The sequence below is a fragment of the Bubalus bubalis genome, chromosome X, assembly GCF_019923935.1.
Source record: "Bubalus bubalis isolate 160015118507 breed Murrah chromosome X, NDDB_SH_1, whole genome shotgun sequence".
In the NCBI taxonomy this organism is placed as follows: Eukaryota; Metazoa; Chordata; class Mammalia; order Artiodactyla; family Bovidae; genus Bubalus; species Bubalus bubalis.
In genome coordinates this window covers 122,078,460-122,222,638 of record NC_059181.1, presented here as the reverse complement: position 1 = coordinate 122,222,638, position 144,179 = coordinate 122,078,460, and the positions used below count along the sequence as shown (strand labels likewise).

General features: G+C 41.4%; 2 protein-coding genes across 12 annotated transcripts; one reads left to right on the top strand and one right to left on the bottom strand.

Annotated features, from left to right (window-relative positions):
- Nucleotides 1-1,740: 1,740 nt before the first annotated feature.
- On the top strand, nucleotides 1,741-14,964 carry CD40LG (CD40 ligand). The gene is made up of 5 exons (XM_006049470.4): nucleotides 1,741-2,534; nucleotides 4,778-4,909; nucleotides 9,063-9,120; nucleotides 11,012-11,074; nucleotides 13,769-14,964. Exons 1-5 carry the CDS (start codon nucleotides 2,379-2,381, stop codon nucleotides 14,143-14,145), a joined length of 786 nt encoding a protein of 261 aa, XP_006049532.1. The 5' UTR covers nucleotides 1,741-2,378; the 3' UTR covers nucleotides 14,146-14,964.
- A 10,567-nt stretch (nucleotides 14,965-25,531) lies between these two features.
- On the bottom strand, nucleotides 25,532-142,090 carry ARHGEF6 (Rac/Cdc42 guanine nucleotide exchange factor 6). Of its 11 annotated transcripts, none has more exons than XM_025276677.2 (22): nucleotides 141,859-142,078; nucleotides 140,563-140,646; nucleotides 110,715-110,799; nucleotides 108,422-108,546; nucleotides 106,627-106,828; nucleotides 95,151-95,221; nucleotides 80,709-80,803; nucleotides 77,561-77,656; nucleotides 75,622-75,744; nucleotides 49,821-49,959; nucleotides 47,022-47,081; nucleotides 44,940-45,086; nucleotides 41,383-41,469; nucleotides 40,508-40,586; nucleotides 39,387-39,532; nucleotides 37,937-38,074; nucleotides 36,330-36,350; nucleotides 35,117-35,210; nucleotides 33,937-34,026; nucleotides 31,331-31,430; nucleotides 29,572-29,626; nucleotides 25,532-27,914 (listed from the first exon to the last, which is right to left on the bottom strand). In XM_025276677.2, exons 1-22 carry the CDS (start codon nucleotides 142,021-142,023, stop codon nucleotides 27,774-27,776), a joined length of 2,343 nt encoding a protein of 780 aa, XP_025132462.2. In that variant the 5' UTR covers nucleotides 142,024-142,078; the 3' UTR covers nucleotides 25,532-27,773. The 11 variants fall into 11 exon arrangements, with proteins under 11 accessions (XP_025132462.2, XP_006049529.2, XP_025132463.2 ...); XM_006049467.3 differs by having other exon boundaries at nucleotides 37,937-38,062; nucleotides 141,859-142,075; XM_025276678.2 differs by lacking the exon at nucleotides 36,330-36,350 and having other exon boundaries at nucleotides 141,859-142,079.
- Between the last annotated feature and the right edge of the window lie 2,089 nt (nucleotides 142,091-144,179).

Genomic DNA, 144,179 nt, shown 5'->3' with positions numbered 1-144,179 from the left:
TGGAGGGAAAACAAGTCTGGATAGGAAGTGGAGTGGCGGGATGAGTTAATTTGGGGTCCTGGCAGATGCAGGGTGGCTTTGGGGTGTCCAAGTGGAGATACCTTGGACTCAGAGCTACCTGCACTTACAGATCTTCAGTTCAGGGTTCAGGTATACATCTGGGGTTTATCACAATGAAAGTAATAGTGAAAACCATGGATGGAAATGGATGGCAGTCATCCCAGGTAAACATATAGAATGAGAAGAGGGGAGGCGTGGGAGGACCACGAGGACGGGAAATGCCAAAGTTTTAAGGGGTACAAGGGGAAAAGGAAGCACACGAAGAAGAGGCAAGAGGGGAGAGATTTCAGAAGGATGCCAACAAAAAATAGGTCAACAGACTACTGGAAAGGTCACTAAAAATTAACCCTACAAAGTATTCAACTCAAACCACTGTGTTGGGAATAGTGGAAGCAGTTTCAGGGGAATGTTATGAGCAGAAATCAGAAAGTGTAGGCAGGGAGACGGGACAACAATTTTCTCCTGAAGTTTGTCCCAGGAATAAACGTGCCACCCTCGGAGCTTGGCTGAGCTGATGGTCACAGCTGTCAGCGCATGAAACTGGCCCTGGACATGTCCTCGAGCCCCTTTTAGCTCTCGTGATAATTTTCCTTTAGTGGAACCAAGGTTCCTTGTCTAAGAACCGAAGCCTCTGATTTGACTGATCACATGCATTGAAGCCACCTACTTGGCAGATGTAGTGAGATCTGGGCCCAGGACAGGATGCTAGGGCGTGGGAGGGGAAGAGAGCAGGTGGTAACTATGCAGATAGCATGCCTAGCAGAGGAGTTTGTTACATTTTCTATTTGTCTCTCAAAACAATTTTATAGGAATCACAAAAGCAATCTTATGGTTCCAGAAAAGGTTGGGATGTAGGGTAGGGATTTCCACAGCTGTTTTTATTTCAAAGGCAAGCTGATAAGACCATCAAAAGCCATTCAGAAATGGGTAATTCTACACACTTCAATAATTCAAATTGCTGTCAAAACATTGGGTGTTTTTGAAGCTATTGTTGTTTGTTTGCTGTTTACTAGTATGTAAGGAGTTGGCAATCATTTGGAAAACTCCTCATAGGCTGAACAAATACCAAAAAACTTCAGGTGAGAGTGATTTGCTATTGCTTGTTTCAAAGATCTTTCAGGCACATCTTTACTTGATTTCTCAACAACCTAGAGGACAGGCAAAGGAGGTACAATTGCCCCTTTGGGTAGGAGGTAACTGAGATCTGTAGAGGGAGAGATTTGCTGGAGGTTCACAGCAATTCATTGCTACCCCAAGGTCTAGAATTCAGGTCTCTTAACTGCAGCCCAGTTTCCCTATTCCAAACTGACAGATCAGCATCAACAGTTATCTGATGAATCGGAACAGCGTAGATAGGGAACTTGGCTAAATCAACCTAATATTCCTACTTTAATCTCAATTCCAGAATTTTGGCCTGATTTACTCAAGACTCTACTTCTCTTGGCCTTGGAGAAGTGTATTTTTCTTTTATTTTTTTTATTGGTGTATAAAATTGCCTTACAATATCGTGCTAGTTCCTGTTGTACAGCAAAGTGTACAGACACACACACACACTATATATATATAAAACATTATATATATATATATATATAATGTTTTTTGGGTTTTCTTCCCTGTAGGTCACCACAGAGCACTGAATAGGATTCCCTGTGCTATACAGTAGGTTCTTATTAAGAAATGTATTTTTCTTGAATTATCTTTCCAGTTAAATTTTCTCTACTAATTGTTAGCACTCCTTTTTGCTTTGTGCTGTGTAGACTTGACTTGAAATGCCACAGGGATTTTGTTGGGTTTAAACATGAAAGAAATCTTAAGAAGCCAGCAGCAAGCCAGTCATAAAATCAATCCAAACTTTCGTTGGTGTTTCTTTCTTTCTCCATCTACCAGGTTCCCGCTTTATATTAGTAAGATTGAAATTGAAATAAGCCTATTGCCGGTGGATTCATCTGTCACTTTCCTTGAAACTGGTGAACCCCATACGTTAGACAGTGATAGGAAAATACTGCCATTGTCTGTTAAGGAGTCTATGACATTTCAAGGCAAGAATGAATATATGGAAGAAGAAACTTATTTCTTCTTTACTAATGAAAGGGAAAGCCTGGAAGTGAATGATATGGGTAGGTTAAAAAAAAACAAAAAACCTTTACGTAACTTTTTTGCTGGGAGAGAAGACTGCGAAGCACATTTTCCAGGAAGTGTGGGCTGCGACGATTGTGCGCTCTTAACTAATCCTGAGTAAGGTGGCCACTTTGACAGTCTTCTCATGCTGCCTCTGCCACCTTCTCAGTCAGAAGACATCATTTCAACTCTAACACAGCATGATCGAAACATACAGTCAACCTTCTCCCCGCTCTGTGGCCACTGGACCACCTGTCAGTATGAAAATTTTTATGTATTTACTTACAGTTTTTCTTATCACCCAGATGATTGGGTCAGCGCTTTTTGCTGTGTATCTTCACAGAAGATTGGACAAGGTAAGATGAACCATGGGTCTTTATTAACTAAACTTAGGGTTCTTATTGATATGTGGGTTGGTTGGATTTAGTGCTAACCAAATGATGGACAATGTTAAGAACCCAAATAGATAAATGGTCTCGTGGCATAGTGGTTGTGGTCTAGTTAGTGAGATATTCTATTCTTTTCTCTGGTCAAGACCCTTGACTCTGGAGTTAGACTGCTGGGTTCAAATCTTGACTCAATCCCCTACTCGCTTTCCGATCCCGGGCAAGTTATTTTACATTTCTATGCCTCAGTTTCCACATCTAAGAAATGGGGATGATAATGGTACTCATCTCATAGATTAAATTCAAGCTAAGACCAGAACCAGGCGCAAAATAAGCACTGTGGAGACATTAGCTATAATGATTTGTTTATGTTTTGCTTAAAAAGTAAACTATTTTTTTTCTGATGGAGACAACTATTTTTCTTCTAAATTTTCAACTAGAGAAGGAAAGCATCAATTTGACCTGGAAATTCATAGTGCTTCGGGTTAACATAGACATAGAGAAGTCGCCAATTTGCAACTTTTAGTGGAAGTGGTGGTCTCCGTATAATTCTCAAATGCTGATTGTAGTTGTAAGCTGCTCAGTTTCCCTCTGAGATGTTGTGCATTCTTGAATAGCCAGACTTGTAGAACAGAAGAGTGGAGTAAATTAGTAGGTTGCTCTACATTCTTAAGAAAATGTTACCATTAGGATTTATTCTGTTTCCATGTGTTTACCCCTCTCCACTGATAAGCATTATTGGCTGTGTTGACAAAATATCAATCATGGATGAAAAAGAGAAATTTTATCAATTATTTGTCTGGTCTGGATGTGGGAATTGTGGATGCACAGCATCTGGAGACTGTGTTTTCTCAGGGATGTGCGAGGGGTCTTTATTGAGCCGCCAACCTTGAATTACGACCATAAGATTTTCTAGCAGGATAAGGTGGGGCAGGCAGAATTGAGGCAATTCACTGGGTTACTACAAATTTTAGGTTTCACTGCTTAGAAAAGAGTGGGATTCTGTGTCTTGTTGTTTGTTCGTGGGCTGGTGGGCTCTGCTAATCAAATGCCCTGCCAATCAAATATTTCCCCTACCCTCAATAGGGGAAATATTGACCTGGGTAGATCCCAGGTGGGGAAGATCCCCTGGAGAAGGGAATGGCAACCCACTCTAGTATTCTTGCCTGGAGAATTCCATGGAGAGAGGAGCCTGGTGGGCTACAGTCCATGGGGTTGCAAAGAGTAGGACACGACTGAGCGACTAACACATACACACACAGAGACTCAAATTTACCCTGGCACTTGGGTGTTCTCTTAATGACAGTGAAAGCTGCTGGCTAACTGAACCTTGTTTTGAATCTAAAACTGTTATATGAATACAAGAAAATGGCACAGAATTTGTTGATTAACCAAGTGACTTCCATACATTTAATTATTTTAGGACATCAGAAAATAAAATATCTCAACTTTGGGAATGAAAGATGATTTCTTTAAAAATGTAAATGCTTTTTGTAAATACTAAAGTTAAAAAGAGAGAGATGTAATTAGAGTTTGAGTAATTGACACGCATTGCAAATCCCCTTCTTTTTATAAAGCGCTGGATCACAAATGTTAAAACTAAGTGGGCAAATTAGCTCACCAGAAAACTATTTTATAGATTGTGTTTATGATGACCTATCGTTATTGAAGCAATGGGAAATATGACCATTAAAGAATGTTGCTGCTAATATACATGGAAAAATGTACAATTTATGATGAAATTTCATTAGAATAGCTATGATTTCTACCTAGTGTTTCAGGCAACATCACATTTTCTTTGCTGGCTTTTGTAGATTTTTTAAACTGCTAATACTAAATATCACTAATTCAGTATCATTGCTTAGTCGCTAAGTAGTGTCTGACTCTTTGCGACCCATGGACTGTAGCCTGCCAGGCTCCCCTGTCCATGGGATTTTTCCACTAAGAATACTGGAGTGGGTTGTCATTTCCTTTCAAGGGATCTTCCCCACCCAGGGATTGAACCTGAGTCTCCTGCATTGGGAGGCGGATTCTTTATCATTGAGCCACCTGGGAAGCACCAGTCCAGTGTACTAATGTGTTATCATTCCCCATTTATATTCGCAAAGCCCTCCTTGTGTTGCTGAGGCCATGGAAGTGATTGTAGAGGCAGACATCATTAGCTGCCTTCTTCAAAATTACAATTTCTCATGTCCCTGTCATTTCAAAAATAGATAGAAGATGAAAGGAATCTTCATGAAGATTTTGTGTTCATGAAAACGATACAGAGATGCAATAAAGGAGAGGGGTCCTTGTCCTTACTGAACTGTGAGGAAATTAGAAGCCGGTTTGAAGACTTGGTCAAGGTAAGGACCTCAGTCATTGGGGAAAATATCATTGAAAAGTTTTGGAGGGGGGAACCTGCTAGGTTGGGAAACTAAAACCTAACCATGTAAAAGTTTAAACATGTGTCAGGTATATGCTATAGATACAGGTAGACATACATATGTACACACGTGTATATGGGTGTGTGTATGAAAAAGCAAAAATGAACCCAAAACCCTATGGTTAAAAGGGAAAGGAAAGTTTAAAGTGTGCTCGCTCATAGGAATGCCCTTAAGAAGAACAAAAAAGGCTCTCTCTGGAGAAAATACACACTCTCCTGGGCACATTCACACATGCACGTGAGCTCAGACAGGCAGATGCCTCGGGGGGGAAGGATGAAGTCCACCACGCTTGCTTTTTGCATTTTCTTATCTTTCCATCCAAATCTTGGTGCCTTTCCACTGAGGACTCAGGGTCTGGTCCCCATTTCCCAGGGAAGCGATAAACACTGGCCACTGCAGTGTTGGCAGGCCACCAGTTAAGGGTTTGCCTTCACTGGGGGTGATGGGGGCTTCTGAGCACTGATAGACTCTTAACATGTGAAGGAACGCTTTGCTTCTCTCATGATGGAATTTCAGGTACCACGTAAGTAAAATCTTTTCCTTTTACTGTGAGGAGAGGTGTGGGCAATGGGTGATGGACTGTCTCAGTGCCACTCGAACCAGACTCCATAGAATACCCCCTGCTCATGGAGCCAGTCTGCTCTAGGGCCAATCAAGACCCAAGGCAGAGAGTTTAAAGTTGTCTTGCCCAACAGACTGGTGCCCAGCATTAAGTCACTGCAGTGGTTCATGTTGTTGTTGTTTAGTCGCTAAGTTGTGTCCGACTCTTTGTGACCCTATGGGCTGTAGCCCACCAGGCTCCTCTGTTCATGGGATTTCCCAGGTGGAATACTGGAGTGGGTTGCCACTTCCTTCTCCATCAGTGACCTGTGATGGGTACCTAAAGCATGAGTTTTGGGACAGTTTACTGAGGATGTGCCTACAGTATTAATCCCATCATCGTGGACAAGGGGTCTAGGAGCTCTTTCTCCAGAATAGCATCTAGAAATCGTTGTGCCTGTTTCCCCCTCAGAACAAAGTTAAACATCTTGGGCCCTCAGGGGACTTGGGGGTTGTGAGTAGGAGGCCACCTCCAGGCTGAGGACAGTGCTGTGCCAGGTGGGTGGGTAGCTAGAGAAACCAACAGGAGTTCTCACATACAGGTAATGTGTCATTTAACCCAGGAGTGGAAGGGCCCGAGATCTTATTTCTGAGCTTTTTCCTGTCCTCCTATACTGTCCCTGGTATATCATTTAATCCAGTAGTGAGGACTCGGGAGCTTATCCCCGAGTCGCCTATGGGAATCAAAATGCAGCTCAAATCTGTGGCTGGCTTTTAGGTTCTCCACAGGAATACAGGTTTTAGAGGAAGACTCCTAACTCTTTACATGCAAGGCTTGGAAATGATTTGAGTTTCTCTGGTTCCTTGAGGCTTCTGGCCAGTATTACAGAATACTGGAAGGTGTTGCAAATTTAAATGTGAATAAATCCACTTTGAGATCAATGCTTAGCATATTAAATGTGCTTGACTGTGTGATCTTGAGCAAATGACTTCACCTCTCTGGGCCTCATTTTTCTCAGTTATCCAATGAGAGGGCTGAGATGTTCCGCCAGGCACTACCAGCTTCGACATTCTATAATTCTCGGATCAGCCGCCAGTTCCCCCAAAGGCATTGAGAATGGTTGTTGGTTTCTTCCCTCCCTCTTACTGACAGTTTTACAGTTGTATTCCAATTTCTCATGGCTATATTTCCGGTCAGATATGCAAAGCTTCCCAAATCAGCTACCAGGAGAAAAGCAATGAAAAAGTCAGTTTGGTCTCTCTGCTTATACTTGCATGAAAAAAGTGGCAGCTCTCGAGTTTCATATTCTGAAAAGGCAGACCTTCCCAGGCATGTCCACCAGAGTGCCTCCTGTGAAACAGAGGAAGCCTCTTGCCTCCACTGCTGTGGGGTAGAGTCCGAGTTAATGTCATCTGCACCTCCGATGCCCACGACAGTCGGACCCAAAATACTCCAGCTCCCCCTCCTCTTCCAATGACTGACCCCACTCCAATATCCATGCCATGAAACTTCTCATTCTAAAACAAAATATTTTGGACTTTTTTTTTTAACCCAACAGGCCAACAACAAAATAACCCCAAATTGGATCATTTATATTCTTAGCTAATGTTAACAGGCTTCCCTTCTGGGTCACAATCTGACTACTCCAGAGCAACCTAAAGTTTGAATCTCAGGAACGGATGTTCAAAATCATCAGATCCAATTATCAACCCAGAGCTGCTGCTTCTCCCCACAGTCTCTACCCAGCAGTCCTTCCATCTCTGTTAGAACACCTCTAGTGACAAAGAACTAATTCCTGAGGCAGGTAGAACCGAGCTGTCACTCTGGGCAGAAGATGGGATTCATGGTTGATATTAGGTAAATGGAGGCAGCATTTTAACTAGTATAATTTCACATTAAATCTTCCTCCCCACCCCCAACTGCCTGTTAGAATGATCAGTTCCTTGATTGTCTGCTGGCCAATGCCCACGATGTCTTTGATAAGGTCAGAGCATCTCCTTTTTGAGTTAAAGATCAACCTATCCAGCCCTACCAATAGAGTTCCCACTAAGAGAGAAATAACTCCTTCTAGATTTTCTAAAATCAACTTTAAAAAGTCTGTCAGTTGAGGTGGGGATTGAAGCAAGAGAAGGGGGAAGGCTCTGGGGTGTGTGGCTGGGGGAAAGTTCACAGAAAGGCAAGGCCGGACGCATAAAAGACAAACTTTGCTGACTTCACATTTTCATGTTGGCCAAGCCCTGACACCAGGGCAACCACCTAGTCTAAAAGTATCTCGACTTCGATCATCACACTCCATCTTTTGAAAAGACACGAAATACTCTTTTGTTGGCTTATTATCTTACAAACATTTTCCTGTCGCCGCACTTTCAAGCCACCACCCTTGAGCTCAAGTGGAAAGTTGAAGCTCTGAGCTCCATGCAAGCATTTTGAGGCGCAGGTTGCCCATGAGGCTCCATGACTTATACTCTCACACCTGACACCTGAGCCCCTCAGTAGTAACAACACTAATTCCTTTTAAGGGAGGAACAAAAAGGAAGGTTGCTGTGGAAAATTGACTCCAGTAACGGGAAGGATCACAAGCCTTTGATTATCCAAAGATGTGAAAATATTATTGCCTTCCTCCTTTGTGCTCAGAGCAGAGGGTGATGGTGTGGGTTAAGCCCTGCCTCAGAGTGTGATCTCATAGTTTCTACTCTCGGCTTCAGCCTCAGACTCCTTGGGTGACCTCATGCCTGCCAGTTAGGCCCACCAGACCTTTTATTCAGTATCTTTAAAACGGCAACAGCAGCCTTTACTACCTTCCAACCTGTGTAGATGACACTCTCTGCTAGCTTTTGTAAGGGCCTCTAACCATCCTGCAGTTGCTAGTGAGAAGCAACCCCTTAAGAAGTACTGTGTTTGCCTTGGAATCTCAGCTGCACTGAGACATTACTTAGGTTTCTTCTATGTAGATTATTCTAAATAAGAACAGGCCACATGAAGCAACCAACAACAAGAGAATCTCTTCAGCCCATTGAAATGGACAACAAAATTAAAAAATGTCTGAGGGTCTTTTCAGGGTCTGGGATTTCTTCCCAATGTCAAACTTACTACTTCCATTTCCTAAGAGGTTTCAGACTAATTTTATTCTAATAGATACACACCATTTTTATGTTTATTAACATTCTATCTACCAGTTCCCAAGGAAGAATCAGCTCCTCATTCAGCATTATTTGTCGATATCTCTCAGAGCTGGGGAGGTTGGGGTCAGAGGAGGGGTCAGGATGGCAACCTCTGGCCTGGCACAATAACAGAGCCCAAATTCTGTCTCAGGTCTACCCCTGGGCTTTCTGGGCTGTCAGCTCATCTGTCAAAGCCCTGGGCTCTGAATTACAGTAGGATGGAATTAATGACAAGCTCAGAGTCTATACGATAATCCTGACCAGAAACAGACAACAGAGTAATGACAGATGTCAAATGCATGCAACCTCTCTCTAAAGGCCCCGCCAGAGTTCCTGTCAAAATGACCTTTTGCTATGATTCTTATTTTAGGATATAATGCAAAACAAAGAAGTAAAGAAGAAAGAAAAAAACTTCGAAATGCACAAAGGTAGGTTGCTCTTTACCATTCCTATGAATACTTAAAAGCAAAAAGGAAGCTTTAGGCTGACTGTATTGAACAATGCCAAGCTGAATCAGGGAACCTTTAGCCCTGGAAATATAGCAGGAACATGGCTGCGAAATCAACATCTTCCTTGGTGCCTGTTACTTGGAAAGGATTTGTGTGGACATATTTACAGGGAAGGCTGTGCTCCTTTAGTGCTGACAATACCAAGTATGAAGAAATTGTATTATTTTTAACACCTTATAGCAACCATACAGCCTAGCGCCACCTACGGAGGATAAGATGACCAGACAGTCGGCATTTGGTAGTGGTGTCATTCATCACTCAATCAATGATCACAGTTTTTCATGGGGAACCACAGCCAGTAGAACCTCAGGGATCAAGAAGTGATTCAGTATGACAGCCTTGTTCTTTGAGATGTCTGAGCATCTCAAACATCCCAGAGTTGAAGGGACCTCTTGACGGTCCTCAAATCTCATACCATCCCCAGGTCATGAATCTCCTTCACACTAGCACTAACTAACCATCTTCCCTCTGAACAAACATGCCTAGACACCTTCTAGCTCATAAAGCAGCCTGGGCCATCTTTGAATGACTCTAATAATTAAAAGGAGGTTACTATATACTCAAGAGAAGTCTTTTCTTCTCTGGAGTTGAAATTTGTTCTTGTAATCTCCATTCACTGAATCGACTTCTGATCTTTGGGGCCATACTAAGCAAAGTATATAATTCCTCTTCTACACAGCACCTGTTCAGATGTTGAAAATGGCAATCATGGCCCCTGAGCCTTTTCTTCTCCAGGATAAACCTCCTCAGTGTCTTCCACTGTTCCCCCTTTCCAGGATTTTTCTGTCTTTTTCTGGACACACTGACTTCCCTTTCCTGTTAGAATGTAGCACCCAAAACCAATATAATAATTCCTGGGGTGACCTGAGCAGCTGAGTATGGGAGAAATGGAGTGTTGGTAGATGGGTGTTGTTAGAGAGACTACTATATCACAAAGTCAGTGTAAAGATGGTATGGCTTGTACAAATTTAATATACACAAAGAAATGCATTCATACATGTAGAGATACAGATACTGTTCTCTGAGGCAAAGAGCTTGCTTTAACTGTTGGTCTGAATGCAAGGGGTTGCCTGATTGCCATGAAGGCTTTGCTTTCAGAATGACTGTAAAATATGTTGAGTGATACCAAATTGTTAATTGCCATGAAATTTGAGGAACCAGTTCATGTGGGTGCTGCCTGGCAGCCTTTGAGAAAATGATATACTTAACAAAACTGATCATTTAGGTCACACAACTTGACTCAGTATTTATAGGACACCTACAAGGTGTCCAGCTCCAAGCTCATTACTGGAAAAAAAAAAAGGAACTTCCACATCATGTCTGCACTTAGAAGATCAGCACAGCTAATTAAGGAGCAAGTCTTCTACACGAGAAACGGTTGGAGGTAGATATACTGTGGCCAGTGCTTGACCAAATCAGACACCGTGAGCATCTTACTAGCTAAGTGTGTAGGCATGACCTTGGGGCTCACTAAGATCACCAATGGATGGGAGCTTTCTTAAAAGTAAGATTCAAAATGTGTTTAAAGAGGATCATTTATCTTTAGCCTGTGTCAATCTATGTAAAGCGAAGTCAAGTACTGAACTACTCTTGGAAGAATTGGGCTCAGTGGAAATAATCCATTCAATTGCTTAGATTTTAGAAACTAACTTTGCCCTCTGTGGGAGGGATTTCAGGCCATCTTATGCTTCCTTTCACATAACCTGTTTAAGTACAGTCTCTATGACCCAGCTGCAGAACTAGACTAAATTGTTTGGTGGCCAGTTTCGTGTTTCTTTGACCTGACAGTCGGCCTTTGGTTTCATTTCAGGTGATCAGGAGCCTCAGATAGCGGCACATGTCATCAGTGAGGCCAGTAGTAAAACAACCTCTGGTAAGTCCAAAGCATCTGCGCATCAGTCACCTGAGTGAGGGGCAGGCCAGGAGGCTACAGTCGGGCAGCCTAACGATTAGGCTCCTCTCTTCCTTTGGGGCCCAATTTACAAAGCTCCCCAGACATGTCTCATGAGCTTGCCTTTGTCTTCAAAGTGGGCTCAAATGCACAGATGGGACTTAGAGGGACAAAAGGCAGTGGAAAGCAATCCTGATGGACTCATTAGGTTCTTGCTCTGTGGCTGATTCTGAATGATGAATTACTGGGTGGAGGGACCATTATGCTGACAACATAGAAGAGGTGGCAGGTAGTGACCTCTTGACTGGGAGCATCCCTCATTCTAACCCCTCTTCACTGTGTGTAAATGGGCCTCAAGGGGTATTTCCTGCCATCTTCCAATCCCTGTATGATTAACCCCCACCTCTTTGGGGCCAACCTTAGGGAAATTAAAGGTAAAATCATTCTGCAAATATCAATAGGTGCCGGGACGTTAGATTTTCCAATGAAGTAACAATAGATGACATACTGGAATCTTTTCAACTCTGAATGATTTTTCTTTCCATATATGTTCTGCCATGATTCTAGCCCTCAGATCTTTTTTCCCAAATCTGTACCTCATACTAGCTGGTGTTGGAGAATGTGGCCCATCTGATAAATGGATGGAAATATACACATTAGCATAAAATCTCCCATCTACATAAATGCAGGCCAAGAGCATTAGAGCAGTCTTTGATTCAATTTCAGCACAGTGCTCTGGAATGGAGTTCTAAGCAGTGTGTATGTGTGTGTGTGTGTGTGTGTGTGTGCGCGTGTGCGTGTGCATATGCATATGCATGTGTGTGAGACACAGAGAAACAGAAACCGAGAGAGAGGAAAGGAGATACAGCCTCATCTCTGAGGTGGCTTGGGCTTCTCAGTGGGCGTAACACATAGGTGGCTATCCCGGATCATGGTACAGGAGTAGGAGCGCTGGATAGAAAGGTTTTGAACACTGAGGCTTAAGAACCATGACTGCCACTTTCTGGGTGACCTTGGGCAAGTCCCTTTACCTATGCAGCAGTTTCCTGTCTCACTTACTTCACAAGGTGACTCTGAGCATCAAATCAGCTAATATGGAAGAAAGTTATTCTGTCAAGCACTGTACAAATCTAAAGTGTCATTCCTTAATGACTTCCCTGTAGCTGTCAGAAGAGTAACATAAAGCCCTTTTTGAATAACACTTACTCCCACAGTGTTTCGTAATTCTGCCAGTACCCCTTTCTCAGAAAATACACTTAGGGGAGAATATCACAACCATATCGACATGTCCAGGGTGTTCATCCACATGATACCCTCTCATCCGGATTGGATGAATGCCAGCCACAGAGACACCTCTTAGAAGAATAGCTTGCCTTGGATAGATGTCATGGTGCTCCCACGTTCTGTCAAAAGGTCCATGATGGCTCTTGATCCTAATGTAGTTGACAGTCTGCAACCGGTAGATTGGCAGAGGATCAGATGAGAAGAGAGTCACATTTCTTACCCCACCCCAGCCACAAACCTCCCAGACCTACTTGGTCATGCTGCTCTAATCCTGACCTGCCTCTTACAGCAAGGACAAAAATTAGGTAAGGACTTGATAACAATAAACCTTGTGGACAGAAAGATAGGGAAACTGCCTGTGTTTTCTCAATCAGATAGTCTAAAAGTGAACACATCATAATGAAGACTTTCTAGAGTGGTCTGGAGGCCCACGCAATGTCAAGTATTTCAGGATGCCTTTCCTGATTACGGAAGGGTGAGTCAGAACAGGTGGCATCTTGTACCCTGCTGGCCTAAGACCACCAAACAGGAGTGAAAAAAAAATAGCTCAAGGAAGCAAACGCATCAGTACTTTCAGTTCTCCCCACCCCACCCCCCGCAGCCTCGCTCTCTGTGGGAGCTGAGATTTGAAATCGGCTGCACACGCTACTTTGAACCCACTCAACATCTCAGCCGAGAAAATGGCACATTGTTGGTGGGTACTCTGGCTTAGCCACAAGAATACAGGCACTTTCAAGTTGGTGGCGCCCACTACAATGGGAAATCAAAACACACAGTGAAATGACAGGTTTATTTTCATACTTCCTTGCCTAATTTTAGTCGTTGCTGTGGGAGGCAGATTGGGTTTGCAAGAGCCCGATCAGGTAGGAAGAAATGGGGGTCTTGTCTTTGCTCTATGCTGCGGCTGAGTGAGAGAGATCAGCAAGTCTTTGACTTTAGAAAATTCAAGGAAAGCAAGATATGAAAGTTGATATTAGTAAGGCTTTGAGCATTTTGGCACGCATGATTTATGACATGGGATTTTTTAAGTCATTCACACTGGCTGAAGTTCAAGGGTCAATTGGCTTTAAGAGCTTTTAAGGGGAGAAGGAACCTCCCTGTGCTTGGTTACTTGAGTTAGTCTGCACAGCGAGTCTCAGGGAGATTGACTTGCCCAAGCTTGAAAAAGATCTGGATTGGAACCCAGCTCTGTCCAACAGTGCAGCCCAGGCTGATTGGTCAGCCGTGGCTCCTCCATAGTCTCTGAGGGCTGGAGGGGTCCTTTAGACTCCCTGACGCTGCAAACTTGCCTTCCTGTATGAAGCCAGTATCCAGTATGGAACTCTATTGTCTGTGAGAATCCGAATCATGTATGCTCAACCTCACCACGGCTTTCCCCCTTCTCCATTACAGTTCTCCAGTGGGCCCCCAAAGGATACTACACCCTAAGCACCAACCTGGTAACCCTCGAAAACGGGAAACATCTGGCCGTGAAAAGACAAGGACTCTATTACATCTACACCCAAGTCACCTTCTGTTCCAATCGGGAAACTTTGACTCAAGCTCCATTTATAGCCAGCCTCTGCCTGAAGTCCCCAAGTGGATCGGAGAGAATCTTACTGAGAGCTGCAAACACCCACAGCTCTTCCAAACCATGCGGGCAGCAATCCATTCACCTGGGAGGAGTCTTTGAATTGCAATCAGGTGCTTCGGTGTTTGTCAATGTGACTGATCCAAGTCAAGTGAGCCACGGGACGGGCTTCACATCATTTGGCTTACTCAAACTCTGAACGGTGTAAGCCAGCAGGCTGCGGCTGGGCTGATGCTGGTGGTCTTCATAATCCAGGAAAGCAGTTAAGACAACTCCCCCGTTGAACTGCCTATTTATAATCCTAGTATCCTCCTGATGGAGAACTATTTATTATACATCCCAAGGCATGTAGGGCTGCAATGAGTAAATTACTGGGCAGGGGAAACCCCAACAGGCCCTGATCCATAAGAGCTTATATTCTGAAGCAGCAACCCCACTGACACAGACATTCAGAGTCCTGTGAAAAGACACCATTATGCACAGCTCGAATTTGAGTAAACAGCAGAAAATTAGCCAAGTTGAGTTTTGTTTCTTTGCATGCAGTGTCTTTCAGTGGAGGATGTATTTGATTTCTCAGTGAAGATGCCGAAGGGAAACGGGGAGCTTCAGCTCACATTCAATCATGGTGGATTCTGGGTCCCCGGGGCCCTGGTGGAGGTGGGGCAGACTTTAGGAAGTATAAGGCAGTAGAAAACCAAAACCCTGCCCCCACCAGCCACCCTGACACTCATTCTCATCCTCTCTTTCTCTCCTACATACACACACACACACACACATACACAGAGTCAGGCTGTTGCTCATCAAGTATCTTATTTCAACCCTGTTCCTGTCTCCACTACTGTCGATGGGGTGGGGGGTGGGGGGGAAGAGAAGTCAGCTCTGAGGCTGCACACTCCTCCCTGAGAAATGACTGTATTTAAAGGAAACCTATTGTATCTACCTGTAGTCCTCATTGTTTCCAGAATGAACTTGTGATTATCTTATTTATTTTTTGAATAATAAAGATCTCTTAACATGATTGTTGTTACTTAGCATCTGAAGCCCCAGGCAGGGGTGTGAGTTTGGGGGAGAGGAAGAGTGTGGTGTTTTCAGAAACTTGGTTCTGAAGCTTGTGGCACCACAAAATATCTTGGTGAAAGTACACTCCCTGGAGGGCTGTGATAGCCTCTGATGGATGACAGGGGAGCTTAGCCAGTGAGAAACTTGCTCTGGAAATGTTGCTGCTGCTGCTGCTACTGCTGCTAAGTCGCTTCAGTTGTGTTGGACTCTGTGCGACCCCATAGATGGCAGCCCACCAGGCTCCCCCGTCCCTGGGATTCTCCAGGCAAGAACACTGGAGTGGGTTGCCATTTCCTTCTCCAATGCATGAAAGTGAAAAGTGAAAGTGAAGTCGCTCAGTCCTGCCCGACTCTTAGCGACCCCATGGACTGCAGCCTAACAGGTTCCTCAGTCCATGGGAGTTTCCAGGAAATGTTGCAGGGGATTGCAAAGAGGCTGGGTTTTCTTCTCGATTAGTCACACCTAAGTGAAGCTTAAATGAGAAGCAGTGGCTTATCTTTTTAATAGCTGTCGAAGTGGTTCCACCTTAGGTAAGAGGACATGGAGCGGGGACCAACCGAGGGGAAGCATTCGTCCCTCGGTCTTGTCACCTCCAATTGAGGGGGTTTTCACACAAGACGCCCAGAGTGGCTTCATCTGCCTTACCAGTAGAGGGCCCTTCCTCTGGCAAATACAAGCAGAAAAATATTACTGTAGCAATAAGAATGAGGCTGAGGAGAGGTCGGTACAGTTCTTGGCTGCTGGTCCTGCTCTTTGGTCCTCTGGACAGCACAATCCCTTCTTGGTTGAGTGACTCAGAAGGCCTTAGAGCATGAATTTCTAACATGAGGCTGAAGAGTTGCTGGACAAACTTGCTGGCTTGTATACTTTCTCCAACAAGAGAAGTTTGGTCTGAGCCTGGGTGACATTGTGGGTTCAGAGATATGTCCACAGTGCTGTCTTGTCCTCTGGAGTGAAGATCTTTCTACAGTGTCACTCTCACATGGGAGACTTGAAGGAAGAGGGGCAGAGGCTGTGGCAGCAAGAAGACCCTGGTCATGATCTTCTCACACGTAGGCCAGGCCCCCATCTTGCTGACGGGAAGGCTTGGCCCAGTCCCAAGAGAAGACAATACACCGGCCCTGACTGTCCCCCCCTCACGGTTGCTGAAAACCCACTGTGGAGCACAGCCTTGGGTGGGCAAGAGGGTCATTAGAAGAGAATTCATGTCCAGGCCTTTCTACCCTCACATCCTCTGATTGCAACCTTGTCCCTGAACTTCACCCTGCCTTCTTCTTCTTTGGAAACCATGATGTTCCAGGCTATCTCTACCTCTAGGAACCGAGTGGCTAATAAAATCTGTTATCAGAAGGAATGCTGTAGACACAGAACCTCAAAATTTCTAGGCTATCTCCTCTGCTGCCGTGCTTCCTGCTGCTGCTGCTAAGTCACTTCAGTCGTGTCTGACTCTGTGCGACCCCATAGACGACAGCCCACCAGGCTCCCCCATGCCTGGGATTCTCCAGGCAAGAACACTGGAGTGGGTTGCCATTTCCTTTTCCAAAGGTGAAAGGGAAGTCTCTCAGCCATGCTTCCTACTGTCCTCTAAATGCCACCTCCCACAGACCCAGCCCAGAACTTTCTCCTAAGTGTCAGCCTCACAATCCAAGTGCCTTCAACCCCTCAGATGGCTTCCACCTGAGGTCAGCCTTACCCTTGCCAAGAACTCAAAGGCCCGTCCCCTCCTGTTCTACCTGTTCACAGGGGGTCATCTCTCCCAGCTCAGGGGTTGAATGAACCCCTTCAGGCTACTAATGTCATGCCTTTGGTCCTGACCTGCCTCCTAGAGTGTGTCCCCTCTGCTCACATTTCCAAATGGTGGGCCCAGGGGTCAAATCCAAGGTATCCATATGGAGCCCTTGATCTTAACCCTGCACAACGGGACCCACTTTCAGTGTTGCCCATTCCACTTGGGACAGCCCTACCCAGTCTGCTTCCTGAGCCACCAACCAGGCCTGATCCCTCACTGCCCTCAATCCCACATCCTGTCCCCCCAACCCAACATACCAACCTTATTTCTTAAATAGCTCTTAATCTACTTCTTTCTATCTCTACTGCCAGGATCCTAGTCTGAACTCCTGTCGTCTGTCTTCTGGAAGTTACAACAGCCTCCTAGACTCCCTGCCTCCACGCCTGCTCCATCTCATCCATTCATCCTTCTCATCCATCATTCAGCAGCCAGAGGGAATTCTTAAATACAATCCTGATGTCCACCACTCCCCTCCTTTTTTTAAAAAAAAAATTATTTATTTGGCTATGCCTGGTCTTAGTTGTAGCATACAGGATCTTTAGTTTTGGCATTTGAACTCTTAGTTCCGGCATGTGGGATCTAGTTCCCTGAACAGGGATTGAACCCAGCCCCCTGTATTGGGAGTGCCAAGTCTTAGCCACTGGACCACCAGGGAAGTCTCACGCCCCTCTCCTTCTTAATAACCTGAGAATAAAGACCAAAAATAATGAACTGATTTTTTTATCCTGCCAATACCTGTCCCAGTGTAAGCGCCAACCCTCAGCTCCTCTGAGCAAAGCTACAAATGCTTTCCTGCTTTAGGAGATGGGAGTGTAATTTTCTCTGCTTGTGACCCCATTTCCCTCCCCACTGTCCCCTGCACTGAGGCTCACAGCACTTACAAGGTTAAGGTGTTTCCTCCTACGTTGGGAGCTGCTTAGGGACCAAGACTTTTTCTGTAACAGTAAGGAAGACTTTTTCCAAGACAGTAACTTCGGCGTCTACTGATGGTCTGGCACAGAATTGGTTCTTTATTCTTTGTGTGGGAAGAAATCAGTGAATTAGTGCATGTAGCTGCTTCCAACCCAGGAGTCCATGAAATAATTCTGTGTGTTGGTGAAAGCAAGAATTTGCCATACTGTAAAAACCTTCATGACATCAAAAATACCTATAGGATGAAAATATACTCAGGGAGTAGAGAATGACTGAAAATTATACTGTCGATAAAAACAAATAATATATTTTTATTATATTTTGCAAAATAGTACATGATCATTGGCAAGATAGTCCATGATGTTGGTTACAAACTTCATGTAATATTTTCAAAGTTGTTCCAGTAAATGACGAGGACTTGGGTCCATTTCTGATCTACCTATATTAATAATATTCTGATCATAAATTATCGAACTGAATTTATTTTTGTAAATGTATCACTCTGCATTCCCGCTAACAAGTGGGGAGAGGAATGCTTGAAATGATCAGTGATTTTTATTTTCAGATAAAGAGAAAATAAAGTATAAACAGGTCTGTCTGTGTTCCTTGATAAGAAGCAAATGTCTACAAAAGGAACAGTGTGCCCTGGCAAGCTATCAATACAGGGGCCCCAGTTAAAAAGAAACAACATATAGATTCCTGGGCTCCAGGAGGGAACACATTTTGTGTTGAATTTGACTATTTCCAGAGGGCCTGACCGAATTGTTAGAAGTCACACTGCCTTAGGCCTTTAGAGCAGTCTGAAATACTTTGGAGACACAAAAAGGGAACATGATTTTCATTATTTTTCTTTTGCTCTGTGAAGCACATCTCCATTAAAAAAAAAAAAATACCGGAAATCCTCAGTGTAGTGCAGTGGTTAAGTCTGGAGTCAGACAGAGACAGTCTTAATCCAGGCTCCACTGTTTTTCCAACATCATCACCACAGACAATTCATTTCATCTCCTCTGGGCCTCGGGATCCTCATCTGTAAAGTGAGGAGATGCTAAAAATACCTGCTTTGCAAAGTTGATGAGGATTTGATGAGACCATTCTCAGAAAGCCCCCAGCAGAGTCTGCTCTCTGGAACAGATCATCCTATAAAGAGCACCAAGGGGGTTGCCCATGTGGTCCCCAGCACACCAGCCTGCATCCGGTGGCATAGGTAGACAGGATGGCACCTTAAAATGTTTGAAACTTCCGAGACCAAGGTGAATAGCAGCCCAGGTACACATGAAAGGCCTTGCCATGCAATAGACCAAAGACCACACCCAATTTGAAGCAAAGTGAAAGCAAAAAAAAAAAAAAAAGCAAGTCTAGAACAAGAACATATACCGAATACTAGAGCAGGTCTGTGTGTAGCAAAGACTTTCCTACAGTTTCATTGTCAAAAATGATTAACAATCAGAGGCTGAGGGTTGCCAAACTTTTCAGTAGTCTTAAGCAGTTCCAAGTTCCATCCTCAGGATATTTAGGAAGATTTTTTTTTTTAATCATTGATTCCCAATATAAAGTATGTCAGCATATAAACTTTCCCCTTCCAAAATAAATGAGGTCCTACTATGTAGCACACGGACCTATTAATATAGTCAGTATCCTGTGATAAACCATAATGGCAAAGAATATGAAAAAGAATACACATATGTATGTATAAGTGAATCACTTTGCTGTACACCAGAGACTAACACAACAGTGTAAATCAACTGTGAAGTGAAAGTCGCTGAGTCGTGTCTGACTCTTTGAGACCCCATGAACTATACAGTCCATGGAATTCTCCAGGCCAGAATACAGGAGTGAGTAGCCTTTCCCATCTCCAGGGGATCTTCCCAACCCAGGGATCGAACCCAGGTCTACCCACATTGCAGGAGGATTCTTTACCAGCTGAGCCACAAGGGAAGCCCAAGAATACTGGAGTGCATAGCCTTTCCCTTCTCCAGGGGATCTTCCCAACCCAGGGATTGAACCCAGGTCTCCCACATTGCAGGAGGATTCTTTACCAGCTGAGCCACAAGGGAAGCCCAAGAATACCGGAGCAGGTAGCCTATCTCTTCTCCAGAGGATCTTCCTGACCCAGGAATCAAACCGGGGTCTCCTGCATTGCAGGTGGATTCTTTACCAACTGAGCTGTCAGGGAAGCCTGTACTTCAATAAAATTATTAATAATAATAACCCCCCCTCCTTCCATACCACACTCCTCTGAGTAACCCCAAGAGGCAATTCAGCAACTCTCAAGAAAACCATTTAAATATATAGCTGCTTTCCATTCTTCATTCCTGGAGTTCCATTGAGTTATCCATCACATTTTCCCTGCTAATGTAACTCCACTTAAAGTCCAATAATTTTGGTCACTAAACTTATCTTCTGTGCATCTCTGATGGTAATTGCGTGTGTTTGTGCATGCATGCTCAGTCGTGTCCATCTCTTTTCGACATCATGGGCTGTAGCCCTCCAGGCTCCTCTGTCCATGGAATTTTCCAGGCAAGAATACTGGAATGGGTTGCCATTTCTTGAAATCCCACATGAAACCTTTAACACAACTTCAATCTGATTCACATTTCTTGTTACTATGAGTTAAAGATGTGTATTTTTTGAAAGATTTTTTTTTTAATGTGGACCATTTTCAAAGTCTTTATTGAATTCATTACAATATTGCTTCTGTTTTATGTTTTCTTTTTTTGGTCACAAGGCACGTGGGATCTTAGCTCCCCAACCAAGGATTGAACCTGCACCCCCTGCATTGGAAAGTGAGGTCTTAACCACTGGACCACCAGGGAAGTCTCAAAGACTTGGTTTTTTATCCGTCCACCCACCCATCCAACAGTGAGTGGTATGATAGGTTCTGTGCTTTGCATGCAATGGATATGACCCAGTCTCTGCTGTCAAGTAGCTTACAGAATTTTGCATCAGATCAGTCGCTCAGTCGTGTCTGACTCTTTGCGACCCCATGAATCGCAGCACGCCGGTGTGCAAACGTTGAAAGCCCACTGTGAATGCTGCAACATGGGTCAGAATCAGTGTTACAAGGGATACGTGGGAAGGACATGTAACTAGCACAAGCAGGGGAAGGTGGGTTTCAGGACAGGCTTTCCAGGACATGTGGCACAGATCAAGCCTTAGGGGATGCTGGGGGAGAGGGACCACGTGGAGAAAAGGAGGGCCCAAGAGATAGAGAGAATCGTGTAAAAGCAAATGTGTGAAGGCAAAGGGTTCTGGGGAGCAGGCAGGAGTCAGCTCACAGAGGGCCTCATGTGAGAAAAATATGTTGGTATACCAGCCTAACAGCACATGCTGAAGCCCAATCTAGAAGCGCATTTGTGTTCACCTGGCAGAGAAAAACAGCTCTCTGAGCTCCTTAAATTCTTTTGTTTGCCTTTTTTTTTTTTTTTTTTTTTTTTGCTCTGTGGCATGTGGGACCTTAGTTCCCCAAACAGGGATGGAACTTGTGCCCCCTGCAGTGGAAGCACAGTCTTAACCACTAAACCACAAGGGAAGTCCCTAAGATTGTTCCTTATTTTGAGTTTGTCTGATATTTCCCCATGGTTAAATTCAGGTTACGCTTTTTGGATGGAAAACTACATACTGATGTGTTCTTCTCGGGTGTCCTATTTGGAGGCATGTGATGGTCATTGGCCTCTCATTCTTGATGTAAACTGTGATTGCTCACTTCAGGTGCTGTCCAATATCCCCACTCTATCTAGAGTTACTATTTCCTGCTGCTGCTAAGTCGCTTCAGTCGTGTCCAACTCTGTGCAACCCCATAGACGGCAGCCCACCAGGCTCTGCCGACTATTTCCTACCTTGCAACTAGTAAGCACTCTTTGGGGAAACACTTTAAGACCATGCGAGTAATTTGCTCATCATCAAAGTTTCCCTCTATGTTTAGCATCTAACGGTAATTTTGGCCTGAATCGGTCTTTACTACGATGGCTGCAAAACAGGGATTTTCCAACTCCAGAGTTCCTTTCTTGTTTACCAGTCAATACTCATGGTACTATAAACAAGAACCTTCCCTTTCTCCCCACTTATTTATTGGTATAGACTCATAGATTTCTACTTTTTCCAGTGTTTTCTAATTCATTACTGTATTTCAGTGCTCAAATTTTCCCTGGTTTGGCCAGTAAGAGCCTCTTCAAGTTCACACCTGGGTCTTTCTCACATGCGCCTCTCATATTTCTGAGCATCACTTTCTGGCAGAACAAGATGTTCCAGGCTCATCTTGTACCTTTCTTGCCTTAGACACAGAATCAGCCATTTCTCCAAGAAGCCCTTCTCCCTTTCAGTGCAGAGTACAGTGTTTAGAAACCAAGTTGTGGAAACTAGGTGTGTCCGTTGTATTAAGATGTCACTTCTCCTAGGAAATGTATGCATTTAGATGTACATGTATACGCACATACCTACTAAAGCTGTCAGCCTTAGCAAATAAAAATTCAGGATACCCAGTCATATTTGGATTTCAGGTAAACATTGACAAAGTTAGTATAAGTATATTCCATTCAAAATTTGGGACCTGATATATACCAAAACATTATTTGATGTACAGCTGAAATTCCAATTTAACTGGGCATCTTGTATTTTATCTGGCAATCCTAATACATATAAACATACATACTACACGTACATAAATGGACACATACACACGCAGAGATATATATGCACATGTGTTTTGGAAATCATGAGTTCATATAGATACTTGACCTGAGTCTAAATGGAAAAAGAAAGAAGTTGTTTGATGTACAGGGATGGGAAAGGGATTCTAGACAGGACAAATGGCATATTTGGGACTTAAGAGAAATTCAAGGAGATCAAACTTAACTGAGTGTGGTAGTAGCAAGACACCACATTTTTAAACAGGTCAATGATATAGTCAGATCTTTTAGATAATCATTCTACTGGCACTAAAGAGGCCAGACTACAAGAGGCAAAGAGATGCATGAATCTGAGGGAGAGATGACAAGCACCAGAAATAGGCAATGGAGGATGGAGAGAAATTCAGGGGCTACTGCAGAGTTAAAAATGGTAAGACTTGATGACTCTATGTATAAAGGGTTAATGTATAAATACATTTATACAGGGTTGAGGGAGAGAAAGGAATGAAGGATAATGCCTATTTTTCTGGTTGGGGCAACTAAGTGGCCAGGGATGCCATTTATTGGGATAGGAAACACTGGAAGAGCAGACCTGGGACTACAAATGAGGGGTCCAGTTTGGGACATGCTGACTCCGAGGTGCTGTAGGACATCCAAACTGCGATGTCCACAAGGTAGCTGCCTCCACGGGTCTGGAGCTCAGGAGAAAGTTCAGGATGGAAAAATATGGACAAGGGAGTCATCTGTACTTTGATAAATGAAGTTATAGGAATAGACAAGATTGTCCAGGAAGAGGCAATAGAAAGAGAGAGGAGAGGAAAAGAACACTAAGGATCAGCAACATTCATGGGGCAGGCAGGAGGCAGATTCAGCAAAGGAGACTGTGGGGTGGTCAGAAAGATTGAGTGAATGCCAGGAAAGTTGGGATCATAAAGCCAAGGAAGTAGAGATTTAACAAGGAGGCAAGGGACAAAGGTCAACATAGTGAAAGCTATGGTTTTTCCAGTACTCATGTACGGATGTGAGAGTTGGACCATAAAGAAGGCTGAGTGCCAAAGAATCAATGCTTTTGAATTGTGGTGCTGGAGAAGACTCTTGAAAGTCCCTTGGACTGCAAGGAGATCCAACCAGTCAATCCTAAAGGAAATCAACCCTGCATATTCATTGGAAGGACTGATGCTGAAGCTGAAGCTCCAATACTTTGGCCACCTGATGTGAAGGGCTGACTCACTGGAAAAGACTGATGCTGGGAAAGATTGAAGGTAGGAGGAGAAGGGGATGACAGAGGATGAGATGGTTAGACAGCATCACGGACTCAATGGACATGAGTGTGAGCACACTCCAGGAGATAATGAAGGATAGGGAAGCCTGGCATGCTGCAGTTCACAGGGTCACAAACAGCTGAGATGATTTAGCAACTGAATAACAAAGGGTCATACTGAAGAGAGGTCAGGATGGATATTGAAAAGTGCTCCCTACATTTGTCAATAAGAGCTCATCAGTGACTTCAGGAGAGTAGATGGCCAAGGTAGAAGCCAACTAGGCAAGTGTCATGTGTAGAAGAGGCAATGTGGTAGGAAGAACACGGATCCAAGAGGCAGACAGACCAGGGTTTCAAGTCCCTGCTCCACACACAGTAGCATATTGTTCAATCACTGTACCTTTCTTCACTTGTAAGAAAGTTAAAGTTGAAAGTGAAGTCGCTCAGTCGTGTCCGACTCTTTGCGACCCCATGGACTGTAGCCCACCAGGCTCCTCTGTCCATGGGATTCTCCAGGCAAGAATACTGGAGTGGGTTGCCATTTCCTTCTCCAGGGGATCTTCCTGACCCAGGGATCCAACCCATGTCTCCCGCATTAGAGGCAGACACTTTAACCTCTGAGCCACCAGGGAAGCCCACTTGTAAGATGGGGATATTAATAGTGAATACCTAATAGGGTTGTTTCAAGGGTTACAGGAGTTTAACCATGTAAAACAGTGCTGAGCCTCGCACACAGGAGGTATGGTGTTATAGCTATTGCTTCAGTGTAGGAGACATAAACCACTGAAGCGATCTCAAGCAGAAAAGTAGTATCAGGTGCCTACAAAATTGATGACTACAGAAGTGGAAGTCAGGGGGCTTCCATTAGCCTAATGGCTGTCAAGGTCATAGCACAGTGGTCGTGATCCAAATCTAGCTTCAGGGGATACAGCTGCTGCTAGAGTCTGTCACCCACAAAGCTGTGAGTACAGAATGTAGTACAGAAGCCACAAACATCTCCTTGGATCTCCCTGCCAGCCACCAAGCTCCGGGGAAGAGAGCCTCTGCCTAACTGAAGCCTTTCAACCTTGTGCAAAGGCATCTCATTGGCAGAACTGAAAATGTATCAGAACCCACAGTGTATCCAGAATCCTAGCTGCAAGAGAGTCTGAGATAGTTATTTTTTAGCCTTGGGGTAAGGTAGGGGGAGGAATGGATGCTGAGTAGTGTCCTTGCCTGGAGAATCCCAGGGACGGGGGAGCCTGGTGGGCTGTGGTCCATGGGGTCGCTGAGGGTCGGACACGACTGAGCGACTTCACTTTCACTTTTCACTTTCATGCACTGGAGAAGGAAATGGCAACCCACTCCAGTGTTCTTGCCTGGAGAATCCCAGGGACAGGGGAGCCTGGTGGGCTGCCGAATATGGGGTCGCACAGAGTCAGACACGACTGAAGTGACTTACCAGCAGCAGCAGCAACCAATAATACCCAGTGCAGCTATCTTGTTTGGGAGTATTTTCACCCTGACTGCTGAAACTGGCATTCCAACTGTGGTCAAAATATAGCAAAATTGGCAAAATCCTGCTAAATATACAGAGAGATGGAAACAAGACTGAAGATTGAGGGATAAGTTTGAAGAGGAAAATGAATATCTCTATCTCTAATATTGAAGAAAAATGGCAAGAAGAGGTACAGACCGTTTATAGTTTGGGGCCAGGAGGAGAGGGGTGGTGAAGTCAAGGGAGGTTCTCCCTCAAGAGACATATTATCTCTGTAAAGTGGGGAACAAATATCATCTGCCCTGAGTGAAAAAGATAGAAGCTAGTTCAGGGGCCTGATGAGCATGGATAACTGATGAGGGAAACAGGAAAGGAAGCTGACACAGCATGAGAAATCTTTTCACACACCAGCTAGCAATAAAAAAAAAAAAAGAAAGAAAAGAAAAAGAAGAAACACAGGACTTATTTTATAAAGCATTGTTATTCTTATTTATTGAAAATGTCCATTTTAAAAGTCTTCAAAATAAAAACAAGTTAGAAAATTTGAGCTTGTGTAAGAAGGGACACGACAGAAGAGGAACTGAAAGGCCTCGAAGGGTAGCAGTTTAACTACAGGATTACAGGGACCCATTTATAGAGTATTGTAAACAACACAACTATGGAGACACTGCTGTTAGGTTAACATGGCTTCATTTCCTGTATAGGATTGTTGAGTGTGAGTGTGGACACCACTCTGCAAAAACTACATTACCCAGAGTACCTAGGGCCTCTCATCAGAAGGGCCACACCCCCAAAACATGCATATGGACACGTCACTTTAAAATAAAGACCTGTCAATATTTTAAGCAATCCTATATACCTTATCAACTAAAGTATTTGTAATCACAAGAAATGTTTCCTACAGATATAGTTTGCACATTTATTGCAAGCCATTGACTAACCACAGACAGGGCAGATGCTACGATCTGTGTTGTTGTTATTGTTGTTTTTCATCTGGAAGTGAAGGATGGCATCTCTAAATCATTGGGCTAAAAACAGAACACAGCCATTCCAAGAAGTCTTCTTCGGTCTTCAGCTTCCAAAGACGGCTGTGTGTGGTTGGCTGAGATTGATCTGCAGGAAAAGTCCATTTCCTGTGGAGGATGTAATTTCTGCCGTGTGGCAAGCAGTCAACAGCCCCTTAACAGGTAGCTATGGGAGTTGCGAACCCCTCCGCCATACTAAAAAGGAAAATGGCTTAGCAAGCTCGGGAGTTCAAGTTTGGTTTCTAAACATTTGCAAAACCCACATTTATATCTGGGAGACAACTTTGATCTGTCCATTGGTCCTTGACCTCTCTTTCCAGCGATCTCCCCCATCTGGCCAAATTGCCTCTCTTTGGGAGAGACAGGGGCAGGTTGCAACTTTCAACTGTGCTGGATTTGGATGTGTGCTGCCCTGCCATGACCGTCTTCTACACCTGGTTTATCACAGTTCTAATTTCTCAGATATTAGAAACCCTCAGCAAGGGTTTGATTCGATGGACAACTTGAGTAAACCAGTTCCAAATAATCAGCTTTGCTAGGAACCAGCACACAGCTACTAGAGGGGCCCTTCCCTTCCAGCTGTACAAACTGGCCCAACAGCACATATCTGCAAATCATGCTTAGAGTCCTACTCAAAGAGGCTGATGACTATTACAGCATCTGACAGCATATATGGGAGGACAATGAAGGGAATTAAAGCTGTCTGCCAGGGCGCCACATCACCTCAGTGTAGACTGAAGGATGAGAAGATGCAGCTTGAATATGTGACGTAGATAAAAGGAACTGCTCACAGTCTATATTTTTAAAAAGCAAAAGCACACACAAACCAGTTTACACACTGATTGGGATGGTTGGCCTAAAGCACTGGGGAAATAGAAAACTTCTACACAAAGCAGAAGGCCAGGGACAAAACCTAGCATGCACTGGCAAGAGATGGGCAAGTCGGCTACTGAGGGGAAGACGCTCCAGTGCAGGTTGCTAATGGATCTGGGGTTGGCGTGGGTGACCAGAGCTTCTGACCCACAGAATGGAAAAATAAACCAACACGAAAGGAGAAAGGGTGCTACAGTTTTCTTGGTCTTATAGACAAGACAGGGTAGTCATTTTAAAAAGCGGGTATTGAGGGTGGCACAGGCTGTGTCTGGGAAGGGCAGCTGGATCACTGGGCAAACATATTTGCCTTTCACCTTCCCCAGTCAGAGTTCCAGAAATGTTGCCTTCAGTAAATTAGGTACTGAGGGGCTGCCAGGTAGAGGGAAGCATTAGGGGGAAAGTCAAATTCACATTTTAATAAGCCATGGCCAGCCACTTGGGGAGAGCAGCCAGCCCAACAAGAGTGACCCAAGGATAATGGCTGGTAAAGAGGCACTACGAGTTGAAGGCCATCTGAAGACCCTGTGAGTCATCTGCCTACAATAGCTTCCCTTTGCTTACTGATGGAAAAGACTCTGGGGAGACTTCTCCCACTCCCTCTTGCTTTTTTACTCCTGTCAAAAAAATCAACAACCAATCAATAACCAAACAATCACAAACACTCATCCAAACACACACACACATACACACACAGAGAGACTAAGATATGAAATAAAAACCAGAGAAGTGAGCAAACTGAGTCAGATCACTCAGCTGGACATTTCCCGACACCCTACAGGCACCCTCTGCCAGCCGCACAGTGATGGTTATGGGAGAACGGAGGTCTTGCTACTGGACTCGGCCCGAATACACTCATCAGTTTGCTTCAACAGCCTCCGGACCAGCTTCTCTAGGTCCCTTCTTGATTTCAACTCTTCCTCCAGGCATTGCTTCATTCTTTTATTCTCCTATGATGGGAAAAGGCTGATTGGTTACCAAACAAACAGTCCCTGCTACAGGGCTCCTCATGCTCAACCTCTTAGCAGCCTTCACCACTGAGGACACTCTCCCTCCTCAAACTCCTCTCCCTCAGCAGCTTCTGGATTATTCTACTTCTCGCTGACCAACCCCTGAAATATCAAGACAAGCATTCTCTAGGGCTCTGGCCTGGGCCCTCTTCTGACTCACTCTTTTCACTTACTGTTTCTTTTCTTTCAACTCAAGTATCTGTGAAGAGGCCACCCCAATTCTCTCTGGCACTGATCTCGTCTCAGCTCAGGAGCACCAGGTCCACAGCCCCCAGGGCCAACTTGATATTTCCGCCTATACTTGTTATAAGGCCCTCAAGTTCATTATGTTCTAAAGTGAACCCAGTATCTCCCCCATCACCCAAACATCTCTTCCTTCTGTAGTTTCTGATTTTCATGAAGGGCACCACCATATCAAAGTACATTACCCAGATGAAAAAGTTTCATCTTCCATCTCTGGCTCTTTTTCTTTTCTTTTTTTTTTTTTTTTAATAATTTTATTTATTTACTTTATTTTTGGCTGTGCTGAGTCTTCGTTGCTGCACGGCTTTACTCTAGTTTTGGAGAGCAGGGGCCACGCTCCAGTGGTGGTGCACAGGTTTCTCATTGCAGTGGCTTCTTTTGTTGCAGAGCATGGGTTCTAGGCATGCGGGCTTCAGTAGCTGCGGCACATGGGCTCTACAGCACCAGCTCAATAGCCGTGGTGCACAGGCCTCGCTACACTGGGGCATGTGGGATCTTCCTGGGTCAGGGATCAAACCCGTGTCTCCTGCATTGGCAGGTGGACTCTTTACCACTGAGCCACCAGGGAAGCCCTCTGGGTCTTTCTCAATTCCCACATCACAGCACCATTTTTCACAGGCTCTAACTCAGTGATATATCTCCTTTACTTCCATGTCCCTCCTCTGCAGCCTCAGCGGCTCTCTGTCCTCAGCTCAGGACCTCATCATGTCTCACCCTGAGTTCTGTAATAGCCTCCTAAGTGATCTTCCAGCTTCTGGTCTCTCTCCCTGCAATCCAGCCTTTACCCCATCACAAAGGACAGGCAGTCCTCAAACTCTAGGAAGAGTGCCAGAGGAGCCCACAATTCATGACTTATGGTTCTATTTACATGAAGTCGCTCAGTCATGCCTGACTCTGCGACCCCGTGGACAGAAGTCTGCACCAAGCTCCTCCATCCATGGGATTTTCCAGGCAAGAGTACTGGAGTGGGTTGCCATTTCCTTCTCCAGGGAATCTTCCCTACCCAGGGATTGAACCCAGGTCTCTCACATTGTAGACAGATGTTTTACCGTCTGAGCCACCAGCAAAGTCCCATGAACGACTTATCTTTTCTTAAATTTTGTTTGCAAATGTCAGGGAACATGAAAGTTGTAACTAAGTTTGGGACCCTATTTTAAATGCTAAATAGGTATATAAGCAAGCCTCAGAAATTGAAACCCAAGGCCACATGGTAAAATCTACAAAACCTACCTGGATGACACAAGGGAAATGAGAATCCCTACCTCACCACCTTGTTCCTGGCTTTCTCCTGAGGGTGTTTACCCATGCGTGGCAGGGAAGAGGGAGGCTGTTAGGATCTGAGAAATTTCATTACCTGTTTCAGCTCTTTGACCTCATCCTTCAAGGCATAAACAGTATCGACAAGGCTCCTAGAACACAAAGTTCAGAGATTAATAGTTGGCATCGAAGTATTAAGTGATATTTAAGAAGAAAATAAGCTTTTTAGAAATACAGTTTCTGAAAACCAGTGAGCTTTCTGGCGGATGGGGAGAGATACTGCTGTGAATGGCCCTTGTGTCCCTCATTTTTATGGGCTAACAACCACCATCACACCAGCTCATTCCAATGCTGAGTCATCACGCTTTTCCTATTACTTCTCTCCTCCACTGCTCGCTTCCCGGCTCGGGAGAGTACGGAAAAAGCGACTAGTATATTATACACCTGTAATTTATATATTATTGTATATCAACTCTACTTCAATTTTTAAAAAGAAAAATTCAAAAAAAGAGAGACTAGGGCTACTCGTAAGGTTTTGATTTCTCTCCTGGGGGAAGGAGGGGGCATCACCTGACATACTGTGATGAGAGATGGCACCAGGCCCTGCCTTGCCTATAGTGTCTGCACGAGCACATTGCCCTTCTCACCAGCATACGTGACACAAAGTCAGGGCATTATTTCTGGAAGATTCCACGTATTCCAAAAGGGATAAAGCACCTTGGCTGAGTTGTAGAAGAGTCATTTCCTCTCTCACTCTCTCCCTGGACAAGGACTTTGGAGATCAGAGTTCCACTTATTCGACATCTTACCAGTCCTCTAACCTTGGGTAACCAGTTTTCTTCTCACCCTCTCTTGGTCTCATTTTCTTCACATACAAAATGGGGATAGTAACCCATTCCCCGAAAGCCTCATAAAGTCGTTGGGAGGGTGAATGTAGCCATAATGATAGTAATTAAACTATTACTATTATTGAGTTAATAACTATTACTATTGAGTAAATAACTATTACTATATGATCATCACTTATTGAGTGATTATCATGTGCTGGCTTTTGTACTTCTTATTCCATTTAACCTCACAACAACCCTGAAAGTATCATTATCACATCCAGTTTTTAGATGAGGAAACTGAGGCAGAGAGAAGGGAAGGAACTTGTCCCAGGTCACACAGCTAACAAGTACCAGAATCTGGGCTTGAACCAGGGCTGTTCTTCTCTTGAGCCCAAGTGCTTCACCATTTGGCCGTATCACTTCATACACCAGATGGAAAAATATATTGACGGTGCCAAGCGCTATGAAACAAGCTGTCCTATGCAAATTTAGGCCTGACTTCAGAAATGACTCAAGTTTAAACAAGTATTTAACCTGATTTTCCCCTGGTAGGTCACCCTCATTACTGTGCAAAGGCAGGTCAAGGACATAACTTTCTTGAATCACAATTTCCTCATCTGTAACGGTGGTAAATCTCAATGGTGGTGTATCTCACTGGATTGCTGTGGGAGTTTAAATGAGGTCAAATATTGAAAGTCCAGTGCCTGAGTCCATAAATGTGAGGGGCATCGCCATGGGCAGGGGAATTGGTGCTGCCTTCCCAATGCCTCCCAAACCCATCTGGAGCAGTATTCCTTTGTACCCTGAAGTTCCTTCCTGTCCGGGGAGCTGGCTGCCCCCTCTGCCTTTCCTTTCTCCTTCCCTTTGTTCTGGGAGCAGCACCCCCTGTGCTCCCAACTGTACGATCAACCAAGAGGGCCTCATGCTCTGATGAGGAGGGTCTGCCCTTCAGTGCAGGCTTGGTCTGCCAGAACCTTCTTTCCAGCCCCTGGAAATATCAGAAAAGGTTTAGCCAGCTCTACTCACTTTTCTTCAATGATGGTCTGGCCATTGCTTCTGGTTTCTTCAACGATGAGTTTCTCCTCCTCGGGGAGTAAGACTTGGGGAACGGAATCTTTGCGAGCACCTACAGACAAGGGTAGCCAGAGGCAGAGGAGAGGGATTACTAGAGGAGATTATTTATTGGGGGTTTGTTCCTTTCTACGATTGTTTTTGAGGGGTCTTTGTTGATAGCATCTGGCTGACTGGCACCCCAAGAGCAGTCACATTTTCTGATGAAATCTTTCTGACATGAGAAATTCCAAATGGCTGAATACATTGTTTCAACCCTGGGGGCGGGGGCACATTTTGTATCCAGAAACAATGTGAAAAGGCTGCTGTGAGATTATCCTCAACCAAGGCACCCTCCTTTCCTGTTCTGCCTCCTCCAAAGCAAAGAGCTGGCCAGCAACCACTCCTCCCTGCCCATCTCTGGGGAATGACACACCACCACTCTGTGTGTTTTGTATTTTAGTAAAAATCATGCAGAACATAGCACTACATGGGGATGCAACATGCTTAAAAAGTCTTCAGAAGCATCATTCACCCCCATTGGTTCTCCATCTTACAGGATGAGGCAGAGTCAGTGGAGACCATTTTGATCAAGGGTAGAGTGAGGGTGGGGAGATGATCACGACAGCTGCAAAGATGCAGGCGTCCTGACCACTGTCTGCTCACCATCTCCCGGCTCTGGGATGGAGAAGGTGACAGAGCAGCCATGGGACCTGACCAGACAGCTCTCCTGCACCTCCAACCTCCGCCTCCCTTCTGGATCCTTCCTCTGAGAGCTAGATCCCTTAATCTCTGTCTCCTTGAGCCACTGGCTTCCTCTCTTCTAAGCCAATTCCCTTCAATTTCTGAACACTCACTGCCTTCACTCAATCTCCATGCTTTTCTCGAAGGGGATGTGTCTCTGTCTTCTGCAGGGCCCAGGACTTCGTAGATGCTTAATAAGTGGGTAGCAGACTGGCTGACTGACCAACCAACTGGACGCAGTGAGAAACAGTAGGGATCAGTTTTAGGGGAGCAGGACTTTTGGCTGGAGAGGGATGTATGGTGTTGGTCGCCATGACACCATGATGCTAAATGGCTTACTGCGTGCGAAGCACTGTGCTAGACACTTTCCACACATAAAAGGGAGGCCAGGGAGGAGGGGGGACAATATGACTCTTGAGAATGCCTGCCTGCACCTCTGAGCAAATTTCCTGTCTCTATCAGAGTGAAGACTTGAGGAGGCGGGAGGTGAGGTCAGATATCATAGGAGGGCTGCTGCTTCTAGTGTCTCCTTGTGTGCCTCTCTTTCCTGGTTTCTATGATAAAAACTGCTCTCACTTGCCTTTCCTGTCTCCTGGAATCTTGTTATTAGGGCTGCTGCTGCTAAGTCGCTTCAGTCGTGTCCAACTCTGTGCAACCCCACAGACGGCAGCCCACCAGGCTCCCCTGTCCCTGGGATTCTCCAGGCAAGAATACTGGAGTGGGTTGCCATTTCCTTCTCCAATGTATGAAAGTGAAAAGTCAAAGTGAAGTCACTCTGTCATGTCCGACTCTTAGCGACCTCATGGACTGCAGCCTACCAGGCTCCATGTCCGACTCTTAGCGACCTCATGGACTGCAGCCTACCAGGCTCCTCTGTCCATGGGATTTTCCAAGCAAGAGTACTGGCTAGGCATGCCCAAAGCTGCAGCCAGGTTGGGTCTGAGAAGCACAAGGTGTGACAGTCTACCCTTCAAAGTCAAATGTATCAAAGTCCACATAGAATGCTTTTCCCATGATGCCTTTAGAGACATGTCTCTTTGACAGCACCCCTCAGGGTGGTTCACCGAGGAAGCCCTGCCCACGCTCAAGCATGGGCTCAGTGGCTGTCCCAGTGGAGCCTTAGGGAGAGCTCAAGTCTTCCGCAGAGGCAAGACCCTCACACCAGGTATCCTTAATGTCTCTAATAATGAAAGGCCAAGGACATAAGCCATGTGACATGTCTTTTATAAAAGCACAAGGAAGAATCAGAAAACATCATCTCACTTTCAGGCTGGGGGAAATACCCTCAGCTAATAGGTCCCTGATAAATTGTAGACACTCTCAACAGGCCCTGCTAAGCAGCTACATTTCCAGATTTTCAGAGCAACTCTGAAACTTGAGCTTGGTGAAGCTCTGTTTGCTTAAATATGCAGCTGATCAAAGATAATATTTTGACTTCCTTTCCAAATCTGCCTATAAGAAGAGATTAGCATCAGTTCACAGACACAGGAACCCTTTGGGCTCTTTAATTCCTAACTAGTGTTGGTGAAGGTATTTGTGTACTTCAAAGGAAATTGACTTTAAAAAAAAATTTTTTTTTCATTTCTATCACCTCCAACTTTTTTTTATTCTTGCATCTCTCTTTCTCTCTGGGTGAAAAGAAACAGTGGGTAAACAAACCGCTTGGTAGCTAAAACCAGCTTATCTGAAAGATGCAGCCTTGTACCCACTCCTCTGCTGCAAGTCACCTGCTTTCCACACCCTGCAGCCCATCTGGGTTGCTTTGCTCTTTTTCCAAGAGGCAGTGAGCAGTAGCGAAGAAACATCACTCATTAGAGAAAGTGGCTGGGGGAACCTACTTGAGCCATGGCCTTGTGGAAAGCTTGCACTGGTACAGTAGGCTTCAATCACCTTCAGAATCTGAGCATCTTCTTCCAGAGCAGCCGTACCTGTCAAATGTAATGAATCGTGACTTTTCACAGAGATACACGCCTCTGGACCCTCGAAATGATGCACGCGGGTTCTGGGTACTGGCTTCTCTGACCAGTGGTGTTCATGCAAGGCAGGAGAGAAAAGCTGACCAGCTGTCATGGTGGAGCAAGAGAGACAGTAGCCCCGAGGAGCTCTGCGGTCAGCACCAGTGAGTTCAGCACCGCGAGTGGTCTGCTCTGGAAGCCACTCGAAACACTAAATTAGAGGGTCTCCCACGTGTCTCAGAGGCTTCAGGGCCAGCACTGGCCTCAGTTCTCAGCCGATACACCACACCCTTCCTCTCCATCAAATTTCAAGGCTCACCTTCTCTAAGGAAGATTTCCACCACTAACATAACACATTTTTTTCCCAACCAGCCAGGCTAGTCATTGAGTCTCCCTCTCCTCCCCAAGCCCCTCCAACTCATCCTAGAAGTGACTGTTCACACGCTCATGTGCAGACCTAGGAGTGGGGTGGGGGATGGGGGATACAGAAGCTAAAGTCTAGCAAAGGTTTATCCAGACTATTTCTGACTGAAAGGTACAGCTCTGTCACCCATTTAGGAAGTGGCACTTACTCCTTCATGTGTGTCCCAGAGTGCCTTGTTCCCAGCCACAGGGGCAAATGTGTATGTAACCACTGGCTGACCGACTTTGCAGTCTGTCTCTAAATCCAGCCCTGTTTCAGTATGTCAGCAGGCAGATTCCTTGACTAACTGAGAACATCACGGAACATTAAACTCCCTTCAGGTCTACTGAGTCAGTCTCAGTAAAGGCAAATATCTCAGGCATTCAGAAACTAAGAACGGAAAAATGTATCCATGGCAAATAGGTCCCTTTAGTATTTCTAAACCAGGTACGGTCAAATAGTCAACACAAAAATCATACAGGTGAAAAGCAGCAGGAGACAGCTTATTCCAAAGTCTTAGAGGAGGCTAAGCCTTTTTTTTTTTTAATGCATTTTTCCCTATGGGAAAGATGATGCTGAGAACATACTGCTCGAATTTTCTGCTTTCAAAAAATTCCTCATCTATAATCAACTTTCTAAAAATAAAAAACACATACATACTTTTCCGGATGACATATTCCTCCTCTGATGGTTTTCTTTCGGTCTTTCTTTTATGAAGAAACTTCTTCATCGTTTTGGGGCTTTTACTAGACTCCTATAAGGGTAGAGGTTTATTCATGAATTAAGGTTCTCCCCTCTCCCACCCCCCGCCAAAAAAAAAAAATTAAAAAGAGCTAATGAAATTAAGTAGAATGGCTCTCTGATTTTTACAGTTTCACTTAGGAGGGTATCAAAATTTAATACTATACACAATAAAAATGGCTCCAAGAATGGCATGAGCAAGCTGCAGATACAGGAGGCCTAGTGCCTTTAGGGTACCATCTGGAGAGATGGTAATGGATGTCACTCCTAGAGAAATAACACTACTCCTAACTGGGTTTATACTCCCCACTGATACAGTTTTAAGGGAATGAAATAACAATTATAACTACTAGTGGGGTATAGACCACTTTTCAAAGAGCTTCAAAACTAATAAATTCTCCTTAGCAACAGTCCCACAAAGAAGAATATCAACTTCCATTTGCCAGACAGGAAAATTAAGGCAGAGAGACTAAGTACAGTTCCTGTATTCAGAGACAATAGCCAAATGAAAGATTTCCTGATAAATAATTCGGGGTTACACATAATGTACTTACAGCCAAGCAAGGCATATTTTTAATTAGCAGATAAAAGATATATGAATTGTTGGATTTGCCATATGAATAACCAGAAAGTCTAAAAAGTGCTCATTAAATATCCGAGTAAACAGCGATCATCTTATTACAACCTCCCATGCAATATATATACAGGATGAATGGATAACAATTGCTACCTTACAAATAAATGTGACAAAGAATTTAATTTCTTTATGTTAGCCTCAGTGATCTCCTTAGAAAGCAGACAGACATGAAAAACTCACATGTGACAAAAATAACAGGAAAAATAGAAATAGCAAAAAAAAAAAAAAAAAAGCCCATGGAAAATAGACATTTTACATGCTATTTCTATTTTTCCTGTTATTTTTGTCACACGTGAGTTTTTCATTTTTGTACATATTTCCTAAGAGCCTGCTTTTTTGAAGAAAGTACTTACATGTCAGAAATGTATCTTCATATTTTAGCTACCAATTGTAAAAAGGGACAAAACAAGCATAAAGGAAAGCTTCATTCATCAAAGATTACAGCACAGCATTAAATGATGTCACTGTACACCAAAGATATTGTTCTACCCTTACCTTTAAGATATAAGACATCCTCTAAAGTGAATATGTAAAGAAAGAGAAGATGAGCGTGAGAGGTCGATGGTTATAGTGACCAAATCCATTTATCAATAATTCTAAAACAACATTTGAAATGTTAGTGTTATCATAAATTACACAGAGAGAATATCATCATGTTTCCCACATTAGTTTCAGATGCAATATCGTCATGCAAAAGCCCAAGGAATACAGTTCTGTGAAGAATTACAAATGCTGAAAATTACTGAAATACACACTATATAGTAAGAACATATTAATAACTCACTTCTCCCAGCAGAAACAAAGTGATCATGCCTTAGTTTTAATGGATTAGTTCTGTGAAGGATTAAGTCAACTTTACCCTTCAAAGCTCACCTTAATTTGAATTTAGTAACTGACAATTACAAAATATCCATCATTAAAAAGGGGACTTAGGTAACTATGAAGTGGCACTCCTGGTTAAGGTAATCAGAGGAGAAAATTGGATGATTGCAGGAATCACCGATCAATTTCCAAAGCCAATCTCTGGGGCTGTTTTCTGGCCAAATTCTGAATAGAGGTACATAATAAAGATTCAGCTCAAGGATTATTTTCCTGTCATGTCAGGTTGAAAAGATCAAAAAATCCTCTAGTATCCAAACATTGTTCTACTTTTACTGCACTAAGCATTGGAGGCAACAAGTGAAACAATGGCATGGTGTTTTAAATCAAAACAAACTCAAAACTGAGCTAAGTCTGCGTCACGCATCAAAAACACACATTTGGTACAAAAGTATATGCTGCCTTGGCACCGTAATTCTAAGACACATCTCATAACTGTCACAAACCTAAATCTTCATGCAGTAAGACCTATTTAAAGAACAGTTACTAATAAATGAGGATCTTTTCTGAAAGCTGAAATGATGAGAACCATGCTAGGGGAAAAAAAAAAAAAGTTTGGATGGAAAAGGTAACACTCCACACAGTTTCAGAAGATAGTGACTGGCATTTCCTGACTGCAACTTCGAGACAAGAAAAAAAAAAAAAAAAAAAAACCTTGAAATCCCCATTCTACCCAAATATCAAATGTCCTCTAGGGTTGTTGCTTAGAAGCCTCTTTTTTAAAGACACTCCTTTCATTAAATTCTTTCTTCCCAACTGCAGCAAATAATTCAGACTTTCATAGTTCAGACCCAGGGCTTGGTCCCATAAAACTTTTACTGATTTGGTTTCATAGATCAAAATGATTCAAAATGCAGAACCGGGTCTGCTTGGTTAGCAATTTCATGCTAATGAAGTGACTTTTGTTTGAGATGTGTGTACATCATGACCAATTCATAGAATTATCATATCATCATAAAGGCAAACCAGAGGCCCTTCAGGAGGAGACCGGAGAAACTCAGGCAGTGCACAGAAAGCCTGTGGGTATTTAAGACATATGTGTAGATGGACAATGGGGAAATGAAAAATTAAGAAATTAAAAAAAAAATCACTGAGTCTGGCAACTCAAGACTGACTGACTGTATCGCCTACCATCAATTCTAGCACATCCCCACAGAACTATCTCTAATAAGCTACAAAATCAGCTTGTCAGAAGCATTTTATACCATATGTAGCAAAATTACCTCTTTATAACCTAGTGCTGCTGATGGTCTAAGTGGAGGTGCAGGTCGTAGACAACTTAAGCTCCACGGTTTTATAATTTGAGGAGGCTCCAAGGGTCCTCGGGGCTGTCCAGTAGAGCTAAAAGACTGGGAAAATGTCTGATGAGATGGTAGCAATTGGCCATATGAACCCAACCCTGGGCCACACAGTGAGAGAACAACAATAGCTTGGTTGGATCTGAAAAGCCAGGCCCAGAAAGGAAAAGATGGGAAAACAAGTCTCCAGTTGGAAAACTGGCATTCTCCAGTCAAGACTTGGGGCCTCAAAGGAACAGCACAACACTGATTCCACATCCCACGAGCCTGCCCTCCCTCTGTCCTGCAATTTCATTCAAGTCATATGTTTTTTTTTCCCCTGAAAGGGAGGAAAGTAGAATAACAGTCAACATTTAATGAGTTCAGTCATGTGTTTGGCACTCAATTAGGTGCTTACATAGGTTATTTTCAGAAAAACTTAAGGCAAACTTTAGCAAAGCGAAGTAACCAGTCAGCAATCGGCAAAGTCAAGATTTGAACCCAGATCTGATGCCAAAAGCCCTTTTTCTTCTCACAACACACGATGCTCAAAACTGGAATTTGAGCATCACAGGTTTGAATGTTAACAGACAACACAACACATCTTCAGTCTCACTCAGCAAGTACAGTAAAATCTCATCAATTCAAATTCCGTGAACTCTGTGATACAGCAGAAGGAGGCAGCTCTCAAAGTTTACCCTTAAAGGTTAATGAAGAAATGTGATAGCATGAATGGGATTACATGGAGATGTTTCAGTACTTAAGAAGGTAAACTATCTCTTTTGCCTTAGCACATTATTAATACAAGCACGCTGTTGTTGTTCAGTCGCTAAGTCGTGTCTGACTCTTCACGACCCCATGGATTGAAGCACCCCAGGCTTCTCTGTCCTCCACTATCTCCCGGAGTTTGTGCAGATTCATGTCCATTGAGTCAGTGATGCTATCTAACCATCTCATCTTCTGTCACCCCCTTCTCCTTTTGCTTTCAATCTTTCTCAGCATCAGGGTCTTTCCCAATGAGTCGGCTCGGCGCATCAGGTGGCCAAAGGATTGGAGCCAAAGCATTGATGAGCATAACGGTTGCTAAGTAAAATAAATCCTGTTTATCACTAAAACATCTTAGCAGGACTTCTGGTTAGAAAAACTTTGCTAGCTGTTCAGTTGGAGTACCTTAATAACTGTCAAACAAAGCTGCATATCTCAAACTCTGTGTTAATTGGGATGGGCCTCCCTGATAATAAGAAAGCAGAATTAATGAGGTTTGACTGTACTTCTAATCCTACAAATCCAAACTATCCAAAGGCTAAGGGCATGCTCACCACTCTTGTAAGTCCTCAGTAGGCAAGATTTGACAAGAGACTCAATAATCCCTGGACAGGACAGACACACTACTTACGGAGTGAGCACTACAAGACGACGATGATGTTTTGGATAATGAACTGCAAGAGGCAGGTCCTCTGATCAGCCTGTACAGATGCTCCAGCCAATCCTGGAAGTCCTGGTTGTTGCCACAGTGGACCACAATTCTCTCTACTATGTTACCTGGATCACCCGATTAGGAGCATTTGGAAACAAAAGACAAGGAGGACCTTGAGCTTGCCTCATTCATAAACACACTTTGTGCAGCTAGGACTTGGGTGTCTATCTTGAGAAGTTTTCATAGCTATGAGTTAACCCTGTTGAAACTCTTTTATCAGGAACAGATAAGCCATGATAATAAAGATATAAATACTCGTATTTGATTTATAAAACCATCCTTGATTTCTACTGCTTATAGAATCTTGGAAGTAATATAAAACTTCAATCTAAACAAACTCACAGTCCCCAAATTTAAGCACAGGGCCCATCTAGTTCATAGTCTGAAAGGAGAATAGCATACTGCTTTACCCAATATCAAAGGTGAAGCCAGATCCAACTAAGACTGGTCTTTAGGCCAACACCAAATCTCGGACTCCCTATTGGGAAAGAAGGGGTTAAGGTCTGGGGCCAGCATCCTAGTGTTAGCCATTGAGTTGTATCCGTGAAAAACGTGCAACCATTACATCAAACAGGTTTGGCAAAAGGGACAACAGGCCAGTTGGGGGGCATGACCAAGGTGTGGCAGATTGCTCAAACTGGGAGGAAAGTTTCATGGTTTTTCAGCACTTTTTAGAAACACAAATCTTGCTAATTCATAGGCTGATGATAAAATTGTTGATAAAAGTTCACATCTTTGGCTCCTCTGCCACCAGGGAATAGATGACAGAAGGGAGAGAAAACTGTATTTACATCAGTCCATCTTGTTATTTCTTAGCTCTTATGCAAGAGAAGATTGAAACTAATGGCCAAGCTGAGGCTCATGAATGACCACAAGTCTTCCCTCCTCTTGCTGTAACCTAATTATCCAAGGAAATGGAATATACTTTACCATGTCCATGGAAAACTTGCTCATGGACTATATAACAGAAAATAATAGTGTTTATTTATTTAAACCCCACTTCATTTTGAAAAGGATTTGAAGAAGAGAAAATTACCTACCTGTGATTTCAAATGTGGAGTCATTCCCTTCAATTTCATCTAATCTAGTCACCACCATTCCTGCTACTGGTATCTTTCCCTACCAGAAAAAGAACATCCCCATTAATTCTGTGGTTATACATGTCTCTGTTTTTGTTAGATTTTCTGACCCTCTTAGGAACCACTGCTGAATTATGGTGAGACATATTTCTCCAGTCTGTCAATAGATAATGTGTTTCTCTGCTTTAAATTTTAATCAGACAAGAAAGCAACGGGAAAATGTGGGTTATGTTTTGCTGACACACCATAAATCATGAGGTCAGGATTAAATCACAGTTTACCCTTCTAACAGATTCTCAGGAGAGTCCATCAACAAAGCAAAAACTCAAATTTCATGAAAATTAGTCATTGCTAGGCCAAGATAGGATAGGCAACAATAACTTATAACACTCAGTGTCTTGGGAGTCAACTGAAAGGAGTTGAATTTCCTAAGGAGTTGAATGACTTCCATCTCAGAAACTTGGGTCATATAATGTGACTGTAATAAGACAATCACAGAGGCAACTGTCAGCTTTATATCTTCTCAGCAATAATCATATGATCTAGGCCTGGAAAATGCTGCTGTTAATTTACTTAGTTGCAGACTTTGATTTCTGTTTACACATTCATGACCTATCTCATAACCAGAGCAGTGGAGGTTCAGGATAAACTCATTATGCTAACACAAAGGTCTATGTTCAAAGGAATATCTGCTCTCATAAATTGTTTAATTATACAAAGGGTCAGAACATTTTGCCTTTTCTGGCTGGAGCTCTTTATACAGAGTGGAAACAGTGCATCTAGAGGAAAACTTATTTTCATTATCTGTCTTGTTGCTTTATATGAAATCTACTAACCTGATAGATAAAGCCACTCATCCGAGGACTTGCAGATAACATTATCAAAACACTTGAAAATAACATGAGGTACCGCTCCTCTTTTTCCTGAAGTGGAGGGAAAAAGACTACATGTAAACAGAAATTGCACATTTTGTTTATTAAGAATTCCTGGAATTTTTGTAAGATAGATCTTATATAAGGCGATGAAACACAAATAGTAATTTTTTTAAAAAAAGATACCCAACTTAAAAGTAGAAAACTTGTTTAATTGTACTTTGAAATGTATATAAATCCAGTTTATCTGTCTCTTTCCTATACACAACGTGTGTGCTCAGTCGCTCAGTTGTGTCCGACTCTTTGTGACCCCGTGGACTGTAGCCCACCAGGCTCTTCTGTCCATGGAATTTTCCAGACAAGAATACCAGAATGGGTTGCCATTTCCTTTTCCAGGGGACTTTTCTGACCCAGGGATCGAACCCCCATCTCCTGCATTGGCAGGCGGGTTCTTTACCACTAGCACCACCTGGGAAGTCCATCTATACACAACAGTTAAATACAAATGACCATGCTTGTTTCCCAAGCATGAAGCCTGAAAAGTCACACTGTTAATGCCTTCTTGCCCATGATGCAACCACAGTACACTATAAGTCTTGAGGTTCTCAAAGTGAAAATGATTTTACTTTGAAAAGTGGCCAAATAAAAGGGTTCAAGTGATAAGAAATTTATTCTGCTCTAACACAAGGGTCCCCAACCTCTGCAATCTAATGCCTGATGATCTGAGGTGGAGCTGATGTAATAATAATAAGGTACACAATACATGTAATGTGCTTGAATCATCCCCAGATCATCCTGCCACCCCTCTCCCATTCGTAGAAAAATTGTCATCCCCAAAACCCATGTCTGGTGCCTAAAAGGTTGGGGACTGCTGCTCTTAACCCATGTGTTAAACTCTTCCTAAAATTACTGTTAATCAGTAACTACACAGTAATTACCATACCCACATAAAACAAAGAGGGAAATAGTGGTCATGTATGGATGTGAGAGTTGGACTGCGAAGAGCTGAGCACCGAAGAATTGATGCTTTTGAACTGTGGTGTTGGAGAAGACTCTTGAGAGTCCCTTGGATTGCAAGGAGATCCAACCAGTCCATTCTAAAGGAGATCAGTCCTGGGTGTTTTTTGGAAGGAATGATGCTAAAGCTGAAACTCCAATACTTTGGCCACCTCATGCGAAGAGTTGACTCATTGGAAAAGACCCTGATGCTGGGAGGGATTGTGGGCAGGAGGAGAAGGGAACGACAGAGGATGAGATGGCTGGATGGCATCACCGACTCGATGGACGTGAGTTTGAGTGAACTCTGGGAGTTGGTGATGGACAGGGAGGCCTGGCGTGCTGCAGTTCATGGGGTCGCAAAGAGTCAGACATGAGTGAGCAACTGAACTGAACTGAACTGAAAGGAAATGTTGGACACAAATGCTTCTCTGAACTCCTTGAGCAGATATGCAGTGAGTAAATGCCAAAGATGTCGCTGGGCTTGCACGTCCAGCCATCTTACCTACAATTATCCTCAAGCCCAGTTCCATCTCCTTCCTCCTGCTTGAGAAGAGCAACCTTTCAAGGCTAATTTTTCTAACAAGTGTTCTGCGTTCTCTCCCATCTTTCTCTTGGTTGGCTTCCTTCTATAGACATCTTATCTCCTGCTTCTGCTTCCAGCCACTTCTCCTGTCTAACTCGCTTTTTCTGCTGCCTTTAGCATAGGCACATCTCCTGTCCATTTCATAGGCTTTCATCTGCCCCCTGTGGCTTTATTTCTTGACGTTTTATTGTCAAATTACTGGCTGCTTTCTTTTTCTCCCCATTGATCCCTCCATAACTGCACCCTTGTCGTTCTCTCAAAGTCATCAATCACTGCCTTTTTGTGACATCTCATGGCTTCTCAGTCTCCATACTCTGAACCTTCTGCAGACCTTAGCAGTCTGGCCGCTTTTAAATGTTCTTTCTGGAATTTCCATGACAACACACTCCCCTAATTTCCCTCTATCTTCCACTTTCTTTTTCTGGCACTATTTCCTTCTTGCTTTACCCAAGAGGTTTATCCCAAAGGTATGAAAGACTGTTAGAGTCGCTACAGTAACTTTCCCCAGGGTATCTGCATTTTACATGAGATTACTTATTTTTCTTCTAGTGTTTTTTTATTGAAGCCTTAGTTGAGTTACAATGTTTCAAGTGTATGGCAAAGTGATTCAGATATATATTTTTTCAGATTCTTTTCCATTATAGGTTACTACAAGATATTGAGTATAGTTCCCTGTGCTATACAGTAGAATCTTGTTGTTTATCTGCTTTATGTATAGTAGTTGGTATGTGTTAATCCCAAACTCCTAATTTATTCCTCCCCACTTTCCTCTTTGGTAACCACATTAACCCGAATGAATCTCTGACACAGACCTGTCAGGGAGTAGAAGAAGATATTTAGGGAAGGAGAAGATGATTGGAATACCCAATAAATCATGCCAGGTGATGTAATCAATCTTCTTCCCCTACCCCACCCCCTTCCTAAAAGATATAATCCATCTTCAGGCCTTTGTGCTTCTTTCTGGACTTTTATTTCCCAAGAAAGCACATCTGTCAGCGACATGGAAGCCTCTACCTCTAATTCTGACCTCCTACCCACATTTCTATACCTTTTCAACACCTGCCTACAAGTCACCTCCATCTATATACCAACCATCACTTGAAAGTTACCAGGTCTGAAATGACATCTGTCATCTCTTTTAGCCCATGGCTCACCACTTCCTATAGGCTTTCCCTTCCAAACAGGTCTCAGACTTGCCCCCTAAGTTTCATTCTCTCCACCATCATCTTCCTGGGAGGGGGAGGTACTTACTTACCACTTTCCAACCCAGCTGGCCTGTCTCCAGCCCCATCCCCTCCAGTTTAGTGGACATGTACGGCTGCCAGATGGTGTCGTAAACAGCCCTTTGATTGTGTTTCTCTACCACTCAGGCCTGGCAGGGTTCCATCTGAACTACCCTTGCCTGACATCCGACATTCTTCACAACCTGCCTCTCAATCAGCTCGCTCTTGCACTCTGCCTGGGAGGTTTCCTCTGCTCCCAATCAAGTGCCCTGAAGAACAAAGGCCGCCAAGTTCGTGCTCTCTCCTGAGACAATAAGGACCTCTCCCTTACAAAATTTTCCCCTCTTCTCTTCATGGCCCCCTCCTCGGGTCCTGTCTCCATATAGTCTTTCCTTGCTCTCTCCCTTCTCTGAACTTCTATGGAATCTACTGCTGGGATGTCACAATCTGTCATGGACTATTTTGATTTGTTTTCCAGTTGCAGTTTGGGTTTTCATCTGTCTCTAATGAGTACTTTGAAGGCAGAGATCAAGATCATGGCTGTTCTTTCCTCCTAACTCCCTCCCACAGCACCAAGCAGAGGGCTGGGCAAAGAAGAGGTCCTCAGTTTCTGATGCGAAAGTTCGAGTGTTTGACCTTGATGGGAGAAGACATAAAGGAAGAAACATATGGGAGAAGAGATGGAAGAGGTGGTGTTGAGCTGTGAAACCACTTACCTCACTTGTTCCACACTGTACCATGACTTGTGACATAAAGATCACATTCCCCAAGGTTTTAATATCCTCCCCTTCCCATGCCTGAATAGGTTCCGAAAGGATCTGCAGCTCCAGCTGTTTTCTCTTTCTGAGATCTTGGCACTGCCCCTACGGAACCAAAGCAGAACATAATGGAATAGGAATTCTTCCGAAACAGACCTAAAACAAGACTAAAATAAGATGTGGTTCTCGACTCTCAGATTTCCACTGAGTCCCTGTTCTTCATCGCAAATCCCATCACCAGCTCCATTCTGGACAGACAGAAAGGTCTACTACTTTAAATTGCTGGCCTTGAGGACCCAGACATTTTGTAAGGAAGAGCTACTTCTCATTTTGTCAAAACATCAAGATAAACTGGTAGAAGGGGATTGCCTCTCCCTCCCCGCAAGGAGTATGGGAAAATAAGCAGAATTACATCAAACGGGGACAGTACATTCAGATCTGCTGCTTGGCATCCCCGTTGGCTCCACCTCCCCTCCATCTTGTCTATCTTTGCATAAACAGTGCTTTGAGTTACAAAGCAATCTTATTTTTCTAACTCAGTTTCCAACCAAATAACATCTTAATTTATAAAATAACTCCAAGAGTTATTGAAAAAGAGAAAATTAAACTCCTTATGCCACAGTGACTCAAACTGATTTTATAATGAAACATGTGCACTGTGCCTCACTTTGTTTTGGGACCAGTAGTAGGTTGCTATAAAAAGTACTAAGTTCATTTTTATCCTTAAAAGGATTAGAAAAAGAGATACAACTGAATTGCACAAATACAAATTGAAAATACAAGCCAAGAAACAATATGTAGGCTATAATTACTATATATATATATGACTGTTTCATAAAATGCGGTTATCTTAAAATAATTTAACAGTATTCAATCCAAATTGAATATGAAAATAAGCATATGATTAGTTATATTCCTGTTTCCAAATGACTGTCATAGCATCTTGGGATGTGTTTTCTATAAAATCTCTGCTGTCCCTTTCAGGTAAATGAAAGCTTGAAGAAATAAACTGATACATTTTTGAAGCACCTGGAATGGGAGTAAGTATACTATAACCATCAAAGCAACTTGTACAACATGTAAAATGATTAGAGCTAATTTGTTTTCAAAAGAGACATGTTATATTCAATCTACACAGGAAAAAAGAAAGGGGACAAAAATAACAATAACAAATGCCACAGGTTTCAGTGGCCCTGCTCTATTAGGTTGAACCATGTCAAACTGCCAATATTTGACCATTTTTTGTCTCCCACAGCAAATTTAACCTGATACCTTACTCTCTGGTCTTCAACTTGCTGTTTAACTGTGGACACGTCAGGTACAGATCTTTCAACAGCAACAAAAATGAGGTGATGGTGAAAGGTGTATCATAATCTTACAGCAAGAATCAATAACTGAACATCGATCCCCATCACTTGGAATATTATGGAAATGTCTAAAATGAAGCTCAACTTAATCAATCACCCCAAATAACGTTTACTTTCCTCCTAAAATGCCACCAAGCGGTTTTACATCAGTGGTTTCAAGAGGACATTAAGCCATCATGCTCGAGATTTAAGATAAAGGTATCTTTGATAGCAATCTGTATACGGCAATTGCATTTTAGCTGGTTTTTTTTTCCTTTTAGATTTGATGAAGGATTTCTTTTTCCTATGCAAAGAATAGACTTACACTTTTTGGCATAAGTAGATGAATCCAGTATTGATGCCAATCAGTGAAGGACGAGTTGCACAGACGTAAGGTGAGCAACACAGGGGTAAAGACAAAGAGACAAAAGAAAGCCCCCACCTACACAGCCATGCTTAATGTGGCAGAGACTTCAAATGTGAGTACTTTACACCCTCAGCCTGGCAACCTTTCACAGGTAAGCATGATGTTTGGAAGACAACATTAAATGAAACAATCACTGCAATACGGTCACTAGAGCTTACTGTTTCCACTCCAAAGACCTTTGCAAAAGGAAAGAAACATTACACACAAGTCACTGTTTTAGAACAAAGACTACGAAATAGAGAATAATAATTTTAGAGCAGCACCTACCATGAGAGTTTTGAATGCTACGATTGCTTTCAGAATATCCTGGTGATCTGGATGCGTATCCTATCAAAGGAATACATTTTAAAACAGTATTAAAGGAGAACAGATCAGTGGTTGCCAGAGGGTGGGGTGGGAGGAAGGTGTGGCTGCAAAGAGATCAAAAGAGGACATTTTTGAGGGATGATGGAACTGTTGTGTATTGTATCAGTGACGGTGGTAACTCAAATCTGTACATAGGTTAAAAGTCATAGAACTGTACCTCAAAGGAAAAAAATCAGTTTTGCTATATGTTAACTTCAAGATTAAAAAATAAGACAACACTTGAGCATTTGGAATCTCAGCACATTTAATGATTAGGTGATGAAGAAATTAAGACAGTTCAGAATACATTATATATTTGGTAACATATATTTGGTTTTCGAGGCAAGGGTTTCCATTTCCCCTTCTGCTATTATACTGTGGATAATAAATAATAATTATTTGGGGTCATCATTAGGTCATGTTGTTATTAAATGATAAGAGGTAGGGAAATGTAGAAACTGAGTGGTACTCAGAAAAATCAATCCAATCTCACATGCTAAACCTCCTCCATTTTCTTTCAGCAGACTAAACCTGGCGGACGGGAAAAAATTCCAAGTTTATACCATGTGCTCCTTCTTCAGCAAGCTTATTTGGTCTGCAATTTCACGGGACTTACAATCCCCAAAAGTGAACAGGTTCAAAAATGGTTCTGAGGAGCTTCCCTGGCGGTCCAGTGGTTAAGACTCTGTGCTTCCAAGGCAGGCAGCAACAGTTCAATCCCTGGTTGGGGAACTAAGATCCCACAAGCTGGGCAGTACAGTCAAAAAATGAATTAGCTTCAGAACGAATAAACAGCCATTTTTTTTTAAATGGCTTTGAGGAGTCCACACCTGCATAACTCTTTATGAAAGGAAAGTGGAGCTCCTTGGGGAGAGATCCAGCTAAACTTTGAACTTCAGCTGGAGTAATGGGAAGATATCTGCTGTGCAACCAGCCTCCGGTGATAAAATACAGAGCTGAGTAGACTAAGGGTCTAACCCAAGCCAAGAACAGCACTGCTTATGAAAAGAAAGGTTGTATTCCTTTATAAACTCATCCTTCCCCAAATCAGCTGACCACTGCGAAGTTCAAATGTTACTCTATCATGAGCCGGCAGCCATGCTCAATGATCAGAAAGCTGGATAAAGTGTCTTATCAGATGGTGGATTCATACTTGGGGTATGTATAATCTCATAGTGGGAAATGAAAGGCAGCCAAAGGCAGGGGACCACCAGCACATGGAGAAGGAGTGGAAACAGGCTCCAAGACAGAGGATCCAGGCAGGAGGAGCACCTGGGATTTTATCTCCTCCAGTGAAGCGTGTATTAATATTTGCACTTCAGCACTGAGCAGTCACGGAACCTGAGGCCGCTCATTTCTGAATTTTTGTGAGAAACCAGGAGGGGCCAATCTCAAACGATTCAGCAAATTGGTTTAGCTTTTGGAAAGCCATCCAGGGCTCAACACCTTGCTGGGCTCTAACTGAAATTTCATTCTGGCTGGCATTACTCACTGGCTCCCCACTGCCTGCAGATTTCTGGCAGGTCAAAGAACCTGAGAATGTGGTTTCGCTCAGAGTACACACTTTCAATCCTTACAAATGCTGACATGACCGGCAGTGTGCAACCTTTTTCTTTAAAGATATTCAAACCCTTTCAAACCTCAAAACCTTTCCCCAGACACAGGAAGAACAAGTAGGGTAAATGCAGCCTCCAGGCCCCCCTCACCCACCCACAACCCCATCCCCCAGGCTCCAGCACACAAGAACCACTCAAGAAGCCACCCCTGTTGACGGGCTTTTAATAAGAGGATTTGGGCTCTTGAGGCAAAAAATGCAAGGGGACTTTGATGGAGATATCTGGCTGCATAAAGAAAGAAACTAAGAGTGGACCCATTTATTCTTCTTTCAAGAAATACCAGAATCTTCCACTGTAACCTAGCCTCAGAAAGCTGAATGGCTGCAGTGACCTAGGGATAAATGCTCCTGTCTATAATAATAAAAAAAATTTTCTGTGCATTTTCTGATGCTGTTTTGCTTTGTTTATCTCCCACAAGAAAATTGGTTCATATATCAGAGCAACAGAAGATTTCTTGGTGAAAGATCTCTCTGTAGAACCACCATCTGAATCAACCAATGAGCAAGACCGAGGCTGGGAGAAGGGAGGGGAGGGAGAATGACCATGAATATTTAATAATAAAGAAGGAGTATCTTTCAGTTATTAGATGAGTAAATCCGAGGGATCTAATGTACAGCATGGTGACTATAGTTAATAACACTGAATTGTATACTTGAAAGTTGCTAAAAAAAAGACACTAAAAGTTCTCACACAAAAAAAGTGGTGGATGTGCTAATTAACTTGATTGTATGGTCATCATTTCACAAAGTACGTGTATAATGAATAATCACATTATACACCTTTTAAAAGTCACGTTATACAATCTAAATGCATACAGTTTTTATTGGTCAGTCATACCTCAAAAATAAAGCTAGAAAAAATTAATAAAAATAAGTCCAAAAATTTAAAAATCTTCAGAGGAAAGAAAAAAGTCCCCTTCTTATCTTGTTGCATAAAGAGGAAAACTAAAAGCTCGGGAAGAGGGAAGACTGGATCAAGTAAATTTTGAAACCAAGATTCTTCCTGAACTCCTCACCAAGGCTAGTTTGGAGGCAGACTGGCTGCTGCCTCCATAGCAGAGGTCCATACTTTGTATGCGAGCTTAAAACAGTTCACCTTCCCTTACCTCCATATGCCGTTCCAACTCTTGCAAGAGTGTAACATACTTTTCCAGTCGCATGAAAGGTTTGCTGAGGCTTGTTGTTAAAATGAGGATACCTGGACTGGACGCACCTTGATTTTCCATAAATCGTTCCAGCTCATCACTGGCAAAAGGACGAATATAGTTTTGTTATTGCTTAACATTCCATATAAACAGCTATCGACTGAACATGATTTTCCTGTATTTCACAGCATATAAAACCAAATAAATTTTGTGTCACCAGCCCAAATGCTGTCCAACGCATTTCAACTCAATTCCATCAGCATGGCATGCAGCACTGGGTACAGTGGTGAGCCAGGCACTCGTAACCCCTGGCTTCATTTCCTCATCCAACAATTATTTATTGAGCATCTACTAAGTGACAGGCTCTGTTCTCTGTTGGGAATACAGCTGTGAAGAAAACAAAAATCTCTGCCCTTAAGGAAGCCTATACCCAGAGTCATGGGGTGTACAATCTATCAGATGATCTCAATGTCAGGTTCAGAAAGTCTTTTCTGAGTCACTGCAAACATTTAGTTACTGGCTGGTGAGATGCCAAAGAGAATAACTCACCAAGTGCTTTCTATCACCAGAACATCACTTGCAATGTTCCAGAATCAAGTCCTAAATTCAGACAGCAGCATGTCTCCATGACTAATCACAAAGTCACTTAGCCTAGGATCTGAAAACATACAGCAGGTTACCCAAATAACTCGGCCAAAAATAACAAAAGGACTGTAGGGAATTCCCTGGCAGTCCAGTGGTTAAGACTCCGAGCTTCCCCGGCAGGGGGTATGGGTTCCATCCATGGTTGGGGAACTAAGATCCCACATGCCAAGTGGTGGAGCCAAAAAAAAAAAAACCTCTTAGGAACCATGTCCTGCCAACGTGTAACCTTGGGTTTTCCCTGCCCTTCAGCACATTCTGGATTTTCTCCTTTCCTCCATCAGGATTCTGAGTCCTTGGGCCACAAGATCATTATAGTTTACATTTCTGAAAAATAGAATTAAAGAAGGAAATCTGCTTTATCACTTGACCCCTCTCCTTCCTTGCTTGCCCATGCATATCCAATCTATCACAAGCCTTCTTGTATCTGTTCATTCCTTTCCATTCGCACTGCCACTGACTTAGTTCAGGCCTTCATCTCATTCAGTCTAGTTCACTTCAATAGTTCAGTGGATCCCCTGGCTTCCAGGCTTTCTGGCTTCTGAAACCCCCTGCAAACCACCATTTTACTCCTGCTGCTTTCCTACTTAAAAACCTCCAATTACCTGTGAGATCAATTCTCCACTTTTTAGACTCCCATTGACCCCACCAATCTTCTCATCACTCTCCAACAGGAACCCTGTACTACCAAATGACCTATTTATTCTCCTAGAATACATCTTATGCAGCACTTTCTGACTATGGCATGTTGGAATAAGTTGTATTGTGTTCAAAGAAACTCACTATCAGTGATAACATGCTAGGGGGTGGGGGTGGGGTAGGTTGCATGTTAACCCTACTATAAACACTCTCCCTATCCCTGGGCTTTTGTGAGCAGGAGAGAAAAGAATGGAGTTTCAGTTGTTAAACAGAAACTGTGAATCACACAGAATTAAAGGAATGTCAGAGGAAAAAGAACTGGGAATTGCCACCTTCACGGCAGCTAGAGCTCATCTGAGTGGTCACACCTAACCATCAGTGCTTCCTGTTTCATCAGTTTCTGCAGTCTTGGTCCAGAAGCAGCCAAGGGGATTGAAGTGCCCTGGACTTGAAATCATAAAACAAATTTGGTGACCCTGGATCAGTTACCAACCTCAGCTGACTCATCTGTAAAACAGAGATAAAAACTACTTCCTACTAAAATCGTGAAGCCTAAATATTGAGGTTTATAAGGCTATTGCTTCATGCTAAGTCTTTGCATGCATTTGTTCTTGTTTAATATTCACTACAACATTTTCACACAGGTGTTATCTTCATTTTACAGAAGAGAAACATAAGACTCAGGAAGGATGAGTGAAAGCAAGTAAATAGCTAAGTTGGGGTTCATACCCAAGTCTGTTGGAAATCAGTACCATCTGATGCTTGATGTGGAACACAGACATGGCACGGGCCATCTCTGAGGTCTAAATCATGAAAAAAGGAGGGTGGGAGCTGAGTTGACTTGAATAACACAGGGAGAACTTCTACAAGAAATAGTCCTTTGGACCTAGAAATTATAATACTAAGTGAAGTAAATCGGATAGAGAAAGACAAATATCATATGATATCATATATATGTGGAATCTAAAATATGATACAAATGACCTTGTTTACAAAACAGACTCACATAGAAAATAAATAAACTTATAGTTACTAAAGGGGTAACAGGATGGGGGAAGGATAAATGAGGAGTTTGGATTAGCAGATACAAACTACTATATATAAAGCAGATGAACAAGGTCCTACTATATGGCACTATATTCAAAATCCTGTGATAAACCTCAGTGGGAAAGAATATGAAAAAGAATATGTATCTATATGTATAACTGAATCACTTTGCTGTACACTTGAAACTAGCACAACATTGTAAATCAACTATATTTCAATAAAAAATTTTTAAAAATTGTGCTTAATGCAAGTCACTAGGGAAACACCTAGGTTAGCCTGCCTCTGGGTCAGATTGGCTTAAACTTAGTAAAAAATCATCACATATAAAATATAATTAGGAAAATAACTTGAAGTGGGAGAGTGCATTTGAGTAGAAATGTACTTTTGAGAAAATCACGTTCCTAACTTCTTTTCAATTTGGTAAACAAGTCTTATTTTTCCTTTCCATGACTAAATAACTACCGCATCCTCAATGTTCTACTCAAATTGATACAAGGGTTACAACAATTAAAAGCAAATGTCAATGTGTATTTTACTACTTTCCATGCAACATTCTAACTTCTAGGCTTGTCAAATATTACAAAAGAATTTCTTTAATTTTTCCAATATAACATGAGATCGCTATCTCAGAATAAAACACTGGTTATTGGGGGAAAAAAATAACATTTGACTATTGCAACAAAAGAACAAAATTATCTTAAAGCCACTGCCCATTATGATAAATAGATCCTCAAAGACACATTTTACTTAGCTAAATAAATTTAATGCACAAATTAATATCATTATATACAAATATAATATGCAAATGTATATCACTATACCAAAACACAGTCTGTCTCTCAAATACAGCTTTGAACTTTTATACAGTCTATTTGAAATGTCTTTTGAGTTTAACATGTTCTGTATGTGTGATGTGATACAACACAAGCAGTTTTCAATGTGTGAATGTTGTTTGCAACTCAATATAACCTTATCTCACAGAATGCACACGGTGGATGGGGCTTTGGCACATTCTGGGTTGGGCTGGAAAACTCAAGAAAATTATTGTACATTATAATGACAGTACAGGGCTTAACTATCTCATCTAACAGTGTTTCTGTAGAATCTCTGCATAGATTTCTACTTCGAATGATGATAACTCCATCTAAAGCAGCTAGAAAAGGGTCAGACTCTTCCCCCCTTTGCCTCACTCTCTCGCACCAGCCTTTCTTGGGAATCGCTGTAGTCGGGAAAGTGGTGATGAGACATGAGGAGCTGGGAGGCTGGGTCTGGCCAGTGGAAAGTCCCAGGGATGCCACTCCCACTGGGTTGGGTGGATCTCACTTAGCCCTTTTTTCACTGATCCAGTCCCAGAACCTAGGCTGCCTGCTTCTTTTCTGTCCCCACCACTTTTTGTTTGTAATTAGTCTCACTTGCTCCCTTCCCTGGTTCCTCAAAGACAGAATAGAATCTAGTCTCAGAATTTTCCTTAGGTTTTACGTCCGGGAAGAAAGTACACAGCTCTGGGTTTTTCTCAAGGTCTTCACTGCTGACAACAATGGTAAACAAGAGAGTGAATAAAACTAACAAGAGGAAAGGGACATGTGGTGTTTGTGGTAGCTGCCACAGTAGAGCCGGAAGTGAGGTCCAGATCTGCCTCCATGCTCTCTCTTCCTCTCCCTACTCTGTCGTTTCACACCGGGTCGCTCTCCCTCGTGAAAAAGAATGGATGCCACACTGAAGCATGGGAGAGAAGCGGGTATTTTTGTAAGGGTGAAGTTACTCCCAGAAAGAAACAAAAGCTACAATAGGAAGCCAGAAGGGGAGAGAGAGGGGAAATCCCAAAAGACCTCACCCAGGGCAGAGCAAAAGACCGGGGCAGTCATTCAAATATATGTAAATATGGGGAACATATCAAGGTTGGGGTCTGCTTTATATCTCGAAATCCAGAAAATGGCTTACTGTACTTTTCACAAGGTACCAACACACGATCGTAGCATTTTAAAGCTGTGTGTGTGGTCTCAGTGCCAATCGTCATAAACATTTCTAGTATGCTACTGCCACCTGCCGGCGGAAAGAAAGATGTTCACCTGACTGGCTTGCTCTGACTCGGTGATTAGTGAGTGAAAGTGAAAGTCGTGTCTGACTCTTTGCGACCCAATGGACTACATAGTCCACGGAATTCTCCAGGCCAGAATACTGGAGTGGGTAGCCTTTTTCTTCTCCAGGGGATCTTCTCAACCCAGGGATGGAACTCAGGTCTCTTTACTAGCTAAGCCACAAGGGAAGCCCTTGTGATTATCCAGCTGCTAAATACCTACAACTTTAGCAGAAATCCAACAATGTTCCTGTTTCAGCTGAAACCTTCATGTAAAACAGGATTTTAATCTGAATTTTCATTCAACTATGCTTTGCCTCTAATATGTCAGCATAAATTACCACAGGATGCCTAAAAAATAGCTGAGATTATACTAGAAACACCATTGAGGATAACGCCAAATATTTTAATTTTCATTCCTTACATGTAAATAAGTTATTAAGATAAAAATTCAGTTCTATGGGACTCCAGTAAGTCTTCCATCAATTCAAGGGATATTATAAAATTCTCAAAAAAATCACTAACCATATGTAGAATAAACAAGAAGCTATGATATAGCACAGGGAACTATATTCAATATCTTGTAATAACCTATAATGAAAAAGAATAAAAAACTATATATATATATATATATATATATATATATATATAAAGGCTTCCCAGGTGCCCCAAGTGGTAAAGAACCTGTCTCCCAATGCAGGAGACATAAGAGACTGCGGGTTCGATCACTTGGTCAGGAAGATCCCCTGGAGGAGGGCATGGCAACCCACTTCAGTATTGTTTCATGGAGTATCCCATGGACAGAAGAGACTGGCAGGCTACAGTCCATAAGGTTGCACAGAGTTGGACACGACTAAGGCGACTTAGCACACACGCACACGCACGCACGCACACACACACATACGCTGAATCACTTTGTTGTAAACATGGAACATTGTAAATAACTATACTTCAATGAAAAAAATCATTAACCAAAATCCAGCCAATAGGATACAGCAGTTTTCCCCCCAGAGTAGAGAATCTTCATATTAACTGTGGAACAAATTTTAAATCATAATGTTTGAAGGAATCTCTACTGTTATTTATATTTTAAACTCCTAACATAGATAAATATAGACTCAGAAGCGTTTTAGCACACAGAATTACAACAGAAAATTCTTCAGTTGCGAACTTTCAAAGATGCGAACGTGGAGCTTACTAATGAAGACCTGTTGGAAATGGAGGCCCAGAGAAAGGATGGAGGGAGACAAGAGGAAGAAGTAACTGCAGAACTGAATAATTTCACGAAGCAGGAAAAGGCAAGGGGATTTTCTTTATTTGAGGAGGCTCTGTTAGTCACAGGACCCAAACGTAGAACAGTACACAAAGGTTGCAGCAGCCATTCAGACTGCAATCCAGTGCTACCGTGGCATCTCTGATGAGAAGGAAAAAAGAGCTGCTAGCCAGACATCACTGGATTGTTTTTTCAAGAGGGTGGATAGAACTGAATCCTTCAAGGAACCAGAACCTGTGCCATCAACATCAAGCATGAGTGAAATTGTAGCTTGCCCTCCGTCTCCTATTGCTCTACCATCTCCCACCTCCTCTTCGTCCTCCAGCCAGTAACTCATCTAGCCTGTTCACTCGATGCCAGCTCCTGTATGCCAGCTGTTGTACTGTGCTATTGTGCTTTTCAGGGTATTGTACTGTAAGATTGAAAATGTTTTAAAATATAAATTTATTTATTTTAATTGGAGGCTAATTACTTTACAATATTGTATTGGTTTTGCCATACATTGACATGAATGCGCCACGGGTGTAATTTTAAAAAATTTAAAAAATAGAAAATAAATAAAATGTTTTTATTTTTTGTGTTTGTATCTTATGTATTATTTGTGTGAAATGTATTATAAACCTACTACAGTATAGTACTATATAGATGATTGTGTTAGTTAGGTACCTAGGCTAACTTTGTTGGATTTATGAACAAATTGGACTTACAAATGTATTCTCAGAATGGAACTTGTTTGTATGTAGGGGACTTACTGTTTCATATAATATTGCTTATATGTGGAATCTAGAAAAATGATACAGATGAGCTTATTTGTAAAGCAGAAACAGAGACAGATAAAGAGAACAAACGAATGGACACCAACATGGGAGGGATGGGTGGGATGAACTGGGAGGCTGGCACTGACATATACACACTGGCATTGACATATACGCACTACTGATACTATGTATAAAATAGGTAACTAATGAGAACCTACTGTATAGCACAGGGAACTCTATTCAATACTCCGTAATGGCCTCTATGGGAAGGAAATCCAAAAAATAGGGGATATATATTTACATGTACTTGATTCACTTTGTTGTACAGCAGAAACTAACACAACATTGTAGAGCAACTATACTCCAATAAAAACAATAATAAATAAATATAAATAATTTTTTTAAAGACAGAAAATCCTCTAAACACTACAAAAATCTGTCATCTGAGGTACACCATTTCTTTCTGGTATTTATTCAGAATTGCTATTCTTGGATCAGAAAAAAGAGAATATGTACTCATATAAATGGTAAGCTAACATAATGGGGATATCTTTTTATAGGTATTAAGAAATTTACCCTTATCCACACAGGATGTTTAAGTATCCATCACAGGAAAAATGCCTCTGAACCATTTTGTCTTTACTGAAGATAAGTAGTAAAGTATGAAAACATTCCTGGAAATAATAAAAACAAATTCAAGACTGGTGTTCCCTTGCGGGAGGGAGCAAAGGAGGAGCAGGAAATATTGGAAAGTGTGCACAGGGCTCCAATTGCAGCTATAATTTGTTTCTTAAGCTGAATGGTGGGAATGTGGGTGTACTTTATTTTTTCTCTGCTCTTTGTGTGCTTGAAATGTTGCATGATTTTTTTCTAAAAAACAACAAGTAGCTGGAAGATGAATAAAGTACAAATGAGGAGTGACAGCAACTACCTTGCCGGGTACTTTACGCACACTGTTTCATCGACTTCTCACACCAACCTGGCAAGGTAGGTGGTTTAATTTTCACTTTACAAGTGAGAAAACTAAGGTTTGAAAGTGAAGTGAATCCTGTTTACAATAGCTAGAACATGGAAGCAATCTAGATGTCCATTGGCAGACAAATGGATAAGAAAGCTGTAGTATATATGCACAATGGAATATTACTCAGCTATTCAAAAGAATGCATTTGAGTCGGTTCTAAAGAGGTGGATGAAACTGGAGCCTATTATACAGAGTGAAGTAAGCCAGAAAGAAAAACACCAATACAGTATATTAATGCATATATATGGATTTTAGAAAGATGGTAACAATGACCCTATATGCGAGACAGCAAAAGAGACACAGATATAAAGAACAGACTTTTCGACTCTGTGGGAAAAGGCAAGGGTGAGATAATTTGGGAGAATAGCATTGAAACTTGCATGTGAAACATATGTGAAATAGATGACCAGTCCAAGTTCGATGCATGAAACAGGGCACTCAAAGCCAGTGCGCTGGGACTACCCAGAGGGATGGGATGGGGAGGGAGGTGGGAGCGGGGGTTCAGGATGGGGGACACACGTACACCCATGGCTGATTCATGTCAATGTATGGCAAAAAAAACACTACAATATTGTAAAGCAATTAGCCTCCAATTAAAATTAATTAATTAATTTTTTAAAAAGTGAACTGAATCACCCTGGATAACACAGCTTCTAAGTGGCAGAACTGTAAACTGAGACAATATAAAAGTGGTAAAAAGTTTAGGATCTAACAGCAAGGACCCAACAGAAGCAGAGGAGAATAAGAAGAGGTAGCAGGAATATACAGAAGAACTATACAAAAAAGGTCTTAATGACCCAGATAACCATGATAGTGTGGTCACTCACCTAGAGCCAGACATCCTGGAGTATGGAGTCAAGTGGGCCTTAGGAAGCATCACTACAAACACAGCTACTGGAGGTGATGGGATTCCAGTTGAGCTATTTAAAATCCTACAAGATGATGCTGTTAAAGTGCTGCACTCAATATGTCAGCAAATTTGGAAAACTCAGTGGTGGCTACAGGACTGGAAAAGATCAGTTTTCATTCCAATGCCAAAGAAAGGCAATACCAAAGAATACTCAAACTACCATACAGTTGAGTTCATTTCACATGCTAGCAAGGTTATGCTCAAAATCCTTCAAGCTAGGCTTCAGGAGCATGTGAACCAAGAACTTCCAGAGGTACAAGCTGGGTTTTGAAGAGGCAGAGGAACCAGAGAGCAAATTGCCAACATTCGTTGGAACATGGAGAAAGCAAGGGAATTCCAGAAAAACGTCTACTTCTGCTTCGCTGACTATGCTAAAGCCTTTGACTCTGTGGATCACAACAAACTGTGCAAAATTCTTAAAGAGATGGGAGTACTAGACCACCTTACCTGTCTCCTCAGAAGCTTGTATGCCGTACGAGAAGCAACAGTTAGAAACGGACATGGAACAACTGACTGGTTCAAAACTGCAAAAGGAGTACAAGCCTGTATATTGTCATCCTGCTTATTTAACTTACATGCAGAATACATCATGTGAAATGTTGGGCTGAATGAATCAGAAGCTGGAATCAAGATTGCTGGGAGAAATATCAGCAACCTCAGATATGCAGATGATACCACTCTAATGGCAGAAAGTGAAGAGGAACTAAAGAACTTCTTGATGACGGTGAAAGAAGAGAGTGAAAAAGTTGACTTGAAACTCAACATTAAAAAAACTAAGATCATGGCATCCAGTCCCATAACCTCATGGCAAATAAATGGGGAAAAAATGGAAACTGGCAGATTTTATTTTCTTGGACTCCAAAATCACTGCGGACAGTAACTGTAGTCATGCAATTAAGACACTTGGTCCTTGGAAGAAAAGCTATGACAAACCTAAACAGTATATTAAAAAGCAGAGATATCACTTTGCCTACAAATGTATATATATATATATATATATATATATAGTCAAAGCTATAGTTGTTCCAGTAGTCATGTATGGATGTGAGAGTTGGACCATAAAGAAAGCTGAGCGCTGAATAATTGATGCTTTTGAACTGTGGTGCTGGAGAAGACTTGAGAGTCCCTTGGACTGCAAGGAGATCCAACCAGTCAATTCTAAAGGAAATCAATTCTGAATATTCATTGGAAGGACTGATGCTGAAGCTGAAGCTCCAATACTTTGGCCACCTGATGAACTGACTCATTGGAAAAGACCCCGATGCTGGGAAAGATTGAAGGCAGGAGGAGAAGGGGGCGAGAGAGGATGAGGTGCTTAGGTAGCATCACCAACTCAATGGACATGAATTTGAGAAAACTCTGAGAGACAGTGGAGGACAAAGGAGCCTGGAATGCTGCAATCCATGGGGTTACAAAGAGTTGGACATGACTCAGTGAATGAACAATAACAACAAAAACTGAGAGGAGGCTGGTCCTCTTAATTAAGAGCAACAAGCTACACAAGAGGCCAGCTAGGTTGCTAGAGAGAACCAGGGAAAGAGACAACTAAGGAGGGCCAGAAGAAACTTCAAACACTGGTCTCAAAAAACTATCCCTAGAATGAGATCCCAGAAATAAACCCAGATACCTATGGTCAATTAATCTTCGACAAAGGAGGCAAGAGTATAAAATGGAGAAAAGTCAGTCTCTTCAGCAAATGGTATGGGAAAGCTGGATAGCCACATGGAAATCAATGAAGTTAGAACACTCCCTTACACCATACACAAAGATAAGTCAATATGGCTTAAAGACTTAAAAATAATACAGGACACCATAAAACTCCTAGAAGAGAACATAGGCAAAACATTCTCTGACATAAATTGTACCAGTGTTTTCTTAGGTCAGTCTCCCAAGGCAATAGAAATAAAAGCAAAAATAAACAAATGGGACCTAACCAAACTTTTAAGCTTTTGACAGCAGAGGAAACCATTAACAAAACGAAAAGACAACCCACAGAATGGGAGAAAATGTTTGCAAACCATGTGACTGACAAGGGGTTAAATTCTAAAATATACAAACAGCTCATACAACTCTATATCAAAAAATCGATCCAATCCAAAAACGGATTTGACATTTTTGTCAAATAAGTAGACATTTCTAAGTAGACGTTTCTCTGAAAAAGACATACAGATGGCCAATAAGCACATGAAAAGATGCTCAGCATCACTAATTATTAGAGGAATTGCAAAACAGAAATGAAATGAAGTATCACCTCACACAAATGGAAAATAACAAATACTATACATATATCCTTACTCCTCTTTCTTCTCTTAGCTTAATTAATAGACAGAAAATTATTATACTACTAATAATTATGGGAATGTATTATTGGGTTTATAACATATAGACATGATATGTATAACAAAAATAGCACAAAAAGGGAAGTAGAGAAAAAGAAAAGGAAGTAGAAATAGAGCTATACTAAAAGCAACGTTTTTATATCTCCTCAGAATTAAGTTACTGTTAATATGAAGCAGATTCAGGCAAGATGTATATGGAAAGCCTCAAAGCAAACACCAAAAAAAATAATTTATGGGGTGGGAGAAGAGATTGACTCAGGTGGGCATGAGGGATCTGCTGTGACAGAAATGATTTTGAATTGTGGTGATGTTTGTATAACTCTATACATTTACTAAATATAAGTTAAGCAAACTGGTTAAAAAACAAAATAATTCAAAAAATCATTAAAGGAAATTGGGTTTAAGCTCTGACATCCAAAGAGCTTAGAAGTTATCATTACCATTCTCACAACAAGAAAAACACTGAACAAACTGAAAATGAATTACTTTGTTTAGATCCACTGAGAATTGAGATCACAGGGAGAGCCACCAGCCCAAAATCTAGAAAGACAGTCAAACAGAAAGAATTAAAACCAAGATCAATTTCCCTGAGGAGAAGCCACTGGTACTTTTGATACACTGCAAGAGTCTGAGCATGGACTAGCTTGACAATTAAAAATTCCCAAGGATCCAGTTTTAGGGAGCCCAAAACTTTTGTGCATTTTGTATCCATTAACCCAAGCAGGCTGTCATAGAGACAATCAGAGAAAAATCCCTTTGTGTTTCAGAGAAGGGGAGAGAAAAGTGACCATACTGAAATGCTCCCAGAACATTCTCTGTAACAAAGGCTTGCTCTCCAAAGGAAACTATATTGTCAGAGACTTATCTGACCCTCTCTCATCTTCCTCTCATAAGTAAGAGGAGGAAAAAAGTCTAAGAAACACTTCTACAGATCAGAGGTCAGGGACACTGGTCCATTAAATAAGTAAAATTTATCCATAATATTATAGAATGCATCCCCTCCATTACACCTTATACCAACCACATGAACATGGCTCCAATATAACAATGGTGGGTTACAGCTGAGAGAGCTGCAAGACATAGACTCTGTGAAGAAACTCTTAAGAAACACAAAGATACAGAGGGAGGGGAACAAACAAAGAAACTAGAAAAAAAACTAAAGCCTCTAGTACTCACAGAAAGCACAAGCAAAAGAAGAAAAAATAAGTAAGTGGGACTATATCAAACTCCAAAACTTCTGCACAAGTAAAGGAAACTATCAATAAAAAGAAAGGCAACCTATGGAATAGGAGAAAATATTTGCAAGTCATAATCGTATAAGGGGCAATATTCATAATATATAAAGAACTAAACTCAATAGCAAAAAAAAAAAAAAAAAAAGAGCCAAACAATCTGATTTAAAAATGGGTTGAAGAACTGAAAAGACATTTTTCCAAAGAAAAGATACAAATGACCAACAGGTACATAAAAAGGTGCTCAGTATCACAAATCATCAGGGAAATACAAATCAAAACAATAATCAAATACTACTCATGCCTGCAGGATGGCTATTATCAAAAAGACAAGAGATGACAAGTGTTGGAAAGGATGTGGAAGAAAGGGAACCCTTGTTCACTATTGGTGGGAATGTAAATTGGTGCAGCTACTATGTAAAACAGTATAGGGGTTCCTCAAAAAATTAATATATCTACCATATGACTCAGCAATTTCACTTCTGGGTATATATCCAAAAACAAAACAAAGCAAAAAAAACTCAATTTAGAAAAGATACATTCATCCCAGTACAGCAGCACTATTTACAATGGCCAAAATACGAAAACAACCTAAGTTTTCATGGGTAGATGAATGGATAAAGAAGCTGTTTTATATAAAACATTTCAGCCCATTTTTAAAACAGATTGTTTGGCTCTTTTTTTTTCTATTGAGTTGTGTATACATATATACACACTAATCAGCCATGAGAAAAAGAAATCCTGCCATATGCAACAACATGGATGGACATTAAGGGCATAATGCTAAAGTGAAATAAACCAGACAGAGAAAAATACTGTATGGTATCACTTACATGTGGAATCTAAGTAAAACGTCAAGCTCAAAAAGAGAGAGACAGAGAGAGAAACTTGTCATATATAATAGAATTCCCATAAGACTATTAGTGGTTCTCTCAGCAGAATCTTTGCAGGTCAGAAGGGAGAGGGATGATATATTGAAAGTTGTTTTTAATTTTTTTAATTGAAGGATAATTGCTTTACAGAATTTAGTCACCAAGTTATGTCTGACTCTTGTGACCTCATGGACTGCAGCTTGCCAGGCTCCTCTGTCCATGAGATTTCCTAGGCAAGAATACTGGAATGGGTTGCCATTTCCTTCTTCAGGGGAGCTTTCCAACCCAGGGACTGAACCTACATCTCCTGCGTTGCAGGTCGATTTTTTACTGCTGAGCCACCAGTGAAGCCCTATATTGAAAGTACTGAAAGAAAAATACTGCCAACCAATAATATAATATCTGGCATTATTATCCTTCATAAACAAAGGAGAAATAAAGACTTTCCCACATAAACAAAAGCTGGAGACTGTATCACCATTAGATCTGCCTTTACAAGAAATTCTAAAGAGAGTCCTTTAAGTTGAAATTAAAAGACACTAAACAGCAACACAATAGCGTTCTTATTTATAAAGTCACTGGTAAAGTTAAATATATAAACAAATACAGAATACTATAATACTGTTGTTAGCTGTAGTACATAACTTGCTTTAATTCTGGCATAGAAATTAAGAGATAAAAGTATAAAAATAACTATAAAAAGATGCTAATGTATTGACTCATTGGAAAAGACTCTGATGCTGGGAGGGATTGGGGGCAGGAGGAGAAGGGGACGACAGAGGATGAGATGGCTGGATGGCATCACCGACTCGATGGACATGAGTTTGAGTGAACTCCGGGAGTTGGTGATGGACAGGGAGGCCTGGTGTGCTGCGATTCATGGGGTCGCAAAGAATCGGACAGGACTGAGCGACTGAACTGAACTGAATGGATATACAATGTAAAAAGATGTATCTTGTGACATCAATAACATAAAGTGGAGGGGAAGTAAAGTGTAGAGTTGTGTGTGTAACTGAAGTCAAATTTTATCAACTTAAAAGAGACTGTTACATTTTATGTAAGCCCTATAGTGATCATAAAGAAATGCCTATGGATGATACACAAATGAAAATAAGAAAGGAATCAAAACATGTCACTACACAAAATCAATAAAACATGAAGGAAGACAGCAAGAGACAAAAAAGAGCAAGATAAACAGAAAACAGAAAACAATGAACAAAATGGCAATAGTAAGTTCTTACTTTTCAATAATTACTTTAAATTTAAATGGATTAAAGTCCTCAAAAGATATAGAATGGCTGAATGGATTTTTTTTAAAGACCCAAATACATGCTGTCTAAAAAAAACTCACTTTATTTTTAAAGACAAACTCAGGCTGAAAGCAAAGAGATGGAAAAAGACATTTTATGCAAATAGTAACCAAAAGAGCACAAGGGTGGCCACATTTATATCAGACAAAATAGACTTGATATCAAAAACTGTCAAAAGAGACAAAGAAGGAAAAAAAAGTATCACAGTAAAATGATTAACTAACCAAGAAGATATAACAATTAAAATATGTATATATGCAAACATCAGAGCACACAAATATATAAAGCAAATATGAACAGACTAAAAGGAGATATAGATAGCAACACAATAATACCAGAGAAATTTAATATTGCACTATCAATCATGGATATAACATCCAGATAAAAAATGACTTGAAAAATGTTTATAGATCATATAGACCTAGCAAACATATACATATCAATCTGCCCAACAGAGCAGCATATGCATTCTTTTAGTGCACAGAGACCAATTTCCAGGTTAGGTTATATGTTATGTTACAAAACAAAACTTAACTTTAAAAATACTGAAATCATACCAAGTATCCTTTCTGATTCCAACAGAATGAAACTAGAAATTAACAGAAAATTGGAAAATCCCCAAATATGTGGAAATTAAACAACACACTCTTGAACAACCAAGGGCCAAAGAAGAAATCAAAAGGGAAATTAGAAAATATCTTCAGACAAATTATAATAAAAATACAACATATCGAAACGTACAGAATGCAACAAAACAATTCTAAAAAGGAAGTTTATAGTGATAAATGCCTATATTAAAAAGAAGAAAGAGCTCAAACAATCTGACTTTACACCTTAAAGAACTAGAAAAAAGAACAACAAACTAGGTCCAAAGTTAGCAGAAGGAAAGAAATAATAAAAATTAGAGCTGAAAAAATAAACAAAATTGACCTTTAGTAGACTAAGGAAAAAGACTCAAATAAATTAAGAAAATTAAATAAGAGACATTACAACTGATGCCATGAAAATAAAAAGGATCATAAGCGACTACAGGCATACCTCTTTTTATTGCTCTTCACTTTATTGTGCTTCACATATATCGTATTTTTTACAAATTGAAAGTTTGTGGCAACCCTGCATCAAGCAAATCTATCAGCACCACTTTTCCAACAGCATCATTTTAAAATTAAGATATGCACATTTTAAAACATGTCAATGCATGCTTAATAGCCTATAGTATAGTGTAAACATAACTTTTATATGCATTAGGAAACAAAAAACTTTCAGGTAAGTTGCTTTATTGCAGTGGCCTGGACCAAACCTGCAATGTCTCCAAGATATGTCTATTCTATGAACAATTATAAACTAACATACTGAATAACATAGAAGAAATAGACAAATTCCTGGAAACATACAGCCTACCAAGACTGAATCATGAAAAAAAAATAATTAACACACCAATAATGAGTAAGAAGATTGAATTTGTAATCAAAAACCTCCCAACAAAGGAAAGCCCTGAACCCAACGGCTACACTGCTGAATTCTATCAAACATTTAAAAATGAATTAACACCAATCCTCCTCAAACTTTTTCAAAAAAATCAAAGAGAAAGGAACACTTTCAAACTAATTTTATTAGACCAGCATTACCTTGATACCAGAGCCAGAGAAAGATACCACAAGAAAAGAAAACTACAGACCATTATCCTGATGAATATAGATACAAAAATCCTCGACAAAATATGAGCAAACCAAATCTAATAGCACTTTTTAAAAGCATCATACACCATGACCAAGTGGGAAATATCCCTAGGACACAAAAATGATTTGACATAGAAAAATCAATCAGCGTGATACATCACACTCAAAGGACAAAAGATAAAAATCACATGATAATCTCAAGAGATGCAGAAAAAGCATTGACAAAAATCCAGCATCCTTTCATGATTAAAAAAAAAATAAACCACTCGACTAATCACAAACAGAAGGAAATTGCCTCAACATAAGAAGGCAATAGATGAAAAGCACACAGCTAACATACTCAGTGGTGAAAAACAGAGCTTTTTCTCTAAGATCAGGAACAAGATGCCTACTTTGGTTACTTCTATTCACATAGTACTGGCTGTCCTAGCCAGACAGGCAAGAAAGAATAACAGAAGGTATCCAAATGGGAAAGGAAGAAGTAAAATGATTTCTGTTCACAGATGACATGATTTTATACATAGAAAACCCTAAAGACGCCACCAAAAAAACTGGTAAAATTGATAAATGAATTCAGTAAAGTTGCAGTAATCAAAATTAACATACATGAATCAGTTGCATTTCTAAACACTAACAATGAATTATCCAAGAAAAAAAGAAACAGAGTAAGAAAGAAGGAAGGAAAAAAGAAAGTAAATAAGTCTCATTCACAATAGCATCAAAAGAATATAATACTTAGGACTAAACATAACCAAAGAGACCAAAGACTTGTACACTGAAAATTACAAAACATTGATGAAAAAATTAAAGAAGGAACAAACAAATGTAAAGACATCCCATGTTCACAAATCAGAAGAAATCATTTTGTTAAAATGTCTAGACATCTAAAGTGATCTACTGATTCAAAGTTATCCCTATAAATTCTTAGTGGCATTTTTTTGAGAAAAAGAAAAAAATCTCCAAATTCATATGGAACCAAAATGGACCCCAAATAACCAAAAGAATCTTGAGAAAGAACAAAGCTGGAGGCTTCACACTTGGTTCCAAAACATATTACAAATCTACAGTATTTAAAACAGTATGGTATTGGCACAAAAACAGACAATAGATCAATGGAACAAATAGGAAAGCCCAGAAATAAATCTATGTATATATATTTAATTGATCTTTGTCCAGGATGCCAAGAATGAGAAAAAACTGTTTTAAACAAATGGTACTAGAAAAACTGAACATGCACATCAAAAAAAGAAAGAAAGAAACTGGACCCTTACCTCACACCACACACTAAAATCAACTCAAAGTGGATTCAAGACTTAAACCTAAAACCTGAAACTGTAAAATTCCTAGAAGAAAACAGGAGAAATGCTTTACGATATTGGTCTTAGCAATGATCTCCAAGAGCACAGTTAACAAAAGGAAAAATAGGCAAGTGGAACTACATCAAACTAAAAGCCTTCTTCACAGCAAAGGAAACAATCAAGAAAATGAGAAGGCAATCCATAAAATAGGAAAAAAATTTGTAATTCATATATTTGATAAAGGGCTAACCTCCGAAACAAATAAGGAACTTCTACAGATCAGATCAGATCATATCAGTCGCTCAGTCATGTCCGACTCTTTGCGACCCCATGAATCGCAGCATGCCAGGCCTCCCTGTCCATCACCAACTCCCGGAGTTCACTGAGACTCACGTCCATCAGGTGACTATGCCAAAGCCTTGGACTGTGTGGAACTCCTACAACTCAATAGTAAAAATACTAATAACCCAATTTAGAAGTGGGCAAAGGACTTGAATAGACATTTTTCCTAAGAAGACATACAAATGGTACATGAAAAGATGTTAAATATCACTAATCCTTAGGGAAGTGCAAATCAGAACTATGATGATATTTTATAATAACTATAAATGGAGTATAACCTTTAAAAATTTTGAATCACTATATTGTACACCTGTAACTTATATTAACATTGTACAACTATGCTTCAATTAAAATATTACTTGAGTATTTATTTGAGGAAAACAGATACATGACCCTTACTACATAAGACTGTATACATTTAGGTAAAGAACTGGAGAAGGAAATGGCAACCCACTCCAGTACTCTTGCCTAGAGAATCCTGTGGACAGAGGAGCCTGGTGGGCTGCCGTCTATGGGGTCGCACAGAGTCAGACACGACTAAAGCGACTTAGCATGCATGCATGCATTGGAGGAGGAAATGGCAATCCACTCCAGTATTCTTGCCTGGAGAATCCCAGGGACAGAGGAGCCTGGTGGGCTGCCGTCTATGGGGTCACACAGAGTCGGACACGACTGAAGCGACTTAGCAGCAGCAGCAGGTAAAGAACTGTAGAAACACACACAGAGATACACACACAAACAATGAGACATTCCCTCACATCTGATTAGGATGGTCATTACCAAAAAATAAAGAAAGAGAACTCTCGTGGTGCAGAGGATGAGAGTTCACCTGCCAGTGTGGGGGACACGGGTTTGATCCCTGGTCCAGGAGGATTCCACGTGCCGCAAAGCAGCTGGCCACCACAAGCACCACAGCTACTGAGTCCATGCTCCAGAGCCTGCACGCCGCAACTGCTGAAGCCCACGTGCCTAGACCTGTGCTCCGCAACAAGAGAAGCCAGCCCTATGAGAACCCCGTGCACCACAACTGGAGAGTAGCCCCTGCTCGCCACGACTAGGGAAGGCCCACGCAAAGCAATGAAGACCCAGTGCAGCCAAAAACAAATAAATCATTAAAAGTAAGAAAGACAAATGCTGGCAAAGATGTGAAGACACTGGAATCTTTGTGCACTGTTGGTGGGAATATAAATTGGTGCAGCCAGTGGAAAATAGTATGGAAATTCCTCAAAACACTGAAAATAGAACTACTATTTAATCCAGCAATCCAACTTTTGGGTATTTATCCAAATAAATTGAAATAAGAATCTCAAAGAGACATTTGCATTCCCATGTTTGCTGAGGCATTATTTACAATAGCCAAGTTGTGAAAACAATCTAAGTGTCCACTGATGATGAACGGATAAAGAAATGTACTATGTACTTGCCTATCTCTGTAAACAGAAGGAAATACTGTCATATGTGAAAATATAAATGAACTTTGAGGACATTACGCTAAGTGAAATAAGTCAGTCACAGAAACACATTACATGATTCCATTTATATAAGGTATCTACATTAGTCAAACTCTTAAAAGCAGGAAGTAAAATTGTGATTTCCAGGAGCTGAGGTAAGGGGAAAATGGGGAGTTACTCTTCAATGGATAGAAAGTTTCAGTTACAAAAGATGTAAAAGTTCTAGAGATCTGCTGTACAAAATTGTGCTAATAATTAACAATGCTGTTCTGTACACTTAAAAATTTGTTAGGAGGATAGATGTCATGTTATACAGTTGTTTGTTTGTTTTACACAATAAAAATAGAAGGAAAAAAGTGAAAGCAAAATTAAAACTTTCTCAGGCAAACAAAAACTGAGGCAAATTGTCACCAGTAGATTTTCTATCTAATAGTTTTAAGAGAAGTATTTTAGAGCGAAGGAAACTTGGATCTACATAGAAAAGGAAGAGTGTCAGAGAATAAATGCAGGTAAAATAAAATCTTTTTTTCTTATTTTTAATAGAACTGGTCAACGTAATAATAGCAACAATATACTGAGTGATTTTACATTATGAATAAGTAAAATGAATGAGAATAATGAGAGACGAGGGGGAAGAACTGATAATACTCCAAGTTCTGCTAAGTCACTTCAGTCGTGTCTGACTCTGTGTGACCCCAGAGACAGCAGCCCACCAGGCTCCCCGTCCCTGGGATTCTCCAGGCAAGAACACTGGAGTGGATTGCCATTTCCTTCTCCAATGCATGAAAGCGAAAAGTGAAAGTGAAGTCGCTCAGTTGTGTTTGACTCCTAGCGACCCCATGGACCGCAGCCCACCAGGCTCCTCCATCCATGGGATTTTCCAGGCAAGAGTACTGGAGTGGGGTGCCATCGCCTTCTCCGAGTTACTACTTGTGAAATGGTAAGTGTTATGTGAGTAGTTGTTGTAAGTGCTGTCAGAGTAGCTGCAAATGGATATTTCAAGCTCTAGGGAAATCACTAAAATTCTTCCTAAAAGAGAAGAGAAAATGAAATCATACAAAATGTTTAACTAAAACCAGAGAAGGTAGTACAAGGGGGATAGCAAAGAAGGAACAAGAGCAATGAATAGAAAACAGTTATAACATTTTAGATATTAATTCAACTATAATAATAATCACTTTAAATATGAATGGTCTAAATATGCCAGTTAAAAGATAGAGACTCTCAAAGTGGATTAAAAAGCAAGACTCAATTATATACTGTCTACAAGACACAGATTACAAAGCAAAGGAATGGAAAAAGACATATTAAGAGTAATCAAAAGATAGCTGGACTAGCTATATTAATTTCAGAAAAAGCTGATTATCAGAATATGGAAAATTATCAGGGATAAAGACAGAGAATTACATGAAGATAAAAAGGTCATCTCTCCAACAAGATAAAGCAATCCTTAACACAAATGCATCTAACAAAAGAACATCAAAACACTTGAGGGAAAAGAAAGTGATAGAACTGGAAGGAGAAATAGATGGCTCTGCTATTATAATCCATCCCTCTATCAGTATCAGTAAATTCAGCAGGTCAAAAATGGATAAGGATGTAATTGAAAAGAATAGTATCATTAATCTAGTTGATCTAACCAACATTTATTGAAAAATTGATTCAACAACAGCAAATACAAATTCTTAAGTTCACATGAACATTCACAAACATAGATCCAATTCTGGGACATAAAATACAGTGCAACAGATTTATAAGAATAGAAATCAACAAATGGTGCTGGGACAATTGGATCAGTTCAGTTCAGTCACTCAGTCATGTCTGACTCTTTGCAACCCCATGGACTGCAGCACACCAGGCTTCCCTGTCCAGCACCAACTCCCGGAGTTTACTCAAACTCATGTCCATTGAGTCGGTGATGCCATCCAACCATCTCATCCTCTGCTGTCCCCTTCTCCTCCCACCTTCAATCTTTCCCAGCACTAGGATCTTTTCCAATGAGTCAGTTCTTTGCATCAGGTGGCCAAAGTATAGGAGTTTCAGCTTCAGCATCAGTCCTTCCAATGAATATTCAGGACTGATTTCCTTTAGGATGGACTGGTTGGATCTCCTTGCAGTCCAAGGGACTCTCAAGATTCTTCTCCAACACCACAGTTCAAAAGCATCAATTCTTTACCACTCAGCTTTCTTAATAGTCCAACTCTCACATCCATACATGACTACTGGAAAAACCCATAGCTTTGACTAGACGGACCTTTGTTGGCAAAGTAATGTCTCTGCTTTTTAATATGCTGTCTAGGCTGGTCATAACTTTTCTTCCAAGGAGCAAGTGTCTTTTAATTTCATGGCTGCAGTCACCATCTGCAGTGATTTTGGAGCCCCCAAAAAAGTCTGTCACTGTTTCCATCGTTTCCCCATCTATTTGCCATGAAGTGATGGGACTGGATGCCATGATCTTAGTTTTCTGAATGTTGAGTTTTAAGCCAACTTTTTCACTTTCCTCTTTCACCAAGAGGCTCTTTAGTTCTTTGCTTTCTGCCATAAGGGTGGTATCATCTGCATATCTAAGGTTACTGATATTTCTCCCAGCAATCTTCATTCCAACTGTGCTTCCTCCAGTCCAGCATTTCTCATGATGCACTATATAAGCAGGGTGACAATATACAGTCTTGATGTGCTCCTTTCCCGATTTGGAACCAGTCTGTTGTTCCATGTCCTAACAGTCAGTTCTAACTGTTGCTTCTTGATCTGCACACAGATTTCTTAGGAGGCAGGTCAGTTGGTCTGGTATTTCTGTCTCTTTAAGAATTTTCCACAGTTTGTTGAGATCCACACAGTCAAAGGCTTTGGCATAGACAATAAAGCAGAAGTAGATGTTTTTCTGGAACTCTCTTGCTTTTTTGATGATCCAGCGGATGTTGGCAATTTGATCTCTGGTTCCTCTGCCTTTTTTAAATCCAGCTTGAACATCTGGAATTTCATGGTTCACGTACTGTTGAAGTCTGGCTTGGAGAATTTTGAGCATTACTTTGCTAACATGTGAGATGAATGCAATTGTGCAATAGTTTGAGCATTCTTTGGCATTGCCTTTATTTGGGATTGGAATGAAAACTGACCTTTTCCAGTCCTGTGGCCACTGCTGAGTTTTCCAAATTTGCTGGCATATTGAGTGCAGCACTTTAACAGCATCATCTTTTAGGATTTGAAATAGCTCAACTGGAATTTGATCACTTCCACTAGCTTTTTTCATAGTGATGCTTCCTAGGCCCACTTGACTTTGCATTCCAGGATGTCTGGCTCTAGATGAGTGATCACACCATTGTGATTATCTGGGTCGTGAAGATTTTTTTTGTACAGTTCTTCTGTGTATTCTTGCTACCTCTTCTTAATATCTTCTGCTTCTGTTAGGTCCATACCATTTCTGTCCTTTATTGTGCCTATCTTTGCATGAAAAGTTCCCTTGGTATCTCTAATTTTCTTGAAGAGATCTCTAGTCTTTCCCATTCTATTGTTTTCCTCTATTTCTTTGCATTGATCACTGAGGAAGGCTTTCTTATCTCTCCTTGCTATTCTTTGGAACTCTGCATTCAGATGGGTATATCTTTCCTCTTCTCCTTTGCCTTTTGCTTCTCTTCTTTTCACAGCTATTTGTAAGCCTCCTCAGACAAACATTTTGCCTTTTTGCATTTCTTTTTCTTAGGGATGGTCTTGATCACTGCCTCCTGTACAATGACACAAACCTCCATCCATAGTTCTTCAGGCACTCTGTCTAATTCTAATCTAAGATCTAATCCCTTGAATCTGTTTGTCACTTCCACTGTATAATCCACTTCCACTGTATAAGGGATTTCATTTAGGTCATACCTGAATGGTCTAGTGGTTTTCTCTACTTTCTTATCCACATACAAAAAAATGAAATTGGACTCCTACCTCACATCATATGTAAAAATTAGCTCAAAAAGGATTAAAGAGCTAAAATAAAGAGCTGCTGCTGCTGCTAAGTTGCTTCAGTCGTATCCGACTCTGTGCGACCCCATAGACGGCAGCCCACCAGGCTCCGCCGTCCCTGGGATTCTCCAGGCAAGAATACTGAAGTGGGTTGCCATTTCCTTCTCCAATGCATGAAAGTGAAAAGTGAAAGTGAAGTCGCTCAGTCGTGTCTGACTCTTAGCGACCCCATGAACTGCAGCCTACCAGGCTCCTCCGTCCATGGGATTTTCCAGGCAAGAGTGCTGGAGTGGGGAATTAAAGAGCTAATACTATAAAATTCTTAGAAAGGCATATCTTCATAGCCTAGATTAGGCAATATTTTTTTAGATATAACACCAAAATATAAGCAAAGTAGATAAAATAGATATATCGGACATCATAAAAATTAAACAAAATAAAAATTTTTGTGCTTCAAAAGATAGCATCAAGTGAGTAAAAAGAAAACCCACAAAATGGGAGAAATTTTTTTCAAATCACACGTTGGATAAGAGTATATAATGAAGAATGTACAAAGAAATATTGCCACTCAAAAATGAAAAGATGAATTAACTCACATAAAAAATGGACAAATGATTTGAGTAGATGTATTTCCACAGAAGATATTAAAATAGCCAAGAAGTACAGGAAATATCATTAGCCCTTAGAGAAATGGAAGGTGACTGCTACTAGTAAGGGGTTTCTTTTGAGGGTGATGGAAATATTCTGACCTAAACAGAGATGATGGTTGCACAACATTATATATACACAACCACTGAGTTGTACATTTTTAAATGGTGAATTTATGGTATGTTAATCATATCTCAATAACGAGACAAGTAACCCAGTTTAACAACAGGTGAAGGATCCGAATAGACATTTCCCCAAATGAAGGTACACCAATTGCCAATAAGCACATGAAAGATGTTCAACATCATGAGTCATTAGGGAAATGCAAATCAATATCACAATAAGGTATCATTTCATACCCTTTAGGAAGGCTATAATCTATAATCAAAAAGACTAATGATAACAAATGTTGGTGAGGATGTGGAGAAAGTATTAGTAGGAATATAAATTGGTGCAGCCACTTGGAAAAGTCTCACAGTTCCTCTAAAAGTAAAACAGAGTTACTGTATGACCCACCAATTTCACTCCTAGGTATCTACCCAAAAGAAATGAAAACATGTCCACACAAAGACTTGTACATGAGCCTTCATAATAACACCATTCACAATCCATATGTCCACAAGCTGGTGAATGGAAGAACAATATGTGGTATTCATACAATGGAATGTTTTTCATTATATGACAATTTAAAAAGCAGTGTACTGATAAGTGAAACAGCACTGATGAATCTTGAAAACATTATACTGAGTGAAAGAAGCCAGACACAAAAGGCCATATGTTGTGTGATTTCACTTAAATGAAATGTTCAGAATAAGCAAATCCATAGCGACCTAAAGTATTTCAGTGGTTGCCTTGGTCTGGCAATGGAGAGTCACTGCTAATGAGTATGGGTTTGTTTGGAGAATGATGAAAATCTTCTAATATTGATCATGGTGATGGTTGCACAACTCTGAATTTACTTAACACTTTAAATGGGTGAATTGTATAGTATGTGAATTATATCTCAATAAAGCTGTTATATTAAAAAGGAAATGGTAATATTTTATTTCTTAAGTACATAAGTGTTCATTTTATGATAATCCTTTAAATTTGCATTTAGAGTATTCTCTTTGTAGGTGAAACACATGCCTCCATAAAAACTTTTTTTTAGAAGTCTGACAGACCTGGATTCTAATTCTGGCTCAAGCACTTAACAGTTATGAGTACTTGGGCAGATTACTTAACCTTCCAATGTCTTATCTGTAAAGCAGAGATGGTAATAATAGTAACTCTATCATAGGCTTTTACATCATGTGCTTGGCACATTGTCAGTGTTATTATTAGCTCTAAGCAGTTGAGCCACTTGCCTAAATAATCCAGAGTCACGGCTTCTTTCTTTAAACTCCAACGTCCATATTTGCTATTTCATAAAAATTCACAACTTTCATCAGGGAAGTAAAACTGACCTCCAAGGAGAACCTACTGAATTCTACCTTCAAAATGCCCTTACATAACAGCTCTATAAAGCCAATCAAGCCCTTCACAAAACAGAACAAAACCAAAGTTTCCATCACTTTCTGAGGGTTGGTGTCAACTAGCGTTCCAGGTTGGCTCTGGGAGTTCAAGTCAAATTAAGAGAAAAATCTTTTCTGTCTTGAGCAGCCTCCAGAATCATGTTGGTCTGAATCTAGACTCTGAGTTCACTCATAAGAGCCTCTGCGTGTTGTTCTTCCTATTGTCCCACCTGGATTTCTAGCACACAGTTTCAAAGTCAAAACTGTCTTCAAGCCTATCCTACCGAATCCTGGTCCCGATGACTATATCAGTGAATGTGTCAAGGATGAGTTGTCAGAGGGTAAGGAAGGGCAGGAGAGACGTGAGCTCAGCTGGATCCCTTGTAAGGACTCTTAAAGGAGACAGTGTTCTGCTGTTCTCCATGAATCCGAAAGCTTATATTCGTGTATAATTATAATCTGAGATCTTTGCTTAAAGTACGTGACACATAATTTCATGTCTATTTCTCTCAAGAATCTACGCTCCATGAGGGAAGGGACCTTCTCTTCCCTGTTCACAACTGGATCCCCATCAGCTACTATAGGACTTTGCACATAGTAGGTGCTCAATAAATTACCTGTTACATGAATGGGCAATAAAACCATATAACAATGAATTGATTTCTGGTATGATGAAAAGGGATAATCAAGAGTTCGGAAGGAGACTCTAGATTTCCAAATAGGTAGTCCGAGGAAAAGGTATCATTGCAAAACAGCTTTTGGAGGGAAATGTTAATAATTTACCTGTGCTGGGTGAGCACATTTACAGCTGAAGGATGATTTGCACAGTAAGCCAGATACATAGATTTAAAATGAGGCATGAGGCTCAGAAGACAACCACCTACTTTGTGTTGGTTTTCTGGAAACCTGTAAGTAAAACAAGTGGAACACACAATGTAACAGAAAACAAGATAAAGGAAGGTGATTTCTACTAAACCTGGCAACATGCAAACCTTTTGAATTCTTTTGCCAAAGTTAAAAAGAAACTTCTATATTATAACCATTTTATCTATGAAATGCAAGTTCTTGGCCACTGCTTTAAACCCCAGCCACCAAACATAGCTCCAATACATAGAGTCAGATACTTATTTTGCATTAATAGGGGTTTTAAGATGCTTATTCAAATTACAATATTCAAATTTAGCCAGACACACTAAAAATACTCTTGATTAATTTACATGAAGTTCAAGTACAGATAGTTTAGTTGGTAAAAAATCTGCCTGCAATGCAAGAGACCCTGGTTCGATTTCTGGGTTGGGAAGATCCACTGGAGAAGGGATAGGCTACCCACTCTAGTATCCTTGGGCTTCCCTGGTGGCTCAGCTGGTAAAGAATCTACCTGCAATGTGGGAGACCTGGATTCGATCCCTGGGTTGGGAAGATCCCCTGGAAAAAGGAACAGCTACTCACTCCAGTCTTCTGGCCTGGAGAATTCCATGGACTGTATAGTCCATTGGGTCACAAAGAGTCGGACATGATGGAGCAACTTTCACTTCACTTCACTTTAAGTACAGACAAAACTAACTGAATCCAGAAATGATGCATCACAAAGAAGTGTTATGTAGTCTTGGTGGCAGTTGCTAGGCAAGGTGACATCCAGATGTTTAAAATTACAAGTCACCTATCTTAGTTTGCAAAAAACTCAGAAAAACACAAGAAAAAAATTACTTGGAATTCCACCATTCAGAGATATCGATTATAATAATTTTGGCTCATTCTTTGGACTCTTCTATGTATTTCTATATAAAATGGAAAACAAAGATGACAAATCTAGATGGCAATCTGCTCTTAGTCACCATCTTTCCATACCAATCATCTGGATCCCTACAGCATTTGGAGTGGCTCTTGAGGTCTCCTTGTGAGGGCTCTCGCCAGCTTCCTCCGTGGACAACCACTTGTGCTTCACAAAGTTCAAGAAACAGGCAATTGCCCCCAAGTTCCCTATAGACAATAAAAGTCACCAATGTCTGAGATCCACCACTTGGACAACTAATCTTGCTCCAGAAGCAAATTCCTTGATGATCATCACAGTTCACTCTGCAGTATGAAGTTGAACACCTCAATGATCTAGCTAGCCTTCAATGATGTATTGTGCTTCACATAAAGGTATTACTTGGAAAAGTAATTCCCTATGTACGAATTATCATCTAATAGATGATAAAGGCATCATCTATAGTCAATTTAGACCTTATTTGTCAACATAATTCTTAAATAAAGCCAGAAGTAATTGACTAGATGTAGAACACTGATAAGCAACTAGTGGTCTGACACTGTGAATACCACCACCTAGTGAATTTTCTCTGTTGTTGTTATTGTATAGTTGCTCAGTCATGTCCAACTGTTTTGCGACCCCATGGACTGTATGTAGCGTGCCAGGCTCCTCTGTCCATGGGATTTCCCAAGCAAGAATACTGGAGTGGGCTGCCATTTCCTTCTCCAGGGACTCTTCCTGACCCAGGGATTGTACCCCAATCTCCCACTGTGCAGGCAGATTCTTTATCACTGAGCCACCAGGGAAGTCCAGATTTTCTCTGTACTGGGGCAATTTACTAAAGTTGTAATAAAGGTATAAATGCATAAATACAAAGTGCCCATATCTAAGACAACAGTCAAAAGAAAACAAAGCACACATTTAAAAAACCCAATGTTGCTAGCTATCTTAATGGCAATGTGAGACACTTACTTTGAACATTCTTCCAAGGCTTGGCAGAGCGTCTGTTGAAATGTACATACTTCCTCGAAGTTTCCCAATAAAGATGTAAACTCCACAGTACTCAGACTGAAAAATAGATATATGCAGCTTCAGTGAAGAGAACTTGGGGATGACTTGAGCTATCTCTCTCTAGTCTGGTTAGGCGACAGTTTGCTAGTAACTGGCAAATGGGACAAAAGAAGCAATTCTTATATTTTAACTTTTGCTTCTGAATTGACACCAACTCTGTGGTCTTAAGCAACTTTCTAAAACTTCTTTCCTTGGTTTCCTTTTCTATGACAAGAATAATGATCCTAAAGAAATGAGTGTTTACAAGGGACATTAGGTATTTTACAAAGTGAGGAGTAAATGAGTAACAAGTGCTTAACATCTGAGCATTGACAGAGAACAGATTGGTGGTTGCCAAAGGTGGGGAGAGGGGGTGGGTGGAATGGATTACGGTGGTCAAAAGGTTCAAGCTTCTAGTTATAAAATAAGGAAGGCATAGGGATGGAATGTACGGCATGGTGACCATAGTCAATAATACTGTACTGCATATTGGAAAGTTTCTGAGAGAGTAGGTCTTAAAAGTCCTTATCACAAGAAAAAAATTTTGTAACTATGTGTGATGATAAATGTTAACTAGATTTACTGCAGTGATTATTTCACAATATATACAAATACTGAATCATTACACTGCACATCTGAACTAATATAATGTTTACATGTCAACTGTATCTCAATAAAAAATAAATAAGAATCTAAAGTAGGTAGAATACATCACAGTTGGGAATAAGTGTAAAAACTTTTGAATTCTCTCCCCTAGAGGAGCTGGGACAGTAATTGGAAGATGTTATATATGCCATATAAGGCACAAAGAAAAAGAGCAAAATCCAGCTTCTCTTAAATTAAAAGGCTCATAAATCAACTCAAGGAAATCTGGAGAGGAAGTAGGAGGGAAGAAATACTACTGATGTGTGTGTTTGTTTTTGGAATGGAGTAGAATCAAACAAAGACAAACTGAACAATTTTATCCATCACCTCTGTACTAAGAATTTTCTCATCTTTTCTTCTCATATCGGAAAAAAAAAAAAAAAAAAGGAGCCAACCCTAGTATTGCGCTTAACACTGAGGTAAGCATTTTATAAATAACAACTTGTCTTAACCTTACAACAACTTTATGAGATAGATACTATCGCTGTCTCCATTTTACACATAAGGAAACCCACACACAGAGAGGTTAAGCAAATCAGCCAAAGTCACAAAGCCAGCGAATGGTGAAGCCAGAAGTTGAACTCAAACATTCTAGCTCCAGAGTAAATGCTTCTACTTTTTGAGAGAAAACTTTTCTGAAGATTGACTTAAAAGGCCAACGTCTGCCACACGTTATTTCTCCTTAATATAATAATACTAGGGGAGGGTTTCCAGGAGAGTAACTTTTGCTGACAAAGAAAAGGAAGACCCAAACAGACGTTACCAGTAACCCCCAGAGTATAAAAAGCACCCAGTTCCTCCACTCTGATGCCCTCTTGAACCACAAGCTGAAAAACCCCTCTCATGGGTGTCAAAAGTGAAACCGTTTAGGCAGCTTTCCTGGCTGTTGCTCCCCTAGAGCAGCAGGAACTTGACTGAGCACTTAGCTGGGCCCTTCAGGATTAAACAGTAAACAGTCTGCTCTGCTCAAATCACTTCGGGGTCGACAAGGCAGAACCAATGGAAAGTGACTGTAAGTGTGTTTCGAATTTCCATGGAACAGTGCGGCTCTGGCTCGGTTCTCTCACCTTCTCTGCCCTGGCTCTTTTCCTTTCTTTTGTCTAGTTCTTGATTGCTCATCAATCACTCCTTTATTTGAAGTCTTACCATCTCTGCTGTCAGCTTTAACACATCAGTTTCCCTCTCCTCCTCTGCCTGTCACCTCTAGAACACAGACTCACATTTCACTCAGTGGCAGGAGATACAGCGGGTTGAATCTGGCCACTGACTGCCCATGTGATGGGCAGGGCAGTGAGCCTCTCTGGGATTTGGTTTTCTTATTTATTCAATGAGGAAAGTCATTTCTTCCAGGGCACTAGACCCAATGATTCACTGAAATTCCATTCAGCTCTAAGAACTATGATTCACAGAGCACTTCATACTTTACAAAATAATAACAAAAGCTACTTTGTTGTTGATCATTTAAACTCTGACAAAACACAGGAATACAAAATCCTTTCATACTGAAGTAGGATTCCCACAGTGTCATGAAAATAACCAAGTGGGAAATTTAATAGGACATTATGTCTAAGCAAGAATGGTTTAGAAAAAGGGAGAAAATAGTGAAATACATCATTAAACTTATTTAAGCTAGAAGCCAACAATTTAGGTAATTGTTTGGCAAAAAATATACTCAAACTGAAGTAAAAGAAGAGGCTTCTGTCCTCCACTCTACGTATCAACTGCTAAATTTTCTATTTGACTTAAATCATAATCTCTAGGAAAGTTTAATCCATTAAAATAAAAACACACAAATGCAGTTGGACATTATTTGTTACAAGCACCAAAAAAATGAGTGGTCAACAGTTTTATTTTGTGAAAAGTAAGTTTACAATTCAGGCCTTCAGATTTCCATGACAAGAATAAGGTTTGAATGTTGGATTGTGAAAAACATTCTAACATCTCTTTCTCATTCACTTTGGCCTGGGTGAAATACTGGCTTGAATGCCTCTTAGGAACACTCACAAAATGCCACACTTTTTCCACTCTCAGAGCATGGGAAAGAGTTTCTGCTCTGGCAAGCAAAGGTCACAGCAAGCAGAAGAATTTCCAGTATCTGTGCTTTTTGCATAAAAACATCAGCAAGTCCTTTTTCTGGAAGGTAAAACCAAATATATCCCTTTAAAAACGGACAAGACAAAAATGGTGACAGACAGAAAAGCAGATCGACTCATTCCCGCCAGAGCCAGAAGAGAGAGAAACTCAAGCTCTCCAAAAGCAACATCTTGCATAATTTCTGTTGCCTTGACCATGTTCTTGGCAACCTGTGATCTGTGGAAATTCTTCTAAAGGGCAAAATCAATTATTCAGTGACATAAGAGTAATGACTCCATATGCTGACATTATCTTGCTTTGCTTAGTGAGAGGTTTAAAATATAAAACTTACTTGTTATTGGACTGCAGGGGTCTTAAGTAAGTAACAAGAAGAGACTGCAGTTCTTTAGCATAATCTTTTTCAGTGTCCAAGATATTCTGTAACACCTATGGAGAAACAAAGATCAAGGTATTGTAATTGTCAGAAAAGTCCAAAATAAAATACAGTTTTAGATCTTTTAATCAAATTATAAGAAAGGAAAGTCCTATTTACTTAGGCTAGCAGTGTGAGTAAGGAACACAAAATCTGAATGCATTCTAGCAAACTAATAATTGCATGACAATTGGTTATATTGCATAACTCATACATGTTTTTTCAGAATTACCTTTATTTGGAGGGGCCCTACCATTTACACAGTATGGCTCAGAATGCTTTTGTGTGCTTTAAATTATTTTATCCTCAGTAAAAGTCTCAGCTAACAAAGGATCATCATTTCCATTTTATGGCTGAGAAGATTGAGACCAACTACCCCAAGACATAGAGATTCAACGTCAGGATAATTTCACGATAACTGATATCAAACACCAAAACAGATTTTTTTAAATGATGTTTTTGAGAAGATCTTTAGGTGACAAAATCTGAGGACACTGAATTTTTAAGCAGGGTTAAAACTGGTTTTTTAATTAAAAGTAAAAAGTGCCAGTATAAACATTTCAAAGAGAAAAAGAAGCTGAAATGTGAGGAATTAAATGAGGGAAATGATGCTTACCAGTATTATTAATGATAGCCCAAAGAAAATCCTCTAGGCAAAATAATCAATAAATAGGTCCACAGTTTCTCTTCCCCCACCAGCCCTGGAGTCATGCCCCATTTCCCAGCCTTTTCTGGAGGCAGCTACAACCTTCATTCCAAGCTCTTAGAGATCCACCAAGCTAACATTTTGGTGTACTTTCTCATATCTCCTAATCCATTCAACACAAATTTACTGAGTGTCTATGTGGTGACAGGGCTTCCCTTGTGGCTCAGCTGGTAAAGAATCCGCCTGCAGTGTGGGAGAACTGGGTTCGATCACTGGGTTGGGAAGATCCCCTGGAGAAGGGAAAGGATACCCACTCCAGTATTCTGGCCTGGAGAATTCCATGGACAGTCCATGGGGTCGCAAAGAGTCGGACGTGACTGAGCAACTTTCACTATGTGGTGACAAAGGCCATACCTGCCCTCAGGGAGTTTCTACTCTATCTGCAGAGGGAGACAGTAAACGGGGGGCTCACAAGACCATGTGAAGCATTCTTAGCCAGGAGAAGCCCCTTAACCTACCAACATGCCAGACGTATACTCACAAGACAGTGCATGATGCTCTGCTTTTGAAAGGTGGAATGGAAAAACCACCTGGAGGTCCAGACAGCTGTGGGTTTTTTTGAAACAACTGAACTGAAGGGTGGTAGTCCAGGCTCTGCTACCAATGAGCAGGTTGCTTCAGTTTTAAGGTTTCACTTGCCTCATCTCAGATTGTGACATTTCACCTACCTCAGGGGCCATTGTGAAGAGGTAAGGGAGACACTGTATGTGTAGGTGCTGGGTGAGTTGGGAAACAGTCCCTTCCAATTTAAAGGGTTAAAAAAAAGGTTCCTCAATGGCAGTTATTGACATTTCAGAGCAGATCACTCTTTGCTGTGAGGGGATGTCCTGTGCACTGCATGACGTTTAGCAACATCACTGGAATCTACCCATCAGATGTCAGCTGCACACCACCCCCTGCCCAAGTATGACAATCAAAAATGTGCCCAGACAATGCCAAATGTCACCTGAAGGGCAATATCACCCCTGGCCGACAAGGACATGGGCTATAGGGGTGGCCCCAATGAGTTGTAGCCCCTCCTCCCAGCCACTCACGTCTACTTTCAGTTTCTCTGTTCCTTAAGGAGGAATGCCTACTCTAAAAATAAGCGTGCATCTAGGGGCCTGGCAGTACCAGTGTGCTGTGAAATTAACCCAATAATGGAATAGAAATGTTACCCCCTACAGGAAGTCAACACACAACAAAGGAAATTAGAAACTATCTTGAGATGAATAAAAAAAAAAAAACACAACGTAAAACACTTGTACGATGCAGTTAAAACAGTGCTTGGAGACTGTAAATAGCTATACATGCCTATATCAAAAAAGAAGAAACAGGACTTCTGGTTTCCACTCCAACATTTAAGGCATTTGCTAGTCATTACTCCATCCTAAAAACAAGCAAATAGCTTTTTAAAAAAATGGGAAAAAGAACTTTGCTTACATTTGTCAGGGAATTGAGGTCACAAGGGAAAAATGATACACTCAAAATTAGAGAAACAGACAAGCAGATAGAGATCATATCTTGCTGGAGCAGAAAACCATGAGAAGCCTCCACAGGAATGGGAAGCAAGGTAGGAAAACGTGAACTGTAATTGATGAGTTGCTGGAGGCTCACTTTGCTGTACACCTTAAACTAACAACACGAACATTGTTAATCAACTATACCCCAATATAAAGTTTTTAAAGAGATATTTTTAAAAGAGTTTTTAAAGAGGTATTTTTTAAAAAGTGGTGCTGGGACCGCTGGATAAGTACGTGCAAAGAAAGAACTTGCACTCCTACTTCACATCATATTAAAAAATTAACTCAAAATGGATGCCGGAGTTAAAATTACAAAACCCTGAGAAGAAAACAGAAGAGGAAATCTTCCTGACCTTGGATTTGGCAATGGATTCTTGGATGACACCAAAAGCACAAGCAACAAGAGACTAAAGATGGATAAATTGAAATTCATGAAAATTAAAAATTTTTATGTATCAAAGGACATTGTTTAGTTGCTAAGTCACGTCCAACTCTTTTGCAACCCCATGGTCTATAGCCCGCTGGCTTCTCTGTCCATGGGATTCCTCAGGCAAGAATACTGGAGTGGATTCATGGCAATGTATGGCAAAACCACTACAATATTGTAAAGTTATTAGCCTCCAATTAAAATGAATAAATTTATTTAAAAAATTAAAAAAAAAGAATACTGGAGTGGTTTGCCATTTCCTTCTCCAGGGGGTCTTCCCAACCCAGGGATCAAATCCATGTCTCCTGTGTCTCCTTTGGATTCTTTACCACTGAGCCACCAGAGAAGCTCACCAAAGGACATTGTCAAGAAAAAGACAACCCACAAAATGGGGAAAATATTTACAAATCATGTATTTGAAAAGGGTCTACTATTCAGAATTTACAACTCAACAATAAAAGTAATCAATTAAAGTTGGCAAAGGATTTAAATAGACATCTCGCCAAAGAAGATATACAAATGGCCAATATGCACATAAAGAGATAGTCAACATAGTTAACTACTGCTGCTGCTGCTGCTAAGTCGCTTCAGTCGTGTCCGACTCTGTGCGACCCCATAGACAGCAGCCCACCAGGCTCCGCCGACCCTGGGATTCTCCAGGCAAGAACACTGGAGTGGGTTGCCATTTCCTTCTCCAACGCATGAAATTGAAAAGTGAAAGTGAAAGTGAAGTCATGTCTGACTCTTAGCTACCCCATGGACTTCAGCCTACCAGGCTCCTCCATCCATGGATTTTCCAGGCAAGAGTTCTGGAGTGGGGTGCCATTGCCTTCTCCGAGTTAACCGCTAGGGAAATGCTAATCAAAACCACAATACTACTTTACACTTAGTAGAGTGGCTATAATAAAAAGAAAAAGTAGAAAATAAAAAGGGCTGGTGAAGATATGGAGAAACTGGAACCTTCATACATTGCTGGTGGGAAAGTCAAAAACCTTCTATGGAAAGTAGCTACTGTGGACAGTTCGGCAGTTCCTCAAAAAGTCAGACATAGAGTTATCATATGATCCAGTAATCCATTACTAGAAAAAATGAAAAAATATTTCTATGTAAATATTTGCACATTGATTTTCACAACAACATTATAAATACTAACCCAAAGGTCCATCAGGTGATGGTTGGATACACAAAACCTATTATATCCATACAATGGAAGATTAATCAGTCAAAAAAAGCAATGAGTTACTAAGACACAACGTGGATGAACCTCGAAAATGTTATGCTAAGGAAGAAGCCAGACACAAAAGAACAAAGACTGTATGATTCAATTTATATGAAACATCCAGAATAAGGAAAACCTACAGAGAGACAGAAAGTAGATTAGTGGTTGTTAAGGGCTGGAGGGAGTGAGTACTAATGGGTACAGGGTTTCTTATTGAGGTGATGAAAATGTTATAAAATAAGATGGTGGTGATCATCACATAACTGTTAACTTGCTAAAAATCAGTGAATTGTATACTTTAAAGTGGTGACTTTTGTGGTATGTGAATTATATATCATTGTAGCTGTTATCTTAAATTCAAAGGACAAATTTCTCATCTGTTCATGGAAATTTTTCTGTTTTTTCTCTGAGTTCAAGTCCTTATCCAGTAGAATGCCCTTCCAAACTCAATTTGTCCATCCTTACACCTCTCTGCCCAGTTGAGCTGTTGTTCACTGCAGTGTATTAAATAATCACTTTTACTCACATTCAGCACTAGGATTCATTTTTTATTCTTAGAAATGGAAAGAGCTGCACTAGAATTCAACAGGACCACAGTTATTAAGAGGTAAAACTCTTATACAGATTTCCTTTTTAGCAATATTTGTCTACAGTATTCATATTGAAAGAAAAAGAGGCTGGTGGCTTCCCACTTATATCCAGGAGAGAATGAAGTCAGTTTATCACTTCCTTTGTTCACATTTTTCTGAAGAGACCATGTCTAGTAATGTACCGTCTCAAATCCTCAACCTTGCATTCAAGCACCGTTGTCTGAAACTGTCATACTACCCAGATTATAATGTTCGTTTAAAAAAAAGAAAAACAAAGCGAAAAAGAAAACAAAACACAATCATTGCCTGAGGGAATTTTTAAATTAGAAATTTCAAAGACATTATTAACATCATAAAGTGTGATTTTTTAAGACAATTAAACATCACTACTTTAACTCCAAGGTTGCTATAATTCAACCTCCCTCTCCCTGTTGAAACAGTTTTATTATTTCAACTTCCTTTAAAATGCAATCATCTCAAGTTCTCTTAGGAGAAAGGGCTAAGATTTTGCAAGAAAAGTGCAAACTGCCCTGGTCCAATGGGTTTATTGGAGTGCGCTAAGCGAAGCAGTATTCCAAGGGTTCTATCTGCGCTGCAATCACTCGTACGGACAAACAGAAGCAGGAAGGCAGACACTGCTTACTGCCCTTGACTGAGTTCTGGAGATCTGAACGGAAACATATACTAAACTCATACTGTTGCAAGTTTTGAGGGTGGCTGAATGCTGATTTCAAGGCTTCAATCACCATCTGCAGTGATTTTGGAGCCCCAAAAAATAAAGTCGGACACTGTTTCCACTGTTTCCCCATCTATTTCCCATGAAGTGATGGGACCAGATGCCATGATCTTCGTTTTCTGAATGTTGAGCTTTAAGCCAACTTTTTCTCTCTCCTCTTTCACTTTCATCAAGAGGCTTTTGAGTTCCTCTTCACTTTCTGCCATAAGGGTGGTGTCATCTGCATATCTGAGGTGATTGATATTTCTCCCGGCAATCTTGATTCCAGCTTGTGCTTCTTCCAGCCCAGCGTTTCTCATAATGTACTCTGCATATAAATTAAATAAGCAGGGTGGCAACATACAGCTTTGACGTACTCCTTTTCTTATTTGGAACCAGTCTGTTGTTCCATGTCCAGTTCTAACTGTTGCTTCCCGACCTGCATACAGATTTCTCAAGAGGCAGGTCAGGTGGTCTGGTATTCCCATCTCTTTCAGAATTTTCCAGTTTATTGTGATCCACACAGTCAAAGGCTTTGGCATAGTCAATAAAGCAGAAGTAGATGTTTTTCTGGAACTCTCTTGCTTTTTCCATGATCCACTGGATGTTGGCAATTTGATCTCTGGTTCCTCTGCCTTTTCTAAAACCAGGTTGAACATCAGGAAGTTCACGGTTCACATGTTGCTGAAGCCTGGCTTGGAGAATTTTGAGCATTACTTTACTAGCGTGCGAGATGAGTGCAATTGTGTGGTAGTTTGAGCATTCTTTGGCATTGCCTTTCTTTGGGATTGGAATGAAAACTGACCTTTTCCAGTCCAAAATCACTGCAGATGGTGATTGCAGCCATGAAATTAAAAGACACTTACTCCTTGGAAGGAAAGTTATGACTAACCTAGATAGCATATTCAAAAGCAGAGACATTACTTTGCAAACAAAGGTCCGTCTAGTCCAGGCTATGGTTTTTCCAGTAGTCATGTATGGATGTGAGAGTTGGACTATAAAGAAAGCTGAGCACCGAAGAATTGATGCTTTTGAACTGTGGTGTTGGAGAAGACTCTTGAGAGTCCTTTGGACTGCAAGGAGATCCAACCAGTCCATTCTAAAGGAGATCAGTCCTGGGTGTTCTTTGGAAGGACTGATGCTAAAGCTGAAACTCCAGTACTTTGGCCACCTCATGCGAAGAGTTGACTCATTGGAAAAGACCCTGATGCTGGGAGGGATTGGGGGCAGGAGGAGAAGGGGACGACAGAGGATGAGATGGCTGGATGGCATCACCAACTCGATGGATGTGAGTTTGGATGAACTCCGGGAGTTGGTGATGGACAGGGAGGCCTGACGTGCTGCGATTCATGGGGTTGCAGAGTAGGACATGACTGAGCAACTGAACTGAACTGAATGCTGATTTTACAAGCTAGATTGACAAAGGTGATTAATAAGTCCTTCGTTAAATAATGCAAAATGTGTTTGAATGATGATGTACTGAACAGTATTGCCCTTGCTGTGGTGTGATTAGTAGAAATGCTCATCACGGTGGATGCCTAAGATTCTTTCCCAAATTCACTTGGACTTTTATTGCTTTCCTCAATCTCAATAGACCAACTGATGAACTTTGGAGACTGGTTCTTTATTTTTCAGGCCACAGGGCATCTACTGTAAAAGGATTAAAAAGGGAAGCAGACAGAGAAGGCTATGTGTTCCCAAACAGAAGGCCTCAGTGGTGAGTCAGAAGGCAGGGAGTTTGGCAGGCCAACCAACTTTAGAGCAGTACAATCTGATTGAGATGAAATCCACTCAATACTAAAATAGACTGTCCAGACATTGCCTTTGCTTCCCTGACTCCTTCTTCACAAGGACAACGGACTATCCTTTTGCTCAATTAACCTTTGACTAAATTCAAAATAAAACAGATGGTTAGAAGCCATAGAAAAAGAGGTAGAGGCCTTTTGAACCTCTATCCTAGGCTATTGATTTTCCAGTAAAATATATTTCCTCCATTTCCTGGAAAGGCTTTAGAGTGAATTCATTTTTATAACTCTGTTTTCCAAAGGGAACGAATCATATAGGTCTGAGGAAATTATTTTAAGGGGCTAAAATGCAGAAACAAAGGCTGACTATAGAGATACATCCCATGATAAAGGAAAACTATAACGGCCTTAGGAAAACTTAAATCTAAGCCAAACCACTGTGTTATAGGAATTCTGAGATAATTATGATGCCTACAAAAAATGAGTTTGTGTTGGTAAACTACTATGAAACAGGAAAGGGCAATACATTATTGTATTTATACAATATTTGGCTTATATGACAGAAGAGCCACCTGCTTACATTCAAGTGCAGTGGTCAATTTCACTTCTCCAAGTCCTTGGTTTTCACAAAACAAGCAGCACCATGCCCTGTAATTGACAGACTCAGCAAAACAGAATTGGACTCTGAAAACTCTCATTATCTCCCCAACTTCAGGTGGAAGACATGGATGGATGAGTCAAACAGGAAATAAGAAGGCAAAAAAGAATATGGCATATGGAGAAGGAATAAATGGATAGATAGGTAAGGTAGTTTAGATTAGTGGTTTAAAAAAGAGAGAATGCACAGAAGTTTTTTAGGGCAGTGAAATTACCCTGAACAACACTAAAGGTAGATAGATGTCATTATACATTTGTCCAAACCCCTAGAATGTCCAACATCAGGAGTAATGGCAATGTCAACTCTGGACTTTGGTGCTAATGATGTGTCAATATAGGTTCATCAATTGTCACAAACATACCACTCTGATGGGACATGATGATAGTGGGGGAGGCTATGCATGTGTAGGGGCAGGGGTATACAAGACATCTCTCCATTTTGATCAGTTTCACCATGAAGCTAGAACTGCCCTAAAATATAGTTTTCTTTTTTTAAGAAGGGTAGATAAGCACTAGAAAGGTAGAGAAAAAAATCTTTCCACCTTTCCTACCAAATGGAGGCACTGAAGACAGACTGGTTAGGCATCTGCCATACATTACAATAAAGTAGAAGAAAGTTAGAAAAAATAAACGATACTGGCCCTTACTTATTATATTTGCCTATTTGGCTGTAAGGAAATATCTCTACAGATATACAGTTGCAGACAGAGGCAACTTCCAGAGTTTAGTACAGGCAAACCTCGTGTTATCGCACTTTGCTTCATTTCACTTTGCAGGCATCGTGTTTTTTCACAAACGGAAGGTGTTTGGCAGCCCTGAATCAAGCAAGTCTACTGGCGCCATTTCTCCAACAGCATTTGCTCACTTCAGGTCTCTGTGTCACTTTTGGTAATTCTCCCAAGAGTCTACACTTTATTGTTATTATTACATTCATTGCGTGATCAGTGATCTTTGATATGACTACTGCAGAAAGATTACAACTCGCTGAAGGCTTAGATCATAGCATTTTTAACAATAAAATATTTGTTAATTAAGGCGTGTACATTGTTTTTTAAGACGTAATGCCATTGCACACTTAATAGATGACAGTAGAGCATAAACAGGGACTTCCCTGGAGGTCCAGTGGTCAAGACTTCACGCTTCCACTGCAGGGGGCACGGGTTTGATCCCTGGTTGGGGAACTAAGATCCTACATGCTGTGCAGCATGGTCAAAATTTTTTTAATTAAAATTTAAAAATTGGATAGGACTTAAAAGAAAAATAAAATGGAAACATAACTCTTATATGCACTGGGAAACCAAACAACTCATGTAACTCAGTTTCTTGCGATGCTCTGGAATCAAATGGGCCTTCCCAGGTGGCTCTAGTGGTAAAGAATCTGCCTGCCAAAGCAAGAGACTCAAGAGATATGGGTTCTGTCCCTGGGTTGGGAAGATCCCCTGGAGAAGGGAATGGCGACCCACTCCAGTATTCTTGCCTGGGAAATCCCATGGACAGAGGAGCCTGGCGGGCTACAGTCCATGGGGTCACAAAGAATCAGACATGACTGAGTGACTGAGCACTCACGGAATCATATCTGCAATATCTTTGAGGGGTGCTTGTATCAGTGAGCCTGGACTATTTGTGGCAGCACAAAGGACCACATGCTTACAGTGGGCTGCACTTGTTGCAATAAATAAGGAATTTCACCCTCTGAGAGGCATTTTGATGGGAATGGAAGAGAACGCAGTCCCTTCTGCAGGGACAGGTTGCAGGCACGCACATTCTTGCCGGGATGAATATGACTCCCCTTCCAGCTCTTCTCTGCTTATCTAAGCCCTAACATGCCCTCAATCCTCTCTGCCATTCAACTTTTTCCTGTTGCTGTTGTTGTTTAGTTGCTAATTCATGTCTGACTCTCTGTGACCCCATGGATTATAACCCGCCAGGCTCCTCTGTCCATGGAACTGTCCAGGCAAGAATATGGGAGTGGGTTGTCATTCCCTTCTCCAGGGGAGTTTCCCGACCCACAAATCGAACTCGCGTCTCCTGTACCTCCTGCATTGGCAGGCAGATTCTTTACCACTGATACACCTAGGAAATCCAATATTTTCCTTTATTGATTTTTGAATTTTAGTTTAGTGAGTATCAGAATCGCCTGTGAGGAATGGAGAGAAAGCAGCTGAGGGAACTGTTTAAAAATGCTGTTTACTAGGACCTATGGCCAAAGATTCTGATGTAACAAGCCAGATGTGGATCCCAGATATTTACAGTTTTAATGGTCTCCCTGGGGGCTTTCAAATGCAAAAGATTTCCCAGCCACATCTGGAGCAACTCATCTTAGGACAGTTTGTCACTTGACATCATTGCCTGCCATGTGGCTTACGCCACGTCGGTCCTGTCTTCCCGGTGAGACCATGGATGCCAAGACCTGAGCGCTGCATGCAAATGAACCCTGACAACTAAGCTACATAGTTTCCTCTTTCTTTTCTTTTTTTTCAGTTTTATTGCGATCTAATTGACAAATAAAAATTATATATATTCAAGATATCTTACTTGACATTTTGATGTATGCACACATTGTGAAATGAGCACCACGATCAAGCTAATTAACACATCCATCACCTCACATAGTCACCATTGTCTTTTGTTCTTCTTTATTTTTAATCCCTCCTGGCACATAACATCAACTTACAATAGGCAAAGACAGCCACTGAGCAGATTATTAGAAAAATAACTCATAGAAAACGATGTGCTTTTGTTCAATGGTAAGAGACGTTTAACAAATGACAGGGAATTTTTAGGACAATGAAGGAACCAAAGTCAGGAGCAACAAAAGCCTCCTTTAGGCTGTCATGTCCCTAAAGGATGCTAAACTCCCTTTCAAAACAACCAGCTAGGAGAGGCCAAGCCTCAGTTTGATACATTAAACATGCCTCATGGCAGATGTAGGTCCGAGTTGGGCTCCCTACGTCACTTTGATCATACTGGAGAACTTCTAAACATTTCGGAACTGATGTGCCACTAGAAGCAAACTGAGGCTTAAATGGGTCCGAGATCAGCTGATAATCCCTCAGAAACTTGAAAAAGGGGAGAGAATGTGTGCAGACCTGCAAATTCCAAGAGGTCTCTATCCTGCCCAAGCTTACAGGATGTGAGAGTTAATTTTATGTATCAACTTGGTTGGGTCATGAGATGCCCAGATTAAATACTATTTCTGGGCAGGTCTGTGAGAGTGTTTCCAGATAAGGTGAACTTTGAACCAGTAGCCTGAGTAAAGCAGATTGCCCTCCCCAATGTGCATCATCCAATCTGTTGGCCTGAATAGAACAAAAAGGTGAAGGAGGGGAGAATTGGCTCTCTTTGTACCTCACTGCTTGAGCTGGAACATCTGCTGCCTGAGGACTGGAATTTACACCCTTAGCTCTCCTAGTTCTCAGGCCTTTAGACTCAGACTGAACTACACCACCACCTGTCCTGGGTTTTCAGCTAACACATGGCAGATCATGGGACTTCTCAGCCTCCATAATCATACAAGCCAATTCCTTGTATGTATCATTTGTTCTGTCTCTCTGGAGAACCCTGACTAATACACAAGACCAAAATAAAGAAAGCATTTAGACTAGCGAGGACTCCCTGAATGAAGAGCATAAGAACATATCTGATCACAGTATCGTCAGGGTGTGAGAACAAAAAATCTCCATGAAGGAGAAATAATGAAGAAGACATAGTTCCTGTTTTATTTTTAGCTATATTTATATTTAAACAGGCTATGTATATGTATATATGTATACACACACCCACACATCAAAGAAAGTTTGGCATCAGATTCAGCAAGATGTTAATGATGATCATCTCTGAGTGGTGGAATTATAGGTGATATTTATTTTCTTCTTTATACTGTTCCTGCACTGTCTGATTTTTTAATCATTATTTATATAATAAAAAAATTCTTCCTGTTTTTAAAAAAAATGAAGTAAAAATCAGACACTAGTGCTCTTACAGAACTAGCAACGGAAAACATCTACAATTAATGACTCTTAGGAAGAAGAGCTAATGTGAGATGAGATGGGGACACCTTACATATGGGTGAACTTGATTTTTCAGATCTCCAAATACTGTGGGTGAGTATTCAGGTATTCAACACAGATTGGGAGGGTGATCAGAACACTCGGAACATATTTTGAATTTGTTGCTGCTAAAAATTTGCCTAAATACTCAAAAACGTAGATTTTTAAAAAACACCAACTAGCCCAAATCACTTCACATGCATATCTAATTACAATAGTAAGTCCAACTGGTCTCAATAATCCAGCAATATTCATACTACAGCTCTACAGTTCTTTCTCAGGCCATCATGGGCTCCCCAAGACCTTTTGGGTTTTTTTAAATTAAGTTTGGTTTGAGAAAAAATTTAAATATATATCTATTTTTTGGCTCAACAATTTAACTTCTAGGACTCCACCTTACAGATCTTTATACGCTTTGCCAAAGTTACACACAGGATGTTCACTGCAGAATTGTTTATAACAGCGAGACGTGGAAATAAGGTACATGGACTCCAACAGGAGATGGGTGATAGAAACTGCGGTACATCTTGAGTTGGTATTTAGTATAGATAGGACTTGTATAATGCCCATAAGAATCACAGAGGTTAGTCTGCCTTGGATAATCCCAGTGAAGTTGCTCAGTCGTGTCTGACTCTTTGTGACCCGTGGACTGTAGCCCACCAAGCTCCTCCGTCCATGGGATTCTCCAGGCAAGAATACTGGAGTGGGTTGATAGACTCAGCAGAGGCAGAGAGAGAGTCAAAGCCGAGTGATTGTATGCTCCAGACCGGCAGGGAGAAGCAGCTATTGTAACACTTTCATTCACCATTTGACTGCACCCTTCCATTAAAAATTTAATCATTGGGGTTCACCTGGAAGCTAAAAGAAATGGTCAGGACCAGAGGTGGGGTGGGGGGGATTGTGTGAAGGTGGTAAAAAGGTACAAACTCACAGTTATAAGTACTAGGGATATAAAGTACAACATGATAAATATAATTGACACTGCTGTATGTTCTTTATGATTATTGTTAAGATAGTATATCCTAAGAGTTCTCATCACAAGGAAAACACATTTTTTTCTATTTCTTTGATTTTGTAACTCTATGAGATCATGGATATTCAATGACTTACTGGGGTCATCATTTCATGATGTATGTAAGTCAAATCATTATGCTGTACACCTTAAATTTTCAGTGTTGCATGTCAATTTTTTCTCAATAAAACTAGAATAAAAAAGAAAATGCAAGGCAAATAAATAATTGAAAATATGATAACCTTAACTGACAACTCAGAACACAAATTGTGTAGATAGCATGATTACAACTACATTGGGGTTCTCTGGTGGCTCAGAGGTTAAAGCGTCTGCCTGCAATGTGGGAGACCTGGGTTCGATCCCTGGGTCGGGAAGATCCCCTGGAGAAGGAAATGGCAACCCACTCCAGTATTCTTGCCTGGAGAATCCCATGGACGGAGGAGCCTGGTGGGCTACAGTCCACAGGGTTGCAAAGAGTCAGACACGACTGAGCGATTACACTTCACTTCACTTCAATGATATATAGCTATATATGTATAGGAAATGCATCAAAATATTACCAGTTTTTTAAAAAAAAGATCAGGGATGAAGAGAGAAGGGAGCCTAGCTCTGTTCGGTGATATATTTTAACCTCAGAAATGTAAAAGGAAAATAGTGACAAAATTATCCCCTGTGATTATTGTCCATGCTACCTATGAAGTTCCTACCTGATTTTTCACACCAACTACTGTTCATGTCATCATTATGAAGCAAACTCACTGAAGAATGATATTTCATTTTTTGAAACCAAATGTATAGAAAGATTTTAAAACTCTTGAGGGACTCCCCTGCCGGCCCAGTGGTTAGGACTCTGCACTTCAACCTCAGGGGGCACGGGTTCCATCCCTGGTCTGGGAACTAAGCTCCTGCAAGCCACACAGTATAGCCAAAAAATAAAATAAAAACTGTTTATCCATGCACACAATGAAAGGAGTTGGCAGCAAAAACACACATAGAACATTAGGTGAAAAGTGAAACTATATTTCAGCTGTGATGAGGAAGATGACAAGGCTACCAAACAGGGAGACTTCGGGGTTATGAGGACTTGACCTTTTCATTAGTGACTGGGCCAAGTCTGGAAAGAAGACACGGAGGAAAACAGAGTAGATTAAGGGAAATTATACAATTTCTTTTTCAAACAGGAACTTATTTTGAGTATTGCACATGCCCTATTTATAGCTTATATATTTTGTCATATCTGTGTTCAAGCCAGAGCCATCTTATTCCTCCCTCTGTGCCAAAGGACAGTCTTCCCTTAGGGCTGTCCTCAAGAACAAGGTTGATAATATTTCCAAGGATATCATAGCAAATTGATTGATTCTGAAATAAAATCACACTATGCAATCATGTAAACTTTACTCCATTAAAGGAACTTGGGGATTCACCTCCTATCTGTAAGGCGAGCTCTAACTGCTGAATTTCCCCATAATGTCGACATATCAGCCAATTTCTCCTTTGTTGCAGTTTAAAAGGCCTTGCTCTGAATCTTTGTGCTACCCTTAAATTACTCAGTACAGTGGATGTAAAACTTCTAGACATCTGTAAGAAACCTACAAGTAGAAGAGTTCCATTATAATGAAGCTGACATTAGACCCTTGCAATGCAACTTTATCCAGTCTTCCATTGGTGTTGCCTCAACACTTCAGTGGTTCTCCATATAGAGAGTCAAGAAAATTTTTGTTCATCATCTGAACACTCACCACAGTATAATAATTCTTGGTAAGTGGAGTCGCTTCAAATCCTTTGACAGCTTTGGGGGAGAGAGGTCTCTCTGTGAAAAAGACATTTAAATTATGTTAATATCACACAAGTCTAAGATGAACATTTTATAACATAGGTCAACTAACATATAAATATTGTCAAGTGGAAGGCTCAAAGGAAATATATGTTTCTAAACAAGTGAAGCTATAATCTTACTAAACTACAGATGGTCAAGTCACAGCTTCTTAATGACAGGGTCAAGGCAAGAACTTCAGATCCAGTTTGGGCTGTTTCTTCACTCATCTGCTTCTCCATTTGACTTATTATAAAACAGATAAGCAAAGGAATGCTAACCAAATACGTTATGTTTGTAACTTGCAACTAACCATACAAGAATAACATAATACAGATAATAGCAGCCATTCTTTCTTGGGGCTGGCTGCTTATTGTGCCCAGAATAAAATAATCAGAATCTTGAATACACTGAAAACTAGCAGGAAATTCTTCTATGTATCATTTTAATATCATTACATTGTGCTATAAAATGTTGTCTTTCTTTTACGAAGTTTGTCTTATCTATTAAACTCATGACTAAGAGATATCCCAGGATGCTTTTTTTAAAAAAACAAAGAAACCACTTAATAAAAATACAGACAGGGGACTTCTTTGGTGGTCCAGTGGCTAAGACTCCTCACTTGCACTGCAAGGGGATCAGGTTCAAACCCTGGTCAGGGAACTAAGATCCCACAAGCCACCTTGTGCAGCCAAAAGAAATTTAAAAAATAAAAAATACAAGACAGCAATCATAAATGTTTAACAGTGTCACTACAGACTATCTTCCTTACTCTCATTTTGTCCTTTGTCTCATTGCTTTATATTCCATTTTTACCTTGCTATATTATATTGTATGCTGCTTTAAATTTCTTCTGAAGTATGGTAGAGTATACATAACCAAGTATTATCATCCGGCCTTGATCTTTCCTTTTCTAAAAGTAATATTTTCTAGTTTTATATCTATGACATTCCACTCCTAAAAAATACAATATATATAAAAGAAAAACCAACAATTAACCCGTCACCAAGAGCTAACCATCACCCACAGTAACGTTTTGAAGTATGTCTTCCTATTCCTTTTATCATGTGTTTGTGAACACACACACACACACAGTGATCTTTCTTAATTCACCTACAGCTTAACTCTCCTATTACAACACTATTTCATGAACATTTTTTCCATTTAATCTTGATTTCTAATGATTTTTATATTTAAAATATCCCTTATGTTTACTTGGCACTTACCAGCTTTTAGGACATTTTATTTGATCTTTACAATGACCCTGTGAGGCAGAGATAATCTTCTCATTTTGCAGAGGTCACTAAAGTACAGAAAGGTGAGGTCAGCTGCCTAAGGGCATGAATTTGGGAAATGGCAGAGCCAGGACTGAAGCCCGGGTGTGTCTTGACAAGAGCCTGTGCTCTCAAGCAGCAGGACGTCCAGAGATGAAGCTACTGAAGGGCCTGGTCGATGGCATGAGCAGTGGTTCCCCATCTACCTCGGAGCTCAGAGGGGCCATCAGTTCGATCTGGGATGGTCAGAGAAGATCTTGCTGGGCAGGGGGTATTTGATCTGTCCCTGGATGGGGGCTAGAATTCAAACAGGCTGAGAAGACAGCAGAGCGTTTGCTCAGCAGGGAAGATTCCAGGAGCACAGCTATAGAAATGGCAACACTCAAGGCAGGGCTGTTCCTGCGACAGTGAACTGTCCATCTGGACCAGGCTGTGTAAAGTGGAAATACAGCAGAAACGCAGGTATGAGGGCCAATCCTCCCACTCCTCAGCGACAAAAAATGGGGCATATCTAGTTTAAGATCTGCCTGGATCCCATGGTGTCTTCACGAGGCTTTACTGGATAAATCTGAGCAATTCAAAGCCACCCAGACTATTACTTGAGATTATAAGTGGCAGAGCCAGGACATGAACCCAAGTACTGTATTGCCAAGCTTGGTGCTCGCCGCCCCCCGCCCCCCACACACACACTATGGTTTTGGACTCTTCAGCATACTTGAAATCAACAGTCACCAAATTCTTTTAGTTTTTATTAAGCAAGTTTTCTACAGTATAGCCCTGATGCTACTTAAAACTCAGTTGTTTTGTGTAATTATGACATAAACCAGTCTGATAAAAATAGAACGTTCCAGAGAAATCAGCAAGATGTGGTCGCCTTTCGAAAGCAAGGCCAAAAGGAAGGGTAAACAGTAATGGAAAGTCTGCTAAGATGCAGAAGAGGAAAGGAAAGCCCAAAGGAATTGGTCACTGCAATTGAAAAAAAAAATGGTAACTATGTAAAGTAGAATAGGGAAACCTGAAAGAAAACAGTGACTGCCATGGAGATTCCTGGGTGGCTGAACATAATGCTAAAAGAGCTGGTGCTTTGATAAGATCAATAAAATTGTTAACAAGGATTTACTGAATAGCCCAGGGGACTATATTCAGTATATTGTAATGACCTATAATGGAAAAGAAATTTTCAAAATATAGAGATATATACATATATATGTATAACCAAATCACTTTGTTGTATACCTGAAATTAACACAATATTGTAAATTAATCACACTTTAATAAAAAAATTCTAGTGAAAAAAATTTTAATAAAATAGTCAAACTCTAGCAAGACTGACAGAGGAAAAAAGAGAGAAGACACATATTGCCTATATGAGAAGTGAAATATGGGATATCATTACAGACTCTAGAGATACCAAAAAGATAATAAATAGTATGAACAACTCAAAACACATAAATTTGATAATCAGGTGTGAAATGGAACAATTTCTCAGAAAACCAAAACTACCACAGTTCACCCACTATTAAATATACCATTTGAAGAACCTTATAACTAGTATGGAAATTGAATTTATAAATTGAAAACTTTGGAAAAAAGGAAATCTCCAGGCCCATATAGTTCTAATGGAGAGTTCTACCAAATGTTTAAGGAAGAAGTCATAGCAATTCTTCTCAATCTCTTCCAGAAAATAAAAGAATTCATTTTATAAAGTCACCATTACACTGACACCAAAACCAGACAAAGACAGTACAAAAAATAAACTGCAGACCCATATCCCTCATGAATTTCGATGGAAAAACCTTAACAAAGTATCAGTAAATAGAATTCATCAATATTTTATAAGAGCTTTATACCATGGAATTCATCGCATGGATACAAGTTGGTTAAATATTCAAAAATCAATAGATGAAACCCATGTTAGTAATAGTCTAAAAAGAAAAATCACATGATAATATCAACGGATGCAGAAAAAGCACAGGACAAAATTAAATACCCATTCAACAAAAACTTCCAGAAAGAAATAGGAATAAAGAACTCCTCCAACTCTATAAAGAGCATCTACAAAAACCTTATAGCTAGCATCTTACCTAGTGGAGAAAAACCTACAGCTGAATGCATTCCGAACCCCAAGATCAGGAATAAGGCAAGGATGCCTGCTCTCACTCAGCGTCGTGCTGGAAGGTCTGGATGTCCCAGCAGTCTTGCTGCAGAATGGGGAATCAACCCCGAGAGAAGAGGGAAAACAGATTTGGAAGGACAACCTTGGAAAATCTTTAGAAACGTAGCCTTTGCAAACAACCAGCCCCATGAAAAAATTCAAGGGGTGGATGCAAAGAGAAAAACACCAGTACCAGGTTTCAGTGACAGTTCTTGCCTCTTGTTCCTCCTTTGCCCTCTACCCCGCAGCCCACCACTGCTACTCTTAACACGTGTGGTCTTAGCTGAAACCCACTCTTGGCGAGACATGCAGAGAAGGAATGAATACGTGGAGGTCCAGAAGAAACAAGTTCAGTCCCTGGGGGTGGTTCCAAGTGACAGAAGGGGGGTCAATTTTCCCTCCCCAAAATGTCTCTTTGGCACATGGATTATATTGAGCTGAAAACAATTAAGGCTCTAAAGACTCAGGAAGTCTTTCTTTTTACCTCCCCCTTAGATGCCTAGAGAATTTAGGTAGAAGGCCTGTTCCCAGAACAGAGCTATCAGCAGAGACATCTGCAAAGAACATGGGCTGGGGGTGGTGGGGACAACTCTTGGAGATCAGAGTCCACTCTGTGTTCCATGGTCTCTGCAAGGCCCAGCAAACATTTATTTGCCAAACATTTGCTTTTCCATCTCTCTGTCAATTGCCTTCTTCCCCTTTGAAGTCACAAACCACTACCCCCAACACCCTCTTTTATCTTTAGCTGAAGATGGTATTTAATATGAACGTTTCACCATTTTGGCAACTTACTCAGTTCCCCTGGGTCTCTCCCATGTAGACATATTATTAAAAATTTTTTGTGATTTTCACCTGTTGATCTGTCTCTTATCAATTTCAAAAGAACCTAGAAGGGTAGAGGAAAACTTTTTCCTCCCCAATATAACCTAACTAGAACTAATATGAAAACATAAACCTTTTAGGTGGTGTTTCTAAGGCCATTAAAAAACTGGTCAATTCAATTCAATCAACAAAAAAGAAATCAATGAATGTAGTGAAGAATTCAAATGGGTTATTTAGCATAACTCAAACAACAACAGTGTCACACAAGTATAGACATAAGTAACCTTCCTAGGGCATTATGCTAAGTGAAATAAGTCAGAGAAAGACAAATACTATACTGTACAATAGGATGTATACATGGAATCTAAAAAATAAAACCAACTAGTGAATATAACAAGAAAGAAGCAAACTCACTGATACAGAAAACAAACTATTGGTGACCAGTGGGGAGAGGGAAGGGGGAGGGGCAATATAGGGATAGGAGAGTAACAGGTACAAACTATTAGGTATAAAATAAGCTACAAGGATATACTGTACAACATGAGGAATACAGCAAATATTTTATGATAACTATAAATGGAGTATAACCCTTAAATATTGTGATCACTATATTGTATAATTTATATAATACTATACAACTGGGGCTTCCCTTGTAGCTCAGTTGGTAAAGAGTCTGCCTGCAATGCAGGAGACCTGGGTTCAATCCCTGGGTCAGGAAGATCCCCTGGAGAAGGAAATGGCAACCCACTCCAGTATTCTTGCTTGGGAAATCCCATAGACAGAGGAGCCTGGCGGGCTACAGTCCATGGGGTCACAAAGGGTTGGACACGACTTAGCGACTAAACAACAATAACAAATATTTCAATTAAAAAATGTTACAAATGTTGGGAAAAAAAAGAAATCGTCCTTATTCCTATGTAACGATCCTTTTCCCATTAACTCTCCATTCATTCCTCTCCCTCGCTAAGGTATAGATTCCTATGCCTGTTGGTGGTGACAAGTCAAAAAGAAATCTAGTGATAACTGGTTTTCTCTGGATGTGAAGGATCTGTGTGATACACCCTGGGGATTAAAACAGGAAGTCTAAATATAAAGCCTCATCATGGTTTTGGATTAGAATAAGTAGGAAGAGTCATTTCTTAATCTGCCTTAATACAATTTAATTAGCCATCTACCTAATCCTCTCATTTGACATCTATATTTACGTGCAAAGAAGAAGTTTTAGAAGGATTTATTGACCCTTTAACTGAACAGCTGAAGAAAACAGAACTTGTTTAAAATATCTGCTCCAATCATATTTGCCTCAATAGCCAGGAAAATTTTAATGCAAAGTCCTGATAAAACCTTCACCTTTTCTTGGTAACAAAGACAAAAATTTTAAGGAGAGATATAACCCATTGTGTTACTGAGATATAACTTACTGTGGTGTAGTGGCAAACATGATTTTGGTGTGTAAACAACAAGGTCATTTACAAGTTACCACTAATTTTGAAGAAAAAGACAACAGGATAAATGGCTAATTTTCTTATTTATAATGTATCTGAGTCAAATGAAATGATGGATAAAAAAGACCTTCTGTAGTTGATATAATGACTAAGTTATTCATACATGTACTTTTCAAGAAGTAAGATCCTTGGAAAAAATATTTTTTCCTCAAAATGGGGTTTATTTTTCTCATGTGACAGGAAATTGAAAGGTGGCCTGCAGGACTGGTAACAAGAGCTTCCTAATGTCACCTGTGTCTGAGTTCTCTCATTCTTGAGGAGAGGCTTTTGTCATCATGGTCACAAAAAACTATTCTATCTTCAGCCTTAAACTCATGTTGAAAGATGTGTGTGATGTGTGTTTGTGTGTGTGTGTGTGTAAAACACTATACTCAAATATTCTATTTCTCAACTTTCTATAGTATTAGAGTGGTGGTTCTGTAAGTCCTCAGAAATCAACCTCCTCCTGAAGAGAGGAAGAAACTGTCTCCAGGGCTTTGGCCATAATTATCTCTAGACAAAAGTTACAGAGGATTTCTCAAACTTAAAAATCCATTCCCCAAGGGCAAACTTACCAGAGCATGAAGTGCTCTTGTCAATGGAACAAAACTCTGCACAGCTTTCCGTGGCAGAGGCAGCAGAGCCATCTGCGGGCTGAGGGTTGCCCGGGACTGGAGTTCCTTTGTTTGATTTCTAAGACAAAAGAACCTGTAGCATCAGCCTGAATTGTACCCAGGCTACCGTGAATGAGTATTCCAGAATTCCTGACTCTTCCAGTGATCTCCGTGTTACACATCTGGCCCAACCGTAAGCAGATAGAGATCACAGAAGTCCTTTGTTCCATGCCTGATTCGACTTTATAAAGGACCCAGAAGTTGTATAGCAGAGGGGTTGAAAACTTCAAATTGAAGGTTTCGTTTCTTTGAGCTACACATTTAATCTAGAAATCATTTTTAAAGACTCTTTAAAGATTAACGTTCTTTCCTAAGTGGACACATCACTATGGATTTTATGGAAAGACATTCCAAAGTTGACAAGTATCTTCTAAGTGTTAGTCACTCAGTCGTGTCTGACTCTTTGCGACCCCATGGACTATAGCCCACCAGGCTCCTCTGTTCATGGAATTCTCCAGGCAAGAATACTGGAGTGGGTAGCCATTCCCTTCTCCAGGGGATAAAACAGCATAACACTGAGTTTATATTGTCCCTCAGCAGCATTCTAAGTAGGTTGTGGCCTTCTTACTGTTTTGTGCAGCAAGATTTGGGTGGGAAAGGATTCAAGTCGGCGAAGAGCTGATACCTACTTTGCCAACAAGATGTTTGCATTACACCAAGTTAATCTCCTCCACAGTCCCTTAAACACGCTCCACTTGAACTACCACCTATCTTTCACGGTTTTCATTCTCCCCAAACAATCACTACAACTTATATTGTCCTCCTCTCTCTTTTGGACTTGTCCACACAGCCTCCGTGTCTTTGAGGGTTCAGCTCAAGTCCTATCTCTTCCAGGAAGCCTCTCCCAACCTCTCCAGTCACTGCATACTCTCTGTCCACTGATGATCTGCTATCTATTTGACACTTCATCATCCACCACTTTGTAGTGTCCATTGGCAGTTTAATCTCCAGCTCTTACCTCTCTCCCATGCTCTAAATTCATCCTGCCAACCTGCTAGAAATCTTCAGAATGATAACCTGCTGGCACCTCCACTCAACATGTCCAAAACAACTCATCATCTTCCAGTACCAATCACCCATGCCCAACACACACACACACACATACACACACACACACACACACACACACACACAAAACCTCCTATCTTCTCTATTAAGGGAGTTCAGCATCTACCAAACATTTCCTATGTCTAAAGCACTACATTAGGCACTATGGACACAGAAAGATATACAAAGATGAATAATTTGCGTTTGATCTTGTCAGGATGAGCTGGGTACCTCTCTTCTGCTCACCATTCTCCCGACTACCTTGTATTTAGAACTGAGCATTTGATATGCTAGTAAGACCATCTCCTCACAAGACTATGAACACCACGAGGGCAAGAGGCATGCCTCAGGCTTCTGTGCCTCACTGGTTCCCTCATCATAGAACTGATATCCTACTTCTGGCAAATAAACCTTTGCTGCCCAGCTAGGTGGATGACACTGCATGCCCTTAAGGAGCTCACCATCAACCTGGACCCCTAGACTTGGCATTATGTTCACCTCTTCCCTTTCCTCATAGCTAATCATCAGCAAGCTTTCTTGATTCTGTTTTCACAGTATCTACTGCATCCATCACTTTCTATTCTTCTCCACGGTCATCAAAGTCGATTGCTGGGACCTCAGCAGTAGTCTTTACTGCTTTGCCCACATTCTCCTTGATTATCCCCACCACTTCCCTGCCATCCAGCCCCAACATCATCACTAGAAAGATTTCTCTAAGCCACATGCAATCCCCTGCTTACAGCTTGTCAGTGACAGCCTTCTTAAAGTAGCTCCAGCCACACCCCTTCTCTTCACTCACCTGACCCTCAACCCAAATCCTCCTACCACTCACTCCATGCTTCCCTGCTTTCCAGCTTTAACTTAGTAACTGCTTCTATCCTCTGCCCATCAGAAGCCTCTTTTCATCATTCAAGACCCAAGTCAAGTGCTTCTTTCCTCTTGCTGCTGCTGCTAAGTCACTTCAGTCGTGTCCGACTCTGTGCGACCCCATAGACAGCAGCCCACCAGGCTCCCCCATCTTTCCTCTTAGGTTACTGTTAATCAAATAATTTCTTTACTCTTCCAACAGCTTTGTATATATAACTTTGTGTGACTTTGTCCTAACCTGTCATGTACACACCTATCCTGACTACTAGACTGCAAAGTCCTTGGGGGCAGAGTCCATGAGGACAGATTATTACAACCCCCTCCCCACCAAGTGGGCTTCCCTGGTAGCTCAGTTGGTAAAAAGAATCCACCTGCAATGCAGGAGACCCCAGTTCAATTTCTGGGTCAGGAAGATCCCCTGGAGAAGGGATAGGCTATGCACTCCAGTATTCTTGGGCTTCCCTGGTGGCTCAGATGGTAAAGAATCCACCTGCAATGAGGGAGACCTGGGTTCAATCCCTGGGTTGGGAAGATCCCCTGGAGGTGGGCATGGAAACCCACTCTAGTATTCTTGCCCAGAGAATACTCATGGACGGAGGAGCCTGGTGGGCTACAGTCCGGGGTCGCAAAAAGTCAGACACAACTGAGTGGGTAAGTACAGCACAGCCCACCCAGTACCCAGGAAATAGTCAACGAACAAGCTGAACAGAATTGAATGACCTGTCGCACAACATTCATTCATTTTACAAATATTTACCGAGCCAAACCAACAGAAAAAACATCTCTGCCCTTGTGGCACTTATATGCTAATGGTAGAATACAGATAGTAAATGAAATAAATAAATAAATAAATATACACTGTTAGAAATAAATGGTTAAAAAAAAAAAACCTACAAAAGGGAAAGGGGACAAGAGTAGTGGGAACAGGGTCCAATTTCCCCCTGGGTGACCAGATAAGATGCTACTTCGAAGCCAACAAGGGAGCAAAGACCTGAAGTAGGTAAGGGTGGAGGGACAGCAGGTGAGGCAGGAACCTGTCTGGAACAGGCAACCAGGAGGCCCGCGTGGAAGTGGGACAAGTGACGGGGAGAGAGGTCAGAAAGAAGGTCAGAGGGGACACCAGAGGCCAAATCCTGGAGGCCATGTAGACTATTGGGATGACCTTGACCTTCACTGTTTTTGAGCTGGGAGCCATTATAGTACTCAAGTTACATTTTAAAAGGATCATTTTAAAAGTACCCTCTCTAATCATTTTAATAATGCTCAAGGTACATTTTAAAAGTACCCTCTGGCTACTGAGTTTAAATAACACTATAGGAGTGACAAGGACAGGGGCAGGGATGACAGTTAAGAAGCTATTGCAATAAACTAGGTGGGAAGTGGTCCATACTCTTGCAGTCCTAGGCTTTCCCTGATAGGCAGGCCTCCTGACCCCAGTTAGCCAGACCTATTCTTGACAGCTGGAAAAGAGTTTCTAAGGGTTAGGTTCCCAGGTGCTCAAACAAGAGCCAGGGCTTGCCAAGTGTATGCTTAACTGAGTTGTAAACCAAAGAGAGTTTAGGAAAAACTCAAAGAGAAGGGGTCCAAGACCAGGACAAACAGCTCAGGGTGGTTGGTTCACAAGGGAGGAGCCAGACTATATGCTACAAGGCATCTCAGTAAGGGACACTATAAGGAGTGCGGCGTGCTGTCTGTTCGCTACCTGCATCCTCTCAACAATGCTTGGGATTCCCAGGCCAGACCAGGAAGCAAGGGCTGTTCCTTTTACCTTTCTGATGAAGGCATTGAATCAGTGAACAAAGTTAGAGTGAATTTGTCAAATTATTTAGAGATTCTAACAATCAGATTATACACATTGAAAGATGTAAAAGGGGTAAAAATCGGCTGTGGAAATCATCAAAACCAACGAAATTCCAGCCAAAGCCCATGAAAATACTTCAGGGCTCAACAGAAACTCCTCGATTCCCAGTACTAAAAGATACTAAGACATTTACACACACACACACATAATTAGAAATCTGTTAGTAAATACTCATTCTATTAAAGGAAATGCTCCACCTTCACCTGATACACAACACAGAAAAGCGTGAAGCTAAATTTTAGCTCAAATACTTTAGGGAAAAGCTCCTAACAGTGGTTATCTGGAGGAGATGAGAGGGGAACTTTTATTATCTCCATTATCTATTTTGATAAGTTTTAACTTATAGTGAACCTATAATCTTATTAAATAATAGTATTAATTTTGAGGTATTAAAAAAGCAAAAAAAGACATCAACCAAAGGAAGAAATATACCAAGGAGCTAACTACTCAAAAGGAGCCCCTGGGTAAATAGTTTTGAAGCATGAAGAGCTATAATAATGTGAATAACTGAACCTTATTTTGTCTGTATTATGACATATTTTTATAATGCCAGAGATTTTTGTTGGTTTTGTAATATAAGCAAGATTTAGTTTCTTGAAGAATAAAAGGCAAGTAAGTTACCTAAGAAAGTTCTAGAATGATTACTGATGAGTGATTAGATTGCATTTCTCTGGGTATCATCATGAAAAAGGGTAAACGGTTAGCAGTGTACAATGACTTTCAGGGTAATCTTATTCAGAATCAAAGTGGCCAGACAGCTTCCTGCAGCCTTGTGATTGTTATTTCTCCTACATATCTCTGAGACATTTAGACTTAAGTTTGCTCAAAGAGCTTAGGGATAAAAAAGGAAGTGAGCACATGGCCTCTCTTATTATTGTATTCTGCCATCAGTGATTCTTGGAGTAGCAGGAAGGACTTTGTACATGGGCTACATGGGCTAGAATTAGTAGCAGAAAGGGACATAGTTAAGGTGGAACAGTTGTCTAAGCTTTGAATTCTTTTGCTTTTTTAGTTTTTTGCCGCCTTGATGTAATCTAAATACAACTTGGCTTCAAAATATCTAATCACAGATTTTTTTATCCCAGTTCTGTTCTAGTCTTTTTCACATATACCAGTACAAACAATTCTGTGAACCAATGAAAACTGCAAGATTTTCCGTCCAAAGACCAAGAACATAGAGGAGTCAGAGTCAAAAAAGCTTTGAAAAGATTGACTTACCACTGGATTTAATTTCTCGGACATAATTACTAGGGAACCAGCCGGTTCTCCCATTTAATGTGCCTTCCCACCAGCCTCCTTCTTCAACTCTAGTGACATAAATGATGTCCCCTTTACAGACAGACAGCTCGTCTTCATTAGTCTGCTTAAAGTTGAATCTTGCCTTTACTATCAACTGGTGACTTCCATTTTCCGTCATCTCCTGGAGAAATAAAAGTCACACCAGATTAGGTACTCATCTCAATGAGGCTGGGGCAGAAATTCTATGAATTTAGGCAAATAAAGTAGGGTGACCAAGGATAAAACCCCAGGTCTATCTCAGTCTTGAATCTTTAACTTAGGAATGGGCCTAACATAGGTAGGCCTTGCCAGGACGCAGGCGGTGAAAAGAAGGGGATTAATAAAGCCCTCAAAATTGTAGGCAAACTTTTGCATTTGTGAGAATGCGTATTTTGGAGGGGGTCATGCCTTCATCTCCTTGTCCCCCACCAGTTATCTAAAGATACTACTTTTATTTTTTTGGCCACACCACTCAGCTTGTGGGGATCTTAGTTTCCCAACCAAGAATCAAACCCAGGCTCCCTGCAATGGAAGCATGGAGTCTTAATCACTGGACTGCCAGGGAATTCCTGAAAGATACTTATTTAAATGAGCTAGGAAACAAAGTAGCTTAATAAACTATCCCACTCTGCCTGTACCCAACACCCAGACAAAGTCTTACATAATTACATGACCAAGATTAGGTACTAACCTCCTCTCATAAAATCTGCCTCCCACCTCCCAATTACTAAGAATATCTTAAATTGGCTAAGGCTTAGTCATATGCAAAGATCAAATATCCCATAGTTACCCAAGCCAGGAGCTCTTAACCTGTCACAGGTCCCTGAGAAGATGATAGCACAATGTGCCTTTACCCAAAACAGAGTCTAGTAAATTCAGAGAGAAGATTTTGCATACAATTTGAGAGGGCCCAAGGGGTATGGAACCTTACAGTGTTCATCAGCTTCTGAAAGGGATCTCTGATCTCAAAAGGTTAAGTGCTTTGGAAGTAATTAAAGTACTTTGGAACTAATAGCTCCTGATGGCTTAAAGCAAGTGGGTGGATTTTGACAAGGAATAAAGGTCTCAAAAGAGCAGAAGCTAGGGTGCTTCCTTCCAAAAGCTCCCATTAAGACCAAATGCAATGATAACTGAGCCATCCCAATACAGGAGCTCCTCTCAAGCTCAGTAGGAATGCAAAAAGAAAAAGAAAATGGCAGTGATGATGATGAGAGCAAGTAATATATATTGATTGCCTGCACTGTGCCAGGAGCTATTTAGTTCTCTAATAAGCTGGGGGCAGGGGGTGGGTGGTGGTGACGGGGAAATAACAGCAAACTTCCCTCCGGAAGTCGGACTAACAACTGACATTTGCATAGGGCTCTCAGTTGCTCAATTTTAGAAAGGGACGGGCTTCCCTGGTGGCTCAGACAGTCAAGAATCTGCCTGCAGTGCAGGAGACCTGGGTTTCAATCCCTGGGTCAGGAAGATCCCCTGGAGAAGGGAATGGCTACCCACTCCAGTAGAAAGGGATAGAACTTTGAGGCTTCAACCCTGACTTTCTGACTCTGTGGCCCACATGCCTTTGATGCGCTCCCTTGGGCCAGCCTGAATGGGGGTACGGTTCCAAATTCATTTTATCACAACACCCCAAACCAACAGGATGGTATCTCACCACCTATGGAGATGTAACCAAGATAGCCATCGAATTGTATGGATTTAAAAACAGGCCAGGGGAATTGGGGACCATACTTACCACTGGCTTTGACTGCCTTTGCAGTCCTGGAGCTGTGCTAGAAACTGCTCCCTGTGGGTTTGTCTGAGAACTATTAGCAGCGCTAAGAGAAGAGGAACGTCCACATGGCCTTTCTGAGAGCTGATCTGTGAAAAGAGGAAAAGGCACCGTAAAGAGAGCCCCTTGTGTCAGAAAAACGTCTCCAGCAAAATATTTTCTTTCACGGGACATTATCAAAGGCAATCTGACCAGACTTCTAACTGTTCCACGATGAACATGCTGAGCTTATTTTATCCCCCCCTCCCCTCCGTTGCAGTGGCCAACTTCTCTTTCTTAACCTTACTGGCCATTGTTCTCCAGTAGAATGAAAAACAGCGACACAACCACATTTTCTCTTAACCCATTTCTCTACAACACTTTGCTCCTGAACCCGTTGCAACAGTATGCCCTGTGATCCCCAGCAGAACTATATTGGGTACCAAACAGCTGTCTGTGGCTCTTATTACTTGGAAATATTTTAAATTTCTCGCTTTGTTTTTTGGCCCATAACTGAGTGGTTCTTTTCTTCCTCACATGGAGCAGTCTATGTGGCACATATAATGTCAAATCTCCCTTGTGCCTGGGGGATGGGAGAATGAGAATGAGAGAGAATGTATGTCTGGGAAAGATGCAGTCTTGATACTAGAATCTTTTTTTTTTTTTAAACTCAAACTCAAGAGTCTTTTCCTTGAAACCATGTGAAATTTGATCAGCCCAGCGCTGAGTTGGGTGTTTTCAGAATGCCCAGAGCATACTAAAGGGAGGAGTTGGCTTCCTGACAAATTCAAATGAGAGTTCTTTTCCTCTCCATTTATTTTTAAAAGATATAAACTGCAAAAGTCTAAAGCCCAAACATTCCCTAGGCGACAAGCTCAGTATCCAAGTAATTTCCTTGATGCTGTGGGTTTTAACTTTCACCTCCTTGTATTTTATAAATATCTGTGGCAAGGGAAGAGACTGTAAAACTTGCTAGGAGAGTTTGGCAAAGGAACATATAATTTGTATGGCATAATGTTAGAATTATACGATCCTCCCTGCCCAGAACTGGATAGTTGTCATGTGTGTTAAATATAGTTACTTGAATTAGCTGTACTTTCTGCTATACGCCTTGCAATAGCGCCAAAGCATTTTCTTCCAGAAAGCAAAAGAACAACTTCAGAGAAGTATTTTTACATTTATTGCTATTATATACAGCTCTTTTGACTAAAACTGTAATTACTTGATAGCTTCCTAGATGCCCCAGCCTCTTTGGCACTTGATTATGTTGTCTGTTCTTGTTCTTTAATTGTTTCATGTGGGTAAGTTGAGTCTCCCTAAATAGATGGTAATTTTCTCCAGGGCGGGGACCACATCTTACACTTCCTTTGTAGCACCTGGCAGTGCTGGGCACACAGCGTGTTGACTTTCCAGTGTTTTGAGCAGCAAGACCCAAGTTGGAGCATCGGGGCTCTAGAGTCAGTGAGATGTGGGTCTGAATCCCAGGTCTGCTGCTTACTTTCTACTCGAACCACTACAGGCCTGACTTTCCTCATCTGTAATATGGACCTACTACTGACACCTACTCCCAGGGTTGTTTCAAAGATTAAATGAGACTACCGATGGCTCTTAGGACGGCCATGACCCATGGTAAGGGCTCAACGCATGTTAACTATGGTTATTACTGCCCTGCTCTCAGTAAGATACTGTATCACAGAAGGAATGAAGCTATCCTTTAAGGTTATCATCATTTGGTTCACATGTACTAAGATTTATATTTATTTCATTCTGCCAATGTGATGGGTACTAAACATTTAAATAAATGATGTTCTTTTCTCTCACTATGAACCTGAGGTTTCATTTCCAGTGCAAGGTTACTGAAGGGTTCCTTAACATGGACAAAGACATACTGAAAACTATGAGAAAAAAAAAAATGTCTCTGGCGGGGAAAGGGAAGTAACGGCTGCATTTTGTAAACTTTATGAAAAAAGGAACTGATCTTTTTCCTTTTAATTTTCTGCCTTGTTATACTCAGGGGCCTATTCGATAGCTTTGAATGAAATTGTTTCTTGATTCTTATTATATTAAGGGCATTAGAAAAACATCTGTAATAGTTATGTTGAAATCCTAAAGTATGACGAATTAAAGCATCTGGCACCCATTGGGGTTCTTTTAAGGGGAAGAGAGCAATCTGTCCCAAGGGCACAGTTGTGGCCATAGTCGGATCCTAGAGGAATCAGAGACACGTGAACCCAAACATGTCACCCAGACCCCCCCACCCATCTCAAGCCCTACTTACCTTCTGTTGCTTTGTTGACAGCTAAAAGAGTGTTCAGAACCTTGGAGAAATTGACCCCTGCGTAAAGGTCATCAGGATCAAATATCTATGAGAAAGGAAATTGAAACTGTTAAGACGCTGTAAGTATTCAACTCAACAAACCGAACTATCAGAAGGCTACTTCCTCCAGCTCTCAGGGGAAAATAATGTAAAAGCCAAGACCCAAACCTCTGTATACCTTTGGGAAAAAATGAAAGCGGCAGCAAAGCCGCCTAATGACATGTGGCAGCCATCAGTGAGTCAGAGAGAAGCAGTAATGGGAAATGAGAACTATGTCGAGTGCAGCGCCCACCAGGAAATGCACAGACCTGCTCTTCTGACCTGAACCCATCAATACTCTCGGCCCAGTTACCGGAAACCCTGTGCTGGGTTACAGTCAGCGCCCATCACCTACTGAAGGAGGGGGAGCCCTTGTGACCCCCTTTCCTCAGTGCAGTTTATTCACTGTTCTCAGCCAGGCACCGTCAGCACTGCCTTCCTCTCTTCTGCCCATCCTCACTGCGGCCACCCACTGGGTCCCAACTTCACACTGCCCAAACTTCCTACCTAGGCCTGCCTCTTGCTCCCAGCCTCAGTGCCTAGTTTCTGCCGCTTGACCTTGCCCCTCTCAGCTCATCTTCATGGATCTGACCCTTGGCCACTCTGAACCTCTAGGTTCTTCCTGGCCTTAGGTAACTTTTCCGGATATGACCTCTGGCCTTCCTGGTATTGCTCAACTGCTGGCAGCGAAACATTGAAGAAATACAATATTTCACTTGGCCAGCTGCAATCATCATTCTGATATCCTCTGTCCCTAGGGAAGATACCAAGCAGTTACTGTTTTAAAGACAACTGTTCATTTAAAAATGTATTCAATATCTTGTAATAACCTATCATGGAAGTGAATCTGAAAAGGAATAGATCTATAGATGTATAAGTCAATCACTTTGCTGTACACCCAAAACATTGTAGATCAACTATACTTTAGTAAAAAAATAATTTCACAAATTTAAGAATAAAATTTCAAATGCATTCAATGTATTAAAGTGTATGGAGATGTCTTCTAGTCTCATAAATGTGTATTTAAAACTAGAAGTCTGCTCAAGGACAGGCTCAACCTATTAATCTGCCAGTCAATGATACAGATCTATATATGGTTTAGTGGCTAAGTCTTGTCTGACTCTTGTGACCCCATGGACTGTAGCCTGCCAGGTTCCTCTGTGCATGGGATTTCCCAAGCAAGAATACTGGAGTGGGTCGCCATTTCTTTCTCCAGGGGATCTTCCCAACCTAGGGATTGAACCCACATCTCCTTCATTGGCAGGCAGATTCTTTACCACCGAGCCACCTGGATTCCCAGATCTATATATATTATCTATTGTGCTGTGCCATGCTGTACTCAGTTGTATCTGACTCTTGCTACCCAATGGATTGTAGCCCACCACACTCCTCTGTCCATGGGATTTCCCAGGCAAGAATACTGGAGTGGGTTGCCATTTCCTTCTCCAGGGATCATCTCGACCCAGGGATTGAACCCACATCTCCTGCATTGGCAGGTGGATTCTTTACCACTAGCACCACTCTCCAATGCTTAACCAGATGCCCACTTTCTGGATGGAAATATACCTTAAAACAGTTTTTTCCAGGATGTCAAGAAGTTTGCATCCTTTTTTCCCCCAGTGTGGTGATGGAATAAAATGTACCTTTTCATGTGGGGCATGGTTGGTAATGAGCCTAAGATTCTGAAGGATCTGTCTTCCCTGATGGGAAGGTAGGGATATTTGTTCCATTTCTAATCTGCATGTTTTCTGGGAGCTATGTCAAGATCCAATTTTATCTTCTTTGTGTACATATTCTTTAAGACCGAAAATCTGTCTCTTGAGTGAAAATATATAGTATCCATTTTTCCCCCACATTTGGGAGGGAGGCCATCAGTGTAAACAATATATGCAAATGTGGGCCTCTTCTGAGACCCACAAGTCTTTAGTCATTTAATCAATGAATGTTTTGCATTCAAACTTAAAATGACTGACGAGCCCAATCGCATCTAAAAATGAGATTCTAATATACTTCTAGCAAAGGGGAGATGTCAATATTACTAAAGAGTTAAAGGACACTACAAATATGTTCCTGAATGCTACAATCTAAAATTCAAAGGTTTCCAGGAATAAATGGATAGGCATTCTGTTCTAGTTTGCCAAGACCTGAGTGAACAAGATGCAACAGACCCTAGAGACACTATCAAGTATCCCATGGGATTCCAGACTTACTGCATCTCCCTTAGAAGTGATATCAATGGGAAAGTGTTAATGACATGTATGCCAAAATGGTAACAAAGCAAAAAACTCCTAGTGGGAATGTGAGCATGTGTATGCACGTGGATGTGTGTATTGGGTAGATGTGGTGGAGATGAGTAGTGTCTAAAATAATAAATGGATGTAAATATCAGCAGAAAAAGGCCGAGAACTGTGATAAAAAACCTCCACCTTTCTTTTGAGGTTGCTCCTTACCAGGTTAATTGACCTCCTATAGGCGACCACACTGGCGATATTCACTTTATTAGTTGTTGTTTAGTCGCTCAGTCGTGTCCAACTCTTTGCAACCCCATGAACTGTAGCCTGCCAAGCTCCTCTGTCCATGGGATTTTCCAGGCAAGAATACTGGAGTGGGGTGCCATTTCCTTCTCCAGGGGATCTTCCCGACCCAGGGATCGAACCCACATCTTCTGCATTGGCAGGCGGAGTCTTTACCACTGAGCCACTAGGGAAGCCCACTTGTGTTGGTACTTGGCTGAATTTGAGAATAAAGACATTGATCAGAAAATGAAACATGCATCAGCAAGAGGCACTGCATCTGCTTGAGGGAAGTTGCCTGCACTATACACAGTTCCCTTTTTTAGAAAACCTCAATACACTAGAATTTACCCACAGATGCTGTTCTGAAGCACTCGGAACTACATAGGAAGAAGTTGGAAGGGGCCTCTCAGGACTAGTAGAGAAGGCAAAGCCTGAGGGTTATGATTTCTGAGCCAATGGAAAGTTAGACAGAACCATGTCACCCTCCACTGCACCGCACCCTCACGAGCATCACATGGAATAATACTGAACATTCCATCCCAGACCTTCTTCCTCACTCTTGAGATTGGTCACCTACTAAAATGGAAATACTGTCTATAGAAAGTGCAATACTTTCAGCTGCTATCAGTCTTTTACACCTTAGTGGAAATGAGAGGTGTGAGACCAAGTTTAGAGATGATGATGTGGAGAAAAACTAAGGGCACTGGCACCCAACTGGGAAAAAGCAAGGGAGACTCCCCCACCATGGAGAGGGTATGAGGTAAGCAGACTCCAATACAAGTCACTTGCCTAGGATTAATACCAATCATTTACATGTACAAAATAGACAACCAATTCCCCTTTTCTATCTCCAAAGCACTGGGATGGTGAAAAGGTAATGCAAATTTGTTCTCAGATGCTATATGCGATTTCCCAATACAATGGCCGGATGACATGCATCTCTGGCTTCTCTATGCAAGCTTCACGCACCTGTTTAGTGTCTCTGGTATGAAACTGAGCTTCAGATTAGCTGAACTTTTTTTTTTAATTTTTTTTTTGGTCCACACGTTGCAGCATGTGGGATCTTAGCTCCCCGACCAGGGACTGAACCTGTGTCCCCTGCACTGGAAGCATGGAGTCTTAACCACTGGACCACCAGGGAAGTCCCTAGCTGAACTTTCTTGATACTTATTTTGGTGCAGAAATTAGCTGCTTAGTTCCAGTTGGATCTGTAAAGGTCGGATGAACAGCAGGATTCCCTGCCTCCATTCACCACTACTGTGAGGCAGACAGGAAAGAAAAGATTGCTTCTTGGACTACAGCTCAATGGCTTCAAGGTCCTGGGCCTGCCATGGAATGAGGCAAGGTTCAAGAATAACAACAACAGAAAAACATTTACTCTACACTGGGTAAGCAATGGAGAGACAGGGAGTAAAGTTCATTAAAGATTTTAAGTATTTACATAGAGCCAGCCTAAGGTCTAATCCTACATCAGCAGCTGAAATCAGACAAGGCCTTTCATTTTTAAATGTTTCCCCACATTTTTCCATTTTGGATATCCACAATGACAGCAAAACCTATTTTCCATCCACTAAATACCAGGTGTTAATTCTGAACCATTGGGGATCTGCCAATATAAGCTGCACAGAAGTTAATATTTATATGGCTTTACAAATAGATCCTTTTTGGAGGAGTTTTCAGTTTCAACATGTATGCTATTTTATGACATCCTCCCTACACTGACAAAAGTAAGGAAGTGCAGAAGACACTCCCCCAAACATTTGGTAATCTTACTGCTACAATTTCCTGATTTACTGAGCCCTTGCTATGTGCTATGGGCTGACACCATCCATTCATTGCCCTTGATTCTCCCAGCAAGCCTGTATAATCTGGGTACAGTTATTTTCCCCATTTTATAGATAAGTAAATGGTGACTCAAAGTAAGTAGTTAAGTCACAAAGCAAGAATGTGATGGAATCAATAAAAATATACAAGAAAGTGCTCTGAGGAGCATTTTAGCCCTGTATGCATACCCGAAGTTTTATGTGTGTGTGTTAGTTGCTCAGTCATGCCCCGACTCTTTGCGACCCCACGGACTGTAGCCCACCAGGCTCCTCTGCCCATGGGATTCTCCAGGCAAGAATACTGGAGTGGGTTGCCATTTGCTTTCTCCAGGGGATCTTCCTGACCCAGGGATCGAACCCAGGTTTCCTGCATCACAGATAGCCCCCTTACCATCTGAGCCACCATGTTTTCCTGACATAAAAAGATGAGAACGAAATCTGTGAGTTTGTACATGAAAAGAAATCCCTTGCTGCTGTCAATACAAGGAGTACCTTTACCACCTGCAGCAAGTTGGTTACAACCTCTAAGACAACTTAGTTCAACTAATTGTGACAAAGAGAAACTCACCTGTATGAGAAGACTGTCTCTGCAGGGGTTTGCCTAACTCCTGTGTTGTCTTTCTCATTTCAGGGGGCAGCCCTGACCCAGCAGGCACCTCGTCGTGTTTGCCAGAAGGGGTTCAGGGCTGCACTAAGTCACTCCTGTTTGTTGGTCTGGTTCCATCGTCCATATACGTTAAGTGTTGGCTGACGGGGTGTGGGTTGGGGATCTGGCCCATGGTTACAGGACCAAGTGAAACCATTCCTCAGCATCATACTCTAAGCATCTGCGTTAACCAGTCATAGCCCCAGCCACATCCTCGTTAAGACAAGAAGCCATACCACAAACCAGTTCAGAACTAGGTGATGCCTCTAATGCCATGTGGCTTCAGTACCACTCAGTGCATTTCATTTAAAGCTAATTCAGGGTTTGAGAGGATCACAATAGACTCCATCACTCAACTATTAAAGCCTAATCAACTGCAAAGCAAGTGATTCAGTGAGACCACATGGATATAGCTTATGTTTCTAGCCCATTTAAGAAAAAAAAAAACAAACTTTTTTCAAATATTTTAGGAACATTCCATCTCTTCCTTGTTCTCCTTGTTCTTATTGAATAAGATCTTAAATTAACTTAGACCATCTTGAATCACATTCTCTAATCCTCACAGCTGAGCACGCTGCCTCTGTTAACCCCTGAACTTTGGAGGAAATGTCATTACATCGTGCGACAGAGCAAGCAAATCTGAGCTGCTTAGTCATATTTCACTGGGCGGCAGTGCTCCTGGCTTTGTAGACATGACCTGGGATGCTTCCACCCAGCTCCTCCTAAAAGCAGTCACCCAGTCCGCAACAAATAATCCTCTCATCTCAGAAACTGGACCCACTTCGACACTGGTATTCCACTTACTAGAATACAGGAGTTAGCATTTATACTCTGCTTGGTTTTAAATGATAACTCTTCCAATTTGATATGGTGCAAAGCCTGCTCGCTACTTCTCTCCCTTATTTCCTTCCTTTCTCTACACTTCAGCCATTTAGAGAACAAGGTCTGACTTATGCACGTAGCTGCAATAACATCGGTGTACTAAAAAGAGCACGGACATGAGGGTCAGGAAACCTTGACTCTAATCCAAGATTTGTCACTGTGGGGCAGTTGTGAGGACTCAAGAAAAGCAACACTACTTTCTTTGTGTCTCTGTTTCCCATCTGGATGGTGAGAGATGTCTTTGACCAAAGGAGCGCAGTAAAAGGCCTGCTGATTCATCCTCTGAACAGGGGCTCCCAAAGGCAGTATCTTGGCTGGGTCCCCAAGGTCCAGAATCTGGCCTTCAAATCTCAAGGCTCTTGAAAATAGACTCACATTAACCACGTTCACAAAAGGCTAATACATAAAGCGGAAAGCCAATGTACTAATTTTTCAAAAAAATGAACCATTAAGAGGATTGGATCCTTCCATTTTATGGTCTAGATCACTCTCTCCCAACAGAGAAATCTACATGGTAAGCCAAATTACAATCAGAAATTTGTTGGATAATACAGAATTAGAGCAAAGGGAGTCTGGAGTATCGCAGCCTAACATAATTATTACCTGTTTACAGCTGATTTTTTTTTTCAAAATGTCATTTTTAAATGGCTTATTTATAAATTCTGGCTCTATCTTCCTGCCAGTGCCTCATGGGACTTGTGTTGCAATTGGGGATGGCTTTGACCATCTATGTCCTTTTGTTTCTGTGAATTTATACAGAGTTACTTTAGATAACTAATATAGGCTTCTTGATGACTTGGACCTCATGATATCCAGAGCCAGGAAGTCCAGCTTCACAGAGCTCCTGTAAAATGAGCAAAGGTCTGAGCAAAATTGTTACTGCTCACGCCTCATCTTGAAATCCCCAAATCCACTTCCAGATGGCTTCCTCAGCATCACTGACATCACCACATCCAACTTTATGATCTCCATTCTTCCTTGTGAGCACATGTTTACGGCAAAAACCACTTTCTCCACGACAGAAATTTATCTTCAGTTGAGTAGCAAGTGTTCAGGAAAGAAGCAAAGGAATGAGGAATGATATGGGCATCCTGGTGGGAACAGTGCCAAGATTAAAAAGAGAAAGAGAGAGGACAATTGGCTTTGGATAATCTCACCAAAAAGAGAGTAGATGTGAAGGAAAGGAAAAGACGAAATCTCTCTTATCAATAGCACTTGCCAAGCCAAGGAGGGAAGCCGAAGACCTAGAACCAGCTGCCACCCAGCCAGATGGCCACTGTGGCCCACCTCCCGCCCCCCAGCTTCCTCCTGTGCCCCCGTCACTAGAGTCATACAAGCTGCCAGTTTTGAGGGGTGGGGCGGACAGACACGGGATGCCCCAGCTGCTGGAGCATCTGTGCACCAGAGCTGGGGGTGTCCTCCCTGAGCCCCAAGTCCCCACCCCTTCAGAGAAGGTGACTTATTTCTTAGTCTTGCAGATTGGAACAAGGAACATGTTTTCCCAGAGATACAGCGTCATTCCCGCCACTTAGTCACCGTGACATCTGTAATTCAGTCACATTAGTTATTAAACAAGCCGCTGTGGGCCAGCCAGAAAACAGTCACCGTGTAGCACCATATTTCTATGGGAAAATGTGCTGTGTTCCTTACAATAACTTAAAAACAAACTTGGAAAATCCATTTTTATACTGAAAAATGCCTGAACACGGGGTCCCAAATCAACATCCTCATCCTTTATACTTCTTCCTTGTCCTTTCATGTAAGGATAAATTTAAAAAGATAAAAAACACCCTAGATATTCCAGGTACTATTTCTTTTAGAACTCCCCATGATGAATCCAGCCATAGGTATAAAGACCACGAGAAGAGGCTAGGAAAGTCTAAGAGCCGAGAGCTCCTGCTGGTTTAATTGTCCAGGCAGTGAAGGAGGGGACTCTCCTGTGAAAACAGGGTTCCCAAAGCCCCTGCTTTCTATGATTTAGGGTCAGAGCCTGAAAACCTAGTAGAAGCAACTGCTTTGCGACAAATTCCATACACAGGAGAGACTAGTGTTACATGTTGTTGCTCAGTCGTTCAGTTGCACCCAACTCTTTGCAACCCCATGGACTGCAGCACGCCAAGCTTATATCAATAAATCATCACTCACTGGTGAACTGGTAAGGTGGACTATCAGAGAAACTTAAATAAGTCCCATGAAACCAGTTTTTTAAAACATCTTCATGTCTGGGCATTGGGGAAGGATGGACTGAGAGTTTGGGATTAGCAGATGCAAACGATTACTTATAGAATGGATAAACAACCAGGTCCTCTCTCGTCCCCTTCTCCTCTTGCCTTCAATCTTTCCCAGCATCAGGGTCTTTTCAAATAAGTCAGTTCTTCGCATCAGGTGGCCAAAGTATTGGAGCTTCAGCTTCAGCATCAGTACCTCCAATGAATATTTAGGACTGATTTCCTTTAGAATTGACTGGTTGGATCTCCTTGCAGTCCAAGGGATTCTCAGGAGTCTTCTTCAACACCACAGTTTGAAAGTATCAGTTCTTTGGCGCTCAGCCTTCTTTATGGTCCAACTCTCACACCTGTACATGACTACTGGAAAAACTGTAGCTTTGACTAGATGGACATTTGTGGGCAAAGTAATGTCTCTGCTTTTTAATATGCTGTCTACGTTGGTCATAGCTTTCTTCCAAGGAGCAAGGGTTTTTTAATTTCATGGCTGCAGTCACCACCTGCAGTGATTTTGGAGCCCAAGAAAGCCTGTCACTGTTTCCATTGTTTGCCCATCTATTTGCCATGAAGTGACAGGACCAGATGCCATGATCTTAGTTTTTTGAATATTGAGTTTTAAGCCAGCTTTTTCAATCTCCTCTTTCACCTTCATCAAGAGGCTTTTTAGTTCCTCTTCACTTTCTGCCACAAGGGTGGGGTCATCTGCATATCTAAGGTTATTGATATTTCTCCCAGCAATCTTGATTCCAGCTTGTGCTTCATCTAGTCAGGCATTTTGCATGATGTACTCTGCATATAAGTCAAATAAGCAGGGTGACAATATACAGCCTTTACGAGCACAAAGCTGAGGGAGGGAGGTGGGCAATGAACACAGTAGTCCCCCCTCCAGCAGTCTCATCCACTGCCTTCCTTAAAGTCCTCCACCCTCATGCCTCTCTTTCTTCTTGCTGTCTGCATAGATGGCACATACATAAGCTCTCAGTCAACTCCAGTGTAATACTCTCTACTTATTCTGCAGGGTTTAAGATTAGCCCTGGCTTTCCCATTGGAAAGCCAACTCTTTGCAGCACAGTGTCCCCCAGCCCTGGTCCAGCATTCAATACATATGAGACACTCAATAAACCACCATTCACTGGTGGATTGGTAGGGTGGACTATCAGAAAAACTGAAATAAGCCCCATGAAGCCAGGTTTTTTAAAACATTTTCATATCTGGGTGTGGAGGAGGGATGGACTGGGAGTTTGGGATTAGCAGATGCAAACTATTACTTATAGAATGGATAAACAACCAGGTCCTACTGTATAGCACAAGAAAGTATATTTGATATCCTGGGACAAACCATAAAGGAAAAGAATATAAAAAATGTATAACTGAATCACTTTGCTGTACAGCAGAAATTAACATAACATTGTAATCAACTATACTGCAATAGTATTAAAAACTTTTTTCATCTCTGGATCCTCAGTGTCTAGAAGAGTATCACATAGTAGGTGTTCAATAACTGTTTGATGAATTACAGTTTAGAAGCTTTCACCAATTGGTGATTAATTATAATTGAGGAAAAGGCATTGTCAAGATCACAAGTAAAGGCAAAAAGAAATATGATTAGCAAAGAAAAAGAATCCATTTCCATATGACTTTTCAGGAAACATCTGTTATCTAAACTAACACACACCTGTGCCTGTCCCCAAACTGAAGCCCAGTGACTGTGAGGTGACTAAAGATGCTTCTAACTCCACGGTGATGGATTTCAGTGACTCATGTGCCCATGCAATTTCTGGCTTGTCTCGGGTGGTACAAATCTCCTCCCAAAGCACCATGATGTGGGCACTATAGAGAAGGGATGCTGGAAAGAACTGTGAGATGTTACTGTTTGGCTGGCTGGGTTATCTTTTTTTTTTTTTTTTTTTGAACAGTCTATTGTAAAACAGCTTAAAAGACAGCCACTACGAGCCACATTAACCTGTTTATCCCTTGCCTTAAAACAGAGTCCAAATCCCAGCAGGGCACAGTGGGACATGACAAAATACGGCAAAGTAACCCAGGAGAAGGAAGAAGCGGTGACAGGCAATTGGCAAGACTACAAATCACACGCCTGAAGTCCCTCTCACACCAGCTAATCTGGGTGGGAAGGATGTTGTGCCAAAGTTTCTCCCATTTTCTTTCTTTCTTTTGAGATCACCTTCAACAATTCATTTGGCAAAGACTTTTGGCATACTGTGCTTACTTCTCTATGTGAGTCACTTTTTCAAAATTATGCCCTTTTCAGAGATGCCCATCGAGGCCTAACAGACATCAATCAACCAATTAATGAATAAGTTAATTAATTTTCCTCCATCTAACCCCAAACAAGATCTGTGCCTAGGAAACCATCCAAACATAGGAAAGTGGGCATTCAGGAGCTCAGACATCCAAGCCAGCATGAACAGTGCTTTCTGTTAAAAGTCACATCTCTCAGCCTAAGCTAACCTTGCCTATGACTGCCTACAAGATCAAGTCCACACTCTTCAAGCCAGCATTCAAAGTGCTTCTCAAGCTGGTCTCACCACTAGCAAGTGCGTCATTTCTTACCGTCACCTCTATGTATGCCCCAGAATCCTTTGCTTCCTTCACTGTGCCGCTCTCTGCTAGGCACCCTTCTCTTTATGAACAAGCTCCCTCAATCATCTGAATTGTAGTGGATCTTCGGGGCCCATCCTCCATCAGTCTCCTCCATAGGGTCTTCCTCCAACACTCTAACTTAGTACCCAATGCACTTCTCTTTCCACTCTGTATTATGCTCTAGACTCTGGCAGCATGGCTACCTAGCCAGACATCCACTGCAAAACTCCATGACTATTTCCCGTACACATGCTGCCTTTTTCCACAATGCTCAGCACTTGCCACACAGACGATCCACAAACATTTGCTGACTATTCCTCTTTTCTTTCAACCTAAAATTTAAGTGGCTATTTCTTCCACCAGAAACACCTGTCCTTTGGGCCTACCTTCTCCAGAAGGAAAGACAGGGGGAGGTCATTTTTTTTCCTCATAGAACTTGTTAAATCAGGGCTCATATATTTTCCATCACATGGGAAGACAGATGTTTGTTTTTGAAGAATATGATTGAGAGAAGAAAAGAATGCTGATAAAGTATTTACCTCACCCAAAGGAAGTGCAGTTACTGCCTGGGACCACTTTGGAGAATCAAAGTTAAGAGTCCTGGATATGCAAATCTCACACTTGAAATTGTAGTGAAATTGACAGAGTTTCGGTAACACAAGGAATAAGAAGTGACCTGAGGACAGGAAAGGCAGAGAAAGTCTTCCATATGACACTGTGTGACCTAATCTCTCATGTTTTTCTTTTTCTTTTTTTTTTTTAACTTTTAAAAACATGAAACAGGTGCTCCAGCTTGGTATAAAGAAACTGAGTAATACTGACTAGGAGAGACCCAGTTTTCCTGTTAGCCTTATTTTCATCCACTAAAGAGTCACTTCAATAAATAAAGTCAGCTCTTGATAATCTACATATAGGCTGTTAGATATTCAAGCTATCTAAAATTAATTCTTAACAATTCATCCACTCATTACCCATTCAACAAATATTTACTGAACACCTGGTATATGCCAAGCACTAATGCATAAATTTGTTTTAAGATAAGAAATAAAACAGATGCTATATGAAATCTATCAAAAAAAAAAAAAGTCCCTACAAGTATACACCAACTGTCAAACATTATTTTTCATTCTGTTCTCTTTCCTTGAACGTGATTTTTTAATCCCCAATCAAGATTTCCCCCAATCCATTCCCAAATACCAGCATATCTTCAAAGAATGCAAGCGGGTTATTTCACAGTAAAAATGCTGATTTACACTATCACAACACACATTTCTCCAAAGAAGTGGTTAAATTTCTTTGGTTAGTAAAATACCGAATTCTCTTGGTTTGCATACATTTCTCAGAAATCATTGGTAAGTAGCCCCAGTTTGCTGGAAACCTAGCCATGAAGAACAGACAAGTTATTAATACAAGACAGAATGTTCCTCAGTGTTGAGGGACTGCTTCACAGGGCCAGCTCTTCATAAAAGCTGTTCACAGCTTGACCCCTTAAAGATGCCTCTTAAAGTAATGCCTGTGCTTCCAAAGGGAGGGAAACCTGCATGTTTTGTCTAGGATGAGACAACCAAGTCCTTATCACACTTTCACTCTCTGCTTTGCAAACTGCTGCACTTCATCTCACCTTAATTTAATTCTTTCTCTTCCCCATTGCCCTATTCAATCCCTCAGTTGACATGTCTGATCTCTGTAATAAAATTCAAGTCCCTAAGAAAGTATAAAGCTGGGATTTTACTCTATTTCTCTAAGCAGAACTTAATTAGGAAGGTAAATCTTCTGCCAAGAAGTCAAATAAAAATGACATGTGACTAGATGTCATCTGAAGCCACACAGCCCTCTGTGTGGTAGGGTCCAGTTTGCCAGGGTCTGACAAAGCCGGGAGCTAATTAGACAGACGTCTGGTGTTGTAAGTCTTTCTTCCAGATGACAACAGAGGAAGTGGCAAGGTCAATGTTGAAATGTAGATAAGGAGCAGCCTTCTGGGCTAAGTGGACATACACCTCCTCTAAAAATGGAGGTAAGCAAAGGCCCTAAGCAATCGGCCAGACCTTGGACTTGCCTTTGGTGCTAACCCCAGCGTCATCACCAGTGGCTCTGCCTACCTTATGCTGTGTTGGCAGTGTCCTCACCTCTCAGACTGATCCTCGGGGGGTCGCCTCAGTGATAGCATACGAGCAAATTAGAGTGGGGCTGGAGCAGGGGAGAACTGGCCAAGATTGTGTGGTCTTAATAAAGGCCTGTATTGTGCTCTGTTGCCCCCAGAAACAGCCTGGATTCAAATCAACATTAAAACCAAATTACAGTTGAGTTCGATTTAATTCCAACAAAATGCCTTCCTTTTGGTATTATCAGCACACATTCAATTCAATTCAGAAACTATATGTTTCCTTTTTAAGTATTACATACCATGGGGGGTTTTGTTTGTTTTTGTTTTTTGTATAGAGGCAACCGATTATTTTTCCCCCTCAACTGTGCCCAATTCAACAGGTTTATTACTTATTTCCTGGGAGCAAGGGGGAAAGCTTTTGTCAGTCATCACCAAAAACAAAAAAACATTTGTTGAATTGTTTAATTCAACTAAAACAAGAAGCAAACTGCTCTGGAGTGGATTTTTAAATTTCAAGCTATAGTAATTATAAAACGAATATCAATACCTTTGTTTTAAAAGACACACCTACTATTTTATCCAGGTAAACATGAGAAACTGAAAATATCCTTTTAAACATTCTCCTGTTTATGCATAGACTAGAAAAGAGTGAAAAGCTTTCCTGATTTTTCAATTCCAAGAGGAATCCGTCCAAACCGTTTCTATTATTAGCACACAAAATGGTAGCTAAAGAAGTTACTGTGGTTAACAACTGAATAATTCATAGTCTCAGAAGAATTCAGTCGCTTTGTCTTCTCCAGTTCCTCTTTAGAACTGGATCCCCAAACATATTTTGCGCCCTGAGTTGTTATAAAGAAAACCATATACAAATTTCTTCTCAGAACTTAAAAATCAGCCACGCTAAGCACTAAAAACAACAGCAAGACATTAGGCTGGAGACTTAACAGGAACCTTTATAACTTTTATTTATAAGAGTTCATGAAACTCTTAAGATTCAGTCAGTTCAGTTCAGTTCAGTCGCTCAGTCGTGTCTGACTCTTTGCGACCCCATGAATCGCAGCATGCCAGGCCTCCCTGTCCATCACCAACTCCCGGAGTTCACCCAGACTCACATCCATTGAGTCTTAAGATTACACATACATTATCAGAAATTAGAGTTACAGCTTCCAGTTTCTGTCCCATGGCTATCACTGGGCTATAATATCACCAAAATTTAAACTGTCTTTATGCAATCTTCCGAATAAAATATGTAAACACAGTAAATATGACCTACAAATAGTTTTCAACACATTTCAACACCCTCTAATCTAAAGTCGTTATTTTCTATGATGCGAGACACTAAGAATTTCAAGTTCAGAAACAGAAAAAAAACAAAAACAAAAAAACACTCCAATTAGTGAGTGAAAGAGGTTAATAATGTTGGCAGGATAGAGTTCTGCTGTTCACCAGGAGAACAGAGGTCAAGCCCACCAGCACTCTTCACCGAAAATTCCCAGAAACATTCAACTTTGTTTTGTCTTTGGAAGAAAGATGTTAAGTATTAAAAAATATGTGGGGATTTTAACCTTCAACTTTATTTTCTAACAACTTTTTCCCAAAAACAAGCAATCTCTGCCAAATAAAGCATAGAACTGTGAAAGAACGTAAAACCTCAGAACCCCAGGTGACGCCATCATTCCCCAGAGGCCACAGTTTACCCTTTCCTGTCTCCAAGGGCTTTTATGTTATTTTATTATTTATTTCTCTGCACTGGGTCTTCATTGCTGTGCAGGCTTTCTCTAGTTGTGGCAATCGGGGGCTACTCTCTAGTTGCAGTGACTGGGGGCCTCTCATTGCGGTGGCTACTCTTGCGGAGCACAGGCTCTAGTTGTTGAGGCCTGCGGACTTAGTTGCTCTGCAGTATATGGGATTTTCCTGGACCAGGGATTAAACCCATGTCCCCTGCATTGCAAGGTGGATTCTTAACCTCTGGACCACCAGGGAAGTCCCAAGGTTTTTTTAATGTTAAAATTTCTAAAGCAAATCTTTCCATTAAGCACGATTCCCTTCTTAAATAGAGTTTGCCTAACCTGGTCAACAAGAAAAAAAGTGAACCTTTTTTGGATACTGCAATGTGATCATTTGAGAACACTAGTCTACTAGGATATATTAAAATTCCAGGGACTTCTTTGATGGTTCAGTGGTTAAGAATCCACCTTCCAATGCAGGGGATGTGGGTTCAATCCCTAGTCAGGGAACTAAGATCCCACATGGCCCATGCTGCAACGAAGACCCAGTGCAGCCAAAAAACTAAAATACAGCTAAATTAGGAACTAATTAGATGTTAGTGAGTGTTTACTCAGTGCCAGGCACTAGTGTGAAGTGCTTTACTTCTCTCATTTAATGCTAAGAGGTAGCATATATCTAATAATAAGAAAGTAATATATATACCTAATATTACCTAATACTACCATGAAGAAAGGGCTTTCCTGGTGACTCAGTTGGTAAAGAATCTGCCTGTATGCAGGAGACCTGGGTTCAATCCCTGGGTTGGGAAGATCCCCTGGAGAAGGGCATGTCAACCCACTCCAGTATTCTTGCCTGGAGAATCCCATGGACAGAGGAACCTGGTGGGTTACAGTCCGTAGGGTCACAATTGAGTCAGACACAATTGAGCGACTAACACTTTTCACCATGAAGGAAATTATCATATACCTCACAAGTGGCTACCTCAGGTCAGTTCAAGTCCGAAACTCAAGCTCTTAGCCTTTGCACTACTACACGACTTCTCAAGAACAAAGGTTCCCTGAGCAGGAATCAGACCTAGACCAAGGCGGAGAAAGTTAGAAATTCTGGCCACTAGACCACACGGCATGTGTTGGGTTACCTGACCCCATGCCAAAAATGCCCGGATGGTTATGTTTGGCAGTCTGCTTTTTTATAGTTGTTGTCTCCTGCTGATTTCATTGCTTCCATGTTTCACATAGATATAGACTTTCTACCATCACCAGCAAGTCTAATCTGGAGCAACCTCTCTTCTCCCTTTATCACAACTTTCCATTTAGATGCTGTTTTCCAGTTTACAAAGTGCTTCCACATACCTTATCTCATCTAATCTAATTTGCTATTTCTAATCAGTTTGGGGATGAGCAACCAGATTACCCATAATTCCAACAGGCTTCGATAAATAAAAGCAATTAGGTTCTGAGTGAGGGCTTAAGGCAGACTCCTAGGAATGAAGTGCCCATGTCCAAGGACAAAGAGCGGGCATCTCTTTTGCAGCCCAGACCCTGCCTGACCACTCAGTCATTCTAGCAATCATTCATTTAATAAACATTTACTGAGCACCGGCTATGTGCCACATTCTGTCATGACTGCTGGCATTACAAGGATGATCAACCTCTAGTTCCTGCCTTTGAGAAGCCCCAAGACTAGTAGAGAGAGAAATGTGACCACAGATTACCATGCTGAGAATGGGCAGGCAGCAAAAAGGTAGCTGTGCACAAAGGATTATGGGAAAATGGATGCTAGCTGCCCAGTTCAGCAGAGATTTTCTAGAGGATCCAAGGCTGATGAGGTTCTCAGCTTGGTGGCAGACTCTAGGGGTTGCTGGACGACTGAACTCTAAATAAACCAGGGAAAAACTTCTCGACTCTGGCTACACATTAGAATCACTTGGGGAGCTTTCAAAACCAAATAATAACAAGACCACTTCGGAAAATTTGGGGGCAGCACTTACTCAGGCCAAACATACACATACCCTATGATCCAGCAGTTCCATTCCTATGTATAAACCCAGCAGAAATGTGTACCAGAAGACACACACAGGGATATTCATAGTAGCATTGTTCATAGCAACCCCAAACTGGAAACAACCCAGATGTCCCTCAACAGGTGAATGGATAAAGAAAATAGACTTCATCTACACAATGGAATACCACTAGCAATAAAAAATAAAGAACAACGAAGCACAGACTCTAGGGCGCCTGGGCTCAGTAGCTGTGGCACATGGGCTTAGTTGCCCTGCGGCATGTGGAATTTTCTCGGACCAGGGATCGAACCTGTGTCCTCTGCACTTGGCAGGCAGATTTTTAACCACTGAACCACCAGTTCCAGATGTGTTCAGTTTGTAAGGATCCAATGAACTTTTTACTCAGGACTTGTGCAGTTTCCTGAATTCATGCTGTACGTCAATATAAAGTTTACTTAAACATTAAAAAAAAAGAAGAAATAGTGAGGAAGGCCTAGATCTCACTGCAGACCAATTAACCCAAAAGCCCAGTGTGGGTAGACCCCAATATTTGTATTTTTTAAAAAAACACCCCTAGTGGCTCTGATGTACAGCTATGTGTGAAAACCAAGGCTAGATGTTCCCATATTCTCAATAGCTCCTTTGGGTTAACAGCCTGGCACGTGGCAAAGGGAACAAGTTCTGAAGTAAGGAACATCAGTGATTACATTCTGGCTCTGTTTTGCACTGGCAGTGTGTGGCATTTGTCTGGATCATCCCCAAACCTCAGTTTCCACCAGTGTATAATGGGCACAATATCCTCTCCCCCCCTAGGATTGTTGTGAGGATGAAATGAAATAATATATTTAGAGGACCTAGCGTGCAACCTAGAACACAGTATGTGCTTGAAAAATGGTGGGTACCCAACTCCTCTCCCTCCTTCATGTCTAAGTTCCTAAGTCTCAGCCCAGTGATGAGCAGATCGCTGCAGACAAACAAAACTCACACTCTCCGGTTTCTCCTCCTGAATGAGTTTCTTTGTAGACGGAAGTAATATTATACTTGGGCTAGTGACATCAAATGAATGTCAGACATTTCTGGGCCCTGGGGGCTCACTCTGTTCAACACTGCCACCCCCAAAGATGATTGGAGAGGAAGCAGACCATAGATCAATACCAACCACGGACCCTCCTGTGGAAAGCTTTGTCCCTGACCTTACCCCTAGTAACAGCAACAGTCCTGTGAGGTGGCAAGAAAGAACAGAAAGAAACAGTAGCTTGGGAGACATACCATTCATGATATGTACCAAATGAGACACTTTTGTATCAAATGTCATGTTGGCATAAAAACAAAGCAGAATCATGGGCTGAGAAGCAGAAGATTCGGGTGAGAGTTTTGATGACACCACCCATCGGCTGTGTGACTTTGGTTCACTAAACTTTTCTGTTTCTCTGGCCAATGAAAACAATGCCATCTCTCCTACATCCTTTACAAGGGCACAGTGAGTTTTAGATAAGATAAATAGAATGCTTTCCAAAACCTGAAGCAGCAAAGGAAGGCAAGATGAGATTTCTAGGCTGGAAATTTACTTTGTTCCAAACTCCAATCACCAACCACCACCCTCCCTCCCCAAGACTGAGAACTCTCTGATATTAACTGCTTCAAGCACACCCAGAGACTCCACCAGCCTGAAGCTCGCTTATGTAAGAAGAGACTGCAGCACTGCCTGGCATGTAGCGTAATACTTTGCTTAAGAGAAATCCTTGGAAATGCCTCAGCTGAACTACAAGGGCAGGCCCAGGCTTTACGTTTTGGAGACAGGCGCTCTCAGTCACGGAACACCAGAACTGTGGCTGGAGCAAATGATGTCATTGGAGCTCTTCTTACCATGGTCAATGTCAAAATTAAGATAGGAAGTTCAAGGACAAATCGTGGGGTTCCCAGGCAAATACAAGTTAGAAAAACAGTCTGGACCTCAGAATCTTGCTTTTAAAATTGTCTCCTCTCCTATAATGGTTTCTGGTTTATGTGAAGCTTTTCTTGACAAAAGGTACATAGTTGCATAGAAAAATATATTCCCTTAGGACTCTATTTTTTCTCCCACTACACATTAAGGAGAGACAAAAAAAAAAATCATGTGAGTCACCCCTGTATCCAAAAACAATAACAAACCAAAAATAAAACTATAAGATTTTCCAAGAGACAGATAAACTTAAGGGCTCTCCACTGTAGAGCTGAGAAACGAAATCGCTCAAATACCTGTTGGGTTCCTAAATGACTGGAAAATGAAAACTCGAAATTAACCACAGGTACGTTGGAACATCTTGTAGATACAGGACTTTCCCCATCCACAAACCATTTCTGCGACAGACCTGTGTACTCAACGCCTAAAATATCCCCAAATGTACAGATGCCGGGAATGGGGTGGGGGGGATGTCAATTAGTATAAAAGAAAAATAGTACTGTTGACTCCTGCCCTGGTTTCAGGGAAAAGAAGGAATTGGGTCTGATGCAAACCTCGCGGCCAGAGCCGGACAACTCGCCCCTAAGTTTGGCGCGTCCCCGCTCTGCGCCCTCGGCCCCCGCCCCCGCTCCCGGCACCCAGGAGCTCAGAGCCCCGCGAGGCCCTGGCGGAGGACGGACCCCGCGGCCACGGCCCGGGGAGGAAGGGCGTCTCCTCGCCAATGAGGGTCCTTCGGCCCCACCCCAGGCCCTCGCGCGCTCCCCTTCCCCTGACCCTTCGCCCGGGCAGGTCACCTGGCTTGGCGGCTGCCCGCTGGTCCTCCAGATTTTCGCTCGCTCTATCTGCGCTGCCGCCGCCTCCGGGAAGCCACTCGCCCTCCCGAGTCACCGGGCCGGCGAGCGGGCGGCCGAGCCGGTGTCAAGGCTGCGGGAACGGTTCCACTCGGCCGGAGCTGGTACTCTGCCCTGAGCGCGGCCGCCACCAGGGCGAAACTGGAGAGCTGGGCTCGGCTTGCCGGGGCGGGGAGGGGCGACTGCAACTTTGCTCCTGGACGCGGACGAGGAGGGGGCGCCCGTCTCCAAACTCTGAGCAGCGCCCGCAATCTCTCCAGACCAGGGTTTTTTTGTTTTTTGGTTTTTTTTTTTAATGCTCCCCCCCTCCTTTTTTAACCTAAAGGGAAGCCAGATGCTGGCCCTCAAGTTCTTGTTTCCAAAGAGGCGGGGAGCGCGGGGCCGAAAGCGGTGTGCGGGAGACGCGCCCTGCTGAGTGCGCGGGCGGCGAGCCGGCCGAGGGCGCTTGGGGAGGCAACGGGCGGGCAGCGGCTGCCCTGGGAACCCGCCTTTGCGGCCGCTCCGCACCCGGCTCTCAGTACCTCGCCGGCCCCCTCCAGCCGGGAGCCAGAGCCCGGGAGGGAGAGCGGCCTGGAGGGACCGGGCCAGCGGCGGGGAAGCAGTGACCCGGACCTGGATCGCCGAAGTAGGAACTGGAAGTGACAGCGGCGCAGGGCAGAGCAGCCGCCGCAGCCGCCGCCCGGTAGCCGTGGCGGCAGCAGAAGCCACGGAGCGGCGGCGGCGGCCACACTGCGCATGCTGCTGCCGCCGGGTTCAACCCCGAGCCCGGGGCTGCCGCCGCCTGGCCTGCCGCGGGCCTCTGCTAGAGCCTCGGGCGGGAATCCTGGCCTCACTGAGCAGCCCTGCCAGGTGGCCCACTTCCTCCTCCAGCCCCGGACAGGGCTTGGAGCCCCCAAACCCTGTGGTGAGCCGCTGAGCCACCCCAGAGAGGAAGCACTCTCCATCGGCCCTCCGCACCCCTCCCTTCCCCGAACTGTCCTGGATGCCCTTCCCGGACTTCTCGAATAACAGGCCCCACACCAAACAGTCTCTTCGAGGGAGAATGAAAAGGTTCGTGAGAGAAGGCAAATATTTCCGACCTTACTTAAAGTCCAGTTTTTACCGAAAAGCAATGGAATCAGTAGATTAGGATGGCCAGAGTCATGGGTGTCATTTGATGTAACTCACGGAAATTCCAGTAGGAGTGTCAGACTGGCTCGACAGAAAGAGGGAAAAAAAAAAAAAAAACCAAAAACTTACCAAAATCCTCTTTAGTCTTCTCACTAGCTCAAATTGAGCGGCTAAATATACAAAGCTTTCCCCAGCGGAAACTGATGGAAATGGGCCAGTTAAAAAGTGTCCAACAGTGAGACATTACCAATCCTTACTCCAGCCTCTTCATGTTTACAGATGAGTCAACCGAGGCTGAGAGAAGGGGACTCTGAGTTCTCGGAGAGAACGTCGCCGTTTCAGGGCCTGATACCCACTGCAGCTACTGCTTAGCTGCCTGGCCTCTGCCTCACTGCTCCAGGGAGGCTTTGCTCTCCTAGAGCCCAGATCGATTATGGGAGATTTAGCCCTTGACTCATGATCATTAGTAGAGCTGCCTTCCTTCCAGAACTGCTTCCCTGTCGAGCAGCCCCTGGGAAATGGCAAATCGTCCATCCCACAGGCCCCACTTTGGGGAGGGCACCCATGCTGTTCCAGTGACAAGGCAGATGGAGTGACTCAGGGAGACAGGAGGCAGTTACGGGTGGGGGCAAAGAAAAAGCCATACTGATCCCAGCTGGTGAGAGAGAGAGAGAAGGAGGGAGAAAGAGTGAAAGAAACCCTAACTGAGCTTCATATACGTTCAATGAAATCCTTCATCAACAAAACAGCTTTCTACAAAGTAGGGTTGGCCTAGGAGCAGAATAGGAGATGGTAGAGTATCCCTGCAAAGGGTTGTTCATAAAAGCAGCAGGTGAAAAAGAAGTGCCTACTGGGTATGAGGCTGGGGGAAGCCTGGCTGAAAGAAAAACCAGAGGACTAGAGCTGGGACAGACCAGTCCTTCCTGGGGCTTAGCCAGGACCGCGTAGTCAGAGAGGTACCTCCCAGGCAAGTCCCAAATGATCTCAAGAACTGTATCTGTCCCTAACTCCCAGCAAGTTCAAAGGCAGAACAAAGACCATTGCTAGGATAGTGCTGTCGAGGGACTTATTGGTCACATTAGTGACACTCTACCTAGACATGAGGATTTTTCCATATGTTCTGGAAGATTTTCTCTTGAAGCCTGAGTGTCCTCCCTGCCTTCTCCATTCTGTAAATAAATAAGAAAGATACATTTGGTTCACAGAAATGGAAATACAAATAAACAGTAAAGGCATGAGAGATGTCCAAACGCACATGGAATCATGAAATTCATATTACAGCAATAAATCAAATACCATTTGCACCCAACATTTTAGCCAACATTAATGATAAATAATATCCAGGGCCACCAGAGACATGAGAAAGAAGGCACTTTCTACACTGTTGGTAGGATTAGAACTGCATACAGCATGTTTGTAGGGGAATTTGAGAGTATCAAATTTTAACACAGTTATTCCATTTCTATTAAGAAAGATGCTTCAAGAATAATCACAGATGTACACAAATCTCTATGTGCATATACAACATGACCCTCTGGCATTTATCCCAAGAATACAAGATTGATTTAACATATGAAAATTAATAATGTAATAAACATTGCAGTATAATAGAGGAGAAAATCAATGGTCATCTTAACAGATGCAAAAAAAAAAGCATTTGAAAAAATCTGGCACCCTTTCATGATAAAAAATACTCAAAAAACTAGGAATGGAATGGAACTCCTTTAATCTGATAAAGAGCATCTATGAAAACCCACAACTACCATTATGCTTAATGGTGAAAGATCAATTGTATTTCTATGCAATGAACAACCCAAATGTGAAATTAAGGAAACAATTTCATTTGCAATAGTATCAAAAAAAAATAAAATACTTTGGAATAAATTGAATCAAGGAGGTACAAGGCGTGTACACTGAAAATTACAAAACATTGTTGAATGAAATTTTAAAGACCTAAATCAATGGAAAGACATCCTGTGTTTATGGATCAGAAGACTTAATGTTGTTCAGATGGCAATATTCCCCAAAGCGATATACAGACTGAATACAATCCTTATTAAAAATTCCAGTTTGCCTTTTTGCAGAAATGTACAGGCTGATCCTGATCCATATGCACACACAAGAGATCCAGAATAGCCAAAATTATTTTGAAAATGAAGAACAAAGTTGGAGGACTCATGCTTTCGGATTTGAAAACTTACCACTCAGCTACATTAATGAATTCAGTGGGGGAAAGAATCATCTACAGAAAGCAAGGGAATTCCAGGAAAACATGTACTTCTGTTTTATTGACAACACTAAAGTCTTTGACTGTGTGGATCACAACAAACTGTGGAAAATTCTTTAAGAGAGGGAATACCAGACCACCTTACCTGCCTCCTCAGAAATCTGTATGCAGGTCAAGAAGCAACAGTTAGAACATTACATGGAATAAGGGACTGGTTCCAAATTGGGAAAGGGGTGTGACAATGCTGTATATTGTCACCCCGTTTTTTTAACTTATATGCAGACTATATTATGTGAAATGCCAGGCTAGATGAAGCACAAGCTGGAATCAAGATTGCTGGGAGAAATATCAACAACCTCAGATATGTAGATGATACCACTCTAATAGCAGAAAGTGAAGAGGAACTAAAGAGCTTCTTGATGATAGTGAAAGAAGAGAGTGAAAAAGCTGGCTTAAAGCTCAACATTCAAAAAACCAAGATCATGGCATCTGGCCCCATCACTTCATGGCAAATAGATGGGAAAAAAGTGAAAACAATGACAGATTTTATCTTCTTGGACTCCAGAATCACTGTGGACAGTGACTGCAGCCATGAAATTAGAAGATGCTCCTTGCAAGGAAAGCTATGACAAATCTAGACAGCATATTAAAAAGCAAAAGCATCACTTTGCCAACAAAGGTCTGTCTAGTCAAAGCTATGGTTTTTTCAGTATTCATGTGAGAGTTGGACCATAAAGAAAGCTGAGCACTGAAAAATTGATGCCTTTGAATTGCGGTGCTGGAGAAGACTCTTGAGAGTTCCTTGGAGTGCAAGATCAAACCAGTCAATCCTAAAGAAAATCAACCCTGAATGTTCATTGGAAGGACTGATGCTGAAGCTCCAATACTTTAGCCACCTGATGCAAAGAGCCAACTCATTGGAAAATACCCTGATGCTGGGAAAGGTTGAAGGCAAAAGGACAAGAGGGCAGCAGAGGATGAGATGGTTGGTTATATACCATCGCTGATCAATGGACAGTAATCTGAGCAAATTCTGGGAGATAGTGAAGGACAGGGAAGCCTGGCGTGCTGCAGTCCATGGGGTCACAAAGAGTCAGACATGACTGAACAACAACAACAAACCATCAAAAATACCAACATGACATTTTTCACAGAACTAGAACAAATAATTCAAAAATTTGTATGGAAACACAAAAGACCCCAGATAGCCAAAACAATCTTGAGACAGAAGAACAGAGCTGGAGGAATCACACTCTGTGACTTCAGGCTATGCTACAAAGCTACAGTAATCAAAACAGTATGGTACTAGCACAAAAGCAGATACATTAATCAGTAGAACAGAATAGAGAGCCCAGAAATAAACCCACTCACTTACAGTCAATTAATCTATGACAAAGGAAGCAAGAATATACAATGGAGAAAAGATAGTCTCTTTAATAAGTGGTGCTGGGAAAAGTGGAGAAGGCAATGGCACCCCACTCCAGTACTCTTGCCTGGAAAATGCCATGGATGGAGGAGCCTGGTGGGCTGTAGTCCATGGGATCGCTAAGAGTCGGACATGACTGAGCGACTTCACTTTCACTTTTCACTTTCATGCATTGGAGAAGGAAATGGCAACCCACTCCAGTGTTCTTGCCTGGAGAATCCCAGGGACGGGGGAGCCTGGTGGGCTGCCGTCTATGGGGTCGCACAGAGTCAGACACGACTGAAGCGACTTAGCAGCAGCAGCTGGGAAAAGTGGATAGCACATGTGAAAGAATGAAATTAGAACATTCTCTAACACTATACACAAAAATAAGCTCAAATGGATTAAAGACCAGATACTATAAAACTCCTAGAGGAAAACATAGACAGATTATTCTTGGACATAAATCACAGCAATATTTTTTGATCCATCTCCTAAAGCAAAGGAAATTAAAAAAATAAACAAATGGAACCTACAACTTAAAGTTTTTGTACAGCAAAGGAAACCATTGACAAAATGAAAAGACAATCTACTAAATGGGAGAAAATATTTGCGAATGCTGACTAATAAGAGGTTAATATCCAACATATATAAACAGCTCATGCAACTCAACATCAAAAATACAACCCAATTTTAAAAATGGGCAGAAGACCTGAATAGATATTTTTCCAAAGAGGTAATGCAGATGGCCAACAGGCACATGAAAAGATGCTCAGCATTGCTAATCATCAAGGAAGTGCAAATCAAAACCACAATGAGGTATCACCTCACACCTGTCAGAATGCCTATCATGAAAAAGAACACAAATAACAAATTTGGGGAGGGTATGGAGAAAAAGGAACCCTCCTACACTGTCGATGGGAATGTAAATTGGTGCAACCACTGTGGAAAACAGTATGGAGGTTTCTCAAAAAACTAAGAATAGAACTACCATATGCCCCAGCAATTTCACTCCTGGGTGTGTGTATATATATATATATATATATATATATATATATATAACACCAATTCAAAAGATACATGCACCTCAACGTTCATAGCAGCATTATCTACAATTTCCAAGGTATAAAAGCAATCTAAGTGTCTATCAACAGGTGAATGGATAAAGACAATGTGGTATGTGTGTGTGTGTGTGTGTGTGTGTGTTATGGCTGGAATACTACTCAGCCATAAAAAAGAAGTAAATAATGCCAATTTATCCCAACATGGATGGACACTTGGATGGCATTATGCTAAGTGAAACAAGTCAGAGAAAGACAAACACTGTATGATATCATTTATATGTGGAATCTAAAAAATACAACAAATTAGTGACTAAAACAAACAAAAAAGGCAGACTCACAGATATGGAAAACAAACTGCCTGAGGGGAGAGGGAAGGAGGAAGGAGGCAACATAGGGATAAGGGAATAAAAGGAGTTATTATGGGACTATATGAAATCACATGTGTGAAACTTTTGAAAATTAGAAAGCACTATAGAATTTAAAGAATTTTTTGTGTAATAAAAAATAATTTTTAGAGACTTCCCTGGTGGTCCAGTGGTTAGGACTCCTCACTTCCACTGGTGGGGGCCCAGGTTTGATCCCTGATTGGGGACCTAACATCCCACAAGCCACACAGCACAGCCAATAATAATAACAATTTTAATTAAATTAAAAAGAAAGAAAATGGGGAAATATTTTTAAGAAGATACTATCAAAGTCTGGGAGGCACTTCAGAAACATCCTTGTCTCCCAGGTGTCTCAGCAGACTTCCCTGATGAGTTGCTAGTGGCGTGAGCCTCTAGCGACCCTAGGACACTAGAGCCACATGAGAACACAAAGATGGAGGTCACTTGCAGAGACCAGCTGGCCACTCAGAGGGTCAGAAGGCAGCAGCTCTTTCCTGTGGTCACCGTGCCCCACAGTCAACACTCAAATTGTCAATGTACTGCTGCATCTCTGCTTTCATTTTTCTAGATTTCCAAACTGACCGTTCCCAGCTGGCACTCTTTCTGTATATAAATAATAGTGTGTCCTTGGCAACAATCAAGCCCTGCTCTTTTTGCTTTTTAAACATTAACAGTTTCATAGTGTCAACAAAAAAAAGTATTAAGTATGCCCTAAGGGAAAGGCTACCCGCTCCAGTATTCTGGCCTGGAGAATTCCATGGACTGTATGGGAACGCAAAGAGTAGGACACAACTGAGCAACTTTAACTTCACTTCACTTCAGACTAGGCACTGTGCTAGGTACTTCAGGTCTGAGAGATACTCTATCTAAAGTGACAAGATACAGAAACAATTTAAATGTTCATCAGTGGATGAATGGATTTCAAGAAAAGATGTGGTATATACACACAATGGACTGTTATTTAGCCATGCAAAAGGAGGATATTCTGGCATTTGCAAAAACAGGGATGGACTTTTGAGCACATTATGCTAAATGAGATAAGTCAAAGAAAAATACTGTATGGTCTCACTTATACATGGAATCTTAAAAAATCAAACAGAAAAAAAAAGAGCCGTTACCAGGGGGTGGGGGCTGAGGGATGAAAACTGACATTGTTTAAGCTTACCAACCTACAACGAGTAGTAAATACACCATAGTGGTCTAATGTCCACTATAGGGAACACAGACAACAATATTGTACTTAGGTGATGTGATAAATATAGCTACAATGGCAATGATATTACAAAATATAAATGTATCAAGGTAACACATCGTACACCTTAAATTTACACCATATTGTATGTCAAATACTTTCAATTTTTAAAATAATGTTTTAAAATTTGCAAATATTTGTGTTTAAGTCTATCTCCTAGTTACCTTGGGAACTTGAGACTGAATGGTCAGTATTTTTGGCTGCTGGGTGCACCCTCGCTCAGCTTTCAATCTCATTCCTCATGTATTGATTTTATTAATCTTCCTTCAGGGTTCTAGGAGTGCCTCAGTATGACTGCTGTGCACCCCTTTCAGGCATAATTTTGTGTGCAGCACTACCTGTAATAATGGTATGAGTGAACAGCTATTATGCATGCTTTATGTGCAATGACATATGAAGTGCTTTAGATGCATTATTTCATTTGATCTTTAAAAGAATCCAATGCAGGGACTTCCCTGGCCGTCCAGTGATTAAAACTCCCTGCTTCCACTGCAGGGGGCGAGGGTTTGATCCCTGGTCAGAGAACTAAGATCCCACATGCTGCAAGGTGCGGTCAAAATATTAAAAATAAATAAACAAATCCAATGCAGTACCTATTACTCATGTCTCCATTATACAGATGAGGAACCTGGAGCAGAGAGAGGCCAAATAACTTCTCAGAATCACACAGAGCCAAAATTCTGACCCATGTCTGTCTGTCAAACTGGAGAAGGTATGTGCTTAACCATCCTGCCAGATATTGCCTCCTCACAATATTCATCTGATGCTCAGGCCAGCCCGAACTATCCAAAAGAGATCAAAATATGTTTGGTGACCTTCATGTAAGAAATGAAAATTATGTTATACTTTTAAGGAAATATTTGTGTCCAAAGTGGCCAAAAATATTTTAAGTATGGGTGTTTAACGGAGTAAGCATTAATTATCAGAAAAATCCACTTATGTGAAACGACTCATTCTCCAACAATGCCAAACCCAGGAGGTGTTTCTGTATCACCTAGTATTCTTAGAACCACAAAGAAGCTCAATATACCTTCTGACAGCTTCAGAGTGCATAAATCATTGGCAACCTCACCATGTTTTTATTTAACAAATAAAAAGAAAATGCCATGATCTGTTCATAGCAGACATCATTCCATAAGGGATATAGAGTAGGTTGCACCTGCCTTAAAAGCCATACACACCATGTACCCAGGCACACACACAGAAAGATAAAGAGAGAGAGAGAGGGAAGGAGCTAAAATTTGGCAATAAGGAAATCTGGAATAAAATATTCTGAAACGAGCATAGCTTGATGCTATGGCTAACTTTCAGAAAAAATCTGAAGGAAGCAAAGTTTATCTGGGGAAAAGGTACTTGTACTAGTACTACTAGTAGTTAACTAACACTAGGAGAAAACTTTCTGTGTGCCATGCACTCTTCCAAGGATGCGAATTCTTTGAAGCCTTATACCAATCCCATGAGACAGGTGCTGCTATTCTTCCCATTTTGCAGGTATGGAGACTGAGGCATAGAGCCATAGTTAAGTAACATGCCCAAGGTCACAAAGCTACTAGCAAGAGATAACTGAGATTTGAACCCAAGTAATCTAATACCAGAAGGTGTGTAAAAGTGTTAGTCGCTCAGTTGTATCCAGTTCTTTGCAAGCCCACAGGCTGTAGCCCACCAGGCTCCTCTGTCCGTGGGATTCTCCAGGCAAGAATACTGGAATGGGTTGCCGCCCTCTTCTCCAGGGAGTCTTCCCAACCCAGGGATTGAACTTGAGTCTCCTGCATTACAGGCAGATTCTTTACTGTCTGAGCCAGTAGGGAAGAGTCCAGGCTCAAACCAGTACTAATACTTCTCCACAAGTGATACTACTAATGCATGTCTATACTTCTTACACCCCGGGTCCTGTGCTGAGTACTCTACGTACGTTATTTCATAGATCTTTGGAATCTGGAGCTCTTAGCTCTAAATTATTATGCAGTATCTCATTTGATCCTTAAAACAGCCCCATAAGGTAGTTATTATTGTGTCCATTTTACAGATTAAAGCACTAAAGCAGAGACATTAAATAATGTAACATACAAGCAAAAGTGTCACCTCCTTTTCAGCAACACCCCCTATACTTACTGCAAAGGATCCACATAACATAAAAGAATACAATGTAACTTAATATACAATTTCTACCTCAGGCCCAAGTTCTTTCACAGCCTCTATTCTAAAGTGTTAGTGGGGAAAAGTGGTTATAATCTTTCCACCCTTCCCAACTCAAAAGGATTACAGTAACCCTCTGCAGCATCCAGTGGCCCACTTTGGGCTCCATTTAGTAGGGATGCATACCATACTACCTCTGGCACCAAAAGCCTGCTTTCAGAGCTTGGGAGCTGTTTTTTTTTTTAATTTATTTTTAATTGGAGGATAATTGCTTCACAATATTGTGTTGGTTTCTGCCTTACATCAACATGAATCAGCCATAGGTATACATATGTCCCCTCTCTCTCAAATCTCCCTTCGACCTCCCACCCCATCCCACCCCTCTAAGTTGTCACAGAGCCCTGGTTTGAGTTCCCTGAGTCATACAACAAATTTGGGGAGCTGTTTTTAAGTGGTACTATATTTTGGTTTTTTAAAAATGAATTATAGTTGATTTACAATGCTGTGTTAATTTCTGCTGTACAGCCAAATGATTCAGTTACACATATACAGACATTCTTTTTCTTAATATTCTTTTCCATTATGGTTTATCATAGGATATTGAATATGGTTCTCTGTGCTATACAGTAAGATAGAAGTTACCATATTTTGAATTTTGATTTTGTTTTGCTTTGGAATTGGTCTCTGGAAAAAAAATAAACAAACAAACAAACAAACTAGCAAACCGTGACTGGGGACCATCGATCTTAACCATGGTTTCCATAAAAATGCTTCCTCTGTTTAACAGTGAAAATAAGCCTTTTACCACAACACCATGTCCATTAGCAGAGTGAAAAATGACCACAAGGAAGGCAACCTGGGTGGGCTTACCTCCACTTGAAGGGCCGCACATCCTTTCAGGAAGTCATTGATGTTGTTGGTGCAGTCAGCTTCAGTTTGGGGCTCCAGACAGTACTAGAGAAACACAGTCAAATATCACTTGGAGACTGTCATCCCAAGTCGGACACATCATTGCATCATTCGCTGATAACTAGATAAAGTAGGCTTTTTAAGGTGCGGCCAACAGTACTGTCAATCCAGGAAGAGAAATTAACCACTGAAGGAAGTGATGCAAAAATCTAAACGGTTGGTCTTGTTCCAAATGTCACCAAGTCCTTAGCCCCAAGCCATCTGCACTTATAAACTTTCTCATGCTTTCTACCAAAGTGTGGTGATAGCAAATTCGAGAGACCCTGCAAGTTTTTTTCATCCTGGCTGCTTTCAACCTATCATTTCCCTCCATCCTCCTCATGATAATGTATTAAAATTGTATTTTCCTCTTCACTGTTCTTTACATTTGATCACATTTCTCGACATTTTCCATTTTATCACTGTTTTCCAAGTTTGAGGAATTATAAGTAAATCGGTATGTTCAATAAAAACACCAACTGCCTCAAGGAGGGAAATGAACTGTACTCAGTGTCTCATTCCCTGCTGACCTTAAGAAAATAATTTATGGCTCCACTTTTAAACTTAGTTAAGGTGCCCATTTTTAAAATTATTCATACTGGTGATCATGGGTTTCCAACATTCACAATTTTGGATTTTTTAAAATGAGTAAGGTTAGTTTCACTTTGAACATGTGTTGCATTCAAAACATATATTTGGTTTCTATTGTTTTAACAAACCTGTTGTGACATTTTGGATTATTTCTCCTGATTGCTAAATAGCCTCTCTTTCAATGGATACTTTATTTCTTTGAGAAGTAAATCCACACTAAATTTAGTAATACCATCAATAAGCACCCTGAATATCTGTTACAAATCATCCCTTTACCCCAGGGACTCACATGAACCTCAGGTTCAAAACATGTCCTCGGTACACAGGGAGGTACAACACGCGTCTCTATGACAGAGCCAGCTCGTGGCGGGGTGTTCTCCTTGTCCCCTGGCACCAGTGGTATCACAGGTTTTTACTGTACTAACCTCCAGTGGCCAATCACTAAAGGATAACCTTTCATTCTCTGACTTTTTCCAACTACGAAAACAGTAAGAAAGAACGGTTAAGTCTCAGAAAGAGATGAAAGCAGGAGTGTCCCATGACCCAGGCAATCGAAAATCTCCAGAGTGACATTACCGCTGCTCTCTGGTGGTGAGCAACCCTAAAGATACTGCAAATTTCCCTTACCTTTTCTACAGAGCCAGGCCTTAGTCTGTTGATCAGTTTGCACAGCACTACCCCATTTTTCAACGAGGACTTCAAGAACTCCTCAGGATCACAGATGGTCTTTTTGGGGGAATCTAATACTCCCAAGGATATGAGCCAGGTCACGACACGCTCTTCTGGATTCATTACTGCAGACTGAATGCTCCCGAGCACCTCTCTGGGGCAGCTGCAAGGACTAAGCCACATCCGCGATTGCATCTGCTGTTGTCTTCCTTTTTATGAGTTCTCTTCTCGTGCTTGCAGAGCAAAGCTCTAAAACAACGTTCCTTAGACAACGGTGGAAGCCACACCAATTCTGGGATTTGAAAACCACAGAGCTCACACTCAAAGATGTAGAAATAGAATGAATGGGGGGAAAATCCTGGATAACACTGGGTTTCTTTTTCAAAAGCTGCAAAACAAATTCATTAGGATTTTTTTTTTTTAAAAAGAAGAAATACATACACACACTCACACCCCTCCCCCCCCCCAAAAAAAACCCAACAGTGCAAGAAGCTGTAAGGGAAGGAAGTGAGCAGGATGCTGGGGAGGGAAGAAAGAGAAGGCAGCGAGCGCTCTGGGAAAACAGAGGCGAGCCAGCACTTCAGGGGACCTTGGAAATGAGATACTCATGGGCCAGTCTGGGAAAACGCTGTCAATAAATAGTCTAGCCCCAGTGAAAATCTGGCTTCTGTCAAGAGGAATATGCCAACTGGCTCTTAGGTCAGACAGATCTGAGCCTCGTGGGGAGCTGTGCTGGCACAACAGGGCTCAGAGAAGGTAAGCTGGGAAAATTCTTCCAAGAAATGGCCGGATGTCCTCTTACTGTCTCACCGAGATAATGTGTCATGATCATTCCTTTGCAAAACACATTGAATTGCATGGTGACAACGTGCCAAGCAGATGAAAACTGTGCCTGCTGTCAGCCATCACTCTGTGTAAGCACAAACTAGAAGAATGGCATTTTACTTTGCAGCCAAAAAGCTATGTTTAGGGAAATAGACTAAGGATAACATCTGACATCCTGTTTACTTGCATTCTTGAGCGATTCTTTTTCTGGACCTGGTTCCACTACACAATCCAGCTGCAGTGCCCTTAGCAAAGGCTCAGACACAGTCATATCGGCGAGTGAAAAGCACTTGGAAACAGAATTTTCGAGAACAAAAGAACACTTGTCCTCTGTCTTTACTACAGTCTGAAGGTTGATGTTTCCCCAACAAGAAACACTTTGCCTTCAAAATATTGCTCTGGAAAAAAACTGGTCTATAACAAGAGATCTACACTATTCTTAAAACAGCTTCATAACCAGTTATAATAGCCACATGATTAGGAAATTTATGATAAGGCCAACAGTATAGCCTGATCTGGGCAAATGCATGGTACTCACCATCACTACCCTCTCCTGATGCTTGGGATCCTGCTAACTTTAAGAATCTTTTCAACACAGTGACAGGCATCTGCTACCAAATAATCAGCTTAGATAATCCTGCTACATGTTTGGGGAACTTTCCTAGTAGTCCAGGGGCTAAGACTCCACGCTCCCTATGCAGGGGGCCCCGGTTCCATCCCTGGTCAGGGAGCTAGACCCCATATGCCACAGTGAAGATCCCACATACCACAACTAATACCAGATGCAGCCAAATAAAATTTTTTTTTAATCTGGCTACATTCTTTCAAAGCTTCCCCTTTTTACCTCGTCGTAACAGTTATCCAGACTTGACCATTGTAATTTGTTGATCTGTCTCCTCCACCGGAATGTAGCCTCCACTAGGGGAGGGGTCTTGTCTGCCTTGATGAACACTGTCCCCAGCAGAGTGCCTGGTACACAGCAGACATTTTAATGACTTAAAACCAACATGTTTTCCTTGCTAATGATTTTTGTACTTTTACTGAGATATAATTGACATAATGAATCGCACATAGTTAAGATGTATGATTTAATGGATTTTGACATATGTATACATCCCATGATACAATCATACACACACAATTCAAAAAATTTTTCTGTCATCCCCAAAAAGTGTTATTGTGCCCTTTCAACCCCATCTTCCCTCCTTTCCCTTAAAATCCCAGACAATGAACAATCCTTTTTCAATCCTATAGATTAGTTTGCATTTTCTAGAATCTTGTATAAGTGGAATCATACAGTATGGACCTTTCTGTTGTCTGGTTTCTTGCAGTTAACATCATCACTTTGAGATTCATTCACGTTGTTGTATCTATTAATAATTCTATAAGAAAGATTTGACCTCCAGATATTCAGTTTGATATAATTATATTTATGAGCAAAATAAGTATAGTCA

What these genes read in the sequence shown, in the direction of transcription:
- CD40LG (XM_006049470.4), top strand. Translation starts at nt 2,379, where the DNA reads ATGATCGAAACATACAGTCAACCTTCTCCCCGCTCTGTGGCCACTGGA. An exon ending in GGTTTGAAGACTTGGTCAAG is followed by an intron (nt 4,910 to 9,062) that starts GTAAGGACCTCA and finishes TTCTTATTTTAG; the next exon opens with GATATAATGCAAAACAAAGA. An exon ending in AAACTTCGAAATGCACAAAG is followed by an intron (nt 9,121 to 11,011) that starts GTAGGTTGCTCT and finishes GTTTCATTTCAG; the next exon opens with GTGATCAGGAGCCTCAGATA.
- ARHGEF6 (XM_025276677.2), bottom strand. Translation starts at nt 142,023, where the DNA reads ATGAATCCAGAAGAGCGTGTCGTGACCTGGCTCATATCCTTGGGAGTA. An exon ending in CCAAGAATTATTATACTGTG is followed by an intron (nt 80,804 to 95,150) that starts GTGAGTGTTCAG and finishes GTTTCTCCATAG; the next exon opens with GTGTTACAGAATATCTTGGA. An exon ending in AATGTGCTCACCCAGCACAG is followed by an intron (nt 49,960 to 75,621) that starts GTAAATTATTAA and finishes TCCTTTTGCCAG; the next exon opens with TGATGAGCTGGAACGATTTA.